General features: G+C 37.6%; 5 protein-coding genes and 1 long non-coding RNA gene across 9 annotated transcripts; 5 read left to right on the forward strand and 1 right to left on the reverse strand.

The window, feature by feature from the left end:
- The first annotated feature begins 5,385 nt into the window (after positions 1–5,385).
- LOC104117295 (uncharacterized) lies at positions 5,386–7,251 on the forward strand. Its single transcript, XM_009628331.4, has one exon. It carries the CDS (start codon positions 5,552–5,554, stop codon positions 6,959–6,961), a length of 1,410 nt encoding a protein of 469 aa, XP_009626626.1. The 5' UTR covers positions 5,386–5,551; the 3' UTR covers positions 6,962–7,251.
- Positions 7,252–12,023: 4,772 nt separating this feature from the next.
- Positions 12,024–14,529, forward strand: LOC104117293 (protein LURP-one-related 8-like). 2 transcript variants are annotated; one of them, XM_009628329.4, is made up of 3 exons: positions 12,024–12,274; positions 12,455–12,726; positions 13,971–14,529. In XM_009628329.4, the coding sequence occupies exons 1-3, from the start codon at positions 12,193–12,195 to the stop codon at positions 14,424–14,426; spliced, it is 810 nt and encodes a 269-aa protein (XP_009626624.1). In that variant the 5' UTR covers positions 12,024–12,192; the 3' UTR covers positions 14,427–14,529. The 2 variants fall into 2 exon arrangements, with proteins under 2 accessions (XP_009626624.1, XP_009626623.1); XM_009628328.4 differs by having other exon boundaries at positions 12,025–12,295.
- Positions 14,530–16,903: 2,374 nt separating this feature from the next.
- LOC138891831 (uncharacterized) lies at positions 16,904–25,359 on the forward strand. The gene is made up of 2 exons (XM_070175532.1): positions 16,904–18,601; positions 25,122–25,359. Exons 1-2 carry the CDS (start codon positions 17,917–17,919, stop codon positions 25,142–25,144), a joined length of 708 nt encoding a protein of 235 aa, XP_070031633.1. The 5' UTR covers positions 16,904–17,916; the 3' UTR covers positions 25,145–25,359.
- Positions 25,360–45,485: 20,126 nt separating this feature from the next.
- Positions 45,486–48,505, forward strand: LOC104089009 (probable bifunctional TENA-E protein). The gene is made up of 3 exons (XM_009593811.4): positions 45,486–45,752; positions 47,064–47,281; positions 47,927–48,505. Exons 1-3 carry the CDS (start codon positions 45,609–45,611, stop codon positions 48,240–48,242), a joined length of 678 nt encoding a protein of 225 aa, XP_009592106.1. The 5' UTR covers positions 45,486–45,608; the 3' UTR covers positions 48,243–48,505.
- A 3,731-nt stretch (positions 48,506–52,236) lies between these two features.
- On the forward strand, positions 52,237–58,261 carry LOC108943889 (uncharacterized). Its single transcript, XR_001967877.3, has 3 exons — positions 52,237–52,559; positions 55,945–56,113; positions 56,313–58,261. It is a non-coding gene; the product is annotated as an uncharacterized lncRNA (long non-coding RNA).
- LOC104089011 (DNA glycosylase/AP lyase ROS1) lies at positions 54,264–67,798 on the reverse strand. Of its 3 annotated transcripts, XM_009593814.4 has the most exons (22): positions 67,624–67,780; positions 67,420–67,517; positions 65,870–66,563; positions 63,585–65,447; positions 63,086–63,442; positions 60,936–61,026; positions 59,819–60,849; positions 59,434–59,705; positions 59,257–59,336; positions 59,098–59,182; positions 58,938–59,029; positions 58,796–58,864; positions 58,664–58,700; positions 58,471–58,553; positions 57,234–57,752; positions 56,780–56,816; positions 56,638–56,695; positions 56,154–56,293; positions 55,987–56,052; positions 55,704–55,818; positions 55,570–55,608; positions 54,264–54,745 (listed from the first exon to the last, which is right to left on the reverse strand). In XM_009593814.4, the coding sequence occupies exons 3-22, from the start codon at positions 66,459–66,461 to the stop codon at positions 54,567–54,569; spliced, it is 5,805 nt and encodes a 1,934-aa protein (XP_009592109.1). In that variant the 5' UTR covers positions 66,462–66,563; positions 67,420–67,517; positions 67,624–67,780; the 3' UTR covers positions 54,264–54,566. The 3 variants fall into 3 exon arrangements, with proteins under 3 accessions (XP_009592109.1, XP_009592108.1, XP_009592107.1); XM_009593813.4 differs by lacking the exon at positions 67,420–67,517 and having other exon boundaries at positions 67,648–67,798; XM_009593812.4 differs by lacking the exon at positions 67,420–67,517.
- Between the last annotated feature and the right edge of the window lie 76,381 nt (positions 67,799–144,179).

Consider the following 144,179-nt stretch of genomic DNA (forward strand, 5'->3'; position numbering starts at 1 on the left):
AGAATCAACAAGTTCACACGTCAGAATACAAGAAAGTAAAATTTTCCTAAGGGTTCGGCAGCCTCTCGAAGATAAGTAAAGACATCTCCGTACCGATCTGCAAGACTCTACTAAACCTGCTCATGACTCGTGAGACCTATGTAACCTAGGCTCTGATACCAACTTGTCACGACCCAAAATCTCACATGTCGTGATGGCGCCTATATCAATACTAGGCAAGCCGACAATCTCAATAAACCACCATGTCTTTGAAGTTTGAAAACAAAATATTTAAATTCAGCGAAAGAAAACTCACAAATACATATATAAACACTCACAAAATCCGGTGTCACTGAGTACATGAGAATCTAATATGAATATAAAGTCTCACTGATAAAACAATGTCTGAAAGTATAGAACAGTACAATAACTGAAAGAAAGAGAGTCAAGGTCAGTGGACTCCAGGCAGCTACCTTGATAGTCTCCAACTGATAGCACTTTTAGATATAACGGTCGTCATGTCCGAAAGCACCTGGATCTGCACACGAGGTGCAGAGTTAGTATGAGTACAACCAACTCAATAAGTAACAAGACTAACCTCTAGGCTGAAAGTAGTGACGAGCTCCACAGGTACAATCTGATATAAATAATGGTACAGAAATGTAGGCATGCTTTCAAGTTCAACAGTTAAACTCAGTACAAGTTAAATAGATCAATACCGCATGATATGAGGAATATGACATCTCAGTGGAAAGACCTCATGTAATACTGGAAACACATCATTCGGTCACTCGGTACTGTTTATGGCCAATCCATCTCAGGGACATTCCATCCCGTGTATATATATATATATATATATATATATATATATATATATATATATATATAATATATATATACACACACACACACACACATCAATTGACAGTCAGTCACTCGGTACCGTATAAGGCCAATCCAGCCATGAGATAATTTGTCCCAAAATGTAAATGATACGTACAAGGTCCATATCCAGGGAAATTCATCACAATATAAATAAGTAAGGCAAGTCCATGTGCTGGGAAGTCCATCCCGAATATATAATCATCTACGCTCACTGGGGGTGTGTACACACTCCGGAGGGGCTCCTTCAGCCCAAGCGTGATATAAAACCGGTATGGCCTACTACAGGCGGGCAGTCCTGATCCGTATAATAATAAAACCTATAAGGCCTGCTGCAGGCGGGTATCCCCGATCCATATAATAGTAAAGCCTATAATGCCTGCTGCATGCGGACAATCCCGATCCATATAATAATAATAATATATATAAAGCCAATATGACCTATTGCGACGCGCAGCTCGATCCCATAAATATCCTCACAATGGATGAATATGACTGAGTGTGAAATGTATATTTTAAAAATAATTAATTTAACAGCCCCAAAATATCGGCACGTAGCCTAAAGATGATCTTTAATAAGAGCCTCAGCTCAATTTCTCTAACACATGGGAAATGTTCAGATAATAACACGATTCTTTAATTTTTTTACAACTTCACAGAATTTATTCAAGTCCCAATTTCAATGGTGCACCTCCACACGCTCATCAACTATCATGTACGTCACCTCCAAATAATTTATATAATACCAATTCGGGGACTCATACCCTCAGAACCAAGTTTAGAAGTGTTACTTACCTCAACCCGTGTAATTTTTTATTATTCTATGCCTTTGCCTCGTGAATTGGCCTCCAAACGCCTCGAATCTAGCCACAAATAATCTGATTCAGTTAATAAAAATTATTGGAATTAATTCCATATGAAAATATAAATTTTCCATAAAAATCCAAAATTTAATTCAAAAATCATCTGTGGGTCCCACATTTCGGAACCCGACAAAAGTTATAAAATCCGAAAGCCCATTCCACCACGAGTCTAACAATACCCATTTTACCAAAATCCGACCTCAACTCGCCCTAAAATCTTCAAATTAAACCAAGAGGGTTTTCTAAATTTTTCAACTTAATCCACCCATTAAATGATGAATTCAAAGGCATAATCATGCAAAATTAACCAAAACTGGATAAGAATCACTTACCCCAAACACCCACATAAGAATCTCTCCAAAAATCGCCTTCTACCGAGCTCCCAATTCGATTTTGTGTTATGAACTCAAAACTCTCGTTTTGGAACTTTTAATTCTGCCCAGATATGCCTTCATCGCGAACGCGACCTAACCCTCACGTTCGCGTAGAACAATCTAACTGCCCCTCGAATTATCCGTTCGCTGACCCCTCCCTTCGCGAACACAAAGGCCAAATGCACGGGGTCCCCAGCTGCCTCCTCTCTTCTTCGCGAACGCGTCACCCTTCTCGCGTTCGCGATGCTTTCTCAGTCCAAACCTTTGCATTTGCGTCCTCTCCTTCACGAACGCGAAGAACAAAATTCCTCAGCCCACAGATACCCTTTGCGAATGCGAGACCCCTCTCGCGAATGCATAAGAGGAAACCAGAAGAAACACACCATCAGTCTTCAGCCAACATGCTAAGTCCGAAAATGATCTGTTAACCACCCGAAATTCACCCGAGGCCCCCGGGACCTCAACCAAACATACCATCAAGTCTCAAAACATCATACGAACTTAGTCGAGTCTTCAAATCACATCAACAATGCTAAAATCACTAATCATACCCCAGTTCAAGCCTAATGAACTTTAAAATTTCAATTTTCTACAAACGACATCGGAACCTATCATATCACGTCCGATCGACCTCAAATTTTGCACCCAAGTCATAAATGACATAACAGACATATTCCAATTTTCAGAATCGGATTCCGAACCCGATATCAAAAAGTCAACTCCCCGATCAAACTTTTCAAAAATGCAACTTTCGTCATTTCAAGTCTAACTCCAATATAGACCTCCAAATCACAATCCGGACACGCTCCTAAGTCCAAAATCACCTAACAAAACTAACGGAACCATCAAAATTTAAATCCGGGGTCGTTTACACATAAGTCAAGATCCGGTCAACTTTTCCAACTTAAGTTTTCAATTATGAGACTAAGTATCCCAATTCACTCCGAAATCCTTCCGGACCCGAACTAACTAACCCGATAAGTCATAAAATAACTGTAAAGCATAACTTGAGAAGTAAATTGGCGAACGGGGTTATAATACTCAAAATTATCAGTTGGGTCGTTACAGCTTCTGAATGAACTTTTTGTAGTCCGACCCCTTCAATATTGGGGGTGTTCCCGGGATCTTATCGACCTTGGAGTTATAAGTTTCACCTTCTTGTCGTTGGCCTCTATCTTTTTTCTCACCAAACTCCACCCGTTTTGTCAACGCTTCGAGCATCTCCATCACCTTGAAAGTTTCCCCGGGCCCGAATTCATCCGATTCCACGACAACTTGTTCATTCCTTCGAGTATTTTCCCTGCTCCGCTCGGGCTCGACCGTGTTAGGGATGTAACTTTAGGTCTGTAACTGCGCTATTGCCGATTGCTGAGCTTGCAAGATTTCGAAAATCAATCGCAACCTCACATATCACCTTCACCTTCGGGTGCTTCTCGAGCCGATGGTCGGGGTGCCCCGCGAACATTATTGTTTGGGTCAGTTGGTAGATTGACATTGATGGCAACCTGTGAGTTAGCATCGACCGGATCGGCGATTGGAACACTATTGGAATTAATAAGGGGCACATCATTGCTAGGTACCACGTTTTTGTTCTCTCCTTGGTGTCCTGACTCGGCGTCAACATTCAAGTGAGCAGACTGAGAATTTGACATCCTTAGGTTAACCTAAAATCTAAACTTCAAAGAACAAGCATAAAACATGGTGTGTTATGGAGAATCGTATCAAATCACCACTATTATTCTTAGCCCCACGGTGGGCGCCAAATTGTTTACTCTTAAAATAAGTAACAATTAAATTTGCACGCGGTTTAAAAGACACGTGATTTAATTCAATACGAATGATCTAAGAACAACAAGTAATTAAATTAAAGAGAGAATAAATGATCAACTCAATCGCAATGCAACAATCAAGTCTGGTCTCAATTTGAACGCTGAAATTTGGCCTCGACCGAACCTTCGATCTCGGTTACGATTAAAGAAGATAATAGCTTAAGAACACTTTGAATAATAGCTAGAAGACAAAAATGAACTTTTATTGCTTTGATACGCGTGTCAACAGTGTGTTCAAATAAAAAAAAAACTCTCCCCTTTATATATTAGGAGAATTTCAGTCCTAATATAAGTCTAAATAAGGTAAAAATCTTCTTTTTCGGTAAATATAGATCCGTAGTTGATATCGGACGGGATTTGTGCCGCAATATTTGGTTGAGGGCGAATATTACGGCTTCATACTTGTCATGCCCAACACTTCCTCCTTTTCCCGTGGGCTCGAAATTTTACTTGGCTCGGGTTCGTTGTTTTGCCGTGTCCAACCCCAGATGCATCGTTCACTCTTCCCGAGTTCGGATACGAGGGATCCTTCGACCTTGTTTGTAGTTGTGTCGGACTATGCTTCCCTCTCATTTCTTTATTGGGGAGTCGGAAAAAATATTGCCCCCGATTTTACCCGTACACACAAGTAATAATAGATTTTAAATTTTAATTTAACGGGTTCAACCTTTAAGTTTTTACTACTTCGTGCTCCACGGTTTTTGGAATTTCGCTATAAGAACTCAAGATCATATTCTACAAATTATAATTCATGCTTCTAAAAATCACGATTCTCAATCTCGTTTGAATTTTGACCTTGTGATTCATCGGCACAAATTTGTATTTTTAAAGAAGTTTTATTACTTGCCACTTGCCTACGATTCAATTATCGTGCAACCACATAAACCATTTTGATCAAAGAATTAAAATGGACCATGCATATTTTAATGGGGCTTTTATACAGTATGATCTTTCTCAAAATAATAGCCGAAAATAATATATTTCTTTGGTATATTGATGTATAATATACATATGTTTACTAATCAATATATATTTTGTATATTTGACTAACAGCCATAGTTATTTTGATCAACCGACGAGATGTGTTAAAAGCCATATTTTAATCAATACAAAGAGCAAATTGAGTTCTACAAAAGTTAGTTTTGAACAATATAATCTAAGTGATTTTCTCTCATTTACTCAAAGTTAAATATATTATTTTGGAGCGACAATTTAGAAAACAAAAGGGTGAACACCATTCAACTCTAGAGTCTACTTTAATTTAACTATTTAGAAAACAAAAGGGTGAACACCATTCAACTCTAGAGTCTACTTTAATTTAATCATCACTAAATATAGATGTTATGATCGAGCCAGCCCAGTTAAAATAGGGAAAGAAAGGGGCGAACGACACAGTTGCAGTATTTTCAATGAGGAACGACGCCGTCTGGTGAAGAAGGAATTAGTTAGGTTAACGAAATTAACCACCATATTAAAAAGGCTAAGCAGCGGATGTGAACGGCTGAGATTAATTTTAATCAATGGCTGAGATCTTTTGCTCTAAAATATTTAAACCCAACGAATTCTGGTAAATTCCCATTCTCCTAATTTTGCAGCTTTCGTCTTCCCTCCCATTTTCTCAAAAATGTCGGAACTGGATCCAACTATCTTCAAAACCATAGTCCCATCCCGCTACATTACCTTCATAATCCCAAACCCTTTACTTCATCTCGATCACTTCCATTCTCAAGAACTCCGCATTTCAATTCTTGATTCACCCCTCCCTTCAAAACCGACTCAAATTGCAGCAATGTTAGTTCCAATAAATCGCGAATCAGACTGGATTTTTTCTACAGAACAAGGTCATCTTCAACTCCTCCTCACTTTCTCTCATCTCTCTCGCCTCATAATCATCGGCAATTCACCGAATTCGCCACACCCCACTTCGTATAATCATTCTCCAGTACTCTCCAATTGTATAGCTGATTCATCTGTTGTTGAAGAAAAATTGTTTCCATTGTTGATTGAGTTGACACCCACATTGGCATTTCGTCGAACAGATGGTGGGCTACCTGAAATACCTGAAATTCCGTTCTTGAGCTATGAAGATGGGGTAATTCGGAGTCTGGTATTGGAAAGATGTGTTGGACAATGTGTTGGAGAAATGCTGGTAGAAGATGTGGAGTTGGAATTGGAAAATGGGGATAGAGAGTTTAGGAGGAGATTGAGATTCAAGAGAATGCCGAATCTGGTACAAACTCAGATAAGAATCCGTCCCAAGAAAGTGGATTTTGTTGATATGGAAGGCGTTGAATTTGAGGTAGTTGATGATGGGATTCTAGTTAATCCTTATTTGACTCCAATGGTGGCTGGTCTTTCAGTAATCGCTTCATATTTGGATGCGCAAATTGGAAAAGGGATAAAGCCAAAAGCCTTGTGTTTGGGTGTTGGAGGAGGGGCGCTTCTTGGTTTTTTGAGTTCCCAATTAGGTTTTCTAGTCTTGGGTGTTGAGATTGATCATGTTGTTTTGGAGGTTGCAAGGAGATATTTCGGGTTGGTACATGGTGACTTAGTCCATGTTTGTGTTGGAGATGTGATAGAAATGATTGAAAAATTCGCGACTAGTGTAGAAAATGATGGTTTACATGGTTGTTGTGATTTGGACGGGAGTGATTGTTTGGACCAATTTCATGGTAAGTTTGATGTGATCATGGTTGATTTAGACTCGAGCAATGCTAGTATGGGTACGAGTGCTCCTCCTCTACAGTTTTTGCAAAAGTCGGTGTTGTTGGCTGCAAAGACATTGCTTAGCAAAGATGGTGTTGTAATCATAAATGTGATTCCTTCAGACCAGTCATCTTACAAGCAAGTAATTACTGAATTTCAAGAAGTTTTTGCAGGGCTGTATGAGATAGATGTTGGGAATGGAGAGAACTTTGTTCTAATTGCCTCTACCTCAGAAATTGGACATGTTTACTGTCATTATCAAAGTAAATTTCTGAATAAGTTGAAACAAGTATCAGGATCTTATGTGGACTCTATAAGAATGATCTGAAGGATTCTTGGTAGCTAAGCTCTTACAGATAACTCAGTGAAAGTGTGCAGAAAGGATGAGTCATAGGATAAAGATGAGTCTAATATTTTTTTGTTGATACAGGAATCAAATTGTATATAGTTCATTTGTTGGTATCTTGGAGGATTACAAGCATGATTCTTGCTTTCCTATTGGTTGTTTTTGCATTAGTTGCTACTTCAAATTGTATTTTTTTGTTGATACAGGAATCAAATTGTATATAGTTCATTTGTTGGTATCTTGGAGGATTACAAGCATGATTCTTGCTTTCCTATTGGTTGTTTTTGCATTAGTTGCTACTTCAAATTGTATTTTTTTGTTGGTACAGGAATCAAATTGTATATAGTTCATTTCTTGGAGGATTACAAGCATGATTCTTGCTTTCCTATTGGTTGTTTTTGCATTAGTTGCTACTTCATTAATCTTTGAATTTTGGAGCTAACAGTTAACAGATCTTCCCTATAAGTAGAGAAAGCCGCCCACAGCTCTCTGTTTGCCGTTTTCTTAGGAGTTGATGGTTTTGAAACAATTAATATCATATAAAATCTCATATAGACAATAGTGTTTGGTTGCTTTGTTGGCATAAGCAAAAGTAATCAAGCTTTTGGTTGGCAGTATTAAATAGTACCTCCATCAAGTTATGTGAAAATTTATCTACTCCATTATTTATAAGGATAAATAAGATTACGTTAAACTATTTAAAAATAAAAATATCCTTTTAAAGTAAGTAATTCGTGTATAATTATCCTTCATTATTAATAAGTGCATAACAATCCTTTCATTGCTACTTCTTGCATAAACAATCATTGCATTATAATCTCCTCATAACTAGTATGCCAACCAGAAAAAAAATTCTCCCTAACATAATAAAATCCAAATTGGAGTTGGTACAATATGAAAGCAGGACCGTAGCCTTCAGGGTGGTTGTTGGCTCATTGGTTAATTTATTAGGTAAAGAAAGCTCTTCTTCATTCTTTCCTCCACCAACGTGCATATGGGCGTATTCAAAGGTGAAAATAGGAATTTTTTTAAGAGCGTTCAAGATTTAACATCAGTGGCGGATCCAAGATTTCAAAGTTATGGGTGCCCACCGATAAAAATATCAGAAGAAGAGGACAAATAAATTTAGTGATGGGTGGTCACTCCATACTTATCTAAAAAAATTTATAATTACCTATGTAAAGTTATTAAGTTTGGCCAAAGACAATGGGTGCTTAAGCACTTGATCACGCTCAACACTAGTCCGAAAAGGATAAGCGGTCGCTGCAAATATAATCCGGTTTAAAAGTCCGGAGTCGAATCTCACAGAGAACTAAGGTTTAACTACAACTGTTGACTATCACTAAGAAGACAAGCTCGAACAATTCCTAAGTTATAAATATAAAGATTCTTATGTTAAACTAATTAACTAATAAATTAAAGAAGTGAACTAACAACTAAAGATACTAAGGGGTGGAGACAAGATTAAGGAGGTCTAGAGTTATGATTTCCCCAATTGTCTTAATCCTTCCCGCTACCTCTTCTATAATTTCGCCTAAGTATTCTCTACCGATCGTGAGTACATTGGGTGTCGTAGCTCTCTCTCGAGCAACTACCACAATTTACTAGACATATTCTCTCGAACTACGCTAGCTGGCACTAATTCATCGCTCACTACGATCGCACCAAGGTTTCGTTATCTCTAATCCCGCCTTTAAACCCTCCATATTGATCTCTCACATACATTAGGAGTGATGTTATTCAACAATTACCTAAATGCGTACTCTCTCTCGAGCAATATACACACTAAATAAGCATAGTCAATTATTGGTCATTCAATCAACAGCAATAAATACGTAGTTGAACAAGTAGAGAAATCCAACGACTCAATTATATAAAAACGTAATAAGAATTCATCTTACAAAAAGTTCCATCAAAACCCTAGATAACAAATTAGTTATTCATAATAGTATGCAAAACTACAATACTAGAATTTATAACCAATAATGAAAATAGGAAGAAGGAAGTGAAAAACTCGTAGAAGAATTCTCCGCCTTGCTCCTAGTGCGTTCTTGCCTCCTTTGGTCGATAATCCTCTCTAAAAACTCCTCCCCCCCCCTCTCTCAAAAGTGAGTTTAAACACTATTTATATGGGATAGGGTTAGCATGGGGCGAAATAATACAAGCCCACTTTGAAATAGCCTTTTTAGGATAGCTCGTTCATTCTCTCGTGCGCACGCGAGAGTGAACGAGCGAAGTTCTTCTCTTTTTCTTTTCCTTCTAGGTCTCTCGTGCACTTCCATGCCTTTTTGCCATAATACGTTATTTTATCTCAAGCTTTTCCTCAGCTAGCTCGTTCACTCTCTCGTGTGCACGCGAGAGAGAACGAGCAAAGTCCTTCTTTTATCTTTTGGTCCTGAATCAACTTTTTTTGCTCATTTTTCGTCCAACTTGCTCCTACACATAAGAATGCACGTAATGAGCATAATTCACTACAAAAACTCATGTAACCTACCGTAACCACACAAGTTATGAGATGAAAATACACCGAAAAATATGTACCCCATGAGATGCTAATGCTTTGACCTTTGGCCTACCAGGGAGTTTCTTTTACCAAAGGCAAGAAGCAACCCGCTTGTGCCTCCAGGTTATGAATAGTTGCTTCTTGCCTTTGGATAGTATCACATAGCCTTTGTATTTGCAGTTGTTTCTCATTACTTTGCTCCATGAAATACTTTAACATATATTTGATCTCCTTCAGGTCAGCTTCCCTGGGTTCTTTGTTCTTGTTAACCTCACAAGAAAAAGTAGAACCATCATAATAAGGGGTTGGGGAAGGATAAGACATACAAGTACAATTAGAAAAATGACCATCTTGACCACCACACATATCACACATATTCCACACATAAGATTAAGTTAGTGCACATAACTCGTTCTCGGGAATATTTTGACAATTTTGCAATGAGTGGTTTTCTCCATAATATGCATAAGGAGGATCAAGAGAAGAATTATCAACATCAAAACTCTCATAATTCCACGATGCCATGTCTCTCAAATCAATAAGTAAAACAAAAATAAAAAAATCAAATACAAAAAAATAAAAATAAAAGTTCAAACTTGAAACCTAGCAATATGTACACATACAGTTATACCGCTAGTTCCCCGGAAACGGAGCCAAAATTTGATCACGCCCAACTCTAGTCCTAAAAAGGATAAACGGCCGCTGCAAATATAATCCGGTTTAAAAGTCCGAAGTCGAATCCCACAGAGAACTAAGGTTTAACTACAACTGTTAACTATCACTAAGAAGACAAGTTCGAACAATTCCTAAGTTATAAATATAAAGATTCTTATGTTAAACTAATTAACTAACAAATTAAATGAGTGAACTAACAACTAAAGATACTAAGGGGTGGAGACAAGATTAAGGAGGTCTAGAGTTATGATTTCCCCAATTGTCGGAATCCTTCCCGCTACGTCTTCTATAATTTTGCCTAAGTATTCTCTACCGATCGTGAGTACTTTGGGTGTCGTAGCTCTCTCTCGAGCAACTACCACAATTTACTAGATGTATTCTCTCGAGCTACGCTAGCTGGCACTAATTCACCGCTTACTACGATCGCACCAAGGTTTCGTTATCTCTAATCCTGCCTTTAAGCCCTCCGTATTGATCTCTCAGATACGTTAGGAGTTATGTTGTTCAACAACTACATAAATGCGTACTCTCTCTCGAGCAATATACACACTAAATAAGCACAATCAATTGATGGTCATTCAATCAACAGCAATAAACACGTAGTTGAACAAGTAGAGAAATCCAACATCTCAATTATATAAAAACGTAATAAGAATTCATCCTTCAAAAGGTTTCATCAAAACCCTAGATAACAAATTAGTTATTCATAATAGTATGCAAAACTACAATACTAGAATTCATAACTAATAATGAAAATAGGAAGAAATAAGTGAAAAACTCGTAGAAGAATTCCCCGCCTTGCTCTTAGTGTGTTCTTGCCTCCTTTGGTCGATAATCCTTTCTAAGAACGTCCCCCCTCTTCCCTCAAAAGTGAGTTTAAAGACTATTTATATGGGATAGGGTTAGCATGGGGCGAAATAATACAAACCCACTTTAAAATAGCCTTTATAGGATAGCTCGTTCACTCTTTCATGCGCACGCGAGAGTGAACGAGCGAAGTTCTTCTCTTTTTCTTTTCCTTCTAGGTCTCTCGTGCACTTCCATTTCTTTTTGCCATAATCGTTGTTTTTTCTCAAGTTTTTCCTCAGCTAGCTCGTTCACTCTCTCGTGTGCACGCGAGAGTAAACGAGCAAAGTCCTTTTGTCTTTTGGTCCCGAATCAACTTCTTTTGCTCATTTTTCGTCCAACTTGCTCCTACATATAAGAATGCACGTAATGAGCATAATTCACTACAAAAACTCATGTAACCTACCGTAACCACACAAGTTATGAGATAAAAGTACACCGATAAATATATATTTTTGGCCGTTTATCAGCACCCGTAAGACTCTTTGTGGATCCGCCACTATTTAATATAGTATATGTATAAAAGGTAATGCTATTTGATTTATACAAAGTAAAATTTTCGGGGATATGTGTTGAACTGCCTGCCCTTCAGCGTATTGAAATATGATTTTTTTTGTTCTTCGACTGAAATATACATGACTCTTCTAAGTGGGCTACTCCTGAGTCCTGATTACGAGTTGATTAATAGCAACTAGGAATATTTTTATTTTATGTAACGAGGAATGTAAGTGGACACAGGCAATCCGCCCCTACCTGACATACTGATCCTGATGTGTAACATGTTAATAACCACTAATTAATACTACCCTCCATTAACAATTCCTGATTGTTACTTAAACAAAAAGACAATATAGAGAAGCAAACATGATAAGTTGAAAGAACAGTCTCTCTTTCCACATATATACAATATTAATCTCTTAGCATTTCCGTTAATTAATAGATAAAATTATTTAATTAATCTTTTGCGTAGTACTAAGTTTGAAACCCATTCAAGGAAGACGGACGCGACAAAGGCTCGTCATCTTCCACTATGCATATTGATCAAAACCAAATAGAGAGATTAATTAATCATATTAAACAATAATTATCCGATTATAATCTCTAAGGTCTTTATTGGTTCTAACGTTATTAAGAGGAAGGGAAAGGGAGAAATTAACCATCATCTAATTAAATTATTTCATTGGAATACATGTCTAAGATTCATCCAGCAGCAGATCATCACAGAAAGCGAAGCAAACCTCGTGTCTCCGACGATTATGAACAGAGCCAGAGTCAGAATTTAAATCTTATAAGTTCGAAATTTTAGTCCTTCTTGAATTATATCAAATTAATAACTTGTTCATATTACATGAATTTCTTTGAATCAAAATTACTGCTTCTTCCCAAGCCGCTTCCTACACTCTAACTCTGCCCCTGATTATGAAATAATTATTCATGTGTTCTTCCTCCAGCTCCTGCAGGTCGCTTAATAAGTAGGCCGCCGCCGGCTGCTGCCGGCGCGGCGTCTATCTTCACAGTGTGGAAGAGATCGAGTATGAGTTTTCAAGGGACAGATGGATTCACGGTGTTTGATAAGGTAGGCCGCTTAGTTTTCCGGGTAGACAACTACACCAGAAGAAAGAATTGTTCCATTGCTGCTGGTGCTGGCCGAGGAAGATCTGGTGGTGGTGGACTTGTACTCATGGATGCACATGGTAAACCTCTCTTAACATTGAGACCTCAGGTATTAATTACATGTACATATGCTTTAATTTTTTGTATTCTCGCCGATTTAAGGTGATTTGTGTATCTACTCCAATAGCAGTACTACTTCCAATTCACGATAAGTGATCTTTTGGTTGTTTTCACACAGATTAAGAAATTCATCTTTTAACATTAATTAGTAATGAAATTGACTATATTAACCTTTATTATCTCTTTATATAAACACTCGTAACACCTACTCCTACACTATTTACTCCAACGGGCAGTGTAGGAAAAAATAACTAATTTATTCTTAAAATTTGAAAAAATCACTTATTTTGGACCACAAAAAAAGGCTAAAAAATCACTTATTGTGGACCGAATGAAGTATTAATACGTACCATTATGGAAGAAGAGTCGGACATGGTGTACAACTTCACGAATGAAAAGGTACATTTACATGTCAGGATCTTAAAAGCGGATATAAGATCCTAACAAGTCATATAGCCCTTTTGACCTGCAAAAATCAGTTTATTTTGATAAGTATTTTTCAAAAGTACTTTTGGCGAGAAGTAGTTTGTGTTTGGCTAATTAATTTGAAAGCACTTCTGAGCAGCAATTAGTGTTTGGCCAAGCTTTTCAAAACTGCTTCTAAGTGTATTTTTCTCAAACTTGCTTTTCTAAAAAGTGTTTTTGGAGAGAAGTTACTTTTTTCTGCTTCTCCAAAATTCAAAAACGTCTTTTTTTCTACTAAACATCTGGCCAAATACTTCAACTTTAACAAAAAAATGCTTTTAGCTTTGGAGAAACTTGGCCAAACAGTCTAATAGTATGCTCAATTATTCTTTAACTTAGCTATGTTTGGCAATTTAACCATTGTTGTAGCTCATTTAGGGTAACATAGATATTATTTTGGGAGAAGTTATCGTTATTATCGTTATTGATACAACAGACATAGAGACTATTAATTCTTTTTCCAAATTGGAATCCTTAAAAGAAGTCTATGGGATCATATAGATGCATGCCTCTTCTTCTTCTTTTTTAATAGATGCTTGTCCCTACTTTGACTCTTGTATTAGGAATCATAATAGTTGAATTTGATTTTCACCATTATTTTCATATCCGTAATAGTGTGAAACGAAAGACAGCCTCGAAGTTGTTCAAGAATAGTAGTGACATTGAGTTTCTCGACCCTTTAACTTAGGATTAGTCAGTTCTATGATCATCTCAAAATTTGTTATATTACGAATTACATAATCATACTTAATCTTGAACATTTAACAGATGAGGAGCATGCAATTACAATACGAATGGAATGCATATAGTGGAGGGAAAGAAGAAGATGATGATAGATCCACTCCAAACAAATCTCTTCCTTTGTTCGTAATGAGAAAACCCCCATTATCACTGCTTATGATGATGCGAACAACTGCGACTAACTCATGCCAGGCTCAAGTCTTTACTGCTGCTGAAGAAAATAATAATGTCAGTCGTCCCGATTACAGAGTGGAGGGTTCATTTCGTAGGCGAAATTGCAACATAACCAATTCTGCTGGTCATATTGTAGCCAATATATCAAGAAAATTAGCCAACGCTACTACTCGCACTACCGTTTTGATTAGCGACGATGTTTTTAGCTTGGTGGTACAACCAGGCTTTGAACCTCACATTTGTATGGCTTTTGTTATTGTCTTGGATCGCATGTATCCTAACTCATATGCTCCCCTTGTTTGTTCTTAAATAATTGAATTTCATCTCTAAAATTTCAAGGGGTTTTGAAAAGAAAAAGAATTTACTGTGAATGAGATTCTTCAAATACAATGTAATTTTTGCGTTCGCTTTATTCTTGCCTCTAAAACTTATCTTGGTTAGTGAATTTTGGAAAAGACTCCTTAAGGATGGGTTACGTTAATCAATCTGGTTTGTCGACAAAATCATTCTGAATTAAATTTACCTACTAAGTTAGGACCTTAAGGTTTGGGTAAAAGAAAAGGTTGCCTACTAAACTATTCTAGGTAGAGCCTTTGCTCACTTGTTAATTTGATATGTTAACATGTTCATATGACCACTGAACTTCATACTGAATTAAATTCAGCAAGAGATAGGTCTTTCTGTTGCATTTTGGAATTAGAAATGGAACTATTATATCGAGTTGAGGTTATGTTTTAGCTTAAATCTACTAATTCCTTAGTTGCACGACCAATTCATTTTTACCTTAGTTGTACGAATATTAGATACTAAGGTGAAAGCATCAGAAGAATATATGTAGTCACTGCTCATAACCTGTTCCAGTTCATGCACTTCTTTCACAAAATGCTGCAGCACACATACAACAACAAACCCAAATACAAGTGCAAAACAACAATACAATGTAGTTTCAATTTAATCTACAGAGTCCAAGCTACACAAAAGAAAATACTATTTCATATATTATCTTTACACTAAAAAATTAGTGCACAAAAAGGGAATTACGTACCCAAATGGCTGAATACTAGGACAAAGTACAAACTAGTAATCAAAGAAGGGTAATTAGAATGAAAATAAGAAGAGCAGCAATAAAAGAGTACTTAAGAGCAGCAAGTAGAATAGCTAATGCTATAACAAACAGCTGCCACAATATACTTACACTAGCCCATGTCAGCAGACCCGTTAATCCAACTGCCACAATATTATCCGGGTCCGGGTCCAATATCAGATCCACCCATCTCAAATTCAATCTCGGCCTTCCTCCATTACTATTATTACTTCCACCGCTTTCACTTTTTTCCTTTACCTCTTTATCTGAGCTAACGGTATTGTTATTCCCATTTTCTGCTGCACAAACAAGAATGGTTGTTCTTTTAAGGTAAATTTTTGAGGGCTGAGATTTGAGGGGTGAAAATGGAAATTTGAGACTGTGAAGGGGGTAAATGGAAAAAAGGGATTTGGTAACTGATGGGGTTGGTAGAATTGGGGGTGAATTTGAATACGAGGGTGATATTGATACTGCCATGAAAATACAGCAGATTTGATTGAGGACCTCGTATTTGAGGTACAGGGAATAATGGAGAGGAACGAACAAAAAGGCGTTTTTATTAAGCTAAAATTACGACTTCACCTCTTCAATTATTTCTTTAAGCACTTTGGTACTCATAACTTTCTACAATGTTGCTTCTAACAACAACAACAACAAATGGGGAAATATGTGTTGAAGTGTGTGTGACCATATCATCTAAAATTGTAAGCCGTTAGTGAAAACATATTTTTATTTAATTATGTAGCGGTGAGATACGAATTCATGACCTCTGTCTGCTCTGATAACATATTGAAGTGTGCGAACATCTCATCTAAAAGTTTAAGATATTAGAGTTAACACACTTCTATTTACTTAATTACATGTCTTTATGTGGACCTTACCCCTGTCTTGTTCAGGTAGAGAGACTGTTTCTCATAGACTCTCGGCTAAAAGAAAGAAAAATCATATCAATTATAAAAAAGTAATACTGCAGTATAAAAGTAATAGAATGGAAGTAGTAACAATAGCTAGATAATAAGATAGCTGAAGCAAAAGCAACAACATGAAGTAAAAGAAATCTAAGAATAAGAAAATACTACAAGAATACTAATACTACTAGTGTAGAAGGAAAATACGCTTGACTACCTACTAGTCTTCTATCCTAATACTCGACTTCTACATCCTTCTGTAAAAGGTCATGTAAATTATGTCATAAAACAAATGCAAAAGAAAAAAAAATTATGAAATTTAAAAGAAAGTTATGGACCAACATGTTTTTCTATGTGTTCTTTGTTGTGATTGAAAATATTTTTCATCAGGAACGTTAAAATAACTTGCCGCACTTATGAGCGATAATTATTCTAACCGGAAAAAAAAACGATAACTATTTTTTTACAGATGTTCCAACTATTATTTAATTTAACCCTTTAAATTAAAAAATATCATCAAAACATTATCATGATATCAATATTATACGTCTTGTAACATGACGAATGCTTACTTTTTTAACAATTTTATTAATCAACCAACTGAAAAATGACAAAAAAAAAAGTATGTTCTTTAATAAAAATTAGGGTAAATATCACTTTTAATTCACGACCAGAAATCTATATAAATCTATAAAATAGGGGCTAAAAAAAGGTGAGGTAGCACCTTCCTAGACCAGCATTTATATTTATCTATTTTTTCCTTTTTTTTACAATTTTTCTTTTGTTTGTATTCTACTAAATAGAACAAACAAAACTGTTTCGATTAATAAACCCTCCAAAAGACGCCTTTTCACACGCTTCCACCAGAAAAGATCCACCTTGCGATTATCTATCTTTCTCATTAAACGATCTCTCTCCATTGAAACTGATGGCATGACTTTTCTCTTCGTTGTAGAAAACTAATTTCTTACCTATCTCTTAATCCGGCAGAGGACAATCAGCAAAGCCACACTTAATCTTCAATAGAGTAAGCACATAATATCAGCCGGCAGTACCTTCTCTCTCTTTGCTACTGCTTCTTCTTTCCCTTTTCCCGTTTCCCTTTTTCATTTGATAGTTCTATCTATTTTCCTTTTCATGTTCCCATTGTTCTGATTACATTTGCAGATTTTATTCATTTTTTCTTTGTTGTGTAGTATTTTGCTTTTAAGGCTTTCTTTTGAGCCCAGACTCCTACTACTTCCGCTCCGGAGCAGATAGCTCCGCAGTATCAAGCTCCAGCAGATCATCCAGTCAGAGTAGTTCAGCCGGTTGTTGCGCCACAGACCGGTGATGGGTCAGCTATGTCTTCTGAGGCTTTATGGAGGCTGGACAGGTTTATCAAGCTCTTCCCAGTTCACTTTAGTGGTGCTCATTCAGAGGATCCCCAAGAGTATCTTGACAGTTGTCACGAGGTTTTACAGAACATGGATATAGTGGAGACCAATGGGGTCGACTTTGCTGCATTTCAGATGACTGATTCCGCCAAGAAATGGTGGAGAGATTATTTGTTGACCAGACCAGCTGGGTCGCCTGCTCTTACTTGGGATCAGTTCTCTCAGCTCTTCATAGAGAAGTTTCTGCCTATCACATTGAGAGATGAGCGTCGTCGTCAGTGTGAGCGTCTCCAGCAGGGCAGTATGACTGTTACTTAGTATGAGACCCGTTTTGTGAACTTGGCCCGTCATGCTATTATTCTACTTCCCACCGAGAGAGAGAGAGGGTGAGGAGGTTTATTGATGGACTTACTCAGCCTATCAGATTGCAGATGGCTAATGAGACTGGAAGTGAAATTTCTTTTCAGGCAGCTGCTAATGTCGCCAGACGAGTCGAAATGGTTCTTGCTCAAGGAGGTCAGGGGTCTGACAAGAGACCTTGTCATTCCAGTGAGTTCAGCGGTGCCTCATCTAGAGGCAAGGATACTTTTGGTAGAGGCCATCCTCCCAAGCTGTTTCATTCAGCACTCCAGGCATCCCATGGTGCCTCAGGTGGTCGTGGCCCTCAGATACATTATTTCGACCAGCTAGCCTACAGTGCACCACCAGCTCCTATTAGTGCACCTCCACTCCAGAGTTATCAGGGTGGTTACTCAGGTCGACAGGGTCAGTTTCAGGGTCAGCAGTCACAACAACCGAGGTTATGTTATACTTGTGGTGATCCGAGGCACATTGCTAGATTTTGCCCTCGGGCAACGGGCAACTCACACCATCAGAGTTCTCGTGCCATGGTTCCGGCACCAGTTGCTGCAACACCTGCTCAGCCAGCCAGAGGCAGGGGTCAGGCAGCTAGAGGTAGAGGCCAGATTGTTAGAGGTAGAGGTCAGGCCATTAGAGGTGGAGACCAGCTAGCTAGAGGTCGTCCCAGGGACGTAGTTCAGGGTGGTGGGGTCCAGCCCCGGTGTTATGCTTTCCCATCCAGGCATGAGGCTGAGTCATCTGACGCTGTCATCACAGGTACTGTTTCAATTTGCAGTAGAGATGCTTCAGTTTTATTTGATCCAGGATCTACTTACTCATATGTGTCATCCTATTTTGCTCCATATTTGGTTGTGCCCCGTGATTCTTTGAGTGCTCCTGTATATGTGTCCACGCCAGCGGGGATGCTATTGTTGTAGATTGTGTTTATCGTTCTTGTGTAGTCACCATTGGGAGTCTTGAGACTTGTGTAGACCTTCTACTTCTGGATATGGTTGATTTCGATGTCATCTTAGGTATGAATTGGTTGTCACCTTATCACGCTATATTGGATTATCACGCCAAGATGGTGACCTTAGCCTTGCAGGGGTTGCCTCGATTATAGTGGAAAGGGACTCTTGGCCATTCTGTCAGCATGGTTATCTCTTATGTGAAGGCTCGTCATATGGTCGAGAAGGGGAGTCTAGCTTATTTGGCTTATGTCCGCGATTCTAATGCGGAAGTTCCTTCCATGAATTCAGTACCAGTTGTTCGTGAGTTTCTAGAGGTGTTTCCTGCAGACCTGCCGGGATGCCAGCCGACAGGGATATTGATTTCTGCATTGATTTGGCTCCGGGCACTCAGCCCATTTCCATTCCGCCATACCGCATGGCCCCGCCAGAGTTTAAAGAATTGAAAAAACAGTTACAAGATTTGCTTGATAAGGGCTTCATTAGACCTAGTGTCTCGCCCTAGGGTACACCTGTGTTGTTTGTGAAGAAGAAAGATGGATCGATGAGGATGTGTATAGATTATCGACAGTTGAACAAAGTCACCATCAAGAATAAGTATCCATTGCCGAGGATTGATGATTTATTTGATCAGTTTCAGGGTGCCAAGATGTTTTCGAAGATTGATTTGAGATCTGGCTACCATCAGTTGAGGATTAGGGCATCTGATGTCCATAAGACAACTTTTCGGACTCGGTATGGACATTATGAGTTTCTAGTGATGTCATTTGGGCTGACAAATTCCCCAGCAACATTCATGGATTTGATGAACCGAGTGTTCAAACCCTACTTGGATTCCTTTGTGATTGAGTTTATTGATGATATCTTGATCTACTCCCACAACCGAGAGGAGCATGAGCAGCACCTTCGGATCGTACTTCAGACTCTCAGAGACATCCAGTTATATGCTAAGTTCTCAAAATGCGAGTTTTGGTTGATTTCAGTTGCTTTCTTGGGTCACGTTGTATCAGCAGAGGGTATTCAGGTGGATCCTAAGAAGATTGAGGCAGTTCAGAACTGGCCTAGACCGACATTAGCTACAGAGATTCGTAGTTTCCTGGGTTTGGCGGGATATTACCGTCGATTTGTGGAGGGGTTTTAATCTATAGTAACCCCGTTGACCAGGTTGACCCACAAGGGTGCCCCGTTCAGATGGTCAAACGAGTGTGAGGCGAGCTTTCAGAAGCTCAAGATAACTTTGACTACAGCGTCGGTATTGGTGTTACCCACAGGTTCAGGATCGTATACGGTATATTGTGATGCATCCCAAGTTGGACTTGGTGAGGTATTGATGTAGGGTGGCAAGGTTATTGCATATGCTTCGCGGCAGCTGAAGGTTCACGAGAAGAATTACCCTTTTCATGATCTAGAGTTGGCAGCCATTGGTCACGCGCTGAAGATTTGGAGGCACTATCTTTACGGCATGCCATGTGAGGTATTTACGGATCATCGGAGCTTGCAGTATTTGTTCAAGCAGAAGGAACTCAATTTGAGGTAGAGGAGGTGGTTGGAGCTATTGAATGATTATGATATCACCATATTGTATCATCCCGGGAAGGCCAATATGGTGGCCGATGCTTTGAGTAGAAAGCCAGCTAGTATGGGTAGCCTTGTATATATTCCAATTGGTGAGAGGCCGCTTGCATTGGATGTTCAGGCCTTGGCCAATCAGCTCGTGAGGTTAGATGTTTCTGAGCCTAGCCGTGTTCTAGCTTGTACAGTTGCTCGGTCTTCTTTGTTTGAACGCATCAGAGATCGGCAGGATGATGACCCTCATTTGCTTGTCCTTAGGGACATAGTGCGGTACTGTGATGCCAAGCAGGTTACGGTCAGAGATGATGGAGTTTTGAGGATGTAGAGTCGTATTTGTGTGCCTAATGTGGATGGACTTCGTGAGTTGATTATTGAGGAGGCCCACAGTTCTCGGTATTCTATTCATCCGGGCACCGCCAAGATGTATCAGGACTTGCGGCAGTATTATTGGTGGGGGAGGATGAAGAAAGACATAGTTGCATATGTAGCTCTGTGTCTAAATTGTCATCAAGTAAAGTACGAGCATGAAAAACCTGGTGGTTTGCTTCAGAAGATAGAGATTCTTGAGTGGAAGTGGGAGCGTATCACTATGGATTTCGTTATTGGACTCAGAGGAAGTTTGATGCAGTTTGGGTCATTGTGGATAGGCTGACCAAGTCAGCGCACTTCATTCATGTGGCAGTTACCTATTCTTTGGAGCGGTTGGCAGAGATTTACATTCGTGAGATCGTCCGTCTTTACGGTGTGCCCGTGTCTATCATTTCTGATCGAGGTACATAGTTCACCTCGCACTTTTGGAGAGCAGTACAACGTGAGTTGGGCACACAGGTTGAGTTGAGCACAACGTTTCATCCTCAGACGGACGGGTAGTCCGAGCGCACTATTCAGATCTTGGAGGATATGCTCCGCGCATGTGTTATAGACTTCGGAGGATCGTAGGATCAGTTCTTGCCCCTTGCAGAGTTCACCTACAACAACAACTACCAGTCGAGCATTCAGATGGCTCCCTATGAGTAGGGTTGTGCATAATTTGGTAAATACCGAATTACCGTACCGAAACCGAAAATTTTGGTATTTGATATTCGGTATTTTGGTATTTGGTATGGTATTTGGTTTAAATTTTAAAAAAAAATTGGTATTAGGTATGGTATTTGGTATTTTAAAATAAAATACTGAAATACCGATACCATACCAAAATATATATTATATTAGACAAAACACATATTATCAATTATAACATAAATATAAAAAATCTAAAATTTTACTTTTCTTTATTATCTAAGTTCATCAATTAGCTCTAAACAAGTAACAAGATATTTCTAATGATCAAATTTATTCTTTTATGTACAGTTTTCTCTCTATGGGTCGATATTTGCTGGTTTAGGACAAAACTTTTGGCAACAAACATTTTCAGTTTTGTATTTTTGAGTACTTTAATTAAGAATATTAGAGTCTATGGCTATATGCACTAGTTAGTGTTCAAACCAAACCATACTGAATTTAATTAGGTATGATATTGGTATATGATTTTAAGAAATTGAATACCGAAAATACCGAACCAAAATATCTAAATACCGTACCGTACCGACTGACAAACACCCCTACCTATGAGGCATTATATGGTAGGCGGTGTCGGTCGCCAGTTGGGTGGTTCGAGCTGGGAGAAGCTCGGTTGTTGGGCACAGACTTAGTACATGATGCCTTGGATAAGGTCAAGGTTATTCAAGATCGACTTCGCATAGCTCAGTCCAGGCAGAAGAGTTATGCTGACCGCAGAGTTCGTGATGTTACATTCATGGTCGGGGAGAGAGTGTTGCTTCGGGTATCACCCATGAAGGGTGTAATGAGATTCAGAAAGAAGGGCAAGTTGAGCCCTAGGTATATCGGCCCTTTTGAGATTTTGGAGAGAGTGGGAGAGGTGGCTTACAGGCTTGCATTGCTACCGGGGTTATCAGATGTTCATCCGGTATTCTATGTGTACATGCTTTGAAAGTATCACGGTAATCCGTCCCATGTATTAGATTTTAGCTCTGTCCAGTTGGACAAAGGTTTGACTTACGAGGAGGAGTCGGTGGCTATTCTAGCCCGGCAAGTTCGCCAGTTGAGACTAAAGAGTTACCCTTCAGTTCGAGTGCAGTAGAGAGGTCAGCATGTTGAGGCATCTACTTGGGAGTCGGAGTCCGATATGCGGAGTAGATATCCTCACCTTTTCACCAGCTCATGTACTTTTCTATGTCCGTTCGAGGACGAACGGTTATTTTAGAGGTGGAGAATGTGATGACCCAAAAGGTCATTTTATATTTTAGAACTCGAATTTGTGCTCTTAAGCCTTTAAAATCTCATTTCACTCACCTCGATTTGCGTGCAAAGTCCGAGCATATTTTCGGAAACCTTTTATGTTAAAAATTGATGAAAATAAGAATTTTTATCTTAAAAGTTGATTTTAGTTGACTTCGGTCAACATTTTTGGTAAACGGGCCCGGATCCATAATTTTGACGATCTCGGTGGGTCCGTATCGAATTATGGGACCTGAGCGTATGCCCAGAATCGAATTCGGAGGTCCCCATCTCGAGTTATGAATTTTTGATGAAAATTAAAAGTTTGAAAATTAATTATTTTTAAGAATTGATTGATGTTTGGCATTGTTAGTACCAGATCCGTATTTTTGTCCCGGAGCCCGGTATATGTTCATTATAATATTTAAAAATTGTCTGTGAAATTTGGTGAGAAACGGAGTTGATTTGACGTGATTCGGACGTCCAATCGAGAAGATAGAAATTTTAAAGTGTTCTTGAGAATTTCATTTGATTTGGTACTAAATTCGTAGTTCTAGGTGTTATTTTGGCGATTTGATCGCGCGAGCAAATTCGTATGATATTTTTAGACTTGTGTGCATGTTTGGTTTAGAGCCCCGAGGGCTCGGGTGAGTTTCGGATAGGCCACAGGATGTTTTGGACTTGGAAAAATCTAGTATTTTGCTGCAACAGGTGTTCTGGCATGTCCTTCTTCGCGTTCGCGAAGGTACTCTCACGAACGCGAAGAGTAAACTGATGAGGCCGGAATTTTCTTCTTCGCGAACGCGAAGGCTTGGTCGCAAACGCGAAGCGATGGGGGCGTTACCCTTCGCGAACGCGACAAGCTCACCGCGAACGCGTAGTGTGAGGCACTGGGGGGGAGTCAGTCTTTCCTTCATCACGAACGCGAGCAATGTCTCACGAACGCGAAGGCTAGGGGGTAGCCTACATGAACGCGAACAAGGTCTTGCAGACGCGAATGCTTGGCAGCTTATACTCTTCGCGAACGCGACAGTGTTCTCGCGAACGCGATGAACACTGTCGCCCAACACTTAACAGAATCCAAAAATGGGAAATGGCCATTTATTTCATTTTCTCAAAAACCAAACGGACTAGAGGCGATTTTCAAGAGTTGTTTTCTTCCCCAAAGTGTTGGTAAGTGATTCTAAACTATTTTCTTTGAATTACCCATTACATTTTATGAATTATTAACCTAAAATCTAGAGTTTTTCATGGTAGGATTAGGGGTTTTGGTAGAAACTAGGGATTTCGAAAATTTGGGGATTTAGACCTCAATTTGAGGTCGGATTCCAAAACCAATTATATATCCAGGCTCGGTGGTGACTGGGTAAATGAATTTTGGTCCGAACCTCGGGTTTTGACCAACCTCGGATTTCGGAAATGGTTTCGACTTTTTGGAGGAAAATTTGGAAAATTTAATTTATGCAATATAATTAATTCCTTTAGCAATATTTGATATTATTGAGTCATTTTTGAATAGATACGAGTGGTTCGGAGGTAAATTCTAGAGGAAAAGTTGTGATTGAGAATTAAGTGGCCTTTGGAGCGAGGTAAGTGTTGTGTCTAACCCTGACTTGAGGGAATTAGGAACCTTAGACTATTTGCTATGTGAAATTCATGTGAGCGGCGTATATGTGAGATGACGAGTACTTATGCGCCGTTAATTTATCTGTTTTCCATGTTTCTTCCGTTTTCTTATATTGTCTCTTTCCTATGCCTAATTACTACGTGTTTATACTAGTGTTGTTAAATTGATCGTTCTTATTATGTTTACGAATTTTCTGGTGATAATCGAGTATTTATTACAAAGTTGAGATTGATATTGTGGACCAAATGTTGAAGTAAGGCTTGTACTTGTTATTATATCTCCCTGTTGTTGTCTATGCATTGCATTATGGTAAGGGAGAGTGTTAATGCACGAAGGGTGATGACGTGCCATATTGTGAGTGTTAATGTACGAAAGGTGATGTCGTGCCATATTGTGAGTGTTAATGCACGAAGGGTGATGTCGTGCCATATTGTGAGTGTTAATGCACGAAGGGTGATGTTGTGCCTTGATATGAGAGTTAATGCACGAAGGGTGATGTCGTGTCGTTTCTATTATTTTCATGGTGAGGTTGAGAGTAAAAGCACGAAGGGTGATGTCGTGCATTTTTCCTTTATTGTATTCGTTATTTCTATTGATTCATAGTATATTGGTTGTTCCAGTTATCATTTTGCTGTAATTCCTTATCTCGTATTTCCCCCAACATGTTTCCCCCTCCCGTTATTTCTTGTCTAGCTCTTCATTACTGTTATTTGTATATACACTGTTAAATTGTACAGGTTGATTTGTAGGTGCCTTGCCTCAGCCTCGTCACTACTTCGTCGAGGTTAGGGTCGACACTTACCAGTACATGGGATCGGTTGTACTGATACTGCACTTTGCACTTTCTGTGCAGATTTTGGTACCGGCTCGGGTTGATCGAGATTTTAGCTATTGGACCCGCTATCCGGAGACTCAAGGTAGATCTGTCGGAGTTCACAGACCTTGAAGTCCCCGCCTATCCTTCTGTTTTACTGTTTCTTTCATTCAAACAATTGTTTTTCTTTCAGACTATCACTTGTAGTAAATTCTAGAATGCTCGTGAATTGTGACTCCAGATCCGGATGGTAGTAATTGATACAGTCTTTATATTATTCCGCACTTATTATATTTCATCTTAGCTAATTATTGTTGTTTACTGAATGGAAATAAGAATTTGGTTTAATGATTGTCTAACATTGGCTTGCCTAGCAAGTGAAATGTTAGGTGCCATCACGGTCCCGACGGTGGGAATTCTGAGTCGTGACATTGTCAAATTCCCAAAAACTAGTTTAGGGTATTTTTTTGGGTGAAATTATTTCTAAAACACACAAAACTTCAACTTTTTTTCAAATAAAATGCATGTCCAAACATAACTTCTAATATTCAAAATATATTTTGTCAACACCACTTCAAAAACTCTTTTTTCAAGTTTCAATCAAATCTATGTCCAAACGCTAGCTTAAGTTTATCTTTTCATTAGCTATTTAGTTGTCGTTTGAGTGATTAGAGTTAAAAATCGTTTACACTAATCGTATAGTTTATCTCCTTTTCTTTTTCCCATGTGTGATGATTAAATTGATAGGTTTCTTAACTTTTTCTTGTTTTTTTAAATATCAAAATTGAACCGAATTAAACTGCAGGGAAGGGAATATGTGTTTGTGAAAACGGCGATGGCACCATTTGCTGCTAGTGTATTGCTTAAAGCTTGGAAGGAGTCAGAATATAGCTCTGACGTAGAAGTCATATTGGCTGGGTTAGCCTATTTGAATGATGAGATTTCATGGCTAAAAGAAGAAGTTCCCAAGTGGCACGTTTCCTTAACCAGTGTTGTTGTTGATCACAAGCCCATCCTTGATTACTTTAGGTATGTATTAAAGATACTATATATACTAGAAATCTTGCAGTAATAAAATAACTACTCCCTACGTCCTTTTTGAATTTCGACACTCAAATAAGTGTTATTCTTCCGACCAGATTTTTTCATATACAACTTACACTATTTTTTTATGTAGTTCTCAAATATTTACCCAGATTTTATTTTAAAAGAACTTAAATAATTTAGTTCTAAATTCATGATTGAAGTCCTAATTCAAGATAGAAGTTAAAAAGTTTGGCTCTAGTATCATCCTTTTTTGGTGTACGTTAGTGGCAATAAACAATATAACTCTTGTATGTTATTAACATAAATGGATTACGTCATATACACCTATAGTTTATGGTTAGCGTGATAGTGGATTAGTTATCATTTGCGATCAGATTATTCATTAATGTTTGTCATAGAAATTTATGTGTAATTAACTTTTAAGTGTGATGTCTTATTATGTAAATTTTGGCAACGTCAATGCCAAAAAAAAACCCTTAAAACTCGAAAGACATTACAGAATGAGGGTTGAAATTTTCATTCTCAAAGGGCAAGCTAAAAACACAAGAAATTGTATTTCCTGTTTAATTAGGCTAAAATTACTATAGTTTAAACTACAATCAATTAAATGACATGACAAGTGGTGTGCAGTTATCCACTTCTAGCGGCTATAAGTAGTAACTAGTAAGTGTTTGTATATTCACTCCTTGATGTGATTAATTTTATCATCTTTTGTTTATTAAGTATGGTGTTTACCCTAAAAACGAATAACAATTGAATTTATATGCGATTTTGAGGATACGTGATATAACTTGGCACAAATTGAGGAAATATATATATCAATGTTAAAATTGACTGTGAAAGAGATAAATGCAAACCAAACAAATCGAATAGCATTGGCCATCAAGTTCGATCACCCTCAAACCAAGTGAAAATTCAACTAATATAAAAACAGAGTAGTCAAGATATTGAAAGCTAGAAGAAGGCAGTATATTATTTTGGATTGCGTAAATGTGGTGTCCCTTACAAATGATCAGACCCCCTTTTATATAGTAGGGGAGTTCTACTCTTGATACAATTCTAAATACAGTAAGGAATCTCATGATAGGCTAATTAATCGGCCTCTCCTTGATACGTGCCGGGATTTCCGCCGCGATCCTCGTCCGATTGCGGATATTTCGGCTTTCCGTTATTCGGCTCGGTAAGCTTCCCTTTGTCTCGTTCGATCTCTATCTTGCTCGTTCTCGATCTTGGCCAGTCTCGATCTTGGCCGATCTCGATCTTAATCGATCTTTGGGTCACAAGCTCGGCAATCTAACTTCACACCATGGTTCGATATAACACGAGTTTGAACCTTGCCCTATCATGTTCTAGTCTCGATCACTCATACGAAAGACAAGCCCAATTTTGACCGTATACATATGATTTCATCTAAATTTATGGCACAGGTTTTTTGAACCTTTGACGAGCTCATCAGACGTGAAGTATACAGAGGCAGTAACCATTTTGTGGGCAGTGGAATCAGTATATCACTCTGGTTTTGCGCATTGTTTGAAATAAGGCAATAGCACTCCAGAAGAAATGAAGGCAGCTTGTGATAGATGGGGTAATGAGAGTTTCAAACAACATTGTCAATCCCTTGAAATCATAGCTAATAACATGCTAGAACATGCCTTAGAGGATGAAGTTTCAATGGCTGAAGTTTTATTCCTCGAGTTTCTTGAGAATGTGGTTGGTTTCTGGAGTATGAACCTTGGTTGAAACTACGTTGTTTGTTCAGTACTAGTCCAACGTTTATGGGGTTTTCACAACAACAACAAAGTAAGTATACATTTACAAGTGGGGTCTCGTAGTGTGCATGCAGACCTTAGACCTTATTCCTAGTCGTCGTTATTGTTGAATTTGACAAGATTAATGTGAACTAGTGTGAATATTTGAAATCTCTTTTTTGGAAGAAATTGGTAGATACATTTACATTGCATGATCACACTTAATAAGATGTCATGCATGACATTATTAAGGCTATTTTCTTTCTATAAATAACAAGGGTTTTGTTCATTTGTAAACATCTCTCACTTCCATTCTTATCTCCTAAGGCATTTGAATCTTCTTTCTCTCTTGTAGTATTTCACTTGTATTTTTGGAGTGAAAAAAAAAATTGAGTTGATTGTGTCCGAGGACTAGGCAAAATTTAATTTTTTGTCGAACCTCATTAATTTCTGGTGTTTTTTTTATTATTGTCTCATTTACTATTTATTAGCTACCTTTAGATATAGTAGTTGTAATTTAATCACTCTATATATATTCGACTTCCGCAACAATTGGTATCAGAGCCAAGGTTCTATCTTAGTATGCTCTGTGGTTGCAGCATAGTCTGAACTTCCACATCAGAAAAGAATTACTTTGGTGTTCTGTACTGTCAACAAATAAATAGTATCTGTAGCAAAATGAGAGATAATAAAAATGAAGAGTCCACATCGGGTGTCAGTAATACGTCGTTGGCATCTTCGCTTATGACAAGAATTATGTCAAATGCAAAAAATTTGCAGTTGAAATTTTTGACGGGTCAGGACATTTCGAGATGTGGCAAGCTGAGGTTCTTGATGTCCTTTTTCAACAAGGGCTATATATTGCCATAGAAGAAAATAAACCAGACAATATCGGAGAAGGGGATTAGAAGATTATCAACTGCGTTGCGTGTGGTACCATTCGATCTTACCTCGCAAGAGAACAGAAGTATCTAAACACAAAAGAAACTTCTGCAAGTAAATTGTGGAATGCATTGGAGGATAAATTCTTGAAAAAAAAACAGTCAAAATAAACTTTACATGAAAAAAGACTGTTGCGCTTCACATATGTTCCCGGTACTACAATGAATGATCATATCACCAGCTTTAATAAGTTGGCAACAGATTTGCAGAATATGGACGTGACCTTTGGTTATGGAGATATGGCCTTAATGTTATTAAGTTCACTTCCCGATGAGTACGAGCACCTCGAAACAACTCTACTTCATGGGAATGATGATGTATCTCTCAAAGAAGTTTGTTCTGCCTTATACAGCTATGAACAAAGAAAGAGAGAAAAGCAAAAGAATGGAGAATGAGAAGCACTGGTTGTGAGAGGTCGTTCTCAAAATCATATGAGAACGAAGAAAGGAATATCCAAGTCAAGATCCAGACCTAGCAAAGATGAATGCGCATTTTGCCGAGAAAAAGGACACTGGAAGAAAGACTGTCCAAAGTTGAAAAACAAGGTCAAACCTAAAAATGGGAAGGCTGTCATGGATTCAAATGTAGCTGATTGTGATAACTCTAATTTCTCACTAGTTACAACTGAGCCATTCAAACCATCTGACATATGGCTCATGGATTCAGCTTGTAGCTATCATATGTGTCCCAACAAAGACTAGTTCATTGATTTTCAAGAAGGAGAATGTGGAGTTATTCACACCGCGAATAAAAATCCTCTTACCATATATGGTATTGGTTCAATCTGATTAAGGAACCATGATGGATTGATCAGAACATTAACAGATATTCGATACGTACCGGAATTGAAGAAAAATCTCATTTCTGTAGGAGCCCTAGAGTCAAAGGGGCTCAAAATCGTTGCAGAAAATGGGATAATGAGAATATGCTCTGGTGCACTAGTGGTAATGAAGGGAATTCGACGAAATAATAATATGTACCACTATCACGGTAGTACAGTTATTGAGACAACAACAATGACATCCAATGATGACAAGGAGGCAGAAGCAACCAAGCTATGGCACGTGCACTTGGGACATGCTAGAGGAAAATCCTTGAAGATTTTATCAGATCAGGGATTGTTAAAAAAAGTAAAGACTTACAATTTGGAGCTTTGTGAGCATTTGTGTCAAGGGGAAACAGACAAGGGTTAAATTTGGAACAACAATCCATAATACTAAAGGTATTTTGGATTATATTCACTCTAATATTTGGGGTGCTTCCAAAACACCTTCATTAGGTGGGAAACACTATTTTGTAACCTTTATTGATGACTTTTTCTCAAGAGTGTGGATGTATACTATGAAAACCAAAGATGAGGTGCTGTGAATATTTCTCAAATGGAAGGCGATGATAGAGACTCAAACAGGCAGAAACATAAAGTGTCTTCGCACAGATAACGGTGGAAAATACAAAAATGATCTTTACAATAAGATTTGTGAAGATGATGGCATTTTGAGATATTCACCGTAAAAAATATACCTGTGATGACCCAAAATGTCATCTATAAATTTAATGATTAATTATGTGATCTAAGCACTATTTACCATTACTCGACTTGCGTGTGCAGTCCGTAAAAAAATTCGGAAAATTTTCAGGTGAAAAATGGATTAAAATGTGAATTAGATGTTTAAAACACAACTGAGTTGACTTTGGTCAACATTTTGAGCAAACGGACTCGAATCAGTATTTTGACAGTTCCGGTAGGTCCGTATCATGAATTGGGACTTGGGCGTATGCCCGGAATCAAATTCCGAGGTCCCTAGCCCGAGATATGGAATTTTGATAAAAACTTTAAAGTTTAAGTTCAAATAGTGACCGGATGTCGAATTATGTGCAAATGACCCCGGATTATTCCAACAGCTCTGTATGGTGATTTTGGTCTTAGGAACGTGATCGGAATTTTATTTGAAAGTCCGTAGTGGAATTAGGCTTGAAATGCCGAAAGTTAAATTTTTGGGAAGTTTGATCGAGGGGTTGACTTTTTGATATCGGGGTCGAAATCCGATTCTGAAAATTTTCATAGCTCCGTTATGTCATTTATGACTTGCGTACAAAATTTGAAGTCAATCGGACTTGATTTGATAGGTTCCGATGTTGTTTGTAGAAATTGAAAGTTTCAAAGTTCATTAGGCTTGAATCTATGTGTGATTCGTGATTTTAGCGTTGTTTGATGTGATTTGAGGTTTCAAATAAGTTCGTATGATGTTTTAGGACTTGTTGATGTATTGGGTTGAGGTCTCGAGGGCCTCAGGTGAGTTTCGGATGGTTAACAGATCAAAAATGGGACTTAAACAGCTGCTGCAAAAGCTGCTGCGAATTTTCTTGTGTTGTGAAATCGAGCCGAGGATCGAAGGCAGGCTCGAGATCCATGATCGAAGGCAAGTTCGTAGGCCAGTGATCGAAAGCCACTGATCGAAGGCCCAGGATCGAGGGCTATGACCAAGGCCAGTGATCGAAGGCCACAAAGATCGAAGTCATGATCGATAGCTAGGATTGATGGTTGTGATCGAGCCCCAGAGTCGAGGGCCATGATTGAAGCTATGATCGAAGGCTATGACCGAGGTCCATGATTGAGTACCATGATCAGACTCCCCTTAATCGGACTCCCCATGATCGGACTCCTATGATCGAGGTCACCCTGGACAAATCTGCAAGTTATAAAATCAGGGGGGGCTTCGTCCCATTCGCCATTTTTAACAACTTGGAGCTTGAGAAGAGGCGATATTTGATACATATTCAAGAAAAAATATTGGAGTAAGTGTTCTTAACTCAATCTTGGTTAGATTACCCGAATCCATCACTGTTTTTAACATTTAATTGGTAGATTTGAGGGTCAAATCGTTATTGGAATTTAGTCATTTTGGTATGGTTAGACTCGTGGTTGAATGGGCGTTCATATATTGTAATTTTCGTCAGATTCCGAGATGTGGGCCCCACGGGCAAACTTTGAGCTAATTTCGGATTTTGTTGAAAAAAATGTAATATTTTCTTATGAAATTAATTTTTATAATTTTTGTTGACTGTATCGAATTAATTATGACTAGATACGAGTCGATGAGAGTCGGAAAATCGAGGAAAAAGCATAATACTTGATTAAATTGGAGCAAGTCGAGGTAAGTGACTTGTCTAACCTTGTGTGAGGGAAATTTCCCCTAGAATTGATATTAATGTGATTATTGAAATGTGTTGAAAGTCGGGTACACAAGGTGACAAGTGTGTACACGGGCCAAATGTGAAGGATTATATTTTTAAATTATGTAGATCATTGTTGCGCAATTATTAAATTATTTTATCTTGTTATATTCTTCATCATTGATTTGTGAAATATATTTTAAATTTGTTTGCCTTTTTCCTGCTAATTGTTTTACCTATTTAATTAAAACTTAGTTTCTTTTATACTGTGCATTATTTGAAGGTTGATTTTCTTTAAATTAAATATTATTAATATGAAGTATTTGACATTTTTAAATTTGATATTGAAGCAAGGTATTAAAAATCTGAAATATTATTTTCCTGAATTATTTATTCTTGAATATTTTCGTAAGATTTTTTTTTTAATTATTCTGGCATGAGCCGTGAGCTCTTTATTATTGAAAAATATTGTTGTTGATTTTTTTTTGTGGAAAATTAAAATATTGGGCACTTGAGATGCAAATTGTGATATATTGTGATATTGATACGCATGCGGTGGCATAAGGTCTGGGTATTGAAACGCATGCGGTGAGATAAGGGTGGCTTGATACGCGTGGCTAGTAGGGGTGACTACTAGAAGTCATGCGGTGTGATAAGGGTGGCTAAAACGCGGGATGCTATTTCGGAAAAAATATTTTCTTTAAATAAATCGTGAAGGCTCCCGCGGTGATATAAGGAAATGAGATATTGTGAAATTATTTATAATTTAGGACTACGAGGCGGTACCTCGGTAGTGCCCTTGTTGATATTGATTTATGGCCATAGTTGCTTTTGATTAATTGTTGTGATTTTCATAAAGTTGAAAGAAATTCTGTTTTGATTCCACGAGATATTATTTGGTGTCATTAAATGTGACATACTATTTGATTCATTTCCAATATTATTTTATTTTTCTATATTGATAAATATTTTACCATGCCATTATTATATTCCAGTTGAGCCTCACCTGACCTCGTCACTACCCTACCGAGATTAGGCTTGGCACTTACTGGGTACCGCTGTGTGTACTCATACTATGCTTCTACACATATTTTTATGCAGATCCATGTACATTTTACCAGGCTAGACATGAGTGAGTTATCTATGCACGGAGACTTCGAGGTATATCTGCTAGCGTCCGCAGACTCCGGAGTCCCCTTCTATCATTTTATGTTGCTTCCTTATATTTTATTTAGACCTTGACACATAGAGACATTGAGAATAAATTCTTAGAAGTTTGTGATTTATTTCTACCGGGTTTTGGGAGTTAAAATTATTTGAATTGTAGTTTATTTATTTCAGATATTTATTATTATTCCGCATTTATAGGCTTACCTAGTCTTAGAGACTAGGTGCCATCACGACATCCTACAAAGGGATTTTTTGGGGTTGTGACAAGTTGGTATCAGAGCACTAGGTTCATAGGTGTTATGAGTCACAAGCAGGTTTAGTAGAGTCTTACAGATCGGTACGGAGACGTCTGTACTTATCTTCGAGAGGCTATGGAACTGTTAGGAAATATTCACTTCTTTGATTCCTTATCGTGCATATTTGTTGACTTCAAAATTTTAAACAATTGTCTTTCTATTCTCTCACAGATGGTGAGGACACGCACAACTGGATCTGATGATCAAACACCCGCACCTCCTGTTGGAGCCGCAAGAGGTCGGGGTCGGGACAGAGGCCGAGGAAGATCACGTGGTGCAGCCCTAGCACCTGCACGAACTGCTACACCAGAGCTACCAGTAGCTCCAGTTGGAGAGCAGGCACCTGAGACGCATGTTACTACTCCTGCACTTCAGGAGACTCTTGCCCAGTTTTTGAGCATGTTTGGCACTTTAGCTTAGCCATGATTAATTCCACTTGCTCCTGCCACATCTCAGGCTGGGGGAGGAGCGCAGACTCCCGCCACCCGTACTCCAGAGCCACGTGCCTAAGTTGACCATGCCCCAGAGGTTATACTAGTGCAACCAGTTGTCCCAGTTCGGCCTGATATTAGGACAGCAGTTTCAGAGGGGGAGCAGCTCAGGCTCGAAAGGTATAAGAAGTACCACCCTCCCACTTTCAGCGGTTTAGCTTCAGAGGATGCTCAGGGTTTTATGGAGAAATGTCACTGTATCCTTCGTACTATGGGCATTGTGGATTCTAGTGGGTTTTCTTTCACTGCACTCCAGTTTAGAGGAGCAGCCTACCAGTGGTGGCGGGCATATGAGTTGGATAGTCCCGCTGAGACATCTTCACTCACTTGGACTCAATTTTCGGATATGTTCTTAAGGGAGTATATTCCTCAGAGTCTTAGGGATGCATGGCGCGTAGAGTTTGAGCAGTTGCGTCAGGGTTCTATGACTGTGTCAGAGTATGCGATCCGATTCAGTGATTTGGCTAGACATGCACCAGCCTTAGTGGCTACTGTTCGAGAGCGGGTTCGCAGATTTATTGAGGGTTTTCACCCTAGTATCAGATACAGTATGGCCCGAGAGCTAGAGATTGACATCACACAGGTGGTGTCAATTGCTAGAAGATTGGAAGGTATGCGAACTCGGAAGAGGGAAGAGAGGTAAGCTAAGATACCCCGAGGTTCTGGAACATATAATAATTCTTGTGCCTTAGTTTCAGCCCGTCATGGTAGAGGTTATGTGAGTCATCCTATTCATTCAACACTTCCAGCTTCTAGTGGTTTTCCGACTACTCCCAGACCTCAGGTTCCATATTATGCACCACCAGTGTCTTCTGTACCTCCTGTATGGGGTGCTTTCAGCGGACAGTCTAGTCGATCAGGCCCGAGCCAGTCCCAACAGCCACATCCTCCGAGGGCTTGTTTTGAGTGTGGTGACACTCGTCATATTATGAGAGATTGCCCCTGATTTAGGAGGGGTGCACCTCCACAAATTTCTCAGGCCCCACCTATTCCACAGGGTCCTCAGACTTTTCAGACCATGATTACTGCACCAGTTGCCACTCCACTTGTACAGCCAGCTAGAGGTGGAGGTCGGACAAGTAGAGCTCGCCCTAGAGGGGGAGGCCAGGACAGATAATATGTCATTCCTGCTAGGACAGATGTCATTGCATCTGATTCTGTTATCACATGTAATATTCCGGTCTGTCATAGAGATGCATCAGTTTTATTTGATCCAGGCTCCACTTATTCTTATGTGTCATCTTATTTTGCCCCGTATTTGGGCGTATCACGTGATTACTTGAGTTCTTCTGTTTATGTTTCTACACCCGTGGGTGAATCCATTATTGTGGACCGTGTGTATCGGTCGTGTTTAATTGTTATCAGTGGTTTTGAGACCAGAGCTGATTTATTATTGCTCAGTATGGTGAATTTCGATATTATTTTGGGCATGGACTGGTTGTCGCCCTATTATGCTATTCTTGATTGTTACGCCAAGACGATGACATTGGCTATGCCGTGTCTACTACAGCTAGAGTGGAGAGGTACCTCAGATCATGTTCCTAGCAGGGTTGTTTCATTTCTTAAAGCTCAACGAATGGTTGATAAGGGGTGTGATGCGTATCTGGCCTATGTGAGAGATGTTAGTATTGATACTCCTATTGTAGAGTCAGTTCCTGTAGTAAGGGATTTTCCTGATGTATTTCCAGCAGATCTTCCGGGTATGCCACCCGACATGGATATTGATTTTGGTATTGATCTATTACCGGGTACTCAGCCCATTTCTATTCCACCATACTGTAAGGCCCCAGCAGAGTTGAAAGAATTAAAAGAACAGTTACAGGAATTGCTTGATAAGGGTTTCATTCGGCCTAGTGTATCGACGTGGGGTGCTCCTGTCTTATTTGTAAAGAAGAAGGATGGTTCTATGCGGATGTGTATTGATTATCGCCAGTTGAACAAGGTTACAGTGAAGAACATATATCAATTGCCACGTATTGATGACTTATTTGATCAGCTTCAGGGTGCCAGGGTATTCTCTAAAATTGACTTGAGTTCATGCTATCATCAGTTGAAGATTCGGGAGCCAGATATTTCGAAGACTCCTTTCAGGACTCGGTACGGTCATTACGAGTTCCTTGTGATGTGTTTTGGGCTAACCAATGCCCCAGCATCATTTACGCACTTAATGAATAGTGTATTTCAACCCTATCTTGATTCCTTCGTCATTGTGTTTATTGATGAAATTCTGTTGTATTCCCAGAGTCGGAAAGATCATGAACTACACATGAGGACTGTGCTTCAGATTTTGAGAGAAAGGAAGTTATATGCAAAATTTTCAAAGTGTGAATTCTGGCTTGATTCAGTGGAATTTTGGGTCATATAGTTTCGTGTAAAGGGATCAAGGTAGATCCAAAGAAGATTGAAGCAGTGCAGAGTTGGTCTAGACCGTCCTCAGTTACGGAAATCCGGAGTTTTCTTGGTTTGGCTGGGTATAATCGCCGATTTGTAAAGGGTTTCTCTTCTATTGCTGCATCTATGACCAAATTGACCTAGAAGGGTGCTCCGTTCAGGTGGACCGAGGAATATGAGGAGAGCTTCCAAAAGCTCAAGACAGCTTTGACTACAAGCCCAGTATTGGTATTACCTACAGGTACATGATCTTATACTGTGTATTATGACGCGTCGCGTATTGGTCTCAGCGTAGTGTTGATGCAAGACAGTAGGGTGATTGCCTACGCGTCCAGACAGTTAAAGGTGCATGAGAAAAATTATCCTGTACATGACCTGGAGTTAGCAACTATTGTTCATGCCTTAAAATTTTGGCGGAATTATTTGTACGGTGTCCATTATGATATCTACACCGATCACCGGAGTCTACAACATCTGTTTAAACAGAAGGATCTTAACTTACGGTAGTGGAGGTTGTTGGAGTTGCTTAAGGATTATGATATCACCATTCTCTATCATCCTAGGAAGGCCAATGTGGTGGCCGATGCCTTGAGTCGTAAGGCGGAGAGTTTGGGTAGCTTAGCATATTTACCGGTAGCAGAGAGGCCTTTGGCCTTGGATGTTCAGGCCTTGGCCAACCAGTTTGTTAGATTGGATGTTTCCAAGCCAAGTCAAATTTTGGCTTGCGTGGTTTCTCAGTCTTCTCTTTATGATCATATTAGGAACGCCAGTATGATGACCCTCATCTGCTTGTCCTTAAGGATACAGTTCAGCATGGTGATGCCAAGGAAGTCACTATTGGAGATGACGATGTATTACGGATGCAGGGCAGGCTATGTGTGCCTAATGTGGATAGCTTGCGTGAGTTGATTCTCTAGGAGGCTCACAGTTCGCGGTACTCCATTCATCTGGGTGCTGCAAAAGATGTATCGGGACTTGAGACAACACTATTGGTGGAGGCGGATGAAGAAAGACATAGTGGGGTATGTATCTCAGTGTCTAATTTGTCAACAGGTGAAATATGAGCATCAGCGACCGGGTGGGTTACTTCAGAAGTTAGAGCTTCCAGAATGGAAATGGGAGCGGATCACTATGGATTTCATTGTTGGGCTCCCACAGACTCAGCGGAAATTTGATGCAGTTTGGGTGATTATGGATAGACTGACCAAATAAACTCATTTCATTCATGTGATTACTACTTACTCTTCATAGCAGCTGGCTCAGGTATATATTCGCGAGATTGTCAGACTTCACGGTATACCCGTATCTATCATCTATGACCGGGGTACACAGTTTACCTCACGGTTTTGGAGGGCAGTACAACGTGAGTTGGGTACTCGGGTAGAGTTGAGTACATCATTTCACCCTCAGATGGACGGGCAGTCCGAACGCACTATTCAGATACTCGAGGATATGTTTCGTGCGTGTGTGATAGATTTTTTTAGGGGGGGGTGCTTGGGATCAGTTCTTACCACTTGCGGAGTTTGCTTAGAACAACAATTATCAGTCAAGCATTCAGATGGCTTCGTATGAGGCCTTGTATGGTAGGCGGTGTTGGTCTCCAGTGGGTTGGTTCGAACCAGGCGAGGCTAGACTTTTAGGTACAAACTTGGTTCAAGATGCCTTGGAAAAGGTTAAGTTGATTCAGGATAAACTTCGTACACAGCAATCTAGACAAAAGAGTTATACGGATCAGAAGGTTAGTGATGTTGCATTCATAGTTGGTGAGCGGGTATTGCTCTGGGTTTCGCCTATGAAGGGTGTGATGAGGTTCGGGAAGAAGGGCAAGTTGAGCCCTAGGTATATTGGGCCTTTTGAGATTCTTGAGAGAGTTGGAGAGGTGGCTTACAGACTTGTACTACTACTTAGTCTTTCTGTGGTTCATCCGTTATTCCATGTTTCTATGGTTCGGAAATATCACGGCGATCCGTCTCATGTGTTAGACTTCAGTTCGGTTCAGTTGGACAAGGATCTATCTTATGTTGAGGAACAAGTGGCTATTTTAGATAGGCAGGTTCGAAAGCTGAGGTCAAAGAACATTGCTTCCATGAAGGTTCAGCGGAGGGGTCATCCAGTCGAGGAGGCGACTTGGGAGGCCGAGCATGATATACGCAGCTGTTATCCACACTTATTCACCAGCTCAGGTACTTTTTCTAACTTCGTTCGAGGACGGACGTTTGTTTTAGAGGTGGAGAATGTGATGACCCAAAATGTCATCTTTAAATTTAATGATTAATTATGTGATCTAAGCACTATTTACCATTACTCGACTTGCGTGTGCAGTCCGTAAAAAAAATCGGAAAGTTTTCAGGTGAAAAATGGATTAAAATGTAAATTAGATGTTTAAAACACAATTGAGTTGACTTTGGTCAACATTTTGACCAAACAGACTCGGATCAGTATTTTGACAGTTCCGGTAGGTCCGTATCATGAATTGGGACTTGGGCGTATGCCCGGAATCAAATTCCGAGGTGCCTAGCCCGAGATATGGAATTTTGATAAAAATTTTAAAGTTTAAGTTCAAATAGTGACCGGATGTCGAATTATGTGCAAAAGACCCCGGATTATTCCAACAGCTATGTATGGTGATTTTGGTCTTAGGAACGTGATCGGAATTTTATTTGGAAGTCCGTAGTGGAATTAGGCTTGAAATGCCGAAAGTTAAATTTTTGGGAAGTTTGATCGAGGGGTTGACTTTTTGATATCGGGGTCGAAATCCAATTCTGAAATTTTTCATAGCTCCGTTATGTCATTTATGACTTGCGTACAAAATTTGAGGTCAATCGGACTTGATTTGATAGGTTCCGATGTTGTTTGTAGAAATTGAAAGTTTCAAAGTTCATTAGGCGTGAATCTATGTGTGATTCGTGATTTTAGTGTTGTTTGATGTGATTTGAGGTTTCAAATAAGTTCGTATGATGTTTTAGGACTTGTTGGTGTATTGGGTTGAGGTCCCGAGGGCCTCGGGTGAGTTTTGGATGGTTAACAGATAAAAAATGTGACTTAAACAGCTGCTGCAAAAGCTGCTGCAAATTTTCTTGTGTTGTGAAATCGAGCCAAGGATCGAAGGCTGGCTCGAGATCCATGATCGAAGGCAAGTTCGTAGGCCAGTGATCGAAGGCCACTGATCGAAGGCCCATGATCGAGGGCTATGACCAAGACCAGTGATCGAATGCCATAAAGATCGAAGTCATGATCGATAGCCAGGATTGATGGCTGTGATCGAGCCCCAGAGTCGAGGGCCATGATCGAAGCTATGATCGAAGGCTATGACCGAGGTCCATGATCAGACTCCCCTTAATCGGACTCCCCATGACCAGACTCCTATGATCGAGGTCACCCTGGACAGATCTGCAAGTTATAAAATCAGGGGGGGCTTCGTCCCATTCGCCATTTTTAACAACTTGGAGCTTGAGCAGAGGCGATTTTTTATATATCTTCAGGGGAAAACATTGGGGTAAGTGTTCTTAACTCAATCTTGGTTAGATTACCCGAATCCATCACTGTTTTTAACATTTAATTGGTGATTTAAGTTGGAAAATTTTGAAAACCCTCTTGGATAGATTTGTGGATTTGAGGGTCGAATCGTTATTGGAATTTAGTCATTTTGGTGTGGTTAGACTCGTGGTTGAATGGGCGTTCATATTTTGTAACTTTCGCCAGATTCCGAGATGTGGGCCCCACGGGCAAACTTTGAGCTAATTTCGGATTTTGTTGAAAAAAATGTAATATTTTCTAATGAAATTAATTTTTATAATTTTTGTTGACTGTATCGAATTAATTATGACTAGATACGAGTCGATGAGAGTCGGAAAATCGAGGAAAAAGCATAATACTTGATTAAATTGGAGCAAGTCGAGGTAAGTGACTTGTCTAACCTTGTGTGAGGGAAATTTCCCCTAGAATTGATATTAATGTGATTATTGAAATGTGTTGAAAGTCGGGTACACAAGGTGACAAGTGTGTACACGGGCCAAATGTGAAAGATTATATTTTTAAATTGTGTAGATCATTGTTGCGCAATTATTAAATTATTTTATCTTGTTATATTCTTCATCATTGATTTGTGAAATATATTTTAAATTTGTTTGCCTTTTTCCTGCTAATTGTTTTACCTATTTAATTGAAACTTGGTTTCTTTTATACTGTGCATTATTTGAAGGTTGCTTTTCTTTAAATTAAATATTATTAATATGAAGTATTTGACATTTTTAAATTTGATATTGAAGCAAGGTATTAAAAATCTGAAATATTATTTTTCTGAATTATTTATTATTGAATATTTTCGTTAGATGTTTTTTGGATTATTCTGGCATGAGTCGTGAGCTCTTTATTATTGAAAAATATTGTTGTTGATTTTTGTTTTGTGGAAAATTAAAATATTGGGCACTTGAGGTGCAAATTGTGATATATTGTGATATTGATACGCATGTGGTGGTATAAAGTCTAGGTATTGAAACGCATGCGGTGAGATAAGGGTGGCTTGATACGCGTGGCTAGTAGGGGTGACTACTAGAAGTCATGCGGTGTGATAAGGGTGGCTAAAACGCGGGATGCTATTTCGGGAAAAATATTTTCTTTAAATAAATCGTGAAGGCTCCCGCGGTGATATAAGGAAATGAGATATAGTGAAATTATTTATAATTTGGGACTACGAGACGGTACCTCGGTAGTGCCCTTGTTGATATTGATTTATGGCAATAGTTGCTTTCGATTAATTGTTGTGCTTTTCATAAAGTTGAAGGAAATTCTGTTTTGATTCCACGAGATATTATTTGGTGTCATTAAATGTGATATACTATTTGATTCATTTCCAATGTCATTTTATTTTACTATATTGATAAATATTTTATCATGCCATTATTATATTCCAGTTGGGTCTCACCTATCCTCGTCACTACTCTACCGAGGTTAGGCTTGACACTTACTGGGTACCGATGTGGTGTACTCATACTACGCTTCTGCACATCTTTTTGTGTAGATCCAGGTACATTTTACCAGCCTAGACGTCAGTGAGTTACCTGTGCACGGAGACTTCGAGGTATATCTGCCAGCGTCCGCAGACTCCGGAGTCCCCTTCTATCATTTTATGTTGCTTCCTTATATTTTATTTAGACCTTAACACATAGAGACATTGAGAATAAATTATTAGAAACTTGTGATTTATTTCTACTGGGTTTTGGGAGTTGAAATTGTTTGAATTGTAGTTTATTTATTTCAGATATTTATTATTATTCTGCATTGATAGGCTTACCTAGACTTAGAGACTAGGTGCCATCACGACATCCTACGGAGGGAATTTGGGGTCGTCCACAACAGAATGGAGTGGCAGAACGCATGAACCAGACTTTGCTGGAGAAGGTTCGGTGTATGTTGTCCAATGCTGGCTTGGGCAAAGAATTTTGGGCTGAGGCAATAACATATGCATGCCACCTCATTAATCGTCTACCATCTGCCGCTATTGGAGGCAAGACACCATTTGAAAAATGGTATGGAAAACCTGCTGAAGATTATAATTTTTTGCATGTGTTTGGCTCAATTGCATACTATCATGTGAAAGAGTCAAAATTGGATCTGAGGGCAAAGAAAGCTATATTTATGGGGATTACTTCTAGAGTCAAAGGATACCGATTATGGTGTCCAGAGACAAGAAAAAATATATTTAGCAGAGATGTTACCTTTGATGAATCTGCCATAACAGATAAGGTGACAGTTGAAGATATCAAACAAACTGATGGTTCTTCAAAGCAGGTGGAGTTTGAATCAATAGCAACCAGCAAGCCAAAAAGAACAATAAAGAAACATGTTCGTCTCATAGAAACGGTGTCTTGTGCAACCTCAATTGTAGCTGATGGTGTTCCTACTACTTATAAAGACTCAGTCCAAAGTTCAGAAGAAGATAAGTGGAAGATTGCCATGAATGAAGAAATGCAGTCCCTTCATCAGAATTGCACATGGAAATTGGCGAATCTCCCGAAGGGCAAGAAAGCAATTGGGTGCAAACGGGTATTTGCAAAGAAAGAAGGATTTCTTAACCAAGAAGATGTTCACTACAAAGCAAGATTGGTGACCAAAGGATACGCTCAAAAGGAGGGAATTAATTACAATGAGATATTTTCTCCAGTCGTGAAACACTCCTCCATTAGAGTTTTGTTGGCTTTGGTAGCACAGTTGAATTTGGAACTAGTTCAGTTAGATGTAAAAACTGTATTTTTACATGGAGACTTGAAAGAGAAAATCTATATGACTCAGCCAGAAGGATTCAAAAATGCTGAAAAGGAAAATATGGTGTGCACACTTGAAAAATCATTGTGCGGATTGAAATAATCTTCTAGACAATGGTATAAACGATTTGACAAGTTTATGTTGCGGCAAAAGTATAGAAGAAGCAAATACGATCATTGTGTGTATTTGCACAAGCTTGAAGACGGATCCTTCGCATATCTTCTCCTATACGTTGATGATATATTGATAGCTTCCAAAAGTCAAGAGAAAATTGAGAAGTTGAAGATCCAACTAAGAAAGGAGTTTAAGATGAAGGATTTGGGTGAGGCAAAGAAAATTATTGGCACGGAGATAAAAAGAGATAGACATTCAAAGAAACTCTATCTATCTCAGAAAGAATACTTGAAGAGAGTAATAGATCGATTTGGCATGAATGAGAATAAGAAGTCGGTTAGCACTCCTCTTGCTCCTCCCTTTAAGCTTAGTACTGTTATGTCGCTGAAGAATGAAGCTGAACGAGAGTATATGTTAAGAGTGCTATATGCGAATGCCGTTGGTAGCTTGATGTATGCAATTGTTTGTACAAGACCTGATATTTCATATGCTATCGGAGTTGTAAGCAGGTATATGCATGATCCAGGAAAAGAGCATTGACAAGCTGTGAAATGGATTCTACGGTATATTTGTAATACTGTAGATGTTGGATTGATTTTTTAGCAGGAAGATAGTCAGTATCTAGTTGGATATTGTGACTCAGATTATGCGTGTGATTTGGACAAGCGTAGATCAACTATTGGTTATGTTTTTACTTTTGCAAATGCACCAGTTAGTTAGAAGTCTACTTTGCAGTCAACGGTTGCTTTGTCTACTACTGAGGCAGAATACATGGCAATTACGGAGGCTGTAAAGGAGGCAATTTGGCTTCAAGGGTTGCTTAGAGAGCTTAGTATTGGTCAAGAAAGCATCACACTATTTTGTGATAGTCAGAGTGCTATCCAATTAGCCAAGAATCAAGTTTATCATGCAAGGACGAAGCATATTGATGTTCGATATCACTTTGTACGAGATATTATAGAAGAAGGTTGAGTCATGGTGCAAAAAATTAGGACTACAGACAACCCTGCTGATATGCTAACAAAAGTAGTGGTTGCGATCAAGTTTCAACATTGTTTGAACTTGATCAACATTGTTGAACTTTGAAGATTGAAGTTGAAGACACAATCAAAATTTATCAGTGATAGAAAATTGAAAAAGTAAAATCTTGTCAAGGTGGAGATTTATTGAATTTGACAAGATTAATGTGAACTAGTGTGAACATTTGAAACCTCTTTTTTGGAAGAAATTGGTAGGTGCATTTTTCATGCATTTACATTGCATGATCACACTTAATACGATGTCATGCATGACATTATTAAGGTTATTTCCGTTCTATAAATAGCAAGTGTTTTGTTCATTTGTAAGCATCTCTCACTTGCCTTCTTATCTCATAAGGCATTTGAATCTTCTTTCTCTCTTGTAGTATTTCACTTGTATTTTTGGAGTAAAATAAAATTTGAGTTGATTGTGTCCGAGGACTAGGCAAAAATCAAATTTTTGCCGAACCTCGTTAATTTCTGGTATTCTTTTTATTATTATCGCATTTACTATTTATTAGCTACCTTTAGATATAATAGTTGTGATTTAATCACTCTATGTTGTAGTCCAATGTTTATCGAGTTGTTGTTACTTAATATGTTGATCTACTAATTTCCCCGTACATCATGTACAAATCGAGTCAAAAAAGGAATGTATTTTGGTGTATAATTAATGTATTGGAGCATGAGTATATTAGTAGTGTACTGTGTTGTTGGTTAATAGTGAGGTTGTGGCTTCCCTTTTCATCATTTTCCCTTGGATTTTCCAGTAAATTTAGTTTAAACAATAATTAAATTAAATAATTTATTATTTAAACAATGGCTAGGACAAGGCTTGAAAATTGTGAACCATGAAATGTTCAGTTTCTATTTTGATTGTAGATGTAACGAACCCACTATATCCTATACACTAACAAAATTGTAATTTGTGGGTACCAATTGATTCTTAAGCCCTCATGTTGGATTAAAGGGAGATTTTAGGCCTTTTATAATGTTGAATTTAAGAAAATGTCTTTTTAGATTTTTTATGTGTAAATGAAAGATCTCTTATGTGTAAAAGTAAATTTCCTGTAAAAAAAAAAAAGGATAAAGTCATAAAATTAAAAATAAATTTGTGAAAGGCCAAAAAACTAATTGACCCGATTAAACGAGAATGCTCTTTACCCTATCAAAACTGTATGTACTAGTGATTCTTAAGTCCTCTTACCGTACTTATTCTGAGTTTGACAGGATAATTATTATAAGGTTCATACCAACAATCGAGACTTAGTAGGCGTTTGGATATAAAAATTAATATATTTTTTGATTAAAAAATATTATTTGAAGTTAAGTTTAAATTATGTTTGGACATGTATTTCACTTGAAAAAATATTGCAATCTTGTAAGTGGAGAAAAAAGTTTTTCTAAAAATTTTGATTGAATTTTTTTTCAAAAACATGCAATTTTTTATGGACAAATGTATTTTTGATTTTTTTTTTTTTTAAAAGGATTTTTTTTTTTATGGACGGGTCTTAATACTAGAGTCGAAAATCTTAACACTAGAGCTTTCTCAAGACTAACTTGAAACTTAGAAAGCAAATATTCACAAATTAAAATTTGGAAGCAATTGTCCACAAATTAATTAGTGCTAGTTCTAACCATAACATTTAAAGAGGTATGGTAACATTTGCTATCATTCTAAAAAGAAACACTCCTCAACTTTGGTTCAGAAAAATTCGATCTCTAAAATCTTTTTAGACCCATTAAGGGTTGCCTGCCCTAAACCCGCCCCATTTCCAAATCCGCGCTACCTCGAATTCTCCACCCTTGACCCTTCCAAAAGGATAAGCTAAAATGTCTCAAGTGGCAAAGAAAGAAGAACCAGTAGGAAATGGAAGGAGCTAAAAAAGATATTCCGATGATCAAAAAATGGCTTAATCAACACCATCAGCTATATACCGCTGCCACAAGACACCCATTTACCCTTAGCATCCGTGATGGTTCTGTTCAACTCTCTGCCTTCAAAAGATGGCTGGTATTCTTTTTTCCAAAATTACAAGTATTTTAAAATAATTTGCTTTATATTTCTTAAGATTTATATATATATATATATATATATACATTAAGCTTTCCGCTATGTGCGTTGTTGGGGCAGGGTAGGACAACAAGGTCTCTTTTGCGCAACCTTACTCTGCATTTCACCGAGAGTCTATTTTCAACCCGTGACCTCCTGGTCACCGGGCACCAACTAGTTGAGTAGACTTTCGTATATACTGTTCTTACTCTATGCTATAAGGAGAGAAAGTTTATCTACTCCTAGTAAAATTAGAAATAAAGATCTTTGACTAGGTGAAGAACAAGTAAAATACTGCAAATAAATAGGTTTAAGATACAGTAATTTTATAATAATCCCTCTTACTTAGTGCTTGCTCTGACTCAATTTGCTGTTCGACAAAGTTAATAGTTTTGGCGATACTACAGCCTTTAATTATCTTTGTTTGATTATGTACAGGAATTTTTGTTCAGCTCAATTGAATGTAGTGATAGATAACTTCAATATCTTTTGTTCGCGGCCTAAAAAATTGGATTCAATGCGAGCTTGATGGCACTTTACTGTTATGTTAATCTAATGCGTATCTCCTAACAAACTCTCAACCACATACATTTAGGCAGCCATAGTTGCAGAGGCGGCTGTAAAGTGGTGGTATTGGGTTCATCTGAACCCAGTACTTTAGATGCAGATCATAAATTTATGTATAAAGATCCGCTAAAATTGCAAAAAGTTAAACCCTCAGGGTTGGCCTGGTGGCAATTGACTTGAGCCTTGGGGTTTGCTCCCTTTCAAGGTCTCAAGTTCGAAACCCACTGGGTGCAAACAATTTCTGAGGGCCATCGGACTGGGTAAAACCTGAATTAACCGTGATGCACTTGTGGGAAACTTATTGCCGAGGGCCTGTCCACCCCCGGGATTAGTCGGGGCTCAAAGAGACTCGGACACCCGGTGCAAAATCAAAAAAAAAATTGCAAAAAGTTAGTAGTTATTAACCCATAACTTTAAACATACAATGGGTTCAATGCTAAGTACCTTAAAGATTGAACCCATATAATTTAAATCCTAATCCTGAATCTGCCTGATAGTTGCTGCCACATGTTCAGCGAACTCACAACCAGACTTGATGGGGCTCTGTTTGTTTCTGTATTTGAACTTTAACCATATTCTACCAGCATGACACTTTGCTTCTGTTTTTTTGTTTCTGCAACTGAAATATCTTCCATGTCATGTTCGGTTTCTTCCTTGCAAGCTCATGCAGTTTTCTGTTAGTTAAAGATTAGAAGTTGGATGCAGGGGCAAGATTATATATTCGTTAGAGCCTTTGTCCCTTTCGTAGCAAGTTTACTTCTGAAAGCTTGGAAGGAGTCGGACGATGATTCAGACATAGAGGTTATCTTAGGCGGTGTTGCGGCACTGAATGATGAGATATCATGGTTCAAGAGAGAAGCATCTAAATGGAATGTTTCACTGTCCAATATTGTTCCTCAAAAGGCCAACCTAGAATATTGCAGGTTTAAAGTGCACTATTATAAATACAAGATATTTACGCATTTTTTGTAATTAGGCCAATCTCATTTTCGTGGTTCTTAGTTGTCCCAATACTATAATCTCTATGCCTTTGTTATGTTTTTGTGTTCAACATGATATAGGTTGTCTTATTTCTATCTATTATAGTCATCCTTTTTCTTAGAAAGCTGTTGAGAATTTAACAATTCTGATTTGAAAATATCTGAAGATGCATTCTAGCCCCGATTGGTTTATATTAAAGATTTTTATGTAGTTTGGCTAACTAGTCAAATTGATAGATTTTTTAGGATCCCCTCAACTTGTATTCAAGCTCCTAGTTTTGCTTCTCTGATAAAGTTAATTGATATCGTATGCAGTTGCTTTTGCTGTTAATATGGGAACAATAAGCAAACTTTAAAGGGTTCAAGCATTAGAATCAGTCTGTAATGTGTTTTATTTATAACAAAGATAGGATATGAAATACGGATCATGTTTTACTTGTGACTAAGCAATCCCCTTACCTTCTCCTTCTTAGTAAGCCAAACCAATATCAAAGACATGTTTTGTCGTTCCATTCCCCTTATATACAGTGTTTAATCAAGTCCTTCATGTGAATTTTCTTTTGATTGCTTGTGTTCTTTTTATCCTAGATTTTTGGAAAGCTTAATGAGCGATGATGTAGAATATACTATTGCCGTTACAGCTTTTTGGGCAATTGAAGCTGTCTACCAAGAAAGTTATGCGCATTGTTTAGCAGATGGCTCTAAAACTTCAGAAGAACTAAAAGAGACTTGTCAAAGATGGGGCAATGATGATTTTGGTCGGTATTGTGGTTCTCTTCAAGATATAGCTAATCGTCGTCTTGAGAAGTCACCAGAAGATATTATCTCAAAAGCTGAGGCAATTGTTATACGTGTACTGGAGTATGAAGTTGAGTTTTGGAGCATGAGTCGCGGGGAAAACTGAGTGCCTCTTGACTGACCGTCATTTATGAGTCGCGAGAAAAACTGAGTTCATGTGGTTTAGAAGTCTATTCCATCTATAAACTAGGACGATATGTTGTACTCTACATAGAAACATGACATTGTCTTATAGCAAACAATTGTACTTTGGCATGTTTTTGGCCTCACTAGATCACTCTTGGAAATGTGTCTTTCATGCATTTATGTAAATTTTATTGGGTGAAAGAAGCAATCGCTCTATAAAAATATAGAGTTCTTGATGTTAAACTCAGGAAAGTGATTGGTGTCCCTAGGTGAATTTTGCATCATTTTGTTATGGGAAAAGGTCTGAAACTGCCCTTGTGGTTTGCGAAATGGTTTTCTTTTGCCATCCGTTGGGCTCAATCGGACCCTTGCCATAAGTAATATGAGCTAATATTGCCCCTTTTCACTAAGCTTAATTTATGCTTATTGAAAACAATTCAGTTCCAAAAAGTTGCATTTGTACCTACAATGCAAAACAGGTTGAAAACCATGAACTAGAAGAAAATGATTGAAACAAAGAAATCATGACTGAAACATTCAAGCAAAACCTACTTCAGTTTCAATAGATCAACCACACACAGCCAGTACCAAAGCAAAATATGCTGAAAAATTCATGAAAATTCTCAATCAGAAAATAAAAAATCAAAAGGATGGAAGAACTGAACAAGTGTCAAAGCTAAAATTAAAACAGACACAATAAAGAAAACAACTACTACCAGATTAAGTAAAATAGTAAAGAGGGTGCTCAATTTTCTACAACTAATAAACAAATTATTAATTGAAGTAGTACTAATAGATGTTATTTTCTTTCCAGCAATAAAGCAATACCACAATAATAATAGTGTCAAATGGGTGTTTGGTAACTATAAATAGGTAAATGCTAAGCTATGGTAATGTGGGATAATGGGGGAGGAACATGGTCGTCTCAATAAAATTAATAACCTAAAGTCAAACTTTAATAAGAGACCTAAACTTTTTTAATATATATTTATATATAATTAAAAGTTTAAGGCCTCTTATTAATATTTGGCTTTAGTATAGTGCTTCCTTTTGTTTTGTACTTTGTTGTTTATAATGTAGTATGCTTACAAGATATAAAGCCTTTAAGATCATTACTTATACTCGCAATGTTTAATTCAAGTGAATAAGATGTTAGCCATTGTTTGCAATATATTACCTTAGATCTAGTTGTAGAAAATTTTATTTACTATTATAAAGATTTGAATAGGTTTATTCAAAAGTTCTAAAATATTTTTATTATTGAAAAGTAGCCACTCTATTCTTTATTTTTATAAAGATTTTGTACCTTTTTCTTTTGTTCTACAAATATTAATATTGTCCAAGCAAAACTAAATTCTTTCTTAAACGAATTTAGTTTGATTGAGCCCAACGTTAAACGAATGACAAAAATAAGCTATTTCATGAACCCTTATGTCAATTCGTACGCACTTACTGTTGGGTTTTTAGTTCAAAGTTGAGGTGAATGGGAAATTGAGGAAAAAATGAAAATTTGATTTTTCCTCTTTTACAAAGGAACATTGTCTCGTATTGGAGAAGGAAAACTCATTTGTTGGGTATATATATAGTTGCACTTTTTCTAACTCTTAAAGAGTTGAAAAGAAGGTAAGTCTTGTGTTGTCATCGGTCGACTTCGGTCAATCGTTTTCGTAATGCTAATTTGAATTTGTACCTTTTTCTTTTGTTCTACTAATATTAATATTGTCCAAGCAAAAGTAAATTCTTTCTTAAACGAATTTAGTTTGATTGAACCATAACTATAATTTTGGACCTTCTCGCTTTAGTCGTTACAGTGGGGTGCTTTCTTTCTTGAAAAAATGACACTGTATAACCGTTGTAAAAATAATAGTCGAAAAAATGTATAAAATTTGTATATTTTTTGTACATATATGTTCAGTTGCTGAAAGATATAGATCAGACTTTTATACATTCTGTATGTTATATACAAAATTTATACAAATTTTATAAATTTTTTTGGCTACCAGATGTAAATAGTTTCTGGCGTAGACTAAAAGTGATAGTACCCCTACTTTCTTTCTTTCTTTTTTGTTAATAATAATAGTTTTATGTCAATTTGTACGCACTTACAAATTCTGCACACAATGCTTAGATAAATGAGATGAAATCTCTAGCATGCTTTGTCTTTGCTGGTATTTGAAGTCATAGTGGAGCTTCTTAGAAGAAAAGCTGCAGCCCGTTAATCTGATTTGAATTAAGCAAACTGCTGTTAGTTAAACAGACAAGTGAAATTCGATAATTGAGTAAAATAATCAAGTTGTCAAACTCAAAGTAATGGATTATGATTAATACTTTTAACTCTTAACATGTTTTTTTTTTTTTTTTTGTGTATGAGTAATTAAATTTTGATGGTAAGGGGTGTTCATAAAATCCCGAAAAATCGAACTAAATCGAAAATCGAACCAAACTGATAAGAAAACCGAGACTTTTTTAGTTTGGTTTGGTGGTTTTGAATTTTTAAAACCGATCAAATCGTTTGATTTTTGGTTTTAATCAAAAAATAACCGAAACAAAATGACTATAGAAGTAGTTATTTAAAATATGTTATTACACTTATATATGTATATTTGTATATAAAGTTTCTAAAATTTTATGGTAAATGTTTAATCGTTTGCACTTTTAGTTCTTTGCTATTATAATAATATAATTCTTTGCCTTTATACTCTAGTTTGATTGGTAGTTTTCTTTAGCTAAATACAAGAATCAATTTCATGTTATAAATAATCTATTTCTAATTGAGTGCTTAAATTATTCATTACTATTTGATTCAATTATCATCAATATATCTTGATAAATGATAGATTTCTCAAAGAGCAATTTGTTTGATAGTGATAGTGTTACGTTCAAAATGTAGTCGTCGGAATATGTGGTTTGTAGTGTATGTTTATTACTTAAGAATAACCGATAAATAATCAAAAAATCGATAAAAATCGACATAAACCGAATTGATAAAAAATCGACTTAATTGGTTTGGTTTGATTCCAATATTTGAAAACCGACTTACTTGATTTATTTATTTTTAAAGAAAAAAACGATCCAAACCGAAACATGAACACCCATACTAATAGTGATTGATAAAACCAGTTTATTAAAAAATATCAATTAGATCAAAGGATTTAATTCAAGCCAAACTAGATGATCCATTGTTCATCGAATTTCAAATCTTTTTCTTCCAATCATCCAAATGGCTCTATTTTCTGCCCCTTAGATAGTTTATATTTGATACATTTGGAAGTTGATAATCTCTTTTTAAGAGGAAAAATTCTAAAACAAATGAGGGATCCTTATGCTCAATTAGTTGCCCTCAGGCCTCAACAAAAATAATATTGTAGTAACTTTTTACTCATTTTGGTACTGCTAAAAAATCTAATAAAATTCCAAACACCGAGATGGAAATTTTGATCTTAAGTTAAATATTTCTGTTTCAAAATTTTACTGCAACTCTATGGCCCCAAAATCCTTCAGTAACTAGGTAAATTTGAAACTTTTATTAGGTGATAGGATATTTTATAGAAAGTTCTAAGCACAAAATACAAGTCCATTTCTAAAGTCATTGAACTAATGGAAATTGTTTAGTATTATAAGGAGTTGTTTGGTCGACGGTAATAGTTAATTCAATATAAAATCTCACAAAGATAATGCAGTATTTTGATTGACCGCTTAAAAAAATAATAATCTCTGTATAACAAATACAAGACTTGGTTGGCAATATTATAATACATGCATTAAGTTATATGAGAATCTATGTACATTATTTTATACGAGATAAAATATAAAGTACTAATACATATATTAACATTGCGAGATTAAACAATTCGAAAACAAAAGGAGCAACCTTTAAAAGCAAGATATTCAAGTATGTATATATTAGTAGTCACTGTATAAAACCTCTTCAGTATTATAGAATAAACAATCTCTCCATAATAATCCTCGCATAACAACAAATAAACAAACAACCCCTAGAAGTGTTGTTTGATTTGATATTCCAAAGAATTAGCCAAACGTCGCTATTTTTCGAGCCAGAGGAGAACAAAAAAAGAAAAGAAAAAAGAAGAAACAAAAAATAAAAAGAAAGCAAAAAAGGAGGCGGGAATGTAATCAAATAAAAGGCGGCAAACAAAAGAACTCTTCAAACCTAGGGGAGGAAAAAAAAAATAGAAACTCTTCAAATCCAACCGTCGCTTCACCTTCTGCTCTCTGCGGTAGCATCGTAACCTTGCCGATCGGCGTCGCCGCCACATTTCCGATCAAAGCTATTCAGGTACTCTATTATTCACCACTGATTTCATTACCGCCGTTTAAATTCGTGATTACTGAATCGGTATGTATCTGGCAATGTTAAATCCTATACTGTATTTGATTATTCCTTATCAACATAAAACCGTAGAATCATCTGAATTAAATCTTTGATTCACGTGATGCTTGTTGCTCTAGTCTTCTTATGGACTGATTATGAACTCGAACTTTCTCATTGTTGTTGTTATTATTCTGTTTGACTCTGTCGTAATGTAATGATAATTAGCAAATAGAAATGATTAAAGAAATATGTCAAGGCTATTAGCTGGTTTGCAAGTATGGAAGCTTATTGAGTAGTATGATGTTTTGGATATTGAGTGACTACTATATGCGTATCTAGGATTTGAACTTTATGCTTTCGAGTTTGGCATTCTACCACAACTCATTTGGTCTATTGGGTTCGAAATCAATAGTTTGTACTTATCTCATAAATCTAATAATACTCATACATGGCTCGTAACCAGTAGCACATGTAGGATTTTGACCAAGGGGATTCAAAAAAATAAGCGCCTAAGCACGCGAAGAAATCAAGGGTATTCAACAACTAATATATATGCATAAAATTATTTTTAACCTTAGATATATAGTATAATTTTCCGCGAAGGGGGTTCGGATGAACCCCTTCCATCCCCTAGCTCTGTCCATGCTCGTAACTCACTGTCTGCATCCGCCCCTGAGTATTAGAGGTACAAAATCAGAGAGATATATTCTTTGATCATAAAACTTTTTAGTTTATGCCCGTAGCTATAGGTTACAAAAGTTTAGAGTAGTAATAGCTCTTTATATTTTGAAAAGAACTTAGTTGCCTGAAAACTCCATCCTTGAAATTTTTGTAATACTACCTTATATAGCCCTCTATAGATGTCAAATTTAATTTAAGCATTGGGTATGTTAGATTTTGGAAAGAGAAGAATGGAGAAAGGTTAATCACAAATTTTGTAGTATAGTCTATTAACATTCCAGACAGGGTGAGATTTGGTCATAGTTTAGAGAGTTAACAGAGTATGGGCCTTTTGACCAATGTGGAAGTTGAGAAAATTCAGAGCCTTGGAACTTGTGTATGGGATTTTCCATCCTTTTTAGCATTTTGATAAATAAAAATAAATGATTTGTAGTTTAAGGACCTTATGCCCTCTAATGCCAAAAAGGGAAATACTCAGATGGTTATGGATGGGAGTCTCCGGATTTAGATAAATTATTCTGTTACTTTCAAACTTGGGGCAAGTGTATGGTGTATAACTTGCAGAATTTAGTAAGTTCAAACGTTTGCAGAGAGATGCTTTGTTGCTAACTTACTCCCAAAAGTAATGGCTTCACAGAAAATATTTTCTAGGTGATGTTTGATTTTAATTTGTGTGTATCATTTACTGCTGAGCTGTTATCTACTTTTCTCTGGGGAAGAGAGAGAAGTACATCTGAAATTTGAGAAGAGTTAGCGATAAATTATGAGTTCTATTAAGCATAATTTGCAGAGCCTTTTGCTGATAGGTGATCCTTTTTCCTATCTTAAAATTTTTGGTTTTGTATCCTTTGCTTAGACTACAGTCCATCTATATTAAGTTATGAGGTGAAACCCCACGGGTATGCATCTCCAGTTAACCACTTCTTCCACATCTCATAAATGAGTCTGTTAACAACATTTAAAGCAGTAGTTCATTCGGGGCATGAATTAAAAAAATATATCCATTGCATTGGCATTAACTGTTTGCACAATCAAACAATGAACGTTACATCTCAATTTCCCTACATCTATTATTGTTTGGTATTGCTAATTCTTGAAAAATGGCTCAGTTTGTGAGCATAAATGAAAGAATAGGAGATGTTTATTGTACACTACACCCTCTTTGCCAAGGGGTGACTTCAAATAATGCGCTGCTGTAACATGTAAACTTGTATCTCCTGTTAAGGTGAGGTTACTGAACGTCAACAATGTGTTAGTCATCAAATTCTTATCCTACTCGGCAGTGTTTCTCTACTTCATATGGGCAGATTTTGGTGTGTTGTAACCAGCAATCTTCTCTGCAGCAGCTCCCTCCTTTTTTCTGTCATCACTTCTATTTTTGACCAACTTACTTGCGGGGAAGTGCAATCTAGCAATGAGAGGTCGTGGGGCTCTTGTCTTGTGATCAAATCCCCTCACACAGACAAATCCTGCAAAATGCTTATTGAAAAGGACATCCACAATAACAGTTTGTACGTAATCTGACTGTAGACATTAGGTAACTCAATCACTTCTTTTACTAGGTTAAAGATAAAGTTGAACATGGTATAAGACACGTCTCCATTCCCATAGTGAGATAAGGAAAGGTGCTGGTATTTTGAGTAATTTCTTAAACAGTTGTATGACCTGATACAATTGCCTCGTATTTCAATAAGTTTTACACCTGCTACCTTATTATACTAATTGTTGCTCTCCACGAGTGTTATTCATTTTATGGCTTGTATTAATTTAGTTGTTCTTTCTTTTCTCTCTGTTCTTTAAAGAATAAATCACAAGTTATCTAGCTCTTATTTGCCGATCCAATTCTATTTGATCTTTTTAGAAGTATCTGAGCACTTAAGTTTGATGATTTTCATCCAAAATTGCCACCTAGTTTAAGTCCTAGGGGTGCACACTTTCTCCCTAGATTACAATTCTTTCCCTGTGAATTTGTACCGTCGCAAATTGTCTATCTCTTCTAGGTAGAATCATCACTTTGAAAAGTATAACTTGTGTACTGCTTTACTAATATCCTTAGTCACATTCATAAACTCTTGTATTTTTGGTGACAAGTCCAAGATCTTTCTGCTTGCCCTTCCATGGGTTTGTACCATTCAGTAATAACCGTTAAGTTAAATGAGCCTCGTTCTACTGCAGAACCATCAGTATTGAAGCGCGTTCCTATCTCACTATTCCACATCTTTAGCATTAACATACTTAACTCAGATCCTTTTTGTATACATTAAATAAGAGAAGCAAGAGAAATTGGCCTTACCTCTCCAGAAGCAGTGCTGAATTTGTTCTGTTGACAAGCCTGATAAAGATCAATGTTTATGTAGTCAGTAAGTTAAGGCTCAATTCTTAAGCCATGGATCAAACCACAATGTTTTCCTGAGCATTAGTAGGTACCTTTAAAAATTGTTGAGACAGAGGTCCCAAAGTACACGGTCCTTCTTGGCAGGGACCATAGCAATTTTCTTGGAACATTAATTGGATTAAGACTGGATTCATGATCCGCAAAAAGCTGCAGTGTAAGATCACATCTAATTCAATGATCTGGCATTAAATGTTTGCAATCAATAATATTCCATTTTCAAGTTGCATTATGAACAGTTGCTCTTGTATTTCTGAAGTATTGTTGCCCAAACAGTCTCCTGAAAATAATGATCAGATGACATGGTCCAGAGTTTACCTCATTGACCTGGAAGTATGTGCCATTGAGTGGGAAGCTCCCTCTCATTGCTGTTCGGCATGGTATCTGCAATAAGCTTGGTGTTTCAGAGACAAAAATGCAATGCTAGCTTATAGTTCTTCTACAGGTAGTTACTTTTAAACACATCTAATGCCTGGGCCACTTACCAGTAGTGTGCCTCTTACGGTTTGTGAATTTGCTTCTCTAATGCCATTGCATGAATAGCAATCCTTTTCATTGCACAGGCTCCCCGAGCCATTGGGATCACACTTTGTTTCAGGAGGTTGAATTGAATTTACAGTCTCACCTGGTGCCACATTATGCAGGAGTCACGACAACATAATGTACTGCAGACTAGAGTTCTAATTCACCATTAAATTGGTAGGCGCAATCAGTGACAGAACGGAGAAAAAAGGGAAAAAAACTGAAAAGCTGGTCAGTCTGTCACCCCGTACTATATGGGTTATCTTTTGGTGTCAAAAAGTGAAATATTGCTAATGCATGGTTTGGCTTCAGAATAGCAATTTGGCACTATGTTGAGAAACACGAACTCAAGTATTCTCCATTCACTAACTGTGCTCTGTGTGCATTAGTCGGTAACTCGGTATCCTGGAGAAGAAGATACTATTCAAAGAAAATTCGGTTGCATACCTGGTGTCCATATTGCCAGAAGGTATGGACTTGGGTCATCAGGTTCTCGTTTATCCAGCTGTGTTTGAAGATTATCGGGTTAGAATAAAGCATAGTTTAAACCAAATTTTATTAATGAAGCAACAGAAGATAGACAACTGACCTTTTCCAACAATTGATGAGAATCTGGGAGTTCGTACCTGCAATATATCAGAGTATTGACCATTAGTTTTGTGATCGTAACTGCTATAGCTTTTTGGCATGGCTTCATAGGTAAAACCGTGAAGACTATATACTTTGTAGGTGTTTATTAGCAGACCATTTGGTGTCATAATTGGTGGTGTTGAGAGGTGTGGGCTAGCAATACAAACTGGTACTGCCGCTTTATACATCTTCTCATTTTCAGCACACTGCAAATTTGTATAAATATCTGCATTGCACATTCTTTGCTGGTTGTGTTCTTAATTCCATACAATTTCATATTCACATTAAGTCCTACTACAATAATGTTATATTCTGCCCTGCCAAGTCCCATTTTTCCAGATTTCTAAATTTTACTTATATTGTTTACATCCCTACACAGGTAAACATAAAAAAAAAAATACTCAGGAACTTACACTTGGTGTTCTGTCCGTAGGCGACTGACATTTTTCAGCTTGGGAGTAGGAATTGAAGCTGCAACTGGATTCAAAGCCACCAGAGCTTTGGATAACTCACCTTCTTTGTTATGCCCTTGCAGAATAGTCTCCAAATTGGACGTAAACTCTTTCATGTTGAGTTCAATCATTGGAATTTCATCAGGATCCTCAATAAATCCATCCTCAATGTCACTTTCCAAAAGTTCTGGCAGCGGTTCTGGTGTTTTTGGTTCCTCAATAATAGGTTCACAATTGCTGGTAATGAGAGTTGTTTCTCTATCCAAGTTGGTTATCTCTTGAGGTATTGGCATTGGTTTGTTCAGGAAATCAGGGATGTTTCCAGCTTCAACCGGAGCACATGGGCTAATCATTCTTCCTTCACCTGCTGGGGGTAATAGCATAGGCTTGAGTGGGGCAGCTGCAATTCCTCCACCAGAGATTGGAACTGTCGAACTCACTATACTCTTCTCTTGTGGGCCGGGAAGGGCAAGTCTTGCACTGCAGGTAATTTTTCAACATGTTTGTCAGTTTTTCTCGAAATTGACAAAGTAATAATGGAAGTAAAGTGATGCCAGATTTTGCATCTCTAATGCAAGAGTTACATAAGTAAACAACCATCTCAGGAACACTTTTTAGAGCTCTACTTGTCAATTACTGAAATGATTTTGTGACTTTAACTTAACAATAAGGATTGCCTGAGTGGTTGACTCATGCAAGTATTTTGATGGATGAGATGAACGGATTTTAGCTGAGGAAAGGTGTATATGAAGCATTCAGGTTCAGATTGATTCACTCGTTTATCTCGTTTTGCAAGCAACTATTCGTGATAGCTAATGAATTTCTTAAAGAGTTCTGCTGTATTACTTTAGCAAGTGGCTATTTTTGGTTTGTGAAATAGCTTAGCAATTTAAGATGTGCTTTAACAAGGATTATGTATGTGCACACATATAGTTTTCCTATTTCCTTGTTATAAGTATTATTTATCATCATTGTTATCATCAGTATCATCATTATTATATTAATCTGAATTTGACAAGTATGGTTTCTGTTCTTAAGATTTACGTTTTTAAATTTGACACCATACTTTTGCCCCCAATTATGCTAACTCTTTTCATTTGAAGTTGTTAAAAAGAAGAACAAAGAAAACTTTAAGGTAACCTTATGTTAAGCCTCCTTATATTAAAAAAAGAAAAGATTGAACACATGGATGACTAACCTCGCGAAAGCACTAGCGAAGTGTCTGCACTCGGCTCGCAGTGGGCATGCATTACAATTTGGTTTGCTTTTGGTGCAAAAAACCTGTGCCAATTTTGAAATTATGCCATAATAATTCTGTCTGATGAGAGACAACCTCCCCAAAATAAGTCATACTCAGCATATTAAACTTGAAAATGTGCAGTTAAACTTACCTTTCCAAATGTAATCATGTGGTAGTGCAGTTCATACCTGCCAATACATTCATGGGTATGTTAGAGCGTCCTTTAGATTAATAATTGCATGTTTAACCAAAGAAAAATTATAATGAGGTCTTGAGAAAGTACAATGTTCTTTGGTCGAGCTTGCACAGTCGTGGCCAGAGATACTTCTGAATTGACTCCAGAACCGGATACCTGTGCGGAAGCATGAATGATAACCCGTATAGTAGATAAAGTGCAGTTTTGAGGTTTTGCTTTAATAACTTACAGTTCAAGAAGATGCAACTGCAGTGACTCAGGAAGTGGTTGGAGAGGAACCCATCCTAGTCGCACAGCAATTCGTCCAACATTTGTGTCAACCTGTCAAATTCAACTTTGAGTTCTAGATCAAGTTTGTAGGTCATTGCAAATTGGCAAGTGGATCTTACTGGAAAAGCAAGGTTGTGAAGTGTTAATAGCCGCACACACTCCACACTTTTCAGGCCCAGTCCACGAATACTTAATAGATACTCTCTGCAGTAAGGAACAAATAATTTAGGGGCAGGTAAACTCATGAAATTTTTAGTGTATTAGTGCAAGGAACTTACTTTGCTTTTTCTGGGGCCACATCTCTCAACCATTCTAGGTCAATACTTCCATGATCCGTTACCAGTCTATTGAGGAAGTCCTGCACAATAAGAAATTATCCTTTATGAATCTTTATTTATCCGACGAGGTCTCTTTTCTCCTTGCGACTCATCAAAATATGTTTAGTGCTCTGTTACCTTAATTCGCTCTGCCAGCATGTTGTTCATCCCTCGTTCCTTAATAGCATCAGAGATTTCTTTAACTGGTGCGCATCTAACTGCTTCATAGTTCAGTGAGTCCATTGCATCCTTGCTTCTTTCTTTTTTCCCACTCTTTGGTTGGACTTGCTTTCTCAAGCTATCCCAGTCAAAAGCTTTCTTATCTCCTTCCTCAGTTTTCCTTTTTCTTGTATTTGAGATGCTGGTGCCTGTTACACTGGGTTGCTCGCTTGAAATATAAGCTTGAACTTCTGCATGTGATTTGGTTATATTGCAAGAGTTTCTTGCACGTACTACGAGGTAAGAACTACAGATGTATGTAAATTAACAATCTTATTTGCATATTTTGGGATATAAGGATTACCTTCTTGTCCTTTAGCAATGGCTTCTGCACGGTTTACTGACTGTCGGATGCAAGTGCTTTCTAGTTGTGAGGCCATTGACATCTCCTTTGGATGGCAACTTACAGAATGTTGATAATTTCCATTGTGAGGCTGCATTTGTAAGTTTCCTTCCTCTTCTCTGTGCTTACTTGCAAATGCATAATCTTTCATTCTTGATGCATGAACAATGGGCACTGTGGTTCGCTGAGCTGTCAAAGTACTTGAACTTCCTGTTATCTGTTTCACCCTTCTGCTCAGGAAGTCTACTCCTTTTGCGGCATTGAGTTCTGGAGTTATTGAAGTCAAAGGGGAGGCAATTTCTTTCTCACGGCATGCTGTTTCATATTTTCCAAATCCTGGTGTCATGGTCAACCAGAAACTACTGGAAGTTCTTGCTGATTTTTCTTGACCCTGAACATGTGGATTGATTGGATAACCATGCAAGTACGTCTCAGCATCAAGAGTTTGATTATGCCTGATACCCGCTACAGCTACTGACTTATGATTCCTGAAGATGGGCATATTTTCTGATTGTGTATTCCTCATAAAGTGACTCTGGTATTCCTGGAATGCAGCAGGCCACTTTGCCGGCAGAGAACAGTTTGCTCGAGTGCTATTCTTGTTCAAGATGGGCCAACTTGGTTGGTCTTCACATTCCGAGTTGGATCCGGAGCTTGACCTGAGTTCTTCATTGGCTTGAAGAATGAGAGAGTCAGGAGAGTTTTGTGATAAAATGACTTCCTCTTCTGTTCTCTTTTCATGCTCACTTACTAAATAAGCTCCAGTTGTTTGAATGCGATCTTCCATTCTGTGCTCACATGATTCACTGCATGGTATGGAGCCTTGATGACGTGTAGGCACCTGTAGTCTAGCTTGATGATATGTGATAGTCCCATCTGGATCTATTATTTCAACTTCTGGTTCCTCCACTACTGTGTTACACCCATTCTGGGAGAGGGTATTCTTGGTGCTTGTCGGTGGAAACTTGGCTGCAAGGCACATGAAAGCGGAGCTGCAAGAAAATAAAGTAAAATTTTAAGTTATCAATTTCTATTATTAACTATGTCCATTTGATGGTTTCCAACCATCAACAATTACCTTGAGAGATGATCTGAAACATTCTGTGTGAGGAACACTCCGATCACTGAGTCGACTACAGATCCTTTCCAAGGCGAGAACCTCCTGTCTCCTGCAAAGTTTTTTCAAATTATTTGTGTAGTTGGAATTGATAGCATCATGGTAACATCTATATATCTATATCTATATATATAATAGGAACCCTCAGGGGTTGGCCTGGTGGCAATTGACTTGAGCCTTGGGGTTTGCTCCCTTTCAAGGTCTCAAGTTCGAAACTCATTGGGTGCAAACAATTTCTGAGGGCCATCGGACTGGGTAAAAACCTGAATTAACCGTGGTGCACTTGCGGGAAACTCCTTGCTGAGGGCCTGTGCACCCCCGGGATTAGTCGGGGCTCAAAGAGACTCGGACACCCGGTGCAAAATAAAAAAAAAATATATAATAGGAGAGGCAAAACAAGGATAGAATGACAAGTGTCATCTATCTATATATCTATCTATATATAATAGCAGAGGCAAAACAAGAATAGGATGACAAGTGTCATCACCAAAAAAATCTCACTTTTAAAAAGAAAAATAAATAAATAAATAAAACACTTGGCAAAATTCAAGGATAGGATGACAAGTGTCACTAACAGAAAAATCCTAATTTTAAAAAATAAAATAAATAAATAAATCAAACACTTAGCAAAATTAATAAATAAAAACATGGAGGACAAAATCTTTATTAATAATTAATAAATAAATTAATATTTTATTTTAAAGAAAACTATTATAAAAAAGAACAAATATATAAATAAATAAATTCAATGTAGATATATGTAAAATGATAAGACTAATTTATTTTTTGAGATGAGAGTTTTTTTGAATAATAATAATTGATATGGTCATGCTATATGTATGGTCATGCTATATGTAAAGATATAATTTAGCTTATTATATTTTTTTAATTAAAATTTCATATTAAATACAAACGGGAAGAAGAATTTAATTTAATTTCTTATTAAAAATAATACAAAATAATAATTATTAGTAGATTTATGAAATATAATAAAAGGATTTCTCTATTTAACCTTTGAACTAATTCACCACCATCCATTTAGAAAAATAATATAATAATATTCACATTATAGATAAGCACTAAATGAAAAAAGTTAAAATATTGTAGAATAAAAACTAATGTATAAAGAGGAGAATAAATATAAGGTGATTATATCCACGCTTTAAATTTATTTGATAAAATTAAGTAAATAAATAATACTCAAAAATATTACTGATAAATTTAAATATCGACATAATTTGATAAAGTCATACAGAATAAAGTCAAGTTAAATTTTAAGAATAATAAAAAATTATATTCATTGAGTTATATTAAACTGCATATTTATTAAATATTCATATTACTATATACTTTAGATAATTGAAGAATTCTGTACACTATATTACACAATAAATTAACAACTAATATTTATTAAAATAATATGATATTTTAAAATTATAGTTTTATAAGATTAATATTCTGTCAAATTATTCGCGCATCGCACGGGTTCTAACACTAGTCAATTCTATTAATACAATGTGGTCATGGAAATGAATCCCAATTAGTACGTCTATCGTGAAACTTGTTTAACTGCCTTTAGTTTCTCTACAATTCCGATGGTTATCTCTTTTTTTATCATTAGTAACTGATTAGCAAATTATGAGTTTTACAGACTTTTCATGCATCAGTTATGCCAGACTTGAAGATATACAATTTAGTTTCTCTTGTTGATAATCATGGCTGAACTTCGTGACTCAGCATGTTTCACCCTTTTTAGGTTACTTTTTGTATTCACTATGTCTAACTACAAACAAACTTATATGCTGTTTTTGGACATTTTACACTGTAGGGCATGATGCCACCACATTCAAAATACGCAGCTCCTTTTTGTACATGACCCTAGAGTTGTTTTATTCTAAGAGTCTTGCAGAGCAAATTATAAAAAGCTTTTTTTTCCTTGGATCCAATTGTGTTAGAATACCTATTTTGTTTTGCAGCTAATGTTTTGATATTTTGTTCAGGCTTTAGCTTTGGCTATCTCATTGACACAAGTAAATGGTGGGACCAGATAATCATTTCAGAATCAGTTGACTTCTAAGTTGAAGAATGAATGATATATGGATTTTTTGTACCTTGAACAAGGCGCATTCGTGCGACAAAAGAGTCTACTCGTCCACGGACGACTTTTCTTTCATCTTCCCACCATTTTTCGTTGTTCTTGTCCGTTGTCTCTGCACCTCCTTCCTTCCCCATTAAGAGGTTCCAAAGTCTGTTGGTCTCTGGGTCAAGGTCCACTTTGGGCCGTGGCTTACGTCTTTTGATGGGATCAAATCCCTCATATGGGATAATAGTGCCATCTCCCTTGTATGGAACAAGGGCCTTTTGCTCCTCTTGAGCAGAATATTTCTTGTTGTCACTGATAACAAGGCGTTCCAATCGGTGTGTGATCATATCGACTGCCGCTGCATATCTGCGTGTTCCTTGTAAGCCTGTGTGAGACACAAGAAGGTTGTAGTTGTTATTGGAATCTAAGATTCTTCATACTTTGTTTAAGACTGGCACTACATTTGCTGGAAAAGAAAAAAAGGAAGCAATAAAAGCAAGAGTGATGGAATAGCTGCAAAAGGATACCTCTAGCTTTTGTTGGGAGATGTTCGTCACCTCGTAATTTCTTGTTGTCTCTTGTAAGCATCTCCCCCTTATTGAATAGTTCATTGGATGATGTCTGCCCCATGTTCTGCATCCGTGCTAGCATGTTATTGCGAGAAATTCTCCTCCTGATCTCTTGTACAAACATAGAGAGAGCTTGGGGTTGAGACTGAAGATTCCAGTTACTACTTGTGGCCTGCGCTTGGGGTCCATGCCTTTCAGTCAATTGTTGGGATATTTTTTGAGATATTGATTGTGTATAAGAATGGGATTGAGATGGGGTTGGTTGCTTTTGAAGGTTATGTTTAACAATCATGGGACTGGCGCAACGCCTACTGCCCTCACCATTGGCTCCACTACCTGGGAATCCATCATATCTGTTTATGCTCAAGCTAGTTGACTGGAATTTTACTGAGCCATGCGTTGAAGCCGCAGTACTGGAAGGTATACCAGATACTGTGCCATATATTTCAGAATCAAACTTTGTTTTCTTGTGAATCTCTGAACCTCCTAAACCAAATGTGCTGCAATTTCTTCTAATATTGTCAATCCCTAACATGTCTGAGCACACCGATCCCATCTGGCTAAAACTTTTAGGTTGAAACTCGGAAATGTGGCACTGATCTCTCTTGGATCCTCTTTTTTCATGTGCAGAAGCTGTGTCTCCCAAAAGCAGAGGTGTCCTTTCCGGTGCCAGCTGCCTTACTTCGTCTCTCTTTGGTTGAGTATCTTTTGCCTCAAAGACAAAGTGGCCTATTCCAGCTTCATGAACTGGCACTTGATCACACCCAAGCTGAATGCTGTTTTGGTGCTGATTAACGTTTCGCATGCTTAGACTTCTTGCAATGGCATTCAGTGCCTGGTTCTTTTTTGTAAATTGATTTGCTGAAGGAAGTGGCAATGCCAAATCTTTTGGCTTTTCAATGAAGGAACTGACTACATAAGGTGCAGTTTCTGTTAACCTTTTCTCTGCAATTTCTCCATTCTGCTGATTCTGCCCAGGTGATATTGCAGAAGCCTCCATGATAGCCAAAAATGACTCCATATCTTGAGAACTCAGGTTCAAATCAAAAGACTCCTTTCTTTGCTGATGTTTTTCTGCTTGGCTGATATTGGTACTGGCCAGGCTTTCATTTTTTGTTCTGTCTTCAAAATATAGCATTCTCCGACATGATTTTGCTGTGTCTCCTGCATCAGGAGCTCTGTCCTTGTCACCAGCTTCAGTTTGTTGGGTTGTTGAAGCTTTTAGGCCCTTTTTACGAACATACTTCCTTTTTCCTGATGTGTTCTCATTTGGAGTACTATTTCTTGGGGCAGCAGGCTCAACAACTTCAGTTTGTTCGAGGCCCTTTCGGCGGACATACTTCCTTTTTCCTGATTGGTTCTCATTTGGAGTACTATTTCTTGGGGCAGCAGGCTTCGGAGTTCTTTTGGTTTTCCCTTCTATTACTACCTTCGGCCGGTGTTTTCGCCTTTTGGGAGGTTTCAGCTGTGGTGTCTTGTTCAGGTCAATGTCTCCATTACCTTTGTTGTCATCATCAATCTTTTCACCCAATGATGTTGTTGCAACCAATGAATCTGCGACTTTCTGTAACTGTTTATCAGAGTGGTTATCTTTGGACTGCACAGACCTGAGAACATTCTCCTGCTTATCTTTCTCAAGACTAGAGCTTTCTTCTATTGAGAAATTCTGTCTCTCAAAATGCTGGTCATCCTTGAATTGCTTTTGTTCTGGTGTTACTGGTGCAATTGGGAAGAAACTACTTCTGCTTGAACCTGTACCAGCATCTGGTGTCAAGGATGAGTACATGGATTTATTGACCTGATATGGGCCTAGAATTCCATCTGTAAGGAAAAGAAATTGGATATAAACTAGTGATTCAGAATAAAATATCATGATATATGCCTGTCAAATGGGATATTTTCTAAGCTTTTACTCGACTAACTTGCCATCAACATGCTTATCTAACTAATTTTTATATTGGAAATGACTTATCTGATGTCAGAGAATCCCTAGTATATGGAATTGAAGAATAATTTTATGTTAATGTATTGTACCTGGTAGTTATGAGGTCTTTCTAGCACTATTGCTATACATAGTTCCAATCGGTTCTCTTCTAGTACAATGGGGATTCTAGTACAATGGAGGTTTGTTGTTACTAGAAAAATAACATTTTTGTTTGGTTTATCTAAAATTTTCCTGTCTTTCCTGTATTATCTTTTTCTGCCAACACAAGTTAGAAAGACCTCATAAATGGTTAACTCACCAAGTGGTAGGCGCCGGTTGCTGTAACAATCAAATGTCTGATTTGGAATAAACACTTGACTCTCGTTGAGAAAATTCAGACCTGCCTGAAGCTGCTCATATCTGCTTTCGACTTGAGAATATGAATTCTGAAAGGTTGATAAATCATTGAGGTGGATGCTATTGCTTGATCTTCCACTGGTGGAGGGCATATATGATTGGTTCTTCATCCCCAACAATTCTGCTAATGAATTAACTCTAGTGCAAGCAGGCCTACCGTGACCTGGTACATTTTCACAGCGGTTGATATCTATATCAGAGCTTCTGCAGTCGACTGCTGCATTATTCCACTGACCAATATAATCCTTATTCAAATTCACTGGGTTGATTGGATTCTGAACTGCTCCTGTACCGTGAGCAGGTTTTTGTAAGAAGTTACCATAAATCCCAAGCAGATCCTGCCAATCTGACCTTTCCATCTGATTTCCTTGCATTTCAGCTGGAATAAGATCGGGACTTTGCAAAACTGGCTTTTGTGAAGTAGCAGGAACCCAAGGATCCCCATTTTGGATAACTCTATTCCCTTGGGGAGTTGAAAATCTCCCCAGATTCATCCTCAAATTGTAAGTGTATTCTTTTCACTGTCTAATTCATCCCTTGGGAAGACTTTTAACTGTTGGAAACTGACTTCGTTTTGACTCACAGATGAGACTTCACTGTAAAACCCACAAATGAAACTTTCAATCAAAACAGCTTCTACTTACGTGGTAGGAGAACATGAATAAAAAACTGTTCTTTGACATGAAAGCATAAGAAATTTCATCACCCATCTAAATACAGAAAAATCCTTGAAATCTCGAAGTTTAGAGAAAATATCAGAAACATATATAAAGGCAGATTCCAAATTTTAGCCTCAAGTCAACATGCAACAATAACTGGACCAATTAACAAGTATCAATTTTCAGTATGTATATAAAAATTTTATTGTAATACATTGTACAATTATAAACTTATGCATTACAATTGTTCTTGCTGAGAAGTGAAATTAAACAAACAATTTCTTAGTTCTGCAGTTGTATGCACATCACTAATTCAAGTCGTGAATTTTGCTCTCTACAGCCTACATGAATTGCTTTTATTTATCTCTTAAACCTGTTTTTATTTCCATCTATACATGTACCAGTGGGAAAATCAACAATTGCTGTTTAAAATAAAGTTCAATAATATTTTATAGTAACCCATAAGAAATGGTACAATCATCAATAAGAAAAGAGGAATGGGAACTATGTTCATATAGAATCTCATTCTCGAAAGGAATATATGACTGCATTTTTCAGTTTCTTGCTTTTATCTAAGTTTTTGCTCAGTACTTCAACCACCATATCCATACGCAGAAGTCATTAAAAAGCAAAGGAATGCTGATTACGAATTAGCAATCTCACATAGAACAGTTACTCAAAATGACAAGGAGGAGAAAGCAAGTGAATTGGAAGAAACAGAAAAACAAAGCAACAAATCAGAGATAATATAAATCGGAAAATCACAGTGAATTTGGGGGAATTTAATTCTCACAGATCAAAGGTGAAGATTGAAATGCACCCAGATGAATGAAACCCAAAAAATCTTCACACAGAATCTCCAAAATGATTCTGAGTTGAAAATGCGATCACCTACTTTTATGGGTTGTTATAACAAAATAAAATTAAAGACCAGTTAAACATGCAAAGAATTTAATAAATTTGGGACAAATATTTAATCTTTAACAGCTAAACTAACCGATCTTTAGCTGAGTTCAGTTACCGGAGTGAAGTTGCTTGAGAACCAGTCAATGCCGGAGAGCCAAGTCAGTCTTGTTAAAAAAGAGAGAAAAAAGAGAAATGAGGGACAAAGAAGAGAGAGAAAAAAATGTAGGAAAAAATTAACATCAGAAGTAGCAACCCTTTGGTATACGTTAAAAAATGTTGTACTATGTTTAGGCTGGTTCCATTTCATATAATAAAGGGTAGGGTGGGTTGGGGGTGGGGGGTCCAGAAACTTAGGCAAAGGCTACATTCAAAGCACAAAATCCTCATTTGCTACCACGATTAATAGACGCCCAATAAAAGTAAGTTAAGATGACGATTTTTCTTATTGGAAAGATTTATTTAATGGTTCTTAATGGTTCAGATAATACTTTATTACAATTTAGTTATATTTAGTAACACTGTTTAGTGTTTGTTTTTATGATTTTTGGCCAAATTTTCTATACAAGCAGAGTTTAATGTGAATGTCGTAATGCATATATTCTGACTGTTGGTGAAGATTGGCGTAATGCCTATCTTTTGACTGTTAGTGAAGATTGCCGTAATGCATAAATTTTGATCTTGGTAAAAATTGTTGAGATTTTATTTTTTTTAAGATGTAATATTCTTAAAATGAGGGTGAATGGGAAATTGAGGGAAAATAAAATTTTGAGTAAAATTTTAAGTTTCTCCCTCTTAACAATGAGACATTGTCCCATATTGGAAGTGGAAGACATTTTTGGTGGGTATATATATAATTGTTCTTCTTGTAGCTCTTAAAGAGTTAAGAAGAAAGCAAGCCTCGCGCCGTCGTCGTCGTCGCTCACTCGGCTACGGCTTCGGATAATGATTGATTGATTAAATTTTTGGACCAAATTTATTTGTTAATAGTAAATATTAACGTAAGATTATGCGTATTTGTAACGGATATTTTCCAATCCGTGTATTGATAATTTGGCAGCCGGATAATGGTCTTCCCACCATGAAGTGCTTGCTCCACAAACATGAAGTGCTTGCTCCACAAATATGTAATGCTTGCTCCACCATGAAGGGTGGACGTTTGGTCTTGCACTCCTTCTTGGCTGCTATATATATGAGCAGCAAATGTTGAAGAAATACTCAACTCAACATACAATTCGCTCAACAAATTGGCTATACATTGCACTCCTTCCTCTCAGAACTTCCATACGTTTTTTCTGAGTATATACTCCTTCGTTCTGCATTGTTTTTAACTTCAAACAAAGCAACTGTAAGTGTGATTTGCTACCGAACTTTGTATTCGCCGAAACACTGGGGTTTGAAGTACCGCTACACCAGTGTGTTATTCGTTCTATCCTGGGAGGAAATAATCCATTACCTTGGGTACTAGGAGGGGATTAAATTCCTTAAGGAAACACTGTGAATTCAGTGGGCTTGAATTTATAACTGTTTCATTACGTTAATTTATATTTTGCAGAATTAGAATTATTATTTACAAATACAGCAATATTGACGGGGAATAACAATCTTAAGGAATTTATTATTTATTTCTGTATTTGTGTTATTCTAATTATTCTGCAAACTAAAACCTTTGTGGTTTGTGTACTCCCGTTTTGGAGAGTTAAGCCTTCGTGGCATTTTGTTGGATATTAAAATCTACGTGATTTTTACTCCAGTTTGAAAACGTGTATTAAACGTTTGTTTGTGTCATTCTTTTACAGAAAAGATGATGACTGAAAACGAAAACCAAGCTGTTCCGATGGCGACTGCCAACGCAACAACAAGCCGAACACCGGCGTTGGCACCAGCAGAAAAACCCGGAAAATTTTCTGGGATTGATTTCAAGCGCTGGCAACAGAAGATGTTCTTCTACTTGACTACGTTATGTCTACAGAAGTTCATCAAGGAAGATGTTCCTGATCTGCCGGATAAAACTCCAGATAATGAACGCTTTCTCGTGATTGAAGCGTGGAAGCATTCTGATTTTTTATGCAAGAATTATATTCTTAGCGGACTAGATGATAATCTGTATAATGTATACAGTAGCATGGAGACATCCAAAGAATTGTGGAATGCGCTTGAAAAGAAATATAAGACTGAAGATGCCGGGATGAAGAAATTCGTTGCCGCAAAATTTCTGGACTACAAAATAATAGATAGCAAGTCTGTTATTACTCAAGTCCAGGAATTGCAAGTGATTATTTATGATCTACTTGCTGAAGGTCTTGTAATCAACGAAGCATTCCAAGTAGCAGCAATGATTGAGAAGTTGTCTCCATTGTGGAAGGACTTCAAAAATTATTTGAAACACAAACGAAATGAAATGTCCCTTGAAGATCTCATTGTTCGGTTGAGAATCGAAGAGGACAATAAAGCTGCTGAAAGGAGAGGCCGTGGAAATTCAACAATAATGGGAGCAAATATTGTTGAAGCTAACAAAAAGAGGAAGAAGGCTTCTGGTCCGAAATACAACCCAAGCAAGAAGCGGTTCAGTGGAAACTGCTACAACTGTGGGAAAACCGGACACAAATCTACGGAGTGTCGTGCTCCGAAGAAAGACAAGAAAAGGGGTCAAGCAAACATGGTAGTAAACCATGATGATGTTGATAACTTGTGTGCCATGCTCTCTGAATGTAACTTGGTGGGAAATCCTAAACTGTGGTGGTTTGATTCAGGAGCCACTCGCCATGTTTGTGCAGTTAGAGAGGCTTTTGCTACCTATGCTCTTGCTGAACCCGGAGAGACAGTTTATATGGGAAATGCTTCAACAGCAAAAGTTGAAGGATATGGGAAGGTATTTCTAAAAATGACTTCTGGCAAGGTCATGACTTTGAACAATGTCCTTCATGTTCCCGAAATGAGAAAGAATTTAGTCTCTACTGGACTTCTTGTTAAGCACGGTTTTAAGTGCGTTTTTGTATCCAACAAGGTTGTAATTAGTAAGAATGGAATATTTGTGGGAAAAGGTTACCTCACCGAGGGCCTTTTCAACCTAAATGTAATGGTTGTTGAAAATAATAATAATATTTCAGCTTCTTCTTACTTACTTGAGTCAAATGATTTATGGCATGTACGTTTGGGTCATGTCAATTATAAAACCTTGCGGAAAATGATTAACTTGGAAGTACTGCCCAAGTTTGAATGCGAAAAATCAAAATGTCAAACATGTGTGGAATCTAAGTATGTTAAACATCCTTATAAGTCAGTTGAAAGGAATTCAAATCCTTTAGACTTAATTCACACAGATATTTGTGACATGAAGTCAATACCATCTCGCGGTGGAAAGAAGTATTTCATAACTTTTATTGACGATGGTACTCGATATTGCTATGTTTACTTACTGAATAGTAAAGATGAAGCAATAGACGCATTCAGGCAATACAAAAATGAAGTTGAAACGCAACTTAACAAGAAAGTAAAAATGATAAGAAGTGATAGGGGTGGTGAATATGAATCTCCTTTTGAAGAAATATGTTTAGAATATGGAATTATTCATCAAACAACAGCCCCTTACACGCCCCAATCTAATGGGATTGCGGAAAGAAAGAATCGCACATTAAAGGAGATGATGAATGCGTTGTTGATAAGTTCTGGTTTGCCACAGAACTTGTGGGGGGAAGCCATTCTTACGGCTAATCGAATATTAAATCGAGTGCCCCATAGCAAAACACAATCCATTCCATATGAACAATGGAAAGGAAGGAAGCCCAACTTGAATTATTTTAAAGTGTGGGGGTGTTTGGCAAAAGTGCAAGTTCCTAAACCCAAAAGGGTAAAGATAGGACCGAAAACCGTTGATTGTGTTTTCATAGGATATGCGACAAATAGTAAAGCATATCGATTTCTGGTTCATAAATCAGAAAATCCCGACATTCATAATAATACGGTTATAGAATCAGATAATGCTGAGTTCTTTGAAAATATATATCCGTATAAAAAGGAATGTGAGTCGTTTGGTGAAGGATCTAAACGATCTCGGGAAGAAACAAAAGAAAGTACATATAATCAGGAGGATCCAAGACGCAGTAAACGTCAAAGGACGTCTACTTCATTTGGACCAGATTTTGTGACTTTCTTATTGGAGAATGAGCCTCAAACATTTAAAGAAGCTATGACTTCTTCGGAATCATTATTTTGGAAAGAGGTAGTCAATAGTGAAATAGAATCCATATTGAATAACCATACATGGGAATTGGTTGATCTTCCTCCTGGAAATAAACCTTTGGGTTCTAAATGGATTTTTAAGAGAAAAATCAAAGATGATGGCACTATTGATAAATTCAAGGCAAGACTCGTAGTCAAAGGGTATAGACAACGAGAAGGTCTAGACTACTTTGATACATACTCTCCAGTTACAAGAATTACGTCCATACAGATGTTAGTAGCATTAGCTGCAGTGTATGGTCTTGAAATTCATCAAATGGATGTTAAGACGGCCTTCTTAAATGGAGAGTTGGAGGAAGAAATTTACATGGAACAACCTGAAGGGTTTGTGGTTTCAGGTAAAGAAAAGAAGGTATGTAGACTTGTTAAGTCTCTTTACGGACTAAAACAAGCACCCAAACAATGGCATGCGAAATTTGACCAAACAATGTTGTCAAATGATTTTCAGATAAATGAATGTGATAAATGTGTGTACATTAAAAATGTTCCAAATCACATAGTCATTGTTTGCCTATATGTGGATGATATGCTGATAATGAGTAATGACATTGCCAACATAAATGCTACTAAGCGTATGCTCAATAGCAAGTTTGATATGAAAGACTTGGGAGTTGCTGATTTAATTCTGGGAATTAAGATCCATAAGACTCCTCAAGGTCTGGCATTGTCACAATCTCATTATATTAAGACAGTACTTGAAAAATTCAAGCACTTGGGCTTTAAAGTTGCAAAGACTCCAATTGACGTGAATCTTGCATTAGCAAAGAACAAAGGCCAAAGCATATCACAATTGGATTATGCTCATGTGTTAGGATGCTTAATGTATATCATGAATTGTACACGACCAGATATAACTTGTGCTATAAGTAAACTGAGTCGATATACGAGCAATCCAGGCCAATCTCATTGGATGGCAATGAAACGAGTTTTGGGATATTTAGAACATACCCAGAACTTTGAATTGCACTACAGTAATTTCCCTGCGGTGATTGAGGGATACTGTGATGCAAATTGGATCACCGGTTCAACTGATTCTAAGTCCACGAGTGGATATGTATTCACTATTGGTGGAGGAGCGGTATCTTGGAAGTCGTCCAAACAAACATGTATTGCCCGCTCTACAATGGAGGCTGAATTCATAGCCTTAGATAAAGCCGGTGAAGAAGCTGAATGGCTCCGGAATTTCTTGGAAGACATTCCATTTTGGCCCAAACTGTTGGCACCAATATGCATACATTGTGATAGTCAAGAGGCAATTGGAAGGGCTGAGAACGTCATGTATAACGGTAAATCTCGTCATATACGACGAAGACATAAAACCGTTAGGCAATTACTCTCTAGAGGAATTATCACGATTGACTATGTAAAGTCAAGTGATAATGTGTCAGATCCACTTACAAAAGGCCTAACTAGAGAGGTAGTTGAGAAATCATCAAGGGGAATGGGGCTATGGCCGAGAACAAGTCATTGTGGCGGTAACTCTACCTAGAAGACTGGAGATCCCAAGATCTAGGTTCAAGGAGATCAAACAAAGTCATTAATGACGGTTCAACATTGTCAAATAAAATTTTAGTCCATTCTCGTGATGAGACAATGTTCAGTACCAAGGATAAAGCATTAAGGCTTTTTAATGATTTCTAAATTTGATACGGGGTATATCAAATAGTGTATCTACAGGATGACACGTTTAGGAATCACCTATTTAAGTGTGAAGTGTGAGCCGCTTCAAGGAGAACTTTGTAAGGCCAGTTCTCTACGCACTTATGAAACCAGGCGGTGTTCATGGCTGAAACGAACACAACAATGAGAACCAAAGACGGTTAAGGGTTGATTGTGTGACTTATGGTTGTCTAGGTATACACCAAAGATCGGCTACGGCTACGGCTACGGCTTCGGCTTCGGCTTCGGATAATGATTGATTGATTAAATTTTTGGACCAAATTTATTTGTTAATAGTAAATATTAACGTAAGATTATCCGTATTTGTAACGGATATTTTCCAATCCGTGTATTGATAATTTGGCAGCCGGATAATGGTCTTCCCACCATGAAGTACTTGCTCCACAAACATGAAGTGCTTGCTCCACAAATATGTAATGTTTGCTCCACCATGAAGGGTGGACGTTTGGTCTTGCACTCCTTCTTGGCTGCTATATATATGAGCAACAAATGGTGAAGAAAGACAACAAAACTCAACATACAATTCGCTCAACAAATTGGCTATACATTGCACTCCTTCCTCTCAGAACTTCCATACGTTTTTTCTGAGTATATACTCCTTCGTTCTGCATTGTTTTTAACTTCAAACAAAGCAACTGTAAGTGTGATTTGCTACCGAACTTTGTGTTCGCCGAAACACTGGGGTTTGAAGTACCGCTACACCAGTGTGTTATTCGTTCTATCCTGGGAGGAAATAATCCATTACCTTGGGTACTAGGAGGGGATTAAATTCCTTAAGGAAACACTGTGAATTCAGTGGGCTCGAATTTATAACTGTTTCATTATGTTAATTTATATTTTGCAGAATTAGAATTATTATTTACAAATACAGCAATATTGACGGGAAATAACAAAAATTATCGTAATGCATATTGTTAGTGGTAATTTTTGAGAAGTCACTATTGAATTTCACTTTCACATATCTCTTATTTGTGACATCTAATTTTGATCGAGGTACATTTTACTTAAATACAATTGGAAATTTAATTATTTTTTAAATGGCAAGAGAAAAAGAGAAAATGAGAAAGGTTGAAGTCTAACACATTATTTTATATATAAATAAAAAATAAAATATAAATAGTAAATAGTAATGAGAAAGATATTTGGAGGCTAGAGGTGTGTTTGTAGCATACAGTAGGGTGATTCAGGATATGTATGATGGTGGTAAGACTTGGATTAACATGGTAGGAAGAGACTCGGAACACTTTCAAGTCGTGATGGAATTGCAACAGGGATTCACTCTTAGCCCATTATTATTTGCCTTGGCGATGGATATTCTGACACGCTACATTCAATGGGAAATGTCATGGTGCGTATTATTTGCGAATGGCATAGTAGTGATTGATGAGACACGAGGCGGTGTTAGCGCGAGGCTGAAGGTTTAGAGACAGACGCTGGAGTCAAAAGGTTTCAAGATGATCAAAACTAAAACATAATACTTGTAATGCAAATTCAGCTACGTAACTCAGAAAGCGGACGTGGAAGTGAGACTTAATTCATGAGTCATCCCCAAGAGAGAAAGTTTTAAGTACCTCATATCAATAATCCAATGGACTTTCGGGGTTGCCCAGTTGGTTTGGAGGATGGTCATCCATATGGATGACCTGAGATCGAATCCCCCCTCAATGTCTTCTAGATTGAGCCTGTCACACAGGGCTTGCCTAGTGCGGTTTACATCCCCTGTATGGTTTGCAGGTTATTACACATGGGAGGTTTACCCAGTGTACACAACGTACTCACCACAGAGTGCTCACCCGAAGGGAAGAAGCTGTGGCAGAGGTTGTAGCGGCTGCGGGTTTCCCTTCTTACCAAAAGAAAAATAATCCAATGTAATTGGGAGATTGACGAGGAAGTCACACATCGAATTTATGTCGGGTGGATGAAATGGATATTCACATTCGGGATTTTGTGTGATAAGAATGTGCCACCATAACTTAAAGGTAAGTTCTATATGGTGGTGGTTAGACCAACTATGTTGTATGAGGCGGAATATTGGCCTGTCAAGAGCACCCATGTTTAGAAGAGTAAAATAGCAGAAATAAGGATGCTGGGATGGACGTGTAGGCATATCAAGAGAGATAAGATTAGGAATGAAGATATTTCGGATAAGGTGGGTGGTCCTCATGGAGGACAAGATACGAGAAGGAAGGCTAAGATGGTACGAACATATGAAGAGGAGGTCCATAGATGCCCCGATGAGGAGGCGTGAGAGGTTGGACATGGTATGGCTGAGAAGAGATAGAGGTAGGCCTAAAAAATATTGGGGAAAAGTGATTAGGCACGACATGGTACTACTTCAACTTACCGAGGACATGACCCTTGATAGGAGGGTGTGAAGTTTGAGAATTAGGATAAAAGGTTAATCGGTAGGCACACACGTCCCCTTTTAATGCCCGTAGCATTAGTATTAGTTTCGTATTTTCGTTTCTTCTTATCTACAGGTTTCTTTCACTATATGTTGTTTCTTTCGCTTCGGCTATTCTATCATCTTATTTTGTTGTTTTTTTTTTTTTTTTTTTTCTTGCTGTTTCTTAGTTCCATATTTTCATATTAATCTTGTTGTTTTCACTTCTTTTTTATTTTTTCTCCTTGAGACGAGGATCTATCAGAAACAACCTCTTAACTTCACATGTAAGATTTACGTATACTCTATCTTCCCTGGATCCTCCTTTATGGGATTACACTTGATTTCTATTATTGTTATTATTGTTATTGCTGATTTAATTAAGTAATAATTTCTCTAAGAGGGGTAAGAGTCTTTAATGTAGTATAGACATGTAAATATTTCTCGTGATAAAGCCTTTCGAAAGTATCTCATTATAAAACGTTTTGATCAAGTCACATCAAAACTATCAATCACTAGCATACCAAAAGGATGTATATGTGGAAAAGTAAGATAAAGTAGAAAATATTACTTACATCCAAATATAATTTGAGAAAAGAACATTCCATTAAACTATTAAGGAAAAGACACGTTATTTTTAGGAAAAAATACATACTGTTATTTTTCAAGCTCTAAATACAAGAAGGAAGTCTATTTGCAGAGAAAAGAAAGAGAGAAAAAAACACATTAAAGAAGCATTCCCGATAAGTACAATATGTAAGAACTTATTGAAAACTTTTTGTAAGCTTCATTGCTCTTTTTTGATGTATGTCTTTACTTTATCTTTCTTTTTCCTTTAGTTATCTTTCACATATATACTTATTTGAGTGTCGAATCAAGTTTTCTATGACGAAGGCTATTCCTGACAATGTCTTTAGTTTTATCTGTGATCTCTTCATCATTTTTCTCTGCAAGTTATGCCAAGGCTTATAAGTACGACTTGATTTGTTTTTTTGTTCAACTAAGAAATACAAATAATTTTCTCTTATTTTAAACGTTAGAAGTCATAAATCGTTAGAGTAATAATGAAGAATGAAATCATTGTAACTGCAAAAGTGAACTCGATATTTTATTCAAGCTTTGATGGACAAGGTTACTTGATAGTACTTATTATTAGTGGAATGTGACAGATATCATGGAGGTGCGTATAAGCTGACCCAAACACCTTAGTTATCCAAAACAGATTGACTTGATATTATTTGACAAAGTTCTTTTATCGATCTCATGTCCCTAAAATATATCATAATTGTTAAATTCTAAGAAAGATTTGGTGGTGGGAATAGAAGTTGAAGATCAAGAAGAAAAGAAGAATAAATAGGGCAAAAAGTAGAAAAATTAGAGATAGAGATAAAGTGCGAGGATAATATAAAAATAAATAATGATAGTTCCAAGTGGAGATTAGTTGCTTCCTTCCTCAATTAATTGAAGATAAGTATGCTATAAAGGTCTCCAAAAAACAAAATAGAATTTGGAAAGACCTGAAATTCAACTCAAGCAAAGAGCTGCGCTCGAAAGTTTAAGGATGTGCAACCGTTTTTTGTTTTGTTTTGTAGAACATTCTTTGATTGATCTAATTAGATCACAAATGCATTGAGTTTTAGCTCGTCAAAAATGATGTGCGGATGCTACACTGAATGAATGTTCCTACTGCCCCTCCATTATATTCTAGTCCAGAAACGTGCGTGTAATCAAACATAGGAGTGCCTAAATTATTTTGACTTTAGAAAAAGGTATTTATGTTTACGTTACGCTTGTAACAATTAATGTATTTGTATCCCTTAATCAGGCTTGTAAAAATGGTTAATTAAATCCAAGATATATTAACTAAAGTAAATGTGATACCAAAGGCTTGCTAATAACATCAAAATTTTAAATTTTTCCCCTTAAATGTGAGTCATTTTACTTTATAGTCTAACCAAATAATCACTTGTGTAGTTGGAAAAACAATGACTTGTCTATAAAAATACTGACATTGTGTAATAAATGAAAGGTCAAAAAGGTAAAATTATGACCACATGTGACTCATAGAAAGCCCACGTTTTTTGGGCAAGATTTTTGTACGGAAACATATGGTTAACTTGGTTTACTATTATTATTAAGTTCGATAGTAAAATTTCTAATATATGAAAAAGGACATTGGTCAGTGAGAATGACACGTCATTTTACTTTTAACAGGAGGCAACTTATGATTTGTCGGTCGAATTTGGGCAAATAAATATGATCAGAAGCCTATAAGTCAGTTAAAAAAGTCGTTAACGGGTATGATAAAAGTTAAAAGTTATTTTAGTATTAATAAATAATTAAAAAAGAATTGGGTTCTAAGTTATTTTTGAATATTAATATACAAAGTACGAGGTGGATGCCTAACCTCTATCACCATAGAATATAAAAGTCTGGGTGAATAGTTTTAATAGATAAATAATTGATGTGATACTGAAATTAAAGCGGTTGGATAATATTTGATTGAAATGCCTCTACCTAGTCATTAGCCTCATTTTATTTTTTATTTATAGGAATAACTCAAATTCATTTCTTTCTTTTAAACAACACTATTTATCCGACCTTGTATATGTATAGGAAAAAATACGACATGACACGTGACCGCTTAAATAAAGGACACGTGTAATACAAGATGGAGATGGCCACCGAATGTAGCTATTCCGCTTGTCACCGGAAGAAATAACGATCATAAAAGAAGTATTAAATACTTTACGCCCGGTAACATTTAATACGGAATATTCTGCAGCATTAAGGATGATGAGCCGTTACAAGGAATTTGACATTTATGTCTAACGTTACATCTTCATCAATGGCCTTCATAATTGACACTAAAGAAGGGCATGATCCTAGGGCTTCCTTCCTTAGGCATAACTATAAATAGAGAGCCCAGTTATCATTGTAAGGGACACGAATTTTCTGGCTAACTTACATTACATATACAAAATTTTAATATAATTTTACTCTCTTGCTTTTGATCTCATCATCGTTGTGCCCGGAAACCTTATTTCCGAACTTATTAGCTCTCATATTTCACCTACATTATAAGGCTAAGTATTTTACATTTCATCAGTTATTTCATTACCTTTTGGATAAAATTAATTCACTTGTCTAGAAACCACGAACAAATTCAACTGTACCATATTTCGGGTAAACAGTTTGGCGCCCACCGTGGGGCCTAGACAATCGTGCGATTAAATTGATCCTTGCCTTTTTTACTAACGTATTTTGATTACTTTGTCTTAGCAAAAAATCACAAAAAATGACAAATAACACTGTTTACGGCACACACAACCCTGAAATTCAAGGGGAACAACCTCATTTCGAGAATTCAATCAGTGACACTCACAATGAGGGGGAACGTCGCCACACTGGTACATGATATGCGGTACCCTTGACAGGTTCGGGAGGCAACTCCTGATGATGCTGATGGGGAGCATGTAGTGGATGCAGTAAGGATCCTGCAAGAGCAACATGCAGTCCTTCTAGGCCATCTCACGCGACAGGATCAGGTTATGATGGTACTGAAGTAGGTGCTATCAGGTGCCTCAAATAATGCAAACATGCGAGATCCAGTTCCTCCTAATGTTCCTGCAAACCAAACGACGCGAAGAGTCGACAACAATACTCCCAGGGGCGAAGTTGGCTCCGACGGGGCCGGGGGGAGCAGATCCAGCCTCTACAACGATAACGACCCATTCAAGGAGGAACTTTTATGGTTCATGAAGGAAGTAAATGCTCGCATGGATCACATCCCCAGCGTGCCACTAGTATTGAAAGGCCTGAATTCGAAAAAGTATGTTCAATTACCGTACAAGCCGAGTACGGCCCCAAAATTAATCCCAAAGCGGTATAAAATACCCGAGGTGCCGAAGTATGATGGAACTTCATATCCACAGGAGCACATTACCACTTACGCAATAGCAGTGAAAGGAAATGATTTGGCTTCTTACAAAATTGAGTTCGTGTTGCTGAAGAAATTTGGTGAAACTCTCACGAGGGGAGCTTTAACGTGGTATTCACTATTGCGCGAGCATTCCATAGATTCCTTTGAAATGCTCGCGAATTTTTTCATCAAGGCTCATGCCGGTTCCAGAAAGGTACATGCCCGAAATACCGACATATTCAGGAGCGCGCAAGGAGAGTCCGAGTTATTACGAGAGTACGTCACCCTGTTCCAGAAGGAAAGGATGTTACTATTGGCGGTCCCAGATGAATGGGCAGCTGAAGCATTCACCAAAGATTTAAATCCGAGAAGTTCGGATGCTTCCCAGAGGTTGAAGGAAAGTCTGCTCGAGTTCCGAGCGACGACTTGGGCGGATGTCCACAACCGGTACGAGTCAAAAATAAGGATTGAAGACGATCAAGTTGGCTTTCCATCGTCGACCAAAGGACGGGGGAAGAACAAAGAAAAAATGAAAGGTGATATTGACATGGATAGACGGACTTCGAGAGGCTGGTTTTTTCCCTACGAGAGGACAGAAGATCGCGACAGGAACTTTCAGACATCAGACAGGTTCACCGTTGGTGGAAGGACCGATCGTGGTCGGAACAACAGATCGCTGCAGGATAGAGAAGTCTCAAGGTTGCGAGTGTAATGACCCAACCGGACATTTTAACTTTTAGAACCCCGTTCCCTAAAATAAAACTTCTTGTAGGTGCTTGTAATGATTTATGATTTGCGGGGATGGTTGGTTCGGGATTTGGAAGTGTTTGAGGTGAAACCAAAACACTTGGTTCCTTAAGTTGGCCTTAATATGCTAAGTTTGACTTCGGTTAACATTTTTAGAAAATGACCCCGGAATAGAATTTTGATAATTCCAACAGCTCCGTATGGTGATTTTGGACTTAGGATCATGATTGGAATTTTTTTTTGAAGTCCGTAGTGAAATTAGGCTTGAAATGGCTAAAGTAGGAATTTAAGGTTTGAACGTTTGACCGGGGAGTTGACTTTTTGATACCGGAGTCAGAATCCAGTTCTGAAAATTTTCATAGCTCCGTTATGTAATTTATGACTTGTGTGTAAAATTTGAGGTCAATCGGAGTTGATTTTATAAGTTCCGACATTGAATGTAGAAGTTGAAAACTCTTAGTTTCATTAAGCTTGAATTGGGGTATGATTCATGGTTTTAGCGTTGTTTGATGTGATTTAGAGGTTCGACTAAGTTCGTATGATGTTTTAGGACTTATTGGTATATTTGGTTGAGGTCCCTAGGGTCTCGGGTGAGTTTCGGATGGTTAACGGATCAAAAGTTAGACTTAAAAAGCTGCTGCAATTTTCTCTTCTGCTGCATATTCTGGGCTGTGATAGAGCCTCGGATCGAGCCCCAGATATCGAGCCCACAATCGAGGCCTGAGTCGAAGCCAGGGATGAGGTTCAGTATCGAAGCTTCGATCGAAGGCAAGGCTCGAGGGCATGATCAAAGGTAAGGCTCGAGGGCTAGGATCGAGACCCATGCTCGATGCCCTGATCGAAGGCTCAAGCTCAATGCAATGATTGAGGCTATGGTCAAAGGCCCAACCTCGATACCCTGATCGAGGCCATGACCATGTCCCTGAGACTGAGCTCCTTGATCGAACTCCCTGAGATCGAGCTCCCCTGATCGATCTCCTTGATCGAACTAGGTAGAGCTATAAGTTATAATAACAGAGGACATTCATCCCATTTGCCATTTTTGGCGAACTTGAGCTTGAGCAGAGATGACTTTTGGCGGATTTTCAAGGGAAAAATATTGGGGTAAGTGATTCTAACTCGGATTTGGTCTACATATACAAGTATATCATTATTTTCACAATTTAATTAGTGTTTTGAGATTGAAATTTAGAAAAGTTTAGAAATCTCATAGAAATGAAAATTTGAGATTTCGGTATCGATTCAGAGTCGGATTTGAGTGAAACTGGTATGCTTGGACTCGTAATTGAATGAGTTGTCGGATTTCGTAACTTTCGTCGGATACCGAGATGTGGGCCCCGCGGACGAATTTTTAATTAATTTCGGGATTTTTATCAAAAAAATAGTATTTCCTTATAGAATTGATTCCTATAATATTTAGTGATTGTATCGAATTATTTTGGCTAGATTCGAGCCAGACGGAGTTGGATAATCGTGGAAAAGGCCTTATAGTAGATTAAATTGGAGCAAGACGAGGTAAGTCTCTTGTCTAATCTTGTGAGGGGAAAATTACCTCATAGGAGATTAAAAATTAAATAATTATTGCTAATTATGGGGGCTACGTATGCACGAGGTGACGAGAGTCCGTGCGTAGCTACTATAAATGCTAAAGTCCGGGTAGTTTATGACTCAAAATATGCCTTACTTGTGTAAATTGTATTCTTTAATTTATTTATATTAATTGATATCTATATGAATATATTGTGAGTTGTTAGATAAAGATATTAAAGGATGGAAATATCATAGGCTTTATTGTCTATTTAAATTAATTAATTGTTAAAAGAAATTATTCTCCTCCCAAATTCATCTCATAATTAATATACTCTCCTTCCGGAGGCACATAAGAAAATGTCCTCCTTTCTTGTGGAGTGGGCTGAATGCCTCAGCAGGATAGATGCATCTATGGATCGCGCCGCACGTCCCTCGGCAGTGTACACGACACTCTGGATCGGGCTGAATGCCTCAGCAGGATAGATGCATCTATGGATCGCGCCGCACGTCCCTCGGTAGTGTACACGACACTCTGGATCGGTTCGTTCGTCCTCAGCAGAAATCGTGCTTAATAATAATAATTACATGATACTTTAATAAATTATTTCAGCTCGTGAAGCTAATTAATAAATTGGAAAATCCTTGGAATTTAATAAATTATTATTCTTTCTTGTTAAGGAATTAATTGTTACTCCTGTAACTGAGATTTAATTAATAAATTAGAAATTATTTGAGTTGAAGGAATTTAATTAATATATTGAGAATTGTTACATTTGAAGGAATTTGATTATTTCCGCTGAGTAAATAAATTATTTGTAAATTTTGTAAATCATGCTGATTTAAATATTTTAGTTTTATTTCAATTATTATTGACCTATAATGAGTGTCAAAGTCGGCCATCTTGTCTCTACCACTTTGAGATTAAGCTTGATACTTACTGAGTATACGTTGTTTACGTACTCATACTACACTTGTTGTACTTTTTGTGCAGGATCTGAAACAGGTACTAGTGGAGGATCTATCATCACATACCCACATCATCCCGAGGCATAGTGGTGAGCTGCCTTTCTGAGCCGTTCTGCAGCTACCAGTGTCTCTTCTGATATTTCTATTCTGTCTATTTTATTTCAGACAGTATTTGGAGTTTTGTATAATCTACTAGATGCTCATGCACTTGTGACACCGGGTCTTGGCACACACATTAGTAGAAATTGGTATTTTATTATCTTCTTGGAATAAAAGTTTAACCAATGTATGTTTGACTTATTAGTTGGCTTGCCTAGCTGTAGTGTTGGGCGCCATCACGACCTATAGGCAAAATTGGGTCGTGACAACATGGTATCAGAGCACCAGGTTCATGTAGATGACCATACCAGAGTGGAAATGGGAACGAATTATAATGGATTTTGTAGTTGGGTTGCCGCAGACCTTAAGGAAATTTGATGCAGTTTGGGTGATTGTTGACAGGTTGGTTAAGTCGGCACATTTTATTCCTGTTGTGACTACATATACTTCAGAGAGGTTCGCCCAGATTTATATTCAGGAGATAGTTCGGTTGCACGGTGTGCCAATTTCCATCATATCAGATAGAGGTCCTCAGTTTTCTTCGCATTTCTGGAGAGCAGTACAGAGTGAGTTTGGGACCCGTGTAGAGCTCAGCACAACCTTTCATCCGCAGACCGATGGACAGTCAGAGAGGACAATTCAGATTTTGGAGGATATGCTCAGGGCATGTGTGATTGACTTTAGAGGTCAGTGGGATCGTTTCCTGCCTTTGGCCGAGTTTGCTTATAATAACAGTTACCAATCCAGCATCGAGATGGCTCCATTTGAGGCTTTATATGGTCGGCGATATCGTTCACCTATCTGATGGTTTGAGCCAGGTGAGGCTAAGTTATATGGTACTGATTTGGTAAGGGATGCCTTAGAAAAGGTAAAGTTGATTCAGGAGCGACTTCGTACAGCACAGTCCAGACAAAAGAGTTACGCGGATCAGAAAGCGCGTGATATGTCATTTATGGTAGGTGAAAAAGTTCTCTTGAAGGTTTCGCCGATGAAGGGAATTATGAGATTCGGGAAGAAGGGAAAATTGAGCCCAAGGTTTATAGGCCCATTCGAGGTATTGAAACGAGTTGGGGAGGTTGCTTATGAGCTTGCATTGCCTCCTAGCCTATTGGGAGTTCATCCGGTGTTTCACGTATCTATGCTCCCGAAGTATCATGCCGACTTATCACATGTGTTAGACTACAACACAGTTCAGCTAGATAATAGCTTGGGTTATGAAGAGGAACCAATTGCCATTGTTGATAAATAGGTTCGCCATTAGAGGTCCAAGAGGATTTCTGCAGTAAAAGTCAAGTGGAGGGGCCAACCAGTCGAGGAAGCGACTTGGGAGACCGAGGAAAACATGCGGAGCAGATATCCAGACTTATTCAGCACTTCAGGTATAATTCTAAACTCGTTCGAGGACGAATGTTTGTTTAGGAGGTGGAGAATGTAATGACCCAACCGGTCATGTTAACTTTTAGAACCCCGTTCCCTAAAATAAAACTTCTTGTAGGTTCTTGTAATGATTTATGATTTGCGGGGATGGTTGGTTCGGGATTTGAAAGTGTTTGAGGTGAAACCGGAACACTTGGTTCCTTAAGTTGGCCTTATTGAGCTAAGTTTGACTTCGGTCAACATTTTTAGAAAACGACCCCGGAATAGAATTTTGATGATTCCAACAACTCCGTATGGTGATTTTGGACTTAGGAGCATGATTGGATTTTTTGTTTTGAAGTCCGTAGTGAAATTAGGCTTGAAATGGCTAAAATAAGAATTTAAAGTTTGAAAGTTTGACCGGGGAGTTGACTTTTTGATACTAGAGTCGGAATCCAGTTTTAAAAATTTTCATAGCTCCGTTATGTAATTTATGACTTGTGTGTAAAATTTGAGTTCAATCGGAGTTGATTTGATAAGTTCCGACATTGAATGTAGAAGTTGAAAACTCTTAGTTTCATTAAGGTTGAATTAGGGTATGATTCATGGTTTTAGCGTTGTTTGATGTGATTTAGATGTTCAACTAAGTTTGTATGATGTTTTAGGACTTATTGGTATATTTGGTTGAGGTCCCGAGGGCCTCGGGTGAGTTTCGGATGGTTAACGGATCAAAAGTTGGACTTAAAAAGTTGCTGCAATTTTCTCTTGTGCTGCATATTCTGGGCTGTGATCGAGCCTCGGATCGAGCCTCGGATCGAGCCCATGATCGAGGCCTGAGTCGAAGCCAGGGATGAGGCTCAGTACCGAAGCTTCGATCGAAGGCAAGGCTCGAGGGCATGATCGAAGGTAAGGCTCGAGGGCTAGGATCGAGACCCATTCTCGATGCCCTAATCGAAGGCTCAAGCTCGATGCAATGATTGAGGCTATGATCGAAGGCCCAACCTCGATACCCTGATCGAGGCCATGACCATGTCCCTGAGACCGAGCTCCTTGAGATCGAGCTCCTTGATCGAACTCCCTGAGATCGAGCTCCCCTGATCGATCTCCTTGATCAAACTAGGCAGAGCTATAAGTTATAATAACAGAGGACATTCGTCCCATTAGCCATTTTTGGCGAACTTGAGTTTGAGCAGAGACGACTTTTGGCAGATTTTCAAGGGAAAAACATTGGGGGTAAGTGATTCTAACTCGGATTTGGTCTACATATACAAGTATATCATTGTTTTCACAATTTAATTAGTGTTTTGAGATTGAAATTTAGAAAAGTTTAGAAATCTCATAGAAATAAAATTTTGAGATTTCGGTATCGATTCAGAGTCGGATTTGAGTGAAACTGGTATGGTTGGACTTGTAATTGAATGTGTTGTCGGATTTCATAACTTTCGTCGGATTCCGAGATGTGGGTCCCGCGGGCGAATTTTTAATTAATTTCGGGATTTTTTATCAAAAATATAGTATTTCCTTATAGAATTAATTCCTATAATATTTAGTGATTGTATCGAATTATTTTGGCTAGATTCGAGCCAGACGGAGTTGGATAATCGTGGAAAAGGCCTTTTAGTAGATTAAATTGGAGCAAGACGAGGTAAGTCTCTTGTCTAATCTTGTGAGGGGGAAATTACCTCATAGGAGATTAAAAATTAAATAATTGTTGCTAATTGTGGGGGCTACGTACGCACGCGGTGATGAGAGTCCGTGAGTAGCTACTATAAATGCTAAAGTCCGGGTAGTTTAGGACTCAAAGCATGCCTTACTTGTGTAAATTGTATTTTTTGATTTATTTATATTAATTGATATCTATATGAATATATTGTGAATTGTTAGATAAAGATATTAAAGGATGGAAATCTCATAGGCTTTATTATCTGTTTAAATTAATTAATTGTTAAAAAAAATTATTCTCCTCCCAAATTCATCTCATAATTAATATACTCTCCTTCCGGAGGCACATAAGAAAATATCCTCCTTTCTTGTGGAGCGACTCGAACGCCTCGGCAGGATAAATTCATCTATGGATCGTGCCGCACGTCCCTCGGCAGTGTACACGACACTCTGGATCGGGTCGTACATCCTCGACAGAAATCGTGCTTAATAATAATAATAATTACACGATACTTTAATAAATTATTTCAGCTCGTGAAACTAATTAATAAATTGGAAAATATTTGGAATTTAATAAATTATTTATCTTGCTTGTTTAGGAATTAATTGTTACTCATGTAAATGAGATTTAATTGATAAATTAAAAATTATTTGAGTTCAAGGAATTTAATTAATATATTGAGAATTGTTACATTTGAAGGAATTTGATTATTTCCGTTGAGTAAATAAATTATTTGTAGATTCTGTAAATCATGCTGATTTAAATATCTTAGTTTTATTTCAATTATTATTGACCTATAGTGAGTGTCAAAGTCGGCCATCTCGTCTCTATCACTTTGAGATTAGGCTTGATACTTACTGAGTACACGTTGTTTACGTACTCATACTACACTTGCTGCACTTTTTGTGCAGGATCTGAAACAGGTACTAGTGGAGGATCTATCATCACATACCCACGTCATCCCGAGGCATAGTGGTGAGCTGCCTTTCTGAGCCGTTCTGCAGCTACCAGTGTCTCTTCTGATATTTCTATTCTGTCTATTTTATTTCAGACAGTATTTGGAGTTTTGTATAATCTACTAGATGCTCATGCACTTGTGACACCGGGTCTTGGCACACACATTAGTAGAAATTGGTATTTTATTATCTTCTTGGAATAAAAGTTTAACCAATGTATGTTTGACTTATTAGTTGGCTTGCCTAGTTGTAGTGTTGGGTGCCATCACGACCTATAGGCGAAATTGGGTCGTGACAGCGAGATTCTTCTTACCCAAGGTTATTAGAGTATAACTTCAATGTGAGTGTTGTAGAGTTGGTGTCGACCATGAGGAGTATTAAAGAGGCACGGTTCCCAAGACCTATGAAATTCGATCCTAGCCAGATGGATACCAATTTATGGTGTGAATATTATGGAACTAATGGCCACCGAAGTGGGGATTGTCGAAACCTCCGAGAAGAAGTGGCAATGTTGTTAAAAAAAGGTCACCTTAGAGAATTCTTGAGCTATCGAGCTAAAAACAACTATGGTCAGAATAGGGGCGATGCGGAAACCTCGAAAGCAGGAGAAGAACCTCCATGCCAAACGATCAATATGATATTCAGAGGGAATGAAATTAACGGGGTCATCTTTTTGGCAGCAAAGAAGACAAAAGCGTCGATATCTTATACTAAGAGGCTCCGGGAAGACGATATCACATTCACGGACGAAGATGCGGATGGATTACTACTGCCGCACAATGACGCACCGGTAATTTCTTTAAATGTGTTAGAATTTAACATTAAAAGTGTTTGAGTGGATCTAGGAAGTTCAACTAATATCATACAATAGAGAGTACTGGAGCAAGCTAAACTCACCGGAAGCATTATCCCGGCAACGAAACTCCTCGCTGGATTCAACCTCACAAGCGTGACAACCCGGGGAGATATTTTGCTGCTCACGAACGTAGAGGGAGTAATGAAGACAACACTCTTCGAAGTGGTAGATGGAGACATGAGGTATAACATCATCTTGGGAAGACCATGGCTGCACGAGATGAAAGTCGTGCCTTCAACATATCACCAATTGTTAAAATTTCCGACACCTGAGGGAATCAAACAGATAAGGGGTGATCAATCAGCAGCAAGGGAGATGAATGCAATTTCGATTTCCAGTAGCAAAGAAAAGGAACGTACGACATAGCAATTACTGGAACCGACACCTATCCCCGAACTAGAGGAATAGAACCCAGGGACAGAAGAGTCGGAACAATATCAGGTACCAAGGTATTTTCAAGTACAGGAAGAGACGGACGCGACTAAATCCACGGCAGAAGAACTGGAGCAGGTTGCGTTGTTCGAAGAATTTCTAGAAAAGAAATTCAATTTGGGAACATGACTACACTCGGAACTCAGGTCTACTTTTATTGAATTCTTTAAAACTAACGCCGACTGTTTTTCATGGTCGCACGAGGATATGAAAGGAATCCCAACAGAGATAGCCGTACACAAGTTAATCTTGGATCCAAACATACCTCTGGTAAGGCAAATGAAGCGCCCTATTACTGAAATAAGAAATAAATTCGTCAAAGAAGAGGTAACCCATTTACTTAATATTGGTTCAATCCGAGAGGTAAGGTATCCGGACTAGCTAGCCAATGTAGTAGTAGTACCTAAGAAAAATAATAAATTTCGCATGTGCGTAGATTATAAGGATATTAATAAGGCGTGGCTGAAAGACTCATTCCCATTGCCAAATATAGATCAGATGATTGATGCTACGGCAGGACACGAGTTTAATGAGTTTCCTCGATGCTTATTCTGGGTGCAATCAAATCAAGATGTATCCAGAATATCAGGAAAAGACTTCGTTTATAACAAATTTTGGTATATATTATTACAATGTGATGCCCTTCGGGCTAAAAAATGCTGGAGCCACTTATCAACGGCTCGTGAATAAGATTTTCGAAAAACAAATAGTAAAGACTATGGAAGTATATATAGACGACATGCTCGTTAAACCTTTGAATGCAGGTGACCACTTGAAATATTTGCAAGAAACATTCGACATCCTGAGGGAGCACAATATGAAACTTAACCTCGAGAACTGTGCGTTCGGGTAAGTTTCTAGGATTCTTGGTTTTACAAAGGGGAATTGAGGTAAATCCCGAAAAAATCAAGGCCATAGAAGACAATCCGGATCAATTGTCTAACGTAAAAGAAGTCCAGAGGCTCACATGGAGATCGACAACTTTGAGCAGGTTCATTTCCCGTTCATCAAAAAAATGTCATCGCTTCTTCGCACTACTCAAAAAGAAAAATAATTTCGAATGGACACCGGAGTATCAGCAAGCCTTGAAGGAGTTGAAGAAATATTGGTCAAGCCCTACGTTGCTCTCAAATCCAAAAGAAGGTGAAACATTGCTAGTCTACCTCGTGGTTTCAGAAGTTGCGGTAAGTGCAGTTTTAGTCCCAAAGGATGAAGGTACGCAATCTCTCATTTATTACGTTAGCAAAATTTTAACAGGAGCAGAAACTCGCTTCTCACATCTAGAAAAACTGGCCTTAGCTCTCGTAGTCTTCGCTCGAAAGCTGAGGCCCTACTTCCAATGCCACCCGATAGCGGTGGTAACTACTTTCCCTTTGAGTAATATCCTCCATAAAGCCGAGCTCTCGGGTAGGTTGGCCAAATGGGCCATCGAAATGAGCAAATTCAATATAGAATATAAACCGAGGACTGCAATTAAGTCGCAAGTCTTGGCTGACTTCGCGTCCGACTTCATCCCGGGACTATTGCCTCTAGCAGCTGAGGAGGAAATAATGGTGTCAGAATCGACATCGGGAGTTTGAACCTTATTTACGGATGGAGCTTCAAACGTAAAAGGTCCGGGATCAGAATAGTCTTAATCACGTCTTCGGCGGAAACCTTAAGACAAGCCATTAGAACGATTCCTTTAACTAACAATGAAGCAGAGTACGAAGCTTTGATTGCAGGGCTCGAATTATCCCAGGTACTTGACTCCGAAGTCATCGAAATCAAATGTGATTCGCCGTTGGTGGTAAATCAGGTCTACGGATGTAACGACCCAACTTGTCGTTTTCACTTTTAGAACCCCATCCCCTTAAATAAAACTCCCCGAATGTATTTTTAATGATTTATGACTTGCTAGGATGGTTGGTTCGGGATTTGGTTGTGTTTGGGTTGAAATCGGAACACTTGGTTCCTTAAGTTAACATTAAAAGGCCAAGTTTGACTTCGATCAAAAATTTTAGAAAACGACCTCGGAATCGGTATTTGACGGTTCCAATAGGTTCGTATGATGATTTAGGACTTGGTCATATGTTCGAGTCGGGTTTTAGATAACCCGAGAGCATTTTGGCGCTTAATAGTGAAAATCAACTATTTGAAGGTTTAAAGTTCTTTAAAATTGGTTTGGAGTAGGTTTTTGAGTAATTGAAGTCCGTTTGGAATTCCGAATTTGGGAATAATTCCGTATAGTGATTTAAGACTTGCACGCAATTTTTGTGTCATTTCGAGTAGTTTAAGTGTATTTCGGCGCATTGGAAGTAAATTGAAAAACTTGTAATTCCTTAGTCTGAATCAATTTGGTTTAGGGTATGATTCTTAAATTTGATGTTGTTTTATCTGTTCTGAGTATTCGAGCGAGTCCGTTTTATGATTTCAAACCTGTTGGTATGTTCGGGGGGGGGGGGGAGGGAGGGGGTCCCGAGTGTTAACCGGACGAGGCTCGGATTATTTTTAGGAAATTGAGCAAGGGCTGAAGCTCCCAGCTACTGTCATAATCGCACCTGCGCTTAGACAGCCGCAGGTGCGAGCCACCAATCACAGGTGTGAACGAGAGAAACCTGCCCAGCCATCGCAGATGTGAAGCATTTGGCACACCTGCGAACGCGCAGGTGCGCAGAAGAGGAAAAATGCACAGGTGCGAAGGGATGGGCGCACCTACGCTTGCGCAGAAACGAGCATTTCTTCCGTAGGTGCGGAACTAAGAAAAGAAGGAAAATGTGCACCTGTGAGGAATTTTCGCAGGTGCGAAAACCGCATGTGCGGTACTCCTTCCGCAGGTGCGAAAAACCTGTATGGGCAGAACCTTAAAATGAGCGAAAACTCAGTCCATTTCTTTCTATTTTTTATCCATTGTTTGGCGATTTTATAGCTCTTTGTGAGGAGTTTTCAACTAACAACTTGGAGCTAAGTTAATTCTACACCCCTTGAGTTAAATACATAGATTATAAGTAGATTATAACTAGTAAATCTTAGAAATCAAAAATTTAGATGAAAAACCTAGTTTTTTTTTTTATAAAAATGAGATTTTAACCACAAAAATAGTTATGGAATTGGGTAGAAATTATATATTTAAGTTCTTGAGATTATGGGTAACGTTTTCATCTGAAAATTTCAAGAATCCGAGCACGTGGGCCCAGGGTAAATTTTAAAAAATTTACCATTTTGGATAAGGTAATTTATTTAATAGATAGATTTCGAATCATTTAGCATGTATAATATTTGGATAGTTTTGGATTTTCGGCGTCGAATCGAGAATTCAACGCGACGTGGTAATCGGAAAGTTGACTTTGAGACGAGGTAAGTCTCTTGTCTAATCTTGTGAGGGGGAAATTACCCCATAGGAATTAAATTTAATAATTGTTGCTAATTGCGGGGGCTACGTACGCACGAGGTGACGAGAGTCCGTACGTAGCTACTATAAATGCTAAAGTCCGGGTAGTTTTGGACTCAAAGCATGAATTACTTGTGTAAATTGTATTCCTTGATTAATTAATATTAATTGATATATATGAATATATTGTGAATTGTTAGATAAAGATATTAAAGGATGAAAATCTCATATGCTTGATTTTCTGTTTAAATCAATTAATTGTTAAAAGAAATTATTTTCCTCCCGAATTTATCTCATAATAAATATACTCTCCTTTCGGAGGTATACAAGAAAATGTCCTTCTTTCTTGTGGAGCGGGCCGAACGCCTCGGCAGGATAGATGCATCTATGGATCACGCCGCACGTCCCTCGACAGTGTACACGACACTCTGTATCGGGACGTACGTCCTCGGCAAAAATCGTGCTTAATAATAATAATTACACAATACCTTAATAGTTTATTTCAACTTGCGAAGCTAATTGATAAATTGAAAATCTTTAAAATTTAATGAATTATTATTCATGATTGTTAAGGAATTATTGTTATTCGTGTAAATGAGACTAATTGATAAATTAAAAAATTTATTGAAATTGAATTGCAGCTTGTAAAGTTATTTGTTAAATTGGAAGTTGTTTTGAAATTTCATGATTTAATTAATAAATTGGAAAATTATTGCATTTGAAGGATTCTTATTATTTCTCCTAATTGAATAAAATTATTGTTAACTCTGTGAACCATGCTGATTTGAATAATTATAATTTATTTCAATTTTTATTATTGACCCATAGTGAGTGTCAAAGTCGGCTATCTCGTCTCCACGAGTCATGAGCAAGTCTAGTAGAGTCTTGCGGATCGGTACAGAGACGTATGTGCTTATCTTCGAGAGGCTACATGGCTGTTAGGAATACTTTCCTTTTTAATTCCTCATCGTCCGATTCGATTCCTTTGAGGCTTATGCCTACATTTCTTTCCTATTCAATCTTATGCGACGTGAAGCGCTCGTTATAAATTGGGGATCGAGGAAATTTTTAATGGTACTATAGATGTAGTGCGGGATGCTTCTCCTTGTGTAATTAATTGGGCTATTGTCGTCGCATTGCGGAAGGCCGCTCTATAATTTCAGTTCAATATCCATACTACCTAAGGTTTTGAAATTTGGCATTGATTTTTACGACCATTCGTGCGTTGTTATCGCACAGTGTTTATGTAATGGTATAATACCTGTCTATGTGTCAGGGCAGTAAACGACTTGAAAGAAGTTTTTCTCAGTACATGATTCAGAGGTTCCATGTTTTAATTCCAGCGGAGAAAAGGCAATCGAACTATGAATGTTCAGGTTTGGGGTTGATGGAGTAACGAAGCTTGATATTTTCAAGTGTGGTAGAGTTCTTAATTTTGATGTGGTATCATCGCCTTGTAAAATGCGTTAAGGTTCGCCGGTGTTATGGTTTTCTTCAACTCGCCTTCACGACGGGGTGTTAGGAATTTATATAAGGGAAGCAGTCATTAGAGATCGCGGTGTGCAGTGATTCAAGATCGAAGCAACGCTTCTAGTGTTGATGTCTCAAGAAGGATGATCGTTAGCAAGGTTTAAAGCTGGTAATGGGCTATTGGTTCAAGTGCTATAGATACGGCTTTTGAGTTAAGACAATAACTGGGTAGCGAAGGATTATGAAGGACATATGGTAGGTGCCTTGCGGTGGTTAGGATCCAAAAAGGCCAAGTGTAAGAAAACAGAAGCAGAGTAGTTGCTTAAAGGAGATGGTTGACTAAAGTGGGAGAGTGCTAAGGTAGCACATGGGTTACGTGGTAGGATGATTACACGTCTTGAGGAACGTTTGGAGTAGTTTGCGATGTAGAATGGACAATGACTGGGTCTACGGACTTAAGTTGTGATATTAGCTACTATTGAGGAAGATTGGATACAACAGGAGGGAGTTGCTTGATATGAAGAAGGATATAACATGACTTTGGATTGAAATGTATTGTCGCACCTCTAGTTGACGTCCATGAGGAGTGAACGGACTGGTGCAGCTGGTGAATGATCTCACACTCAGGATGATCTACTGATTTCGTAGTAATTTCACCTAGTGCAGCGACGTTGGAATATGTCAGCATGTAATTTTCACAGGTGGGTTATATCCTATAAGTAGGTTAGCGGTCGCGTGGTGTTGACGAAGCTTCTGCGAAGAATTCTACTGGCTACCTGGTAAGAGATTTAATATGTAAATATGGCTAGTGGTTCAGAGTGTTTATTAAAGGTTAATAGAAGGATTTTGAGAAAATTTGGCGAGTTGCGTGTGCAGGATCATGTCAACAATGAAGAAAGAATCTCAGTGGATTCCAAAATTTTGTAATTGTAGCTTCAAGCTAAGTGGGAGAGCTCCACCGTCTATGATTGGATTGCATAGTGTCAACTTGTGCGGTTTCTGATTATCAGTGTATTGGTGGGTCATTGCAACTAAGGAAAGAAAACATCACAGGTAATTTGAGAAAAGTATTTGGGAAATGTGTGCCATATTTGGCCTTATTAATTCATATTCAGTTTTTTGGAAGACTTAGAGTTTATGCTTCGCGTAGATGTAATGCACAGGAAAGTGAAATAGTCGGATGTTTCCTTGATAAAGTGTCTATATGCTAGCACGGCCTTGGAATTGATCATGTTTGGGAACAAGTCAGAGCAAGTGGCTCTCAATAACGGTCCTAGTGGATTCAAAAATTTAAAGTGTGGTGTCTAAGGATCTCGAGTCTATAGTATGGTTGAGTATCGAGCTTTTGCAATAGATTATGAAACGGGGCTTGGATTACTCTGCGTTATCTTCAGGTTGTGGTGTAGCATTAGAGAAACGAAAGAAAATAACTTCGGATTCAAAAAAGAAGTATCAGAATGGGTGTACCAGTTGAAGATGTGTAAAGTGCGCACAAGAAGGGATATGAGATAATTAGTGGATTTTGAAATAACGTGGTCTCGTGAAATAAGGTCACTCGGGATGAGTACGGATTTGAGTTCATGATGTAATGAATGAAGCTATTATTATTTCTAAGGCAAGTTGAGAATAAGTTGAGAAAAGACGGATCGGCTAACAATAGTTGAATCGGCACGATGGTGGCAATGATCAGTTCCTTCAGCGCATTGAATTATGCATGTGATTTGTGGCAGTACGTGCAAGGCTTGACGGCCGCCGTAATTGATTTTATTTGGAAAAATTCAAGTATTATGACATGCTATGTGTAGAGGGATCCCAGAAGAGTTATGGTGGTTTAGACCACTACTTGAGGCCGTTATTTATTTTTACGGATATGGGAATTCAGTCACGTGTTACAATGGTTCTCTTGAAATGATTTAAGAAGAAGGTTTCTATATGATGAAGTGTTTACCCTATTAGTGGTTCGGGAGTTATGATGAAATTCTTGTACTCCTACGCATTGGCGTGGTTAAGTGCACTAAGTAGCATGGGATTCGAAAGTTGAGGATTCAAGATTTTGGTTCGGTGTTGACAATAACTTCGGATTCATAAAAGAAGTATCAGAATGGGTGTACCAGTTAAAGATGTGAAAAGTGCGCACAAGAAGGGATATGAGATAATTAGTGGGTTTTGAAATAGCGTAGTCTCGTGAAATAAATCATGGGAAGACAAGTGTTCGGGGTATTAAATGCGGAGATACATGCGTCTAATCAACTATCAGTGGCCTTCAAAAGGAATTATAGTAATTCCCGCCAAAATAATATTTCTACCAGCTTCCCACTAACACAGAGTTATGTCATCGGAAATCACTATCTGTATAGGGAAAAAATGACATGACACGTGGCCGCTTAAATAAAGGACACGTGGAACACAAGATGGAGATGTCCACTGAATGTAGCTATTCCGCTTGTCACCAGAAGAAATAACGATAATAAAAGGAGTATTAAATACTTTACGCCTGGTAACATTTAATATAAAATATTCTGCAGCATTAAGGATGATGACCCGTTACAAGGAATTTGGCATTTATGTCTAACGTTACATCTTCATCAATGACCCTCATAATTGACACTAAAGAAGGGCATAATCCTAGGACTTCCTTCCCTAGGTATAACTATAAATCGAGAGCTCAGTTATCATTGTAAGGGACATAAATTTTCTGGCTAACTTACACTACATTCTATACAGAATTTTAATACAATTTTACTCTCTCGCTTTTGATCTCATCATCGTTGTGCCCGGAAACCTTGTTCCCGAACTTATTAGCTCTCCTATTTCACCTATATTATAAGGCTAGGTATTTTACATTTCATAAGTTATTTCATTACCTTTTGGATAAAATTAATTCACTTGTCTAGAAATCATGAACAAATTCAAAAGTAAAATTTTTCGGATAAACAGTGTATTATATCTATCTAATAAGATTGAACAAACCCCTACAAAATTGTTTAACTCCAAGTAGATGAAATTAGTTTAAAAGATTAACTAGGACACGGATACCTAAATCATTGTTAATAGATTAAACATTACTATTAAGTATTGTTGATGGTAAAGGATACCTTAGTTATTATTAAAAATAAAATAGCACAAAAATTAAGAAGATTAATAATTATGAAGCAAGCCTAGCGGAAGATGCTCTATGATTTTAGTAAGATCACATGTTTGCAAAATGAAATATAATACTCCTTGCTCTTATTTTTACTTGTTCAATATTGACTTTGCACACTCCTTAAAAAATAATAAATAAAATACATAATTTATCATAATACTCATATTAATTGGTGTATAGTCTTAATGGATTTGAAAAGTGATTTAGAATGAGTAATTAATACTAAGGGCAAAACAGGAAAACAAATTATTTTTCTCTTGATATGCGAAAAGTGACAGGTAAAAATAAAAATTTATTTTTAGAATACTTGACAACTAAAAGTAAAGTGAGGGAGTAATATATAGTTTGCTAATATTTGATTTGTGGAGTCTGTATTCTGGAGATGCTAAAATATATAGTTAATTGGGGCTCTATATTTATTTGCTCAAAGTTTTCAATCGTTATGTTAATTAAACTAACTACGGCTCCATTAGAAGATTTCTTTCGAGAACCATGATTGGAGAAATAGGTTTCTCAATTTATGTCAAAATACATATTTATTCAATTTGGAAGGAAGAAAATTGCATCTTACGAAATACTCGTTTAGTCACAGTTATGTAAGATAATCACCCTTTTGAAGTCAGAGACAAAATAATAAAATCAATAACTTATTACTCCTTGCTTCCTACTATACCTAATTTGTCTACATTTTTTGGGGGTGTTTAATGTACTTTTGTAACTCTTTCTCATTAGGTAATTTTCGAGGCGAAAGCAATAATCGCTTCTCTCTATGCGCCAATATTAGAAAGAAACAATATTTGAACTACCTGCCTTTTATTTTAGGAGACTTTTTAGGCTGAAAGGACTATATTTTTACTTGAAAGATTAATCAGAAATGTTAAAAAGAGAAGCTTGAGAAATTAAATATGGATTGGAATATCAATAAGAATGGTACCTTTATCATCATAATCATAATTTTAGAAATCATAAACATCACAGTTTTACATTAATAATTGACCTCCAAAATCAATTTTCGTCATATTTTTATTTTTAATCACACACTTCTTACATGTTTGGTTTTCAATCATCTAGCAAGGAGAAGGCGAAAGCCAGGTGTTACATGTCAAAATAGATGTTACCTTTGGTACACGACGCATGCAGACTCTCCACCCGTGCGCATTTAATTACACCTAGTGTTTTTGTCCAAGTATTCTAATCCCATTTGCGAGTTGAAATTACATCATATTTGAAATAAAATATGTTATTAGTTTTTAGTCAACTTGAAGTTATAGTACATTTGAATTCAAATTAGTAATAGTAGTTTTACCCAACTTGATATTAAATAAAGTACATTTAAATGTAATTAAGGTAAACATGTTGGATCTGATTAAGCTTGCTCCTTTTGGCACCACCATTCTATTTATTGTCGTCATATTCTAATCGTGGTATAATTAAGCTCGTGCATCAAAAATTGTCACATGTGTTTGTACATAAATTAACTAATTTAGAACATTAATTAACCATATACTGTCACATATTCCCTTATTATACACAAAAAAACATTCCCCCTAATTGTTACCATTGTAAGTTTCTAAATGAATAAATAATGCAAAGAAGGAAACAAAATCACGCCTTCTAGGCCTAGCATTACTTTTTAAGATACATATATAGTGAATAACACGAATTTAATTACTACATACTGTAATTAAGAAGAAATTAATGAGATGGGAAAGGAATGAATAAGAAATATGGAAGAAAACTAAGATAGGCTACGTTATTGTAACAAAATAAAAAAGAGGGGCTACCCGAATATGAAAAGAAAATTAGGTCTTAAGAGAAATTCTTTAATTTCGTGGCACTTAATACATACAATGCAGTTACCCAGATGAAAAAAATAATAATCATGACTTAATGATTAGATTAGACATTAGCTAATTAGAATTTAGAACATACACGACATCAAATGTTATCTGTAAATCAGATATTGTGCAAATATTTTCTAAGTGCAAGTGAGGATGCAAAAAGGATGTACATGTGGCAAAGTAAAGACAAAATAAGAAACATCGTTACACGTGCCAAGTACATTTAGAGAAAACTACCTTCCATTTAAATCATCGAAGAAAAGAAACATTATTCTCAGGAAATAATACATCTAATGATCACATGTTTCATTGATGTGATAATCTTTCTTTTTTAAGCTATTTCGAAAAAAATACAATTACCTTTTTGGAATTTTTCGTTTATAGCATCCAATTTTACTCTTATAGTATGGTTTATTTATTTTAATAAAGAAAGTTCATTCTTTAATAACGACAGAGAAAATAAAAAAATACCTAAATTTTTCACCATCACGCCTTTAACAGGATAATTTTGGCAATATAAATATGTTTGACTTAGATATCAAAACTTCTTTAATTTTTTAAACCTTATATTCAATCAAATACTTTCACATAGTATTTTAAGCTATACGTACATGAAGGATGTTTTGTATCTAGTTAGAGAAGAAAGACAGAAAATGAAACATAAGAGAGATATCTAGGATAAGTACATTACTAAATAACTTATTGAAAACTTTTAACCATTTGTCCCATGACTCTACCACCTTACCATTTTGTAAGTGCATTAGAACCATTAGGATAACAACACCTATAGGCTATAAGCAACTTTTCATCATTCTTTTATTAAATTACTAAATATAAATAATTTTCTCTTATTTAATAGGAGGTCATAAATCGTTAGAGTAGAAAAAAGAAAATAAAATCCTTCTAAATGTAGAATTGAACGCGAAAATAATTTTGGCAAAGTTCTTTTAAATCAATTTCATCGCTCTAAAACCTGTCACACACTTTGATTTCTAAGAAAGTATGGGACCCGGGAGGGGGAATTGAAGTCGTAACGAACAAAAGAAAATTAAAGTTGAACAGTAAAAAAAATAATCAGAGATGCACTAATTTTGGAATAAGAATGTAAAAACAACAATATCCTCACAATTGCGTAACCTAGTTAGTTACAAATACTTACTCAATATAATAAAGATCCTTGATCAACCAATGAAAAGTCAAGATAGAGCCACAAAGACGATCAAGTAAAAATCAATTCTTGAACATTTGAAAAGCTGCTGAAAAAGGAAAAGCTATGTAGACGGCTGACTCGCAATCAACATAGAATTAGTCTGGTTAAGGTAGATTGAGATATTATAATTCTTGTTCAATTTTCCAAAATGAATATAATATGTGTATATGAAATTTCTTGTTGTGTAAAACATTCATTGACTGATTCGATTAGATCAGACATTCGGAGCCCAGTTCATCAAGAATAATTCACTGACGTTTTACGGAACAAATTCGCAGCACTCCTCCATTATATATTAGTCGAAAAAAATGCCCAACTAATTAAATGAAAGGCCCAAATCACTTTCATCTAACAAAGCTACATAAATGGGTAGCGATTAATGTATTTGTATCCCTTAATTAATTATGAATTTGTGAGAGATATAAATAAATCAAGATGTATTTAACTAACATGTGATCGTCCTTTTGGTCATTGTCAAAGAACACAGTGATGTCAAAGTTTTAGATTCCCTTTTATATTCCTTAAATGTGATTGTCAATTTTATGTCTAAGAAAATATTAACATGGTGTAATGAATGAAAAGACATAAATGTAACGTAAGCAAAAATACACGTGAAAGCACATATTATATTGAAAGAGTGCACATATTATACTGAAAGAGTTTCGCACAAAAATATGTGGCTGACGTTGCTAGACTTTAGTATTATTGTAAGCTTAATGTTTAGAATATTTTATATTTGAAAAAAAATGTAAGTTGTTGAGAATGATATGTTGTTCACGTAAGATAAAGCTAAAGTTACATTAATAATAAATAAGAATTTGAAAATAATTTTGTATCAACTCTAAAATAAAATAGGACCCACAACCAATTTATATTTATTTATTTATTTGATAAGATATATTCGATGTGTTATAATTTACATAACAAAATTATCCTTCACAGTGAAAACTAGTGGCATAAACCCAAATTTAAATAAGAGACTTTTCCTTTTTTTATTTATAGCATAGTACTTTTATAAGATATAAAGCCTTTAAATTCACAATAAATATATAATAGTAATATTAAATTTATATTGTGAAAGATTAATTCAAGTTAATAAGATGTTAGCCATGTATTTGCAATACGTTATCTCGGATCTTGTTATAAAAAATATTACTAATGACAATTTAAATAATTTAATTCAAATTCTAAAATATTTTTAAAAGTAGACGGTCTTTTTATCTTTTTTAATAGATATTTTATACTTTTTTTCTACGAATTGTAATATTAAGCCGAAATAAAATTAGAAAATCTATTGCAAATATTTTGGGCCCCAAAAGTTTGGGAGCCTAAAACAAAGTGCTTTATTAGCCTTCCGCTTGAGCCATCCATGATCCTTTAATTCATCCAAAAATAACGGTGATATTTTATATATGAAAATAATTTTACTTCAATTTTATATTTAATAAGAAACTTTATTGCAATAAAAATGTTATAGAATGTTAAGATCACAAATTTTAAAATTTTTATAATTACACAAATATTATTATATGTTTATAATCACAAATATCCTTTTTTTTTTTTAATTTTATGCATATTCAAATTTTACCACATAAATTGAAACGAGGTGAATATTGGCATGGGATTGATATTGCTCGATGACATGCTTGTCATTTACCTTCTTCCCACTCGTTTTTATCTATTTCCCACTCATTTTTATCTACAACAACAACAACAACCCAGTATAATCCCATTAATGGGGTCTGGGGAGGATAGTGTGTACGCAGACCTTACCCCTACTTGGAGTAGAGAGGCTGTTTCCAAATGACCCTCGGCATCCTTCCCTCCAAGAACTTCTCACCTTGCTCTTGAGGTGACTCGAACTCACAACCTCATTTTTATCTACCAAGAGGGTAAAATATTTACTCTTAACAGTTTTGAAGAGTGCCTAGTTTCTTATATGCAATTGAATTACTAGATAAATTAATTTTTTAATCGGTCAATCAGTTAATTATTCTTTAATGCTAAACTAGTTATAAATTGAATGAGTAAAGTTTAGCCAATTTTTTCGTAAAAAAATAAAAATAAAAATTCACCCCCAGATAAAAAAAGTAAAATTATAGAATAGAAAATGTCAAAAATTTGTTCATACATTACAAATGTTTTTTTCTTATAAAATGAGTCTATAGATTAAGCGACAATAAGTGACTGATATATTAGTCATTATTTATAGACTAAACATTAAAATAGCACAGAAATTAAGAAGATGCTTTATGATTACAATGAAGATCACATGTTTACAAGACCGTTTGTGATTGTCAACGAAATATTGTACTATGCAAATTTAAAATTAGTGGTCTGCCGTTACCAAGATAGTAGTTATTTAATATTTAGGGTCCATTAGTTATTTACTCAAAGTTTTGGTTCATTATGTTAATTAAGTTAACTCTGGTTCCACAACAAGAGAGAATTGTTTTTTAATTAACTTTAAAAAAACATATATTATTCAATTGGTGAGAAAGAAAAATTACATCTTACCAAATACATAGCATAGGACTCAAGTACTAGTCATTTTGTTGAATTTAATTTAATGTAAAATAAAACTTTTAAGAAAAAGTCATTTATTATTTTTCTCTGAATCTATTAATTTTTCTTGTTTCAATTAGTGAGGTTTTATTTTACTGATATGTTTAATTGAAGATAAATATCAATTTGGAATATTTATTTTATGAATAGAATATTAATAAGAATGGTTATCTTTTTTATTGTAATTATATCATCTTACAAATTATAAACGTAACAACTTTATATAAGTTGGCTTCTGTAATCATATTGTGTCACATAAATAAAAATAGACAGACTTAACTCCTCTTAATTATCCCTTCTTATTTTTCACCATGCGCTTATACGTTCTTTCTTACATGTTTGGTTTTTCATCAACAGTCTCACCAATATGTGACATCTACGGTTTTGTTCTCATATTATAATATCGTTTTCGACATGAAATTAAAGCACATTTGAATTCCAATAAGTGATACATTCAAATCATTCTATAACATTCTCGTTTGTTTCGATTATTTTTGGCTTCTTGATCACACCCAACTATGTCTTATAAAAAGGATTAAGCGGTTGTTGTAAATATAATCCGGTTTACAAGTCCGGAGTCGAATCCAACAGAGAATTAACCTACTAATCACAACTGCTAGTTCCGCAAGAATAAAGTGTAACGACCCGGCCAGTCATTTTGAGTATTACAGCCTCGTTTTCCCATTTAATGCTCCATTTGTGCTTTATAGCTATATTATGACCTATCAGATTAGTTAGTTCGGGTCCGGAGAGATTTCGAAATGAATTGAGATACTTAGATTAGTAATGGAAAGCTTAGGTTAGCAAAGTCGACCGGATGTCGACATATGTGTAAACAACCTCGAGTTTAAATTTTGATGATTCCAATAGCTCAGTATGGTGATTTTGGACTTAGAAGCATGTCCGAAAAATTATTTGGAGGTCCGTAGTGGAATTTGGCTTGAAATGACGAAAGTTGAATTTTAGGAAGTTTGACCGAGGGGGTGACTTTTTGATATCGGGGTCGGAATCCGATTTTGGAAATTAAAATAGGTCCATAATGTGAAATGTGACTTGTGTGCAAAATTTGAAGTCATTCTGGATTGATTTGATGTGTTTCGGCACAAGATATATAATTTAAAAGTTCAAAATTCATTGATTTTGATTTGAGGTGCGATTCGTCGTTTTGATGTGATTTGAGGCCTTGAGTAGGTCCGTGGTATGTTTTAGGACTTATCGGTGTATTGGGTTGAGGTTGTGGGGGCCTCGGGTGAGTTTCTGATGGTTAATAGATCAAATTCGGATTTAAGGAAAATGCTGGAACTGCTGCCTCTGATGTGATCGCACCTGCGAGGGTCTTGACCGCAAGTGCGGAGAGGTTGGTGCAGATGCGGGACTGGGGCTGGCCTGGGGTCTTCGCAGGTGCGGCAAATTTTGCGCAAAAGCGCGACCGCATATACGGTCTTAGGCACCGCAGAAGCGATCATGGCTGGTCAAGTTGTTCTCGCAGAAGCGAGGGTCGCAGGTGAGACCTCTTGTCCGCATCTGCGAAAGTGCTGGGCAGAACCCTTTAAATTCGAGGGTTCGATATTTTCACCCATTTTCGGATTTTGGAGCTCGGATTGGGCGATTTTAGAGAGGAAATTTTCCACACAATTTGGGGTAAGTGTTCTTGACTCATTTGTGATTATACTTCATGAATTAATCTTCATTTTTGGTGTAACATTATCGAATCTTCAAGAGAAATCGAAGGAAATTCCTATAATTTCATAAAAAAGAATTTTTGAGTTTTAAACATCGATTTGGAGTCGAAATTGAGTGAAATTAGTATGGTTGAACTTGTAATTGGATGGGTTGTCAGATTTTGTGAGTTTCGTCGGTTTCCGAGATGTGCGCCCCATGAGTGATTTTTGAAGTGTAATTTCGGATTTTTGTAGGAAAAATTAGCATTTTGTTATGGAATTAATTCCTATATTTGTGTGGACTGAATCAAATTAATTGTGGCTAGATTCGAGCAGTTCAGAAGTTGATACGTGCAGAAAGGGATTTCTGGAGTATTGTTTAGCTTGCTCGATATTGGATTCGTCTTGTTCGAGGTAAGTAACTCTTCTAATCTTGGAGCTGGGGTGTATGAACCCTGAATATACGTGTTATGTATTTGGTGTTGAGGTGACGCATATGCTAGGTGACGGGCGTGTGGGCGTGCACCGTGTGAACAGTGATTCCGTTATTTCTATGGTACTGTGTAGTTATCTGAACTTATCTGAAATCATGAAATCTCTACGTACTAGAGTTATCAAGATGTGATTCATGTTAGAAGCCATGTTTATGATACATACTTATTCTGTGTGGGACCCACTGAGGTCATTTCTACTGTTGAGTTATCTGCTTTCATTGCATTATATACTCAGTCATACGCATTCATATGCATATCATATCTCAGTCTCTATTGTTATTTATTGATATATCATATCATTATTTTTGGGCTAATATCAGAACATTGTGAGCCCGTGAGAGAGAGACCAGAGAGATTGATGACTGAGTGAGGCCGAGGGCCTGATTGATTCTGATATTGATACTATGGCACATGAGTTGTCCATGTGGATTATAGCGCTTGGGCTGAAGGAGCTCCTCCAGAGTCTGCACACACTCCTAGTGAGCGCGGTTGATATTATTGAGGGATGGATCTTTCCTAGACACGGATCTTGTCCGAAGCATTTTATACCTGGAGATGGATCTTCTCCACGGGCTGGATTGGCCCTACTAGGTACTGAGTGACTGATGATCAGTTGATGTGTATATTCCGGGATTGATCTTCCCTGGGTAGGATTGGCCATATACAGTACCGAGTGATTGAGCATGATGAGTGGAATGTGTGAGAAAGTGCGATTGAGTACTCTGAGAGTATGAGTACATGAGTTCATCTCTGAGATACATTGCATTGACATGCACATATGACATACATGCATAGAGATGTATTTTTCTCATGTTGTATGGTATCACGTCATTTATGACTTCTCACACATGTTGATATATGGGCATAGTGATGCATTGGTTTTACACTGGCTAGCTGGAAAGAAAATGAAACATATTATTTATTATTAAAAGAATTTTTGGGAAAATTATTATTTTCAACTTATTCATATTTTGGCAACTTCGGTAAACGACTTGGGATTTTCACTGTTACACTTGAAAAGCAGAACTATTTTCAAAAGTCATGATTTAGCTGAGCATTTATTCTTTGAGTTACTTCTTCTATTACTTGCTCTATGTTGTTATGAACTGTTGTTGGTTATTGGAGTTGGACTCTGACCATGGTACAAGCTTGTCACTACTTTCAACCTAAGGTTAGGTTTGTTACTTATTAAGTACATGGGGTCGGTTGTACTCATACTACACTTTTGTACCTTGCGTACAGATGTTGGTTGCTGATTTTGCTGTGTTTGTTCGGAGCTGGATCTGAAGATCTACCTGCGTATTGTTGCTGCCTCTTGTTCATGGTAGCCTTAGATTCATAAAACTCTATTTATGTACTTTTCAAACAGATGATGTATTTACTTCATACGAGCTTTGTATACTCTATTCTTAGAAGCTCATGATTTGTACTACCAGTTCTTGGTGAATGTATAAGATTCAGATTTTTCTTTATTTAAATTACTTTAATAATTGTTATTGGAATTGGATAGTTGATAATTGGCTTACCTAACGGGTTGGGTTAGGTGCCATCACGACTAGTTAGATTTTGGATCGTGACATAAAGTAATCAACTTTAAGAAATATTGAATAATGAGTTGAGTGTTTACTAACTAAAAGCAAGGTAATTAAAAAGTTCTAATTTTATTACTAACAAAGCAAATGTTGTAGACAAGATTGGAAAGGTTTAGGGTTACGATTTCCCCTCTTATCGGAATCCACCCCGCTACGTCTCCTATAAATTCGCCTAGATATTCTCTACCGATTGTGAGCACTTTAGGTGTCGTAATTCTCTTCCGAGCAACTACAACAATATATTAGACGTATTCTTCTGAACTACGCTAGCTGGCATTAGTTCACCGCTCACTAAGTTCACATCAAGGTTTCGTTATTCCTAATCCCACCTTTAAACCCTCCGTATTGATCCCTCATATACATTAGGAGTGATGTTGTTCAATAACTACCTAAATATGTATCCTTTTCCAAGTAATACACACTAAATAGACATAGTCAATTGAGGGCCCTTCCATCAACCACCATAATCATGTAATTGACCAAGTAGGGAAAATCCAATGACAAACATATATTAAACGCAACAAAAATTCATCCTCCAAGAGGTTCCACCAAACCTTATGTCATGACCCAAAATCCGCACCTAACCTCAACTGCTAGATAAGACAAATAACAACAATCCGATTCAATTAATATGTAACTGACTCTAATACACCCCCCAAAGACTGGTAGTATAAATCATGAACTTCTAAGATTAGAATTTACAAAGATGGTGCGAAATAAAAATATGTCACATGTTTGAAATATACATGACCAGATTTAAAAATTCTAAAGCTACATAGAACAAGAGGCAGTTGTGACTGGATCGCAGGTACATCTTCAATGCTAGCTCCTGCCATGTATAGCAACATCAGCATCCAAAATTTGTACGCAAGGTGCAAAAGTGTAGTATGAGTACAACCGACCCCATGTACTCAATAAGTAACAAACCTAACCTTAGGTTGAAAGTAGTGACGAGCTTGTACCAATGTCAGAGTCCACACCAATAACCAATAACATCTCATAACAATACGTTTAAAGCAACACAAGTAATAACTCAATAATAAAATGCCCAACTCGTATATAATTGCGAAAAATTAACAATTTTTTATCAAGTATAACAGTAAAACTCAAATCTTTTGACGAAAATCATCGAAAATATGAGTAAGTCTGAAATCCATGATTTTTCTCAAAAACTTTAACGACAGATAAGAAATTTTATTATCAGATGGCATGAGGAAAAATACTTCTCTATGTCTACATATCTAGTATGCATGTTTAATGCAATGCATCACAATGATGAACTCATGTACTCACACTCTCAGAGTACTCAATCTCACTATCTCGCATTTCCATTTATCACGCTCAATATTCAGTACACTCAGTCATTCGGCACTGTACAGGGCAGATTCAGCCCAAATATAAATGACAACTTGCACACAGTCACTCAGTACTGTATATGGCCAATCCAGCCCAGGGAAGATCCATCCCAAATATTTATACATAATAACTGACATTCATTCACTCAGTACTGTACATGCTAATCCATCCCAGGGAACTCCATCCCAAATATAAAGAAATAAATAAGGCAACTCCATGCCTTGCGAAGTCCATCCCAAACATAAATAAATAAGACAACTCCATGCCCTGAGAAATCTATCCCAAATATAATGTCATCTGCGCTCACTATGGGGAGTGCAGACTCCGTAGGGGCTCCTTCAGCCCAAGCGCTATAATATGCCATTTAGGCCTGCTGCGGCATGCAACCCGATCTCATAACAATAAATCTTATAAGGCCTGCTGCGGCATGCTGCCCGATCCATATAATAATAAAGTATATAAAGCCAATATGGCGTGATGCGGCGTGCCGCCCGATCCCATAATTATCCTCACAATCAGGTCCTCGACCTTACTCAGTCATAAATCTCTCTAGTCTCTCGAGCTCGCAATGTCATGAAACTAGCCCAAAAATGATGATATGATATATCAATAAATAATAATAGAGACTGAGATATGATATGTAATGAATGTATATGACTGAGTTAGGAATTATAATTTAAACACTATAGTATGTGAGTTGTCCGTGCGGATTCATATATTGATACTATAGCACGTGAGTTATTCGTGCAACACGTGAGTTATCTATTCGGATTGTGGTTGCAAGAATTGGAATAGTTTCATTATGTTATTTGAGACTTGTGTGTAGAATTTGGGTTCATTCCGGGTTGATTTAATAAGTTTCGGCACGGGATTTCGAAATTGAAAATTTAAAGTTCATTAAGTTTGATTTGAGGTGCGATTCATTGTTTTGATGTTGTTATGTGTAATTTGAGGCCTCGAGTAGGTCCATGTTATGTTATGAGACATGTTCGTATATTCAGACGGGGTCCAGAAAGGCCAGGGTGAGTGACGGACATGTTTCAGATCATCTCTCATTCATGTGTGATGACTGGCCTTGCTGGATCTGGTGTGACCGCACCTGCAGAGCTGCAAAAATGGCAATGGCATCGTAGAAGCGGATACTGTGCTGGGGGCAGGATTCCGCAAATACGAAGTTTTCTCATCTGTGAAGGTGCATATGTGGTGCAGAAGCGAGAGGCAGTTCAGGTGCGTGAAGTTTGTTCGCACCTGTATTTGCGCAGAAGCGGAGATTTTCCGAAGGTGCGATGGACTGGTTGGCAGTGCTCTTCCGCAGGAGCGAGATGTTTTGTCACACGCGCGAGTCTGCAGAAGCGGAAATTTGTTCGCAAATGCGAGCACCGCTGGGCAGAACCTATAATTCGAGATCTTTGGTTTTTTTCATCATTTTCGGATTTTGGAGCTCGGTTTGGGCGACTTGGGCGAGGGATTTCACCACGTGAATTAGGATAACATTCTTGACTCGCTTGTGATTATATTTCATGAATATATCCTCGATTTTGGCATTTGAATGATGATTTCAAAAGAGAAATAGGGGGGGATTGCCTAAAGTTTCATAGAGTAAATTGTTGAGTTTCGAACGTTGATTTGGAGTTGGATTTGAGTAAAACTAGTATGGTTGGACTCATAATTGAATGAGTTATTGGATTTTATGAGTTTTTTCGGGTTCCGAGGTGCAAGCCCGGGTTTGACATTTTAGTTGACTTCGGGGTGTTGATTAAAGGTTCGACCTTTATAATTTTGAATTGTTTCCTTAGGCATTATTTGATGTATTTGAATTACTTTTGGCTAGTTTTGAGTCGTTCGGAGGTCGGTACGCACGAGATGGCATTTCTAGAGTATTGTCTGGCTTGCTTGGTATTGGATTTTGCTTGTTTGAGGTAAGAATTCTATCTAAATTTGGTTGAGGCACTAGTTGCATGAATTATTTGTGAGAGCTACGTGCTATGGGTGCACATATGTGTGGGGTTTGAACCCATGTGTGAGAACCGGGGTATTTATCCATGCTCGGGTAGTGCTTAGGCTATGATACGCCTAGAGTTGACTGTTACGCTTTAAGCTACAATGTATCCCATAATTGTATCGTTGTTATGAACTATTTGATCCATGTTTGTGGTTACGAAGAGGCTAAATCCCTAAATAAAACTTGGTAATTGCTATTTCTGTGATAAATTGTCGATTTGAGTTATGATAGTACACATTGCATATGCCTACACTTTAGCATGTAATTATACCAGTCCAGGAGCATGAAATCTGATATTTTATCCATCATATACATGTGTTCTTGTATATTTGCTTCTGTGTGATATGATTGGACTGGATACTTGTGACCACGGTGGGCGGGTTGTGATATTAGCATGCGAGTTGTCCGTACAACACGTGAGTTGTCCGTGCGGATCCAAATATTGATACTATAGCACGTGAGTTGTCCGTGCAACACATGAATTGTCTATGCGGATCTAGATGATAATATAGCATGTGAGTTGTCTGTGCAGCACGTAAGTTGTCCATGCGGATCCAGATATTGATACTATAGCACGCGAGTTGTCCGTGCATCACGTGAGTTATCCGTACAGATCTAGATATTGATACTATAGAACGTGAGTTGTCCGTGCGGATCCAAATATTGATACTATAACATGTGAGTTGTCCGTGCAGTTGATATTGATGTGAGCTCTGGGTGAGCTAGTGATCGTTATTGGATCGGGTTGTGTGCCGCAACGTGCTGATATTTGGTTAATGCATTTTATCTTTACACATGCATATCCCTTGACTGATTACCTGATTTACTTGCATATCTTCCATATATGTTGGATTGTTGACTGAGCAGAACACTTAAAAACCCAAGAATTGTGAGCATCAAAAATGATTTTACCTGAGATTGTTCCTCATTTGATTCTATACTTGTTGGAAATATTGAACGACACAGGTGTTAGCAAGTATCATCTATAGTTATTGCTTCTTTTATCTCACCGAGGTTAGTTAGGATACTTATTGAGTACATGGGGTCGGTTATAATCATACTACACTTCTGCACCTTGCGTGCAGATCTTTGTGTTGATGTTGCTGTGTACAGCGAGGACTGACATTGAAGATGTACCTGCATTCCAGTTATGGCTATCACTTGTCCTTGGTAGCATTAGATCTGAATTCTGTTCATTTACATTTCAAACAGATGTTGTAACTATTTCAATTCAGTTTTGTAAAAAATTAAGTCTTAGTGGCTCATGACTTGTACTACCAGTCCTTGAGAATTCTTTGTCTAATAGTTCAACTGTATTACTATTTCTTCTCTTAATGAATCTCATTTGAATTGGTTTATTATTAACTGGCTTACCTTGCGGGTTTGGTTAGGTACCATCACGACTAGTTGGAATTTGGATTTCTCTCTTTACTCTTATAGCGACTAAAGTTCTTTCGGAGGTAAAGGGTGAACAAGATTTAATTAAGAACAAAGAGTATTTAGCTTGTAATGTGGGCACTCAAAAAGGGTTGACTATGGATAATATTAGCACTAGTGGATAAAAATGGATCAATGGTCAATCAAATAAATGCCTATATCATCTCCTAGCCTAATGATACTTAATCATTTCGCTTCGATTCACACATGGGGCAAGTTCTAGACTAACTCGGGATGGCACAAATTACAACTCAAGCTTCTCACCTCGCACAATGTACATGACCAACTTAAGACGGCTTAGACCCAACTCTCAAGTTAAATCAGCTAAGCACAGTCATCATAAAACTGAACCATATAGGACGTATACAACAAGAGTCAAAAGATGAGCTCAAGAGTTAGAGTAAAGTCACATATATTCTCAAGGAACATACTCACAAGATTTACGAGGAAAGTACTAAGCACAAATGCTCCAGGTCTAAGCCCTGATATAAAATATGTCATGAAGCACAATACTCAATCTCTTCCTATTCCAATATCAGTTTAAAACAAACAAAGGAAAAGAAGAGAAAAAAATCTTTTTGTATATTTTTTTCTTTAGACTTTAAACCCTCAAGAAAACTGTCTAGGCAATCCATCGTCGGGAAAAGTCCACAAATTCTTTTACAAAGTTTGAGAAGGAAAAACTACCTAAGACTACCCGGTTCAATAAAATATCATCCTCGGGAAAGAACCATGGTTTAAAGAAAACTCGGGATTACGCCAATAAAAAGATAACTACAATTATACAATTACAATGGCCTAAAGTGTGATCATAACAAAATATATCACTTAAAATTAAACACATGCCACAAAAATCAAATTCTGACACCCTCACCCCACACTTAAGAGAGTGCACTATCCCAGTTGTACAATATCATAGAAACATACAATAAATGATCAATAGTAGAGTGGGTGTCAGAAACTCCCTCATCATATCCAGAGTGCATCATCTAACTTTCTCGCCCAATCCATTCTTGTAGCATTCACGGTCTTTGTCAAAACACTTTTTATCTCTCTGTTCCAAACCTCCACTTGCCCACTCATTTGTGGATGATATGGGGTGTCAACCTTGTGGAGTACTCCATATTTTTCTAACAACTTTGTGAAAGCTTGATTGCAGAAGTGAGTACCTCTATCACTGACTATTGCCCTTGCAGTGCCAAACTGGGTGAATATATTCTTTCTCAAAAAACCAATGACCCCTTTGCATAATTTTTAGGGAGTGTCATAGCTTCTACCAATTTTGACACATAGTCCACAACTACGAGTAAGTACTTGTTGCCATATGAGCTGACAAAAGGCCCCATGAAATCAATTTCCCATACATCAAATACTTCCACCTCCTGAATTGAGTTCATGGGCATCTCATGTCAGCGAGAAATATTCCTGGTCCGTTGACATTCATCAAACCCTTCACCCAGAAGTGTGCATCTTTGAACAATGTCGGCCAGTAGAAGCCCGACTCTAGCACTTTCGCAGCTGTCCTTACTCCCCCAAAATGGCCACTATATGGGGATGCGTGACAAGCCTGCAAAATAGAAGATTGTTTTATCTCGGAAATAAATCTTCGGATCATGTTATCAACACAAATCCTGACCAGATAAGGCTCATCCCAAAAGTACATGCAACAATCATAGAAGAACTTTTTCTTTTGTACAAAGGATAGGTCATGGGGGATAATACCTCTCTCCAGGCAGTTTGCAATATGTGCATACCATGGCACTACCTCAAGGCTTGTGGCCAATATTTTTTCATCCGGAAAAGTTTCCACGATCTCTTCTACCTCAACAATCTTCTCTGCTCCTTCCAACCTAGACAAGTGATCGACCACTTGGTTCTCCATTCCCTTTCGGTCACGGATTTATCGAATTCTTTTAGTAGCAGCACCTATCAAATCAGGCGTGACTTTGAATCCTTCATCTCAATTAGGTACTTGAGAGTAGCATGGTCAGTATAAACAATTACCTTTGAGCCTATCATGTATGACCTGAATTTGTCAAATACGAACACCATTGCTAGCATCTTCTTCTCGGTGACTGTGTAGTTTAGTTGGGCACCACTCAGGATTCTACTTGCATAGTAGATTAGGTGCATGACCTTCTCCTTCGCTGCCCCAGCACTACTCTCACAGCATAATCGCTTGCATTGCACATTAGCTCAAATGGTTGCTCCCATTCAAGTGCAACTATGATTGGTGCAGACACTAACCTCTTCTCCAATTCCTCAAAAGCTACCCTGCAGTCATCAGAAAAGACAAAAGGTTGATCTTTTTCAAGCAATCTACACAAAGGGTTAGTAATCTTGAAAAAATCTTTTATAAACTAGCGTGACCAAGGAAACTTCTTATTTCCTTGACGGAAGTGGGTGGTGGAAACTTCTCTATTACATCAACCTTAGTATAGCCCACCTCAATGCCCTTACTTGACACTAGGTGTCCTAAGACTATACCTTCATGTACCATAAAATGACACTTTTCCCAGTTTAACACCAGATTAGTCTGCATACATCTTTGCATCACTCTTTTCAGATTCCTAAGGTAGTCATCGAACGAGTTCCCCACCACTGAGAAATCATCCATGAAATCCTCCATTATGTCCTCTACCATACATGTGAAGATGGCCTATCAGGTATGACCTGAATTTGTCAAATACGAACACCACTGCTAATATCTTCTTTTGGGTCACTGTGTAGTTTAGTTGGGCACCACTCAGGATTCTACTTGCATAGTAGATTAGGTGCATGACCTTCTCCTTTGCTGCCCCAGCACTACTCTCACAACATAATCGCTTGCATTGCACATTAACTCAAATGGTTGCTCAAATTCAAGTGCAACTATGATAGGTGCAGACACCAGCCTCTTCTTCAATTCCTCAAAAGCTGCCCTGCAGCCATCAGAAAACATAAAAGGGTGATCTTTTTCAAGCAATCTACACAAATGGTTAGCAATCTTGAAAAAATCTTTTATAAACCGGTGTGACCAAGGAAACTTCTTATTGCCTTGACGGAAGTGGGTGGTGGAAACTTTTCTATTACATCAACCTTAGTATAGTCCACCTCAATAACCTTACTTGACACTAGGTGTCCTAAGACTATACCTTCATGTACCATAAAATGACATTTTCCCAGTTTAGCACGAGATTAGTCTGCATACATCTTTGCATCACTCTTTTCAGATTTCTAAGGCAGTCATCAAACGAGTTCCCCACCACTGAGAAATCATCCATGAAATCCTCCATTATGTCCTCTACCAAACCTATGAAGATGGCCAACATGCACTTTTGGAATGTGGCGGGTGCATTGCATAGGCCAAACGGCATTCTCCGAAAATCATAAATGCCATATGAATAGGTGAATGTCATTTTCTCTCTATCCTTCGAGGCAATAAAGATCTGATTATACCCCGAGTATCCATCCAAGAAGCAAAAGTGGGACTCCCTTCCAATCTATCTAGCATCTGATCATTGAACGACAAAGGAAAATGGTCTTTTCGGATGGACTTGTTCAATCTTCTGTAGTCCATACAAATTCTCCATCCCATGACTATCTTGTTGAGATTAACTCATTGTTTTCATTTTGCACAACAGTCATTCCACCTTTCTTTGGCACACACTGAACTGGGCTAACCTAGTTATTGTTAGAGATAGAAAAAATGATTCCCGCATCTAACCACTTGATCACCTCCTTCTTCACGACTTCTTTTATATTGGGATTCAACCTTCTTTGATGTTCTTTGGCAGGATTGTGGGCATCTTCCAGTAGAATCTTATGCATACAAAAGTTCGAGCTGATACCCTCGATATCTGCAATGGTCCAACCAATTGCAGTATTGCACTCTATTAACACCTGCAAAAGCTATTCTACATATACATCTAACAAACTAGATGAGATAATAATAGGTAAAGTCGAGTTAGGTCCCAAGAAAGCGTACCTGAGGTGAGATGGTAGCGGTTTTAGTTCCAATTGTGGTGGCTCTTCGATCAATGGCTTAATTGGAGGGGTCTTTCTTTCTTCTAAGTGTAAAGACTCAAATTCGAGCTCCCTTTTTTAGTACCCTTGGCCTTCAAGAGCCAATACCCACTCCGCCAAGTCCTCACCATTTACCTCTTCTAAGTTTATGAGGCAGGCTGCCAGAGGGTCTTTTGCATTAAGTGCCTCATCATCTTCCTCTATGATCACATCCACAACTTCTATCGAAGAGCAATTTGCAAACTCACTAAGTCGCGACATAGACATTTGCACATTAAATGTTATTTCTTCTTTATTTAGCCTTATTTTCAGCTCCTCGGTTTCACAATCAATCAGAGTTCTTCCTGTGGCCAAGAACGACATTCCCAAAATTGTGGAAATCTTCTTATCAACTTGGCAGTCTAGAATGACAAAATCTGCTGGAAACACAAACTTTCCAACTTGCAAAAATACATCATCAAGTATACCTGATGGCCTTTTCACCGTTCGGTCAGCTAGCTGCAGTAACATGGATGTGGGCCTTGCTCTTCCAATGCCTAACTTTCTATCGATAGCCAATGGTATGAGATTTATGCTAGCCCCCAAGTTACACAATGCTTTGGTCAACGCATAGCTACCTATGGTGCATAGAATTGTGAAGCTTCCAGGGTTGGATAGCTTCTCAGCTATAGGTCATGTCATAACATCACTACAGGTCTGAGTCAATGTCACAGTTGCCAAGTCTTGAAAGTCAAACTTGCGAGATATCAAGTCCTTCATCATTTTTGCATAACCGGACATCTCCCTCAAAGCATCAATTAGAGGAATGTTTACCTGAATTTGTTTCAACATTTCCATGAATATTTTGTACTGCTCATCCTTCTGATATTTAGCCAACCTCTTCGGGAACGGTGTTGTAGGTCGATTCCTTCCTGTGACTTTAGTTAGATCCTGCTCCGACACTTTTTCTGATGCTTTTCTTGCACTTTCTCAGTCTTCTTTGCAGCCTCTTTTTCTTTGCTTGTTTCCTCTTGTGCATGTTGTATCGTTACCTTTGTTTACTCTGTTGAACCGTCTACCTCAATTGGTACTGGCACAAGTATCTCAGTTGGTCGGCTTTCGCGAGCAATATCTTGCTCTAGATCAAGATCTCTACCATTTTTAGACCCACCACCATAAGTTGCTTCGGGCCCTGCTCTTTCAGATGACATGTGTGTCTGCAGGTAACGTCCCTTGGGGATGATTATTCAGAGCGATAGATATTTTCCCTAATTGAATATCAATTTCTTTTATCACTGAGTCATGTGCTTCAACATTCTCTTGCATTTTTTCATTGGACCCAATCAGTTATTGCAACATTCCTTTAATTTCAGACAACCCATCATCTTGTCTCGCTATCTATTTTTCTTGAGGTTGTTGATAAGCTTGCTGCTGATTTTGCTGATTGTATCCATGTTGCCTTTGGTAAGGCACAACTCGGCCCTGTGGTTGCATAGCTTCAGAATTGTTGTTGTTATTGTACTGCTATTGTGCTGGTGTATATTGTTGATTCTGCTGCACCCAATTCTAACCACCTTATCTTTGGCCTCCATAGTTGCCCACATGGTTGGTTAATGTACAGTGAACATAAGCCCCCATTAGTCGTGTCAACTATGTGTACTTGTTTCTGGCCTGATTCATCAATCTTCTTGGTGAGGATACTCATTTGCGTCATCATAGTGGCCATATTCTCGGCTATGGAGTTGTTTAAAGCTACTACGTGAACTAGAGGGGTGATTGTAGTGTCTCTTGTCATCCATCCTGAGTTTTGAGCCATTTTATCTAGCAAAACCATACACTCTCTAAATGATTTACTCAAAAATGCTCCACCTACCGAAGCATCAATATTGGCCTTCAAGCTATCTTCCAATCCCATGTAAAACCTTTGTCCCAACTTTTGATTCTGAATGCCATGATGTGGACACTTAACTAGCATCCCTTTGAACCTCTCCCACGTTTCTTGTAGTGTTTCCGCTTCTGCATGAAGCTCAATATCTCATCAACTTGCTTGGCAGTCTTATTGGGTGAGTAGAACTTATTCAAAATCTGCTTGACTACTTTATCCCAAGTGGTGAAGGAGTTTATGGGGAGCGAATTAAGCCAAGTATGAGATTCTCCAGTCATTGAGAATGGAAACAATAATAGTCTGATTGCTTCATGTGTCATATTCGGTTGCCTTTGAGTGACACAAATTGACAAAAACAATTTAGATGTTGATGTGGATCTTCAATGTAAGACCCGGAGAACAGTTCCTTATTCTACAACAGATGTAGCATGTTGTTTGTGATTTGGAATTGTCACGATCCAAATCCAAGTGATCGGCACTCGGCATACTACCCGACCCGAGCGAACCAACCCATGTGATACACCCCAACCATATGCATAAATAAATAATTTATTGTGGAAACCATTAGAAAATTTTATACATTTTCAAATCAAATTATGAAATAATTTTCATATCCAAAACCATACATAAAGCATTTCATAAGAATAATGAAATCAAAATAAAATATAACATATTTCATATATGGGGTGTACAATCCCATCATACCACCTAACATAACTATCTATGGAGCCTCTACTAAAAAATAGATGTAAACACTTACGAAAACTCCTAACTAAAAGAAAATGAGAACAATATGAAAGCTACCACGAAATAAAGTGGAGCCTCACCATATACCTCAGAAAGAGAGTCATCCTATCTCTATCCATATGTCATGTGTCACACCTCTTCCTGAAATATGTAAAGTAAGCAAGGCCCCGGAGAGGGTCCCTGAGGGCTGAGTACACAACCATGGTACTCAATAAGTGTCATAGACTCTCTCTAACTCAAGCTACTGAGACAAGTCTTTATAAAATTAATGCAACCAATATTTGATATGAAACGATAATAGTTATATCAATTCATGTTATTTTTTTATTTTAAATAAAAGACGAGTGAAATAAAAACCATGATATAAACTTCTAAAATATCTATATCAATCAGATGAAATTATTTTAATTGCAATGAGACACTGAAATCACTTCCGGCTCCTTAGGCCTAAACATAATAAAATAACTTTTTATTTTTTCAGTGGGTATACTATACCATCACCGACACAAGAAAATCAACTAGGTTATGTACCTAGCGGCAAGTATCATATACCATACTTGCTCAGGTCGTCTCATCGTAGTGCCATACGAATCGACTCAGCCATGTTAATAATAGCACAAAATAGTACCCTCTCGAGCAAAAGCACTCTATCGTAGTCTATACCACAAAGTGGCCATCTATGCCTACACAGGCACATGTAGTTTCATGACGACGAACACGATATATCCGAAGCCAATCTCGGTGAACACAAGTAACGCCCAAAATATTTAATATTCCAAAAATTGATTCATAGCGTAGTAGCCTCAAATGCAAAATATTTTTCATGTTAAAGCGCTTAGTAATTTATTACCCATCTTTTAAAGATACATCAAATGGTATTTATAAATCAAGTTTAAAAAGAAATACCTTTCATGAAAACACATCTTTAGCACTCAACTATTTTATATCCTTTTCACTACATAAGTTGTCACGCCCCGATTTTCCCTATAGGTCATGATGGCGCCCAACATTACCGCTAGGCAAGCCTATAGTGAACTAATCACATGAGTGTTTCTTTTAACAATTTAGAAATAGTTGATTTTTAATTATTGAACAAATAGAAAGCGAAAAATTTCATCAAAGTGAGTAATAGACAATTTAAGAGTAAATGAGAGGAAATAGATAATCAAAATCAACATGTGTCTACTAGCATAATTTCCAAGACATGGTGTCACAAGTTTATGAGCAACTAGTAGAATATACAAAACTCTAGCTATTGTCCGAAATAGAGTAGACGGAATATAAATACAAAAGAGAGACTCTAGGGACTGCAAAACTGCTCGGGAAGCAACTCACCACTAGGTCTTGGGATATCTGGGACGCGCGCCGGTAGGACCACCAGATGCATCTGCCTCGGATCCTGCACGGTTAGTGCATAAGTGTAGCGTGAGTACATAAGCAATATGTACCTAGTAAGTACCAAGTCTAACCTCGAAGAAGTAGTGACGAGGGGTCGACTTCAATACTTACTATGGGCTAACAATATGAATAAAAGAATTTCTAAATAACATGAGTAATGTAAGTAATAATAATAATTCATTAACAAACAAGAGCAAATAGTTCTTCCACAATTCTTAATAATCCCGGATAGATCACTTTCTTTACAAAACGTAACCTTTCAAACCACAACATAATATAAGGTATGGTTAGGCACCAACTATTATTAAGCACAATTTATGCCGAGGTCGTACGACCCGATCCACAATAATGTGTACACTGCCGAGGGTTGAGCGGCACAAACCATAGATGCATCTATCTAATGCCGAGGCATTCGGCCCTCTCCACAAGAAGAGAGGATACTTTATAAGCATTTGACTCAACCGTTATTAAAGGCTAATACACAAGGTACCACAAATTCCATTAATGTCCTTCCACAATTTAATTGACAAGTTCTAAATAATTTAGGCACTTTAATTAACAAGTAGGGTGCCAACATTTCAAGTAATCCATGATTTAGGTCCTAGACTACCCGGACATTACCAAGAATAGTAGCTACGCACGGACTCTCGTCACCTTGTGTGTATGTAGCTCCCACAATTAGAAGCAAATAATAATTTAAATCACCTATGGGGAGAATTCCCTCTTACAAGGTTAGACAAGAGACTTACCTTGTCTCACAGCTCACTTTCCGACCTTAATTTCCACTCTAAGGCCTCAATCTCGGCGTCGAAAATCCGAAACTAGTCAAATGTGGTGAAAATCGATCAATATATGTTCAAAAGTTCATATTCTAACCATTAGAGTGATTACCCAACCCTAATTGAAATATCCCTAAAATTCATCCCCTAGCCCACGTACACGGATTTCAGAAATTTTCGAATAAAGTTGTTACCCATAACCTCACTAACTCAAATGTATAATTCTCACTCAATTCCATAACCATTTTTCGTGGTTAAATCTTATTTTTATCAAAACCTAGGTTTTTCATCTAAACCCACAAGTTTCTCTAATTTACATGGTACAATCTACCCATAAATTATGTATTTAACTCACATTAGATAGAAATTGCTTACCTAAAATAGCTAGTGAAAATTCCTCTCTAACCAGCTCCAAAATTGCCCAAATAAGTGCAATAAATGAACCCCAAATGCTCAACGCCAACTTAAATAAAGTTCTGCCTTCAGCGTTTTTCGTACCTGTGTTGCCTTTGCCGCATTTGCGGTGCTAGGTCCACTTCTGCGGAGTTCCTCAAGCCCAGCGAGGGCCGCTTTTCGGGACGGGATCCTCCCCAATTGCACCTGCGCGTTCGCAGGTGCGCACGAAAACCCGTATCTGCATTTCATGGCCAAACGTTCCAAAGCCTCTTCTGTGACCCACCCCACGCACCTGCGGCCCAAAGCTCGCAGGTGCGGGCACAGCAGAACTGGTGCACCAGTTGCCCTTTTTGAGTCTTTACTCAATCCGCACATCGTCTGAATGGCATCCGGGGGCCCCGAGGCCCTATCCGAACATACCAACAAGCCTTAAATCATAAAACGAATTCGCTCGAACCTTCGGAATGCATAAAACAACATCAAACTAATAATATCACCTCAAACCAAATTGAATCAACTTAGGAACGTCAAGTTCTTCAACTTACTCGAAGCGCGCCGAAACATACTTAAACTACTCGGAATGACACCAAATTTTGCGTGCAAGTCTTAAATCACCATACAAAACTATTCCCTTGCTCGGAATTTTAAACGGACCTCGATAACATCAAAACCTACTCAAACCAAATTTAAAGAACATTAAAATCTTAAAATAGTCAAATTTTACTATTAAGCGCCAAAACGCTCCCGGAACGTCCAAAACCCGATCCGAACGAACGCCCAAGATCAAAATCATTATACAAACCTATTGGAACCGTCAAATCTCAATTCCGAGGTTGTTTACTCAAAACATTGACCAAAGTCAAACTTAGCCTTATTTAGCCAACATTAAGGAACCAACTGTTTCGATTTCAACCCGAACCCTTCCAAATCCCGAACTAACCATCCTCGCAAGTCATAAAATAGTAAAAGTACCTATGGGGAGTCTTATTTAGGGGAACGAGTATCTATAAGGCAAAGTAATTGGTCGGGTCGTTACATCCTCCACCTCGTAAACTAATGTTCGTCCTCAAACGGGTGTAGAATCATACCTGTAGTGCTAAACAAGTGTGGATATATGCTCTGCATGTCCTCCTCGGCCTCCTAAGTTGCCTCCTTGACTTGTTGGCTCTTCCAATGAACCTTTACCATGGAGATCCTCTTGGACCTCAACTGGCGAACCTGCCTATCAATAATGACAACTGGCTCCTCCTCATAACCCAGGCTCTCATCTAACTGAACCGTGTTATTTTCTTACACATGCGACATATTGGTATGATACCTCTGAGCATAGACACATGGAAAATCGGATGAACTCTAAATAGACTGGGAGGCAAAGCAAGCTCATAAGCAACTTCCCTAACTCGTCTCAAAACCTCAAATGGGCCTACCATAAATGATAAATCACACGCCTTCTGATCCGCGTAACTCTTCTGTCTGGACTGTGTTGTGCAAAATCGCTCCTGAATGAACTTTACCTTTTTCAAGGCATCCTTCACCAAATCAGTACCATATAACTTAGCCTCGCCGGGCTCAAACCATCCGATAGGAGAACGACATCGCCGACCATATAAAGCCTCAAATGCAGCCATATCGATGCTGGACTGATAACTGTTATTGTAAGCAAACTCGACCAAAGGCAAGAATCAATCCCACTGCCCTCTGAAGTCAATCACACATGCTCTGAGCATATTTTCCAAGATATGAACTGTCCGCTCCGACTACCCATCGGTCTGCGAATGAAAGGCTTTGCTGAGATCTACACGGGTTCCTAACTCACTCTGTACTGCTCTCCAGAAATGCGAAGTAAACTGAGGGGCCCTATCTGATATGATAGAAACAATCACACCATGCAACCGAACTATCTCCTGTATATATATCTGGGCCAACCTCTTTGAAGTATACGTGGTCACAACCAGAATGAAGTGTGCTGACTTGATCAACCTATCAACAATTACCCAAACTGTATCAAACTTCCGCAAAGTCCACGACAGCCCAACTTCGAAGTCTATAGTAATGCGCTCCCATTTCCACTCAAGTATAGTCATCTGCTGAAGTAGGCCGCCTAGCCTCTGATACTCATACTTGATCTGCTGGCAATTTAGACACCTCGCGACATACTCAACTATGTCCTTCTTCATCTTCCGCTACCAATAATGTTGCTTCAGGTCACGATACATCTTCGTCACACCTGGATGAATAGAATACCGAAAGCTTTGTGCCTCCTTTAGAATCCTCTCCCTCATCTCATCTACATTAAGAACACATAGACGACTTGGAGTCGCAAAACACCATCATCACCGATAGTAACCTCCTTGGCACCACCCTGTAGTACCGTCTCTCTAAGAACCAACAAGTGTGGATCATCAAACCGGATCTTCTCAAATAGTGAAGACTGGGCGACGACACATGCAAGAACTCTGTTGGGATCTGAAATATCCAACTCACCAGTATGTTAGCCAAGGACTGAATGTCCAAAGGTAGTGGCATCTCCTCCGCTAAAATGAATGCCAAATTACCCATACTCTCCGCCTTTCTGCTCAAGGAATCTGCAACTACATTCGCCTTGCCCGGATGATAAATAATGATAATATCATAATCCTTCTGTAACTCAAGCCACATGCGCTGCCTCAAATTGAGATTCATATGCTTGAACAAATGTTGTAGGCTGCGATGATCGGTGTAAACCTCACAGGATACCCCATAAAGATAATGCCTCCAGATCTTAAGAGCGTGAACAATCGCGGCCAACTCCAAATTGTGTACAGGGTAATTGTTCTCATGGGGCTTCAACTGACGTGAAGCATATGCAATAACTCGCCCCTTCTGCATCAATACACAATCCAAACCAACGCGTGAAGTGTCGCAATACATAGTATACATCCCTAAACAGGAAGACAACACTAACATGGTTGTTGAAGTCAATGTAGCCTTGAGCTTCTGAAAGTTCACCTTACAATCATCGGACCATCGGAACGGAGCACCCTTCTGGGTCAGCCTGGTCAAAGGTGTTGCAATAGATGAGAAACCCTCCACAAACTGACGATAATAACCCGCTAACCCTAGGAAACTCCTAATTTCAATCGCGGTGGTAGGACGAGGCTAATTCTAAACTGTCTCGATCTTCTTGGGATCAACTTTTATACCCTCACCTGATAAAACATGCCCCAAGAATGTCACAGAATCTAACCAAAACTCACACTTGGAGAACTTAGCATATAGATTTTGTTCCCGCAAGGTCTGGAGTACTACTCTCAGATGTTTCTCGTGCTCCTCCATGCTACGCGAGTAGATCAAAATGTCATCAATGAAGACAATGACAAACGAATCAATATACGGCCTGAACACCATATTCATCAAATCCATAAATGTCGTCGGGGCGTTACTCAAGCCAAAGGACTTTACCAAAACCTAATAATGGCCATATCTAGTCCAGAAAGCGGTCTTTGGAATATCTGAATCCCGAATCTTCAACTGATGGTAGCCCGATCTCAAGTTGATCTTAGAGAACACCCTAGTACCATGTAACTAGTCAAACAAGTCATCAATACGTGGCAACGGGTACTTGTTCTTAATTGTAACCTTGTTCACCTGGCGGTAATCAATGCACATCTGCATAGTCCCATCTTTCTTTTTCACAAATAACACTGGTGCACCCCAAGGCGATACACTTAGTCTGACAAACCCCTAGCAACTCCTCAAGCTGCTCCTTCAACTCCATTAAATCTCTCGGAGCCATGCGGTACGGTGGAATAGATATAGGCTGGGTACCTGGAGCCAAATCAATACAGAAATTGATATCGCGATCTGGTGGCATGCCTAGAAGATCATAAGGAAACACATCGGAGAACTCCCAGACCATGGGCACTGAATCAATCGCTAGAGTCTCTGTGATAGTATCCCAAACATAGGCTAGATAAGCCAAGCATCCATTCTCGACCATGTGTCGAGCCTTCAGGAAAGAAATAACCCGACTAGGTGTACAGATAGACGAACCCTTCCACTCCAATCTAGGAAACTCTGGCATCGCCAAGGTAATAGTCTTGGCATGGCAATCAAGGATGGCGTGATATAGAGATAATTAATCCATGCCCAGGATGACCTCAAAGTCGATCATATCAAGCAACAGAAGATTCGCTCTAATCTCATAACCACAGAACATAACAATGCATGACCGGTAGATCCAATCCACAACAAAAGATTCGCCCACTGGTGTGGACACATACACAGGAGTACCCAAGGACTCACGATGAACACCCAAGTAATGAGAAAACAGAGATAAAACATATGAATACGTATACCCTGGATCAAATAGTACCGAAGCATCCATACCACAAATAGAAATAGTACGTATAATCATTGCATCGATGCCACTGCATCTAGTTGGGCTGGAAAGGCATAGAATCTGGCTGGAGCACCTCCTAGCTAGCCCCCACTTGACTGGCCTTCACCTCTAGGACGATCCCTACCCACATGCCCTCTTCCTCTAGGCGGTCGGACGACTAATAAGGTAGCTAGTGCTGGAATAATAGGTTGTTGGCCCTGTTGTACTACTTTACCCTGAAGCCTAGGGAAAACCCTCCGCACATGGCTGAGATCCCTGCACTCAAAACAACCTCGGGGTACGATGGACTACCGACCTGAAGTCTGACCCTGATGGCCTGAATACCCACTGGAGGATCCTTGAATAGCTGGCGGACGGTAAGAACTCTTTGGCATGGCACTGAAATAAGGTCGCATTGGAGCACCCCGAGGAGGCAGCAGTGTTGGATATGTAGGCCTGCTAGACTGACCCCTCACGAACTAACCCTTCCCCTCAGTTGGGGCTCCACTGAACTCTCCAGAATACCGGAATGGCTTATCCCTCGTAGCCTGCTCCCGGGCACTGTGACGTGCAACCTCGATCCTCCGAGCTATCTCTACAACTAGCTCATAAGAAGTCCTCATCTCAACCTTTCTGAACATAGTGGCCTGGCTGGTAAAGTGCAATCCCACAACAAACCTCCGAACTCTCTCTGCATTGGTCGAAAGTATCATAAGTGCATGACAATTCAACTCAGAGAATCTCGCCTCATAGTCGTTCGCTGACATCTGGCTCTGCTGGAGCTACTCGAACTGAAATCGCTACTCTTCCATCTGAGGGGATAGAATATATCTGTCCAAGAAGAGGCGTGTGAACTGGTCCAATATCATGGGAGGAGAACCTACTGGTCTGCCAAGAAGATAAGACTTCCACCATCTACGAGCCCTACCCTCCAGCTGGAAAGTAGTAAAATCCACTCCATGGGACTCAAGTATCCTCATGTTGTGCAGTATGTCCCTGCACCGGTCAATGAAGTCCTGGGGGTCCTCGTGTCGCTCACCTATAAAAACAGGAGGCTTTAGCCGGGTCCATCTGTCCAATAGCCTATGTAGATTGCCGGCCGCAACTAGTATGGCTGCTGCAACTGGCTTAGCTCCGCCCACAGGCAGTGCACCCGGAGTCTGATATACGGTAGCTGTGTGCCCTGGAGCCTCAGCAGTAAGGGTCTGTGCTCCTCCTCCCGCTTGAGATATTGCAGGGTCTGCTGGAAATAAATCAGCCTGAGTCATTGAATCCATGAACTGTAGCATACGGTCCTTGACCTCTTGGAATCCCGGTACGGACATGAAATCCACAGGGGCTGGTCCTGGTGCAGGAACCTCACCCTGCTCCTCTAGGATGCCCTCATCCTCTACCACGAACTGGATCCCTCCCTCGGCCTCTAGTGACAGGGGGAGCAGCTCCTGCATGGTCTGGTATATCTGTTGTGCGCGTTCTCACCATATGTGAGAGAATGAGAGAAAAATATTTAGTACTACATCAACTGCACGATAGGAGATGAAGAAAGAGTAGTTTCCTAATACCCTATTGCCTCTCGAAGATAAGTACGGACATCTCCGCACCGATCCGCAACACTCTATTAGGCCTGCTCATAACTTGTGAGACCTACGTTAATCTAGTGCTCTGATACCATGTTGTCACTCCCCGATTTCCCCTGTAGGTTGTGATAGCGCCCAACGTTACCTCTAGGCAAGACTATAGTGAACTAATCACGTGGAGTGTTTCTTTTAACAATTTAGAAATAGTTGATTTTTAATTATTGAACAAATATGAAGCGAAAAATTTCATAAAAGCGAGTAATAGACAATTTAAGAGTAAATGAGAGGAAACAGATTATCAAATTCAACATGTGTCTACTACCATAATTTCCAAGACCTGGTGTTACAAGTTTATGAGAACCTAGTATAATATATAAAACTCTAGCTATTGTCCGAAATAAAGTAGACGGAATATAAATACAAAAGAGAGACTTTAGGGACTGCAGAATGGCTCGGGAAGCAGCTCACTCGGGATATCTGGGACGCGCGCCGGTAGGACCACCAGATGTACCTGCCTCGGATCCTGCACGGTTAGTACATAAGTGTAGCATGAGTACATAAGCAATATGTACCCAGTACGTATCAAGTCTAACCTCGAAGAAGTAGTGACGAGGGGTCGATTTCAACACTTACTATGGGCTAACAATATGAATAACGAAATTTCTAAATAACATGAGTAATGTAAATAATAATAATAACTCATCAACAAGCAATAGCAAATAGTTCTTCCACAATTCTTAATAATCCCAAATAGATCACTTTCTTTACAAAACGTAACCTTTCAAACCACAACATAATATAATGTATGGTTAGGCACCAACTATTATTAAGCACGATTTATGCCGAGGTCGTATGGCCCGATCAAGAATAATGTGTACACTGTCGAGGGTCGAGCGGCACAAACCATAGATACATCTATCTACTGCCGAGGCGTTCGGCCCGCTCCACAAGAAGAGAGGATACTTTATAAGCATTTGACTCAACCGTTATTAAAGGCTAATACACAAGGCACCACAAATTCCATTAATGGTCTTCCACAATTTAATCGACAAGTTCTAAATAATTTAGGCACTTTAATTAACAAGTAGGGTGCCAAAATTTCAAGTAATCCATGATTTGGGTCCTAAACTACCCGGACATTAGCATGAATAGTAGCTACGCACGGACTCTCATCATCTCGTGCGTTCCTAACCCCTATAATTAGAAGCAAATAATAATTTAAATCACCTATGGGGAGAATTCCCTCTTACAAGATTATACAAGAGACTTACCTTGTCTCAGAGCTCACTTTTCGGCCTCAATTTCCACTCTAAGGCCTCAATCTCGGCACCGAAAATCCGAAACTAGTCAAATGTGGTGAAAATCGATCAATATATGTTCAAAAGTTCATATTCTAACCATTAGAGTGATTACCCAATCCTAATTGAAAGATCCCTAAAATTCATCCCTGGGCTCACATGCCCGGATTGCGGAAATTTTCGAAGAAAGTTGTTACCCATAACCTCACTAACTCAAATGTATAATTCTCACTCAATTCCATAACCATTTTTCGTGATTAAATCTCATTTATATCAAAACCTAGGTTTTTCATCTAAACCCATATTTTTTACTAATTTACATTATAAAATCTACCCATAAACTATGTATTTAACTCACATTAGATAGAAATTCCTTATCTTAAATAGCTAGTGAAAATCCCTCTCAAACCAGCTCCAAAATCGCCCCAAGAAGTGCAATAAATAAACCCCAAATGCTCAACCCCGACTTAAATGAAGTTCTACCTTTAGCGTTTTTCGTACCTGTGGTGCCTTTGCCGCATTTGCGGTGCTAAGTCCACTTCTGCGAAGTTCCTCAAGCCCAGCGAGGTCCGCTTTTGCGGACTGGATTTTCGCTTCTGCGGTCCCGCTTCTACGGTGAGCGTGCCGCCCCTGTGGCTTGAGCCGCTTATGCGTCCTCCCCAAATGCACCTGCGCGTTCGCAGGTGCACACGAAAACCCGCATTTGCGGTTCATGGCCAAACGTTCCAAAGCCGCTTCTGCGACCCAACCCACGCACTTGTGGGCTCGCATCTGCGACCCAAAGCTTGCTGGTGCGGGCGCACCAACACTGGTGCACCAACAGCCCTTTTTGAGTCCTAACTCAATCCGCGCATCATCCAAATGACATTCGTGGCCCCCGAGACCAAATAAATTTATACCTCCAATCAAACAAAGTATAAATTTAATCCTAGACTGAATTCAAGATATCCATCTCACCTCATTAAATGTGGAATTATTTTATTCTATCTTTCATGTGTTATAAATTAGTCTTGAAATTATAATCCTAGAATTATAATCTCGGAATAATTTATTCTACATACCAAACGACCCCTAAAGGATTGTCACATGGTATGAACAAACTTCATTCTCAAAAATATCCCCCCTAAGTAGTATGAACGGGAGGAGATACACTCCAAACAACAAAGAGTGGATCCCGCGTGGAAATCGTGATCATGATGGAAGCAAGAAGTTAAAATCGTCAAACAGAAAATAAATTTTCAAAGGAGCTACAGTAACTCCTTTTCTAAGCAGCCAATAAAATTATTTTATTTTGTTGCAGTTACCAATATACTCTCGTAACCCATATTGCAACTGGATGCATCTCAATCTTTAACCGGAGGCAGCTCAAACTGAGGCCAAAATAGATGTAGATTTCCCAGAATACCCCTGACGACCCCAAGCTCCTCGATGCATCCAGGGCCCCCGAGCCCCGTCCAAACGTACCAACAAGTCTGAAATTATAAAACGAACTCGTTCAATCCCTCGAAATACATAAAATAACATCAAAACATACTTAAACTTAGGAACTTCAAGTTCTTCAACTTACTCCGAGCGCGCCAAAACATACTTAAACTATACGAAATGACACCAAATTTTGCGTGCAAGTTTTAAATCACCATACACAACTATTCCCGTGCTTGCAATTCCAAACGGGCCTCGATAAGACCAAAACCTAATCCAAACTAAAATAAAAAAAACTTTAAAACCTTCAAATAGTCAACTTTCACTATTAAGCGCCGAAACGTTCTCGGGTCGTCCAAACCCAGATCCGAACGTACACCCAAATCCAAAATCATTATACAAACCTATTGGAAACGTCAAATCCCGATTCTGAGGTCGTTTACTAAGAACATTGACCAAAGTCAAACTTAGCTTATTTAGCCAACATTAAGGAACCAAGTGTTCCGATTTCAACCCGAACCCTTTCAAATCCCGAACTAACCATCCTCGTAAGTCATAACACAGTAAAAGCATCGACAAGGAGTCTTATTTAGGGGGATGGGGATCTATAAGACAAAACAACCGGTCGGGTCGTTACATAAGTTTAAATAAAACTTATAATATTTGCCTTAGCCATCATTTGCCGTCAAGTCTTTAAAAATAAGATTATTATTTTATAAAATAACAAGATTGTTTATATGCAACACAACTCAAAGCATATGATGACATCCTTCCCTGCTTGTCCCCACAAGTACGGGTGCACATTTACAAGCAATCCCATGTATTAACTCAAGCATGATTTTAGAGAAAATACCTCAAAAAAAGTAAGTTTTAATTAGTTTACCTTAACTCCAAGCTTCAAAATAATACTCTGATCTCCAATTTGATTCAAATGCTCAACGATATCCAAAAGTCGATAGCTACATTTAAAGGCCTCAAGTACATCAAAACTTCTCCAAACATAATTGACATTACTTATTTAGGCCTCACAGTTTGCCTACAAGCTTTCAAGAATCTCAATTCACCCAGACAGTTCATTTTTTCCATAATCAATTTCTTTCTTAGCATTTCATGTGCATTTGAAGTCATAAAGGATACTACATTAATTACCCAACGCCGCCAGACCACTATTCATCGCCTTCCTTAACTAATAAGTATTTCTAAAAAATTTAATTCGGGTGAATCCTAGTTGTCACTTTCAATTTAGCATACAAATGATTCATTAGGTTCATTGCATCTACTAATTCCATTTCTAAGGACACTATTCATCTTCTCCCTTATTTTTTCAAGAGCACTATTCACGTCATGAACTAGAGTTTAATAATATAACCTTCCAACCATTACAAACTCGTAATAAATATTGTAAGCTTTAATAAACAATCATAATCAATGTGTTAGAGTGGTTGGAATTACCTTAGGAAGACCAAATCTTGAAAATCAACTTTGGGTTGTTCTTGACCAACTTGAGGATTTCTAAGAACTTTCGAGATTGAATTATATTAATACTAGTATTTAGAAGTAGTAATTAGCTCAAAAGTACTCCAAAAACTTACCTTGATTAGTAGACAAAGTCCCAAACTCAATCTTCAACTTATCCCAAACATAGGCGGATCCAAGATTTCAAGAAGATGGATGCCCTGTTGTGAAAAGTTGTATCTAAAATTTACTTTTGACAGAGTTTAACTTTAGTCTCTTACCTTGAACTCAATATACGTTTGAAATTATAGGTTTAAAATTATATTTGTTTTAAAATTTTAGTAATTTTCATATATATGTATATCTATACTCCGTGCAGTAATCATGACCATTCAAAGTGAGATTTGAACCGTCAATTTTAATTGTAGAGATACACCCAATAATAATTGCACCATAGGAGTATTTGAGCATGGGTTCACGCACATATATTTAAGTAATTTTAAAAAAATATAATATTGTTATATATAGTTTAGGGAGAGGAGTATGAGTTCACGTAAACCTATATCCATCAACCTGGATACGCCTCTGATCCCAAAACCCCAACTCAAAATATCCACCAAAAGATGAGGTTGCCCGTCACTGGTTTTATGCAGGTTGGCTTTTGTCGTGAGTTGTACCTCTCGCATCACAGGTTGTACCTTGTGATTTAAGTTTTTTTCTGCTGGACATCTTTCACTAATATACTCATAAATCGTTAGATAAATATCCAAATGATGAACGGTTTACTTCGTTGAAAACTAGACTCAAAGAGATACAATTTAGAACCAAGATCTATGGGAAAACATTTTATAACATAGAAGTTATACTCATTCATAGTCGAGTGATCTGCGACTTTGCACATCTTTTTCACTTACATTTGTAACTCTTCCAAACTATTTCTCATCACTTCGAAACATCCTTAATACGTCACAAAACATGTTGCACATATATTTTAGTGTCCAAATAATGTTCTTCTTACTATTAACCCTTATTCTCAATAAATTCATATTGTTAATATATGTAAAACTCCTTAATAACCTTTAAGCACTTCAAAATTTCTTGGGGTGTTACAAAAATGACTCCACCAATTAAGAACATTCGTCCTCGAATATTATCTAAGTTGTTCTTAGGCATATAGTTATCATCCTTTTGCCCCAAATCATATTCATATATACTTATGACTTCAAAATCTCAACTTACTTGTGGCCTCAAAATTTGGTTAACTCTTTAAATTCTTCAAAATTTCGGCAAAGTTTTTCCTATAACTAGGACTATACAAAAACTTTAACCTATCCAGAACAACCCCCCCCCCCCACACGGGCACCAATAACAATATAGCTCAACAACTAGCAATAAAGAACATGATGAACTATTTAGGCCCCACACGACCTTACATATACCATAAGTGCGTCAAATATATACTTTTGTACTTTGAATATTTACATACCTGTATACTGCTCAATATTAATAATAGCCACTTGACATAGTACCCATATCACTACTGAATATATGTGTAATCTTTCATCATGAATACGTCAAGTTTTACCTGAAAAGTATCTTGAAGTAAACTAAAATCTCTCTATGATTGGAACTTTTACAAATTTCAGTTTTTTTGGATAATATAGAATGTCACATTTCCATGCTGCCTAAATTCTCAGCTTCCTCGAAGCTATGGCTCATGCTTGGTGAGAGCGAAGTTATATCGCCCACTTGGTACCTGCAAACTTATCCATTCCGACTCATAGTCTCGAAATTTTATCATAACAAATACTTTCAAATTAGTATGTTGTCTTTTATGAATCCTGTTTCCCGGAAAGGTTTTCCCACTTAAGACTTTTAATATTCTCTAATCATCAAAATTATTTTGGAATGTTCTTTTATTCCTTTCAAAAACTAATAAGATATTTGTCTCAGATTTATCCATCATATGATAATTTCATATCCCCCCCCCCCTCCTCTTTCGCTCGTACCTTTAGAGCTCCTGTTAGATTCATAACTTAATAATTATTGTTACCAACAAGTTTGCTCTAAAAAAATTCAACTCACTTCGTTCAATTTCATGATACTAGTTTTCCACCTACTCGTGGACATCCGTGTTCCAGTTTTATTTCTTAACGTTAACCAATTTCTTGACACCATTGAGTATCTTGTGATATTTTTCTACCAAAATTTTAGGATTACATTTACTTCCATGTGCACCATATACCTGCTACAGTAACTCGTAAGCTTTCAACAGCCAAGAGTTATCGTTATCACGATGGTACTTGCACCCTTTTAATATTAGTACTCTTCTTTGAACCCGTACGTTTTACTGACATACTTTATTTTTGTATATAAGAGTTTCTTCTCATTCAGGAATGCATATTACACTACCCTTTTCTATTTTATCTCGTGCTAAGTGTGCACACATTAAAATACCTTTTTATTTCACTTAATCTCACGTACAATTCAAAGTACTTTTTTGTTCTCCACTAATACTTGGATTTAATTCAAATCGCACATGTCCCCAAGTTGTAGGAATACATTCGAGTTTCCCATTAAATCTTTGACTATCAGACATAACTTTTAACATCCTTGATACAAAACATCGTAACTATTGCTCGTAATGAGCTTGTATTTATCATACAAGCACTTCATGATAACTGTACCCTTCTGATCACAAAGGTTACCGGTAATACCTCATTCGTCATTTTTTAGTAGCTATAACCTTTTTTTTTATAAACCATCACTTTTAAGGTGATATTTATTTATTCAGACGCTCCCCCACTTAGGAGTAAATGAAATATCTTACTTATCACTCAGAGTCTTTAACTGCAATTTTGGATAAATATTCTCGGACCATTTACATGCTCACCTGCTTTTACGGGCTATTTATCCCCCAATTAGAAATCTCATTTCGCCATTTTCAATTTTTTTTCTTCAATCCTTAAGTTATATTTCATCATTACACTTGTATTGCCTTCCATTCTGATAATATGATGAAGTGCATATGTTCGTAGAGCTTTCTTTGTTCCTCATCATTCTTAAGTATCGTGGCACTTACAACGTAGTTCATGTTGTTAATTGTCATTATTTACTGCCCTTACGACATCAATATAGTTATCACTTCACTTTTCACGCTTACTTTATCGTAGAAATCTCTTTAAATATTTCTCCCTCCGGCCCATGCTTTAATACATTTCTAGAAAGTACGATTGTCTTGTGCCCTTCAATCCTTAGATGTGTTTAACATGTACTATTCCATCATTCTAAACTCACATATCATTATACAACCTTTCACAACATATATTATTTTCATGATGCTAATTGTAAGAAACATATCATCCATGTAAGAAACATATCATCCATCTTTATGACACCTTTTAGTTTTTCAAACTACATATCAGGTTCTATGGGGTAAATCTTTAAAATTATACTTCTTGTTGTTAGGTCCTTCCAAAAAGATTTATTCTTCTGATATCCCGTATATTAGGCTAATACTTTTGATAAAGACGTTATGCCCATTAGGTCTCACTTTCTTATGTCATCACATGACATAAACTTTCCTAGCAATAGCCAATACCACATCTTTACATCGATATATTTCATGCAATTAATATATATTTGTATATTCTCCACTATTCATGAAATTTAGTTTGTGGGTATCCGATCTTTCATATTGTAGTTACTTTTGTATCTCCAATGTATCTTCGACCTCGTCCACATACATAATAGATTGGGGATTCACATCACATCCCTATGTATCCTTGGATCACTTTTTACTTCTCAACTCCAAACACGTACCATTACCGTTTTCAAGTTTTTGAGCCTTAAGCTACGTATGTAATATTGACAACATCTCATAAACTATAACTTAGCCGTATACGTTGTCTCAAATATCTATTCCTCTTAATTCATAAAGATCCATCCGATCAACGATTAACCGCTTCACTTAGCACATATAGAGGTCTTTTAGAGCTTATCATTGAAAATTCCCAATTCCCATCAGTTCAAAAGATCAAAAATGCGATATACCTCGACTAAAAAAATTCAAGATTGTCATTTCACATCATCTTGCCTTCTTTGGTCATCTATGTTTCTTCTTGTAACATCCAAGGTTACGCCAATTGTGTATTTTATACCTTAACACTTTGTTTACTTGCCCATTTTGATTCATGTGTATTATTTTCACATGCCTTCATACATGCCATTGGATATTAATTTTTCTTCATACCATTTATGCCACATAGGAAGTCCTTGAGATTCCCCATACTTATCCTTCGCACACGGCGTACTTCAATACCCACGACTTATGCTTATTCATTATATTTTATTTCTTTCTGATATCCAAGACTATTTTTATTTTATTTTTTCTCCGGTTTCCTCTCACTCTCAAACTTAATGTCATAAAGTAGTCGTTGTGATATTGTCTCCATTACATTACCAAATAGGTTCATATCATATCTCGATCTCTCATCGCAATAGTTTGAGGTGTAATATTTTTATTTACCTTTGGGAAATTGTGTTTCCTCTTCCGTACCTTTGTTACACTAGTTGATGGTTATTGTCATAGTGAATTGTCAAATAGATATCTTGATCAATAATTTGAATTATAATCTAAGTTCCCATTCCTTTCAAGTGTCCTTATTCACATCCTTTAGAATAACCCTTCAAAAATCCTGGCAAAATTATGACAGTAGTAGTTGACATCATCACATCTTTTTTTTTTCTTTCCACGAGCTCTCATTATTCGATGGCTCTTATTCGCTACCAATGTACACATTTACTGTATTATTTCCTCTTTATTCTCAATCTTAACTTATCGTTTTATTTATGGACAGTCCAATATTTTCTGGTTACTTCTCAAGCAGCTGGTGTCTCAACTTAAACCTTGAGCTTTGCGCTCGTCGTCTCTATATTTATCATGTTAAGTAATTAATATGGATCAAGAATTACGTCTCTCATCTCAGGCATAAAAGCACGATCTAGAGTGAGAAGAAAGTAAAACTTCCTAAAATGTCCTTGTATCCTCCCCGATATAAGTGTGGTCAGCGACACACCGATAAGAGGGACTCTACTTGACACGGCTTTATAGACTTCCTAGAAATCGACTTAGAACTTAGTGCTCTGATACCAAATTTGTCACGACCCAAATTCAGGTGACCGGCACTTGGCACACTACCCGACCCGAGCGAACCAACTCATGTGATACACCTCAACTATATGCATAAATAAATAATTTTTTGTGGAAGCCATTAGAAAGTTTATGCATTTTCAAATCAAATTATGAAATATTTTTCATATCCAAATCCATACATAAAGCATTTCATAAGAATAATGAAATCAAAATAAAATATATATTATTTCATATATGTTGTGTACAATCCCATTATACCACCTAACATAACTATTTATGGAGCCTCTACTAAAGAATAGATGTAAACATTTAAGACAATTCCTAACTAAAAGAAATGAGAACAATATGATAGCTACCACGGAATAAAGTGGAGCCTCACCATATACCTCAGGAAGAGAGTCATCCTAGCTCTGTCCATATGTCACGTGTCACACCTCATCCTGAAATATATAAAGTAAGTAAGGCCCTGGAGAGGGCCCCTGAGGACTGAGTACACCACCATGGTACTCAATAAGTGTCATAGACTCTCTCTAACTCAAGCTACTGAGACAAGTCTTTACAAAATTAATGCAACCAATATTTGATATGAAACGATAATAATTATATCAATTCATGCTAATTTTTATTTTAAATAAAAGACGATTGAAATATAAACTATGATATAAACTTCTAAAATATCTATATCAATCATATAAAATTATTTCAATTGCATTAAGTCACTGAAATCACTTCCGGCTCCTTAGCCCTAAACATAATAAAATAACTTTTTATCTTTTCAGTGGGTATACTATACCATCACCGACACAAGAAAGTCAACTAGGTTATGTACCTAGCGGCAAGTATCATATACCCTACTTGCCCAAGTCGTCTATCGTAGTGACGTACGAATCGAATCAGCCATTTAATAATAGCACAAAATAGTACTCTCTCGAGGAATAGCACTCTTTCGTAGATACCATAAAGTGGTCATCTACGGCTACACCGCCACGTGTAGTTTTATAACGACGAACACGATATATCTGAAGCCAATCTCGGTGAACATATGTAACTCCCAAAATATTTAATATTCCAAAAATAGATTCATAGCGTAGTAGCCTCAAAGGATCTATTTTATTCAATCATAGCTCATGGCCAAACTAAACAATTTGAACAAAATCAAATGCAAAATATTTTTCATGTTAAAACCCTTAGTAATTTATTACCCATCTTTTAAAGATATATCAAATGGAATTTATTAATCAAGTTTAAAAAGAAATATCTTTCATGAAAACACATCTTTAGCACTCAAACATTTTATATCCTTTTCAATACATAAGTTTAAATAAAACTTATAATATTTGCCTCAAGCGTCATTTGCCGTCAAGTCTTTAAGAATAAGATTTTTGTTTTATAAAATAACAAGATTGTTTATATGCAACACAACTCAAAACATATGATGACATCCTTCCTCGCTTGTCCCCACAAGTAAGGATGTACATTTACAAGCAATCTCACGTATTAACCCAAGCATGATTTTAGAGAAAATACCTCAAGAAGAGTAAGTCTTAATCAACTTACCTTAACTCCAAGCTTCAAAATGATACTCTGATCTCCAATTTGATTCAAATGCTCAAAGATATCCAAAAGTCGATATCTACATTTAAAGGCCTCAGGTACATCAAAACTTCTTAATTGACATTACTTATTTATATCTCACAATTTGGCTACAAGCCTTCAAAAATCTCAATTCACCCATACTGTTCACTTTGTCCCCTAATCAATTCCTTTCTTAGCATTTCATGTGCATTTGAAGTCATTAAGGATACTACATAAATTACCCAATGCCGCCATGTCGCTATTCATCACCTTCCTTAACTAATAAGTATTTCTAAATAATTTAATTTGGGTGAATCCTAGTTGTCACTTTCAATTTAGTAGACAAATAATTCAATAGGTTCATTGCATCCATTAATTCCATTTCTAATGACACCATTCATCTTCTCCCTCATTTCTTCAAGAGCACTACTCACGCCATGAACTAGGGTTTCATAATATAACCTTCCAACCATTACAAACTTGTAATAAATATTATAAGCTTTTATAAACAATCATAATCAATGCGCTAGAGTGATTGGAATTACCTTAGGAAGACCAAATCTTGAAATTCAACTTTGGGATGTTCTTGACCAACTTGAAGATTTCTAAGAACTTTCAAGATTGAATTATGTTAATTCTAGTATTTAGGAGTGGAAGGGGGGCCTTGGCACAAATGTAAAAGTTTTTGCCATATGACCAGGAGGTCGCGGGTTCGAGCAGTGAAAACAACCTCTTGCAGAATTATAGGATAAGGCTGTATACAATAGACCTTTGTGGTCCAGCCCTTCCCCGAACCCCACGCATAGCGGGAGCTTAATGCACCGGGCTGCCCTTTTTTAGTATTTAGGAGTAGTAATTAACTCAAAAGTACTCCAAAAACGTACCTTGATTAATAGACAAAGTCCTAAGCTCAATCTTCAACATATCCCAAAACCCCAACTCAAAATATCCCCAAATCATTGAGGCTGCCCGTTACTGATTTTATACAGGATGGATGTTATCGCGAGTTGTACCTCATGCATCACAGGTATTACCTCGTGATTTAAGTTTTTTCCTGTTGGACACCTTTCACTAAAGTGCTCATAACTCTTTATATAAATATCCAAATGATGAACGGATTAATTTGTTGAAAACTAGACTCAAAGAAAAACAATTTAGGACCAAGATCTATGGAAAAATATTTTATAACATATAAGTTATACTCATTCAAAGTCGAGAATAGTGCGACTTTGCACATCTTTTTCACTTACATTTGCAACTTCTTCCAAACTATTTCTCCTCACTTCTAAATATCCTTAATACGTCCCAAAACATGTTGCACATATATTTTAGTGTCCAAATGATGTTCTTCATACTATTAACCCTCATTCTCAATAAATCCATGTTGTTAATATACGTAAAACTCCTCAATAACCTTTAAGCACTTCAAAATTTCTTGGGGTGTTACAGAAATGACTTTACTTGCATCTGAGAGACTGCAATTGCGGTTGCCAGATTTTCAGCGATGGGTTGTGCCCAATCATACAAGGTCGTGTCACGACCTTAATTTTTTTGCGTAGGATGTTGTGAAGGCATCTAGGCTCCAAGACTAGGTAAGCCTAACAAGTAAGCGGAATAACTGAAATATTAAGCTAAAACTCAAAATGTTAACAACTGAAATAAATAAAAATTGCAACTCAAGTATAAACAACTCCCAAAATCCGGTAGATATAATTCGCAAGATCTAAAAAGAAATACTAAATATCCCTATACATCAGAGTCTAATGAGGATAAGAAAATAACATACTCCCTCCGTTTCAATTTATGTGAACTTATTTCCTTTTTAGTCTGTGCCAAAAAGAATGACCACTTTCCTTATTCGGAAACCATTTACCTTTATGCAATGATTTATAGCCACACAAAATATGTGTGCCTCATTATACACCACAAGTTCAAAAGCCTTCTCTCTTTTCTTAAACTTTGTGTCCAGTTAAATGGGTTCAGATAAATTGAAACGGGGGGAGTAATAAAGATAGAGGGGGACTCCGAGGTCTGCGGATGTTGGCAGATGTACCTTGAAGTTTCCATGTACGGACTAGCTCACTGATACATAGCCTGGTAGGCATTACCTGGATTTGCACAAAATAATATGCAGAAGCGTAGTATGAGTATACCACAACGGTATCCGGTAAGTACCAAGCCTAACCTCAATAGAGTAGTGACGAGGTCATGTCAGGGACCTACTAGAAATAATAGGAAACAAGGCAGAAGATATAATAATATAATGAAATGATTGAGAAGTGAAACAATGAGAATTTACGGAAAGTAATAACACGGAATCAAAGAAGGACAAATACAACATGAAAGGAAAGCACAAATCTTACAAGATAAGGAATAACAACAACAACAACAACAACACAACAAATAGAGTAAATCAGGAGGGGCACTCCCAAGCTACCGCCTCGTAGTCCCAAAAGTAAATATCTCACAAATCTTTCCTTATATCACCGCAGGAGCCTTTATATTTATTTTGAAAATTATTTTTCCCGAAATAGCATTTCGCGTTTTAGCCAACGTTATCACATCGCATGACTTCTAGTAGTTCCCTTACTAGCCACGCGTATCAAGCCCACCTTATCTCACCGCATGTTTTTTAAAACACATACCTTATACCACCGCATGTGTATTAATAATCATAACGGCACGACGGAAACCTCGTGCAACAATAACAACCGCATGACAGAAAGCTCATGCAACAATAACAACCGCACGACAGAAACCTCGTGCAACAACCAAATAATCATCTCAACAATAATCACGGAAACCAAACAAAACAACTGAAACAACGATATTTCAAGGATAGCAATTTAAAGTAAAGAATCTCACAGTTAAATAAAGAACATGGAATCAAGAAAGCTGGTAATTCAACTAAGCATGTAGTAAAAGTTGCAAATAAGAGCTAAGACAAGTAGACAAGCGAAATTAGGCTAAACATGATGACTATACATGCTAAAGTAACTCAGTTAAGGCATAAAAAGAAAACTACTTAGATAAAACCGGAATTTCAATATTTAGCCCGTGTACGCACTCGTCACCTCGCGTATACGGCCCTCACATATCATAAATTTTCACAACAATACTAAGTCCTAAGGGGATTTCCCCCACACAAGGTTAGACAAATCACTTACCTCAAACCTCGTTCAATCAATCAATAATAAAGTTTTTTCCTCGATTTTCCAACTCTGATCGGCTCGAATCTAGCCAAAATAATTTCATACTATAAATATAACTATAGAAAACTAATTTAAATAATAAAATTATGACTTTAGCAAAGAATTAAAAAATCGCTCCAAAAAGTGGACCCGGACCCACGACTCGGAACCGGACCAAAATTATAAAATTCGAACATCCATTCGATATCGAGTCCAACCATACAAGAATTATCCAAATCCGACCTCATTTAGCCTTTCAAAATCCAAATATTCGGTCTAAGAACTTTTACATTCCCCCACCTCCAATTTCCCCACCCCAACTCTTTAATTAGATGAAGAAATCGAAGATAGATTAGTGGAAATTAATCAAAAACAAATTAGGAACTCTTACCCCAACAATCCCTCTGAAAACCTCCTAAAATATCGCCTAAATCTGAGCTCTCAAGTCCAAATGGAGAAATATGACCTAAACCCTCGATTTTGGAATTTTAATCTGCTGCCCATGTGTTTACCCTACGCGATCGCGGAACTTCACATGTGATCGTGTAGAACAAAGTAAGTTTCCCAAACAAAAGACCTACGTGAACGCGGTTGGCACCACGCGAACGCGGAGAGGACTTCACCCAGGGCCACGCGATTGCGTGCACCACTACGCGACCGCATAGAGCCAAGCACCTACTACCCAAGTCCTCCAATTCTTCACTGCGAATGCGGCAAAGGCCACGCGTTCGTGATTCACTGGCTCATGCAAGCTTGGTGATAGCGGATGCATTCATGCAATCGCATAGAACAAAAACCATTACTGCCAATCTCAGACCTTCGCGATCGCATCCCCTCTTCCGCAATCACATATGAGGAAACCAGAACTACAAGAACCAGAGTTTCTGCAACTCCAAACATGTTCTGAATGCCCCGAACGTGGTCCGAATCGCATCCGAGGCCCCCGAGACCTAAATCAATTATACCAACAAGTCCTAAAACATCATACGAGCTTAGTCGAGCCTTCAAATGACATCAGACAATGCTAAAATCATGAATTGTGCATTGATTCAAGCCTAATGAATTTTAGAACTTCTAACTTCTACATCTGGTGTCGAAACATATCAGATCAAGTCTGATTGACCTCAAATTTTGCACACAAGTCATAATTGACATTATGGACCTACTCCAACTTCCTGAATCAAAACCCTACCCCGATATCAAAATGTCCACTCCCAGTCAAACCTTCTAAAATCTTCCAACTTTCTAACTTTTGCCAATTAACGGCGAAATGACTTATGGAACTCCAAATCAACATCCGGACACGCTTCAAAGACCAAAATTACCATACGAAGCTATTGGAACCATCAAAACTCCATTCCGGATTCGTCTTTACACAATATGAACTATGGTAGACTCCTATGATTTTAACTTTCAATTTAGGGACTACGTATCACATTCCACTCTGAAACACTCCTGAACCCGACACCAAGCACCCCAGCAAGTCAAGTAACCATAAAATGATATATAGGGAGAAATAAATAGGGGATCGAGGCTACCACTCTCAAAATGACCGGTCGGGTTGTTAAAGGACGTTTCTGGCACAAGAGGTGTGACACCCTAATTGTTGGGCTTATTCCCATTGTTTCGGTTGTTTTGGTCACCTATGACGTCCCCCGTGTCTATTTCGATCTGTTCTGTTAGGTTTTGTTGTCGTTTGTCCTTCTTGTTTGCACAATTTAATGCCTTGAAAGCTTTCTCAGGATCCGGTAATGCTTCAAACAATTCATCGGTTCTTGAAGAGTTCCTAGGCATGCACCTGTAACACACACGACTACAAAAGTTAGACTTTCAATATAATGAATTTAAAATGAAGAAAATTGACTAATATTAGAATCCTAGCAATTGTTCTGGCTATAATTAATAACACCATTAATTCTTCGGCAACGGTGCCAAAATTTGATCACGCCCCACTATGACTTATAAAGAGGACTAAGCGGTCATTGCAAATATAATCTGGTTTAGAGGTCCTGAGTTGAATTCCACAGAGAATTAACCTACTAATCACAACTGCTAGTTCCGCAAGAATTCAAGTAATCAACTTTTAAAAATATTGAATAATGAGTTGACTATTTACTAACTAAAATCAAGTTAACTAAAAAGCTATAATTTTATTACTAACAAAGCAAATGTTGTAGACAAGATTGGAGAGGTCTAGGTTTAGAATTTCCCTTCTTATCAGAATCCACCCCGCTACATCTCCTATAAATTCTCCTAGATATTCTCAACCGATTGTGAGCACTTTAGGTATCATAATTCTCTTCCGAGCAACTACAACAATATATTCTTCCGAACTACACTAGATGGCATTAGTTCACCGCTCACTAAGCTCACACCAAGGTTTCGTTATTCCGAACCCTACCTTTAAAACCTTCGTATTGATCCCTCATATACGTTAGGAGTGATGTTATTCAATAGCTACCTAAATATGTACCATTTTCCAAGTAATGCACACTAAATAGGCATAGTCAATTGAGGGGCCCTCAATCAACCACAATAATCACGTAGTTGAACAAGTAGGAAAAATCCAATGGCAAACTTATATTAAAGCAACAAAAATTCACTCTCCAAGAGGTTCCATCAAACCCTAGAATAAATAGTTTAGCTACTCATAATTGTTTGCATAACTACAGTATAATAATTCATAACCAATAATAGAAAAAAGGAGAAGAAAGATAAAAACTCGTTCCCGAATCTTCCGCCTTGCTCCTTGCTTATTATTGCCTTCAAAGGTGTTGTCTAACCCTTTTAAAGTCATTATTTGATGTATTTATATCACTTAGGGTTGATGAGGGGGAAAACTTTTCAATCCAACTTCGGATGGGAGCAGCTGGAATCCGCGTTTGGCTCCGCGCGTCGCGCGCCCATGGACGCGGATTCAGCTTTTGAAATTCTTCTATTTTGCGAAGTGATCCGTTTCTTTTCTTCACTTCGTTGTTTTGTGCCTTTACTTTTCTCTTTGTGCGTTCATTTTCATGCCACGCATGAGAATAGACGAGCTCCCAATCCTTCTATTTTTCTTTTTTTTGCAATAATTTGATATCTTTTGATCCATTATCATCCAAGCTCACTCCTACAAATAAGAATTACGTAATGACTATAATTCACTTCAAAAATCACGTAATCTCCCGCAACTCACACGACAAATGAGATGAAAGTACACTCAAAATCGTGCACTTTTGACCATTTATCACTTCTATAGTAAAGTGTCATTATATAGAACATATATTATAGCATGTATAACATAAAAAAAATTGGTTCCAAAGAAAACTTGGTTGTTATAGTGAAGTGTTGTTATAAAGGATGAATATTATAGAGAGGTCTGATTGTGTTTTTCATGTGGGACATCCGATAAAATAGAAATAATAAAACATAGTGTAACGACCTGACCGACCATTTTACAACCTCGTTCCCCCATTTACTGCTCAATTTATGCTTTACATTTGTTATGTGACTTGCCGGGGGTAATTGGTTCGGGTCTGGCGAGGTTTTGGAATGATTTGGAACACCTAGTTCCAAGGTGTAGAATTTAAGTTGAAAAGGTTGACCGGATGTTGACTTATGTTTAACGACCCTGGAAAACTTTGCTAAGAAAATTAAGGTTTTGTGGTGCCGAGGTAGATCAACTAGTACAAAGGAAAAATTTGTGGCAGAGAAATATATTTTTGCGGTCCATTATGCGACCGCAGAATCACGCTGCGGACCGTAGAATTATGCAGAGTGAAGCAGATGTGAGGCAAGATTTGAATAAATTTGCGGTGCTTTATGTGTCCGCAGACCTGTTCTGCGGTGTATTATGCAACCGCAGAATAGGTATGCGGACCGCATAATCACCGCAGACCTATTCAGGTGACCATCATTTTGGAGCTTTAATTATGCGGTCATTTTGCGGACCGCATACGTGTTTTGTGATCGCAGATCTGCGTCGGGGCTTCAATTTTTTAAATTTTTGACCCGACCCTATTTCGATATATTGAGGCAATGGGGCTCTTTTGGAGCAAAAATCTGATATTTTAGAGAGCGGTGAGAGCATCTTAGAGAGAGAAAGTGAAGACTTAGTTAATTGTTCATCAATTCTTGTTCAAGGTTTGAAGATTTCACAAGGATCTTGCTAGGGCCTCAAAGAGGTAAGAATTTTTTTCTCCAATTCTTCAATTTTGATTTTTAGGGTAAAAGATGGGAGATTAAGAGTATGATTCTTAGGTGTAAAAGTATCATTTATACATACACGTACCAATAAAGTTTGTGGAAAGATTATTGAGTTCAAATGGGTAAAGATTGGGTTGAAAATGATAGAAATCTTCAAAGACTTTAATTGGAGATTTGAGGGTCGAGTTGATGTCGGAATTTGGTAAAATTTATATGGTTGGACTCGTGGTTGGATGGGCGTTCATATTTTCTAACTGTTGCCGGG

The sequence above is a fragment of the Nicotiana tomentosiformis genome, chromosome 5 (assembly GCF_000390325.3).
Source record: "Nicotiana tomentosiformis chromosome 5, ASM39032v3, whole genome shotgun sequence".
In the NCBI taxonomy this organism is placed as follows: Eukaryota; Viridiplantae; Streptophyta; class Magnoliopsida; order Solanales; family Solanaceae; genus Nicotiana; species Nicotiana tomentosiformis.

Coding starts and splice junctions, on each gene's coding strand:
- LOC138891831 (XM_070175532.1), top strand. CDS start 17,917: ATGGCTAATGAGACTGGAAGTGAAATTTCTTTTCAGGCAGCTGCTAAT. Junction 18,602..25,121: donor ATCTGACGCTGTCATCACAG/GTACTGTTTCAA, acceptor CTTTCTGTGCAG/ATTTTGGTACCGGCTCGGGT.
- LOC104089011 (XM_009593813.4), bottom strand. CDS start 66,461: ATGAATCTGGGGAGATTTTCAACTCCCCAAGGGAATAGAGTTATCCAA. Junction 59,706..59,818: donor CATTGCTAAAGGACAAGAAG/GTAATCCTTATA, acceptor AATCACATGCAG/AAGTTCAAGCTTATATTTCA. Junction 56,053..56,153: donor CCGTAAGAGGCACACTACTG/GTAAGTGGCCCA, acceptor AGCTTATTGCAG/ATACCATGCCGAACAGCAAT.
- LOC104117293 (XM_009628328.4), top strand. CDS start 12,193: ATGTCTAAGATTCATCCAGCAGCAGATCATCACAGAAAGCGAAGCAAA. Junction 12,296..12,454: donor TCAGAATTTAAATCTTATAA/GTTCGAAATTTT, acceptor TTCTTCCTCCAG/CTCCTGCAGGTCGCTTAATA. Junction 12,727..13,970: donor TCTTAACATTGAGACCTCAG/GTATTAATTACA, acceptor AACATTTAACAG/ATGAGGAGCATGCAATTACA.
- LOC104117295 (XM_009628331.4), top strand. CDS start 5,552: ATGTCGGAACTGGATCCAACTATCTTCAAAACCATAGTCCCATCCCGC.
- LOC104089009 (XM_009593811.4), top strand. CDS start 45,609: ATGGAAGGAGCTAAAAAAGATATTCCGATGATCAAAAAATGGCTTAAT. Junction 45,753..47,063: donor CTGCCTTCAAAAGATGGCTG/GTATTCTTTTTT, acceptor AGTTGGATGCAG/GGGCAAGATTATATATTCGT. Junction 47,282..47,926: donor GCCAACCTAGAATATTGCAG/GTTTAAAGTGCA, acceptor TTTTTATCCTAG/ATTTTTGGAAAGCTTAATGA.